Source organism: Mesoplodon densirostris, chromosome 16, assembly GCF_025265405.1.
Source record: "Mesoplodon densirostris isolate mMesDen1 chromosome 16, mMesDen1 primary haplotype, whole genome shotgun sequence".
In the NCBI taxonomy this organism is placed as follows: Eukaryota; Metazoa; Chordata; class Mammalia; order Artiodactyla; family Ziphiidae; genus Mesoplodon; species Mesoplodon densirostris.
This window is the reverse complement of record NC_082676.1, coordinates 12,103,810-12,225,705: the sequence shown is the minus strand read 5'-3', so window position 1 is coordinate 12,225,705 and position 121,896 is coordinate 12,103,810. Positions and strand designations below refer to the sequence as shown.

Genomic DNA, 121,896 nt, shown 5'->3' with positions numbered 1-121,896 from the left:
AAACTCCATCGACCCTCACTCCACCCCTTGCCCAGGTGTCTTATTCGACTTGATGGGCATCGCCTGGGCCAGTTCTTGAACAAAAACCCAAGTGTGGGCGGATGCCTGGTAGCACAGTGGGGTTCCATGCTTTGGCTACATGAGCAGCATTTTTCACTCAAGTGGTCTGACTGCAGGGCTCGGGCTGGCAGTGTTTCTCTCAGGACTACCTGGAGGTCAGCCCAGCAAAGTGGAAGCCAAGGCTCTAAGAAGTCAAACTGTCCCAGACAAAGAGAGACAACCACCAAGGTTTGGTTCTTGAATATGTATTTTTTACTGAAAAAATCATTCATAAATTAACATACAAAAATGTACAAACACATGAGTAAATAATGTAATGACAAAGGACTATTTTCTGTGAAAAGTGTTTTTTAAAACATCTTTAGATTTCAGTGCAAAAATGTACCCCTGGCACCTCTTAAAACATAACAGCAAGCTCAAAAAACTCGTAGTGATGGAAGTAAGCGAGCTACGTTCAATGTAATGGTCATTGGTGAGTGGATACAATCAGTACGTGTGCTGTTGCTTAGCTCTTAATGTCTGTGGTAGAGAGGCTCTCATAAGAGGCCCTGTAATGTCAGAATGAATAGTTTTGCTGATAACCCCCCCCAAAACAAAACAGCGTGAAAGGAAAACTTCTTCCTATATGCAGCTATCAAAAGACAAGACTGATTTAAGGGGTCATTCATTGGTAGCCTTAAAGAATTTCAGCTGTCAAAATATATGCAAGGTCACGTTTGGTTCTTATTGTTCTTTTTTTCTTAACATGAGAATTTCACACTATTAACAGCACACAGGCTTGGCTGTATTTTTAACTTTTACCTTTCCCCACACGATACTCAGGTTGGTGGATAAATGACTTAACAGTGCACAGCAAGAGATTTCACACGAATAAAACAAACTCACACATGACTGCAAGATGATTTAAATGACCCTACTTCGAGTAGTAGGAAGAGACTTTTCCTTTTGTCCTCAAATCAGCATTTTCTTTTTCAAATCAGGTGTTAGCCTTCTGCCAACATTTTGTTCTTGATGGTAAATGTGTTAATGAAAGGCTTCAAACAATATCATTTTACAATGCTGCCGAGTGTACACGAGCCATTCTTGACCAAGAATCAGTCTGTCCTGGCAAATTCTTCCAAATGACATCATAATTTTGTCACACTGAAAGCAGCTCACAGCCCTCAGAGAGAGAAGAGGCCAGGCCAGCCCAGAGGCCTGGGGGTGCTCAAAGGAAGGGGGGAAAGATATCTTTATTGCTATATGCACCATACATCAAAGGAAAGCCAAAAGAACTTCTGTGTGTCATGCTCCTCGTGAAGGTCTTTTAAAGCAAGAAATGCTCAAAAAAAAAAAAAAAAAAAAAAAAACCTCTTTTAAAACATTATGATACAACTTACCAGCGTGTTCAAGGGCAGGAGTCTGCTCTCTCATATGAGCCGGTAAGAGCTTTGCAATGCAGTTTATTTTCTAAATAGCATTCTCCGCTTCGAAAGAACAAAAACACAACAAAAAAACAAGGCCTGGCCAATCACTCCCACAGCTTGTGGGGATCATACGTCCATGGAACCAACACATGCAATGGAAGAAACCCCAAACCATGTGTATATACACAAATACAGCCTCTACACACATCCATGTAAACCATGAAAATTAAGGAAGTTGAAGGCAAACAAGGCAATTAAAAAAAACATGAAGTACTCTTCAGAAAGTACTCCTAATAATGATATATAAATATGTTTTACGGAAAAGGAGGGGGGAAGCCTGGCATTTTTCAGAATTCTGCAGAAGTCAAAGGGGACCATGAGGTGAGGGATTCGGCTCAGGCGAAAACAGAAAGGCACAAAGTCAAATGTGATTGAGAATCTGACTTCAGAAAGCACGTGGGGGCGTGAACGGAGCACCTGGGCTCCTGCGGCCGTCGGGCAGCTTTGTTAGTCTAATCCCAAAGCCTGGATTTGGTCTAACCTGGATCTCAGCTGACCCATAGCACACGAGTCCTGCTCCCTGGCTCAATGCTTCATAATTCAGTTGCTCATTATGCTATGTCCTAGTTAATAGTGTTAACAACAAAGCTTTCCAGAAACCAAAATGGGAAACATTCAAAGGAATAATCGTTGAAGCTGGTGGGTAATTTAGGCACAGACTTCAGAAACTGTGGCCAAGTTCCGTAAGAGCAAGCGAAAGAAAGAGAGAGAGAGAGAGAGAGAGAGAGAGACGGAAGTAGGGAGAACCAACACCCACACTCTCTCTTTATGATGATGGAAGGACAAGACAGGAAGTCCAGAGATCCAGGGGTGTGTGCACAGTGGGCCCACCTGACGGGTTTGCTTCAAGCAGGAGAGCAGTGTTCTAACACAGCAGCTTCTTGTTCAGCACAAGACTGGGATGAGAGTGGACGTGCCCAGCAGGGAAGAGGATCCAGGGCCAAAGTCGGGAGCAAGACTTCTGGAAAAGGGGACGGGAGGGCGGCACAAGAAGTTAGCTACCGCTGATAAAGACCGGACTGTTTTGCTCTTCTGTGACGTGCCCTATAACCACTCCCTTCCAGAGTGACAGCAATTTGGGAGATGATGTTATTCCCCTTTAGCTGAGTTCCTGCATCTGCCAAACAAATACGGGATCGAATGTATAAACCCTTGGTTTGAATTGGAGCCAGCTAGAAAATTAAATTTAAAAAAGGCATTTTACATGGCTTATTTACAATTATACTTCTTCAAGAAGTGATTGTTATATGTCTATTTATCTTCCCCAATCCCTCCCCCACTCCCCCCTCAATACCCACCCAAAGCAGGTAATTTTTTTTTTTTTAAATGAAACCAAAGAGAACACCAGAGATGTAGAAGAATGGTTGTGTGGAGTTTCCTTTGCTCTTCCTAAAACACAGCTGCCCTGTGGGGGGTCTGCCTCTTTGCTCTGAAGGCCAAGAAGCTCCCAAGGCCATTCGTGGCGGGATGGTGGCGGATCACAGTTCCGGTTCTGGAGATTGTGGAGGAGAAGGGACGTCAGGGCAGAAGATGGGGGAGAAGAGCAGCAGGACAGACGTCTGTCTTGTGAAGAGAGAAAGTCGGTTCCCGGCTGACTCCCTCAAGCCCAGTGGGTCCGAACCGTGAAGGCGTTATGTGCGTGTGCTCTGTTCACATTTTTTCCTTGAACCCTGTGATCCCTCACAGATCCACACTGGATTTCTGTTTTCTTCTTCTGTGGAGCCCCGAGACATGTCGTCAGGCTGCTTTCTTGGGGGCGGTGGGTGAAGCAAACATATATTCTCCCCTCGTCTCAGTACTCGGTCACCTGAGCCAGCTCGGGTGTCAAATTGACAGTAATGTTTTTATACAAGGCGTCATATGTGATGTTTGCAAAGTAGTTCAAGTTGTTGAGGCCGTCCAGCCCTTGCCGTTCTTTGGACTTCCTCAGCAACGCATACCTGTTAAGCAGAGAACAGAGGGGTGGCTCTGAGCGAGGGTCCAAGCTCCTCACGACACGGACGGGGCAGGGCAGACCACAGGAGGCGGCACAACCCAAAGCGATGTTCCTGCCCCACGTGGTGGGTGACTGGCCGTTCAGCTCCTTCAGGCTACACGTCATCATTAGAATTAGAAGCACGTCCTATTTCATGCGAGGTGTTTTACTTACAGCATTATTTCATTTAATGTGTCTGCCCCTTTGCAGATGAGGAAACCAAGGCTCTCAATATTAACTGGCTTTCCCAAAACCACAGAGTGGGGAAGTGGGAGGTAAGTTGTTAAACACACGGGATGAAAAAGTTGAGTCTGTGTTCAGTGCCTGCTTACTCCCATGAGAACAGAGTTCACGCAGCCAGATCGACTGTCTAGAGAACAGTGCGCCCCACTACTAACAAAAGACACAAAGAACCACTCCTGAGGACGCAGAGACGTACTCCGCCCACATGCCCCGCTCAGTCCGATCTGGAATTTCTTTATTGAACGTATAGAGGGTAATAAAGCAGCTGCAACCACACAAACAGAAGCCGAGGGACACCCTTCCAGAACCAGAGCTTGCAGAGAGGGTGCCAAACTTTTTGTCATGTGACTGTGAGTTACACAGAAACCTTTACCTGAATGGATTCTTCCCCAACTCCCTGAAGGCTATAGAGGAGACGAACAAAGCTTAAGACACAGAATGAGTGATTTCCTTAAAAGATCTTATGGTCAAAAATCTTCACCAATGGTATGATTTTGCCCCCAAACACCTGCCTCACACTTAAATTAAAATATATATAGGAACTCTAAAAGAGCTGTCCGAACAAGACCTTGGAGAGGGGTGGGGAGCAAGACAAGGGGCTGTAATGCTCGGGGACACCTGGAAATGCGAAGTATACAGGATATTTGTACAAGGAATAAATAAACTGCACCAACCTTCCAAGAAACTGGACTTCTCCTCGGTGGTGATGAGGAATGGACTTGTACTTCCCTGTGTCACCTTCTGGCCGACTCACAGAATAGCCTGCATTCTGTACTCTGTCCAAGACAAAGAGGGCGGGTTTTTGGGTAAAATGATCAAGTCCCATAGGTGACCAAACCTATCCCGAGGCTGAAGAACCCCAAGTTGAACAACAGAACTTCTGCATCTAAATATTCATATTGCTTCCCCTCTGGATAAGTTCACGGTTTTAGAAAAGAAGTCTACAATACAAAAACGTTTTGAAGAAGGAAAGAAATTTGAAATTCAAAAAGAAATTCAAAATTCTTGAGGTTTGACACAGGGTCTCAGTGACAGGTACAACCACACTCCCCCTGGGCCGGCTTGTTTGGGTCCCATCAAAACCATGTTCTCCCCGGTGGGCACACCTGTCTTCCATGACCTACCACAGAGCAAGTCAGCAAAGTCAGAGTCACCGTGTGTTCCCCCGAGAGAGACCTTATGTCTCCGCCCACCTCCCCCATCACCAGGGAGATGAACTAATTTATATGATGTCCTCCGATGTAGATGTAAAACTTCACAATTTATGAAAAGTCACCATGAGGGAAGAAGAATTTAGAGGAGGTGTTCAGGACATTTATTCTTAATATGATAAATATAAGATTTCCCAGGCTGGGTTTACTGGAAACTTGATAGGACTCCAAGAAATACTCAATACATGGGGTAGACTTTGGATATCTATGCGATATTTATGATCATTTTCATATTTCAACATCCTCCTCGACTCCAAATTATACTCTCATTTTGATATATAGTCAGCCCTCAGTCTCTGGGTGGGGGACTGGTTCCATCCAGCACTGGGCCCACAGATATTAAAATCTGTGGATGCTTGAGTCCCTTATGTAAAATGGCATAGTATTTGCATATAATCCACTCACATCCTCCAGGATACCTTAAACCAAATCTAGCTTACTTATAATACCTAATACAATGCTATGTAAATAGGTGCCAGCATGTGGCAAATCCAAGTTTTGCGTTTTGGAACTTCCTGGAATTTTTTTTTTTTTTTTAATATTTTCATTCTGTAGTTGGTTGAATCCTCAACTTCAGAACCCATGGGTACGGAGGGCCGACTGTGTGAAGATGTGTTCTCACTCTCATTTGATAAATATATATGAAATGCCTACTGTGTGTTTGGAATTGTGCAGGGCGCTGGGGAAAACCAGCTGTAGGTTCCTGCACTGAGGGGCTCCTTGCTGAGCTGAGGAAAGAGCAAGATGAGAGTTATGACAGATATCCTGGGGGAGCTCAACTGGATTCAAAAACCAGCCAAACTGAGCTAAATGTCTGGAAAAGCTGTTCATCCTCACTATGTTCCTAAGAAACCCAAGTTAAAAGGATGAGATGCCACTTCTACCTAACAGACTGAGAAAGAACTGTCTGGAGCTGCTGTGCCTAACAGCAGCCACAAGCCACATGGAGCTACTACAGAGCTGAAACACAGCACACATTTAAAAGGTTATTTACATCCAACGTTGCTGGTGGTGTAAGAAAATTTGTACGCTAATGTGCTGTTGGTCAGAATATTTTTGCAATCTTTTCTGGAGGAAAATGTGACAATAACTATCAAAATTTAAAAGTGCATTTACTTCTTGGGACTTCCCTGGTGGCACAGTGGTTAAGAATCTGCCTGCCAATGCAGTGGACATGGGTTCGAGCTCTGGTCCGGGAAGATCCCCCATGCCGCGGAGCAACTAAGCCCGTGTGCCACAACTACTGAGGCTGCGCTCTATAGCCCACAAGCCACAAGTACTGAGCCCGCATGCCACAACTACTGAAGCCCGTGTGCCTAGAGCCCGTGCTCTGCAACAAGAGAAGCCACCGCAGTGAGAAGTCCTCGCACCGCGTCAAAGAGTAGTTCCTGCTAAGCCCACGTGCAGCAACAAAGACCCAACGCAGCCAAAAATAAATTAATTAATAAAAAAATTTTTTAATAAAAAAAAGTGCATTTACTTCTTGACTCTGCAGTTCTGCAACTAGGAATTTAATCTAAAGATATATTCGCACATGTGAACAAAACATGTTCAAAATTAAACAATGTTCATCAACAAGAGAGGATTAAAATAAATTGTTGTCTATCTACATAAAGAAATACCATGCAATTGTTAAAAATAATGAAGTGGCTCTCTAACATGGTTGGAAGGGGAGAAGGGGTGTGTCTGGGTTGTTTATGTATGAATAGAAAGAAGTCTATAGAAAGAAACAGCTTGTTCAAATGGCTACTTCCTGGGAAGGAAACAGGGTAACAATGGGGATTAAGATTTATACTCCCTGGCTTAGACACACCTGTATCATCTGAATTTTTACCAGCAAATATTATTTTGTATTAACAACCAACACACCCTTTCTTTTTTGAAAGCTGAGATAGAAAGTGGATACAAGGTAGAAATTCTTTTGGTTATTTGTTCCTTATTAGGTTACTATTTACTTACTCTGTAGAAATACTACTTTACACTACTCACACACAGGATTGTTCATACAGACTTACATAATACAAGCCTTATCTGATGGCATGGATAAATCTGTGTATACATAACTAACATTTGACCTCTGGTTTGGGGAGGTTTCACTAAAATGTGCTATGAGTGTAAAGTACACACCAGATTTCTATGATTTAGTTAGAAAAAAATGAATGTAAAATATCTCATTAATAGTTTATATTGATTACATGTTGAAATGGTATTATCTTGGATATACTGTGATAAATATAATTGTTAAAATATTTTTATTAATATAATAAACTAATTTCACCTTTTTCTTTTTTAACCTTTTTAAATGTAGCTACTAGAACACTGAAAATTACATACATGGCTTAATACATCATATTCCTATTAGACAGTGATGGTCTGGAGAGTCTACAGTAGCATTTCTAGAAGACATCAGAAGAAGGGTAGTACCTGTTCCACAGGTCGTCATCTTCTCCACCCCAACCCCAGAAAGCATTAGGAAAGCCATTGATTTTCCGAAACTGTTCCACTGTTAAGCCGCTCACTCCGCCAAAGAACTCAGTATAAGGAAGCCTAAAAGGAGATGTATGGTATCAATCATCTGTGCATTAAAGGGTGATTTTTTTTCCCCTCGAACAGGCCATCTCACTGGAGAACTAAGTCTTAAGTAAAACAATACTCTCTGTGCTATTGCCCTGAACCACCTGAAACTGTTTCCTCAGGACGAGACGCATCAATCTGAGTAGCTAATTGAACTTTTTTCTAATTGATTTTTTAAATAACAGCTTTACTGACGCAGAATTGACATACCATATAATTCACCCATTAAAAGTGTATAATTTTTTAAAAAGTGTATAATTCAATGGTTTTTAGTATATTCATGGAGTTGCGCAACCATGGCCACCATCAATTTTAATTAATTTCATCACCCTCCTGAAAGAAGCCTTGTACCCACCATCAACAGTCACTCATTTCCCCCTATTCCCCTCAACCCTATGCAACCACTATTCTCCTTTCTGTCTCTACAGATTTGCCTATTCTGGACATTTCATATAAATGGAATCATATAACATGCAGTCTTTTGTAGTTAGCTTCTTTCACTGAGCATAATGTCTTCTAGGTTCATCATGTCGTCACATGTATCAGTACTTCATTCCTTCTTATTGCCAAATAGCATTCCATTGTATGGATGGATATACTACATTCTGTTTATCCACTCAGCAGTTGATTGCCATTCAGGTTGGAGCTAACTGGATTTTGCCATCTTTGCATCTCTCACCATCCTTTTAGATTTAACCTTTTTAATTAAAAGGAAATGATACTCACAGATACATATACTTATCCAGTTTAGTTGCAAAGTGCCTTGGCATCTGTCCACATCCATAATAGTTACGATCGCTTTCTGGTATATGATCCACATCATGAAAAATAAGACAGTCCCAGTCCAAGTCCTTCATTGCTTCTTGAAAACCCACATTAAAAAGCATGGCTCGATTAAAGGGCTGGGTGCCAACCTAAAAGAAGCAGACCTTTATTTATATATATATATATATATATACACACACACACACACACACACACACACACACACACACACACATACATATATACATATATATATATATATATATTTTTTTTTTTTTCTTGTGGTACGCGGGCCTCTCACTGTTGTGGCCTCTCCCGTTGCGGAGCACAGGCTCCGGACATGCAGGCTCAGCGGCCATGGCTCACGGGCCCAGCCGCTCTGCGGCATGTGGGATCTTCCCGGACCGGGGCCCGAACCCGTGTCCCCTGCATCGGCAGGCGGACTCTCAACCACTGCGCCACCAGGGAAGCCCCCCAAACCTTTATTTTTAAAAGGACTCTTGAAGCACAATCTTTGCTGCCTCAGCCCTGCCTAAGGGAGAGCTTATTGAGAGATCACTGGGCCAGAAAGGAGGTGGGTCCTGCCCAGCTCATCACTGACTCACAATCACTTGACCTCTGGCCTTGACTTCCTCGGAAATAAAAAGGGGTGATAAAGATAAACCCAAGCTCCTCTCTCCCAAGGCTGTTATAAAGGCAGACAGTCAGCCATGTAACAGCATTTAGAAGGGCACCCAGCCCCGTACACGGAAGGAAGAACAACACTGCCATTTCGACCTGTGGCTCCTTATCTTAAGGGGCATTTCCTGGGTCTGGAGCCTAAAGACAACACTTAAAGCAGCTCTAGCAAAACCAGCCCACAAGAGGCCTTTGTTCAAGGGTAAACAAAGTTCCAGGCTGCACTCAAATCTGCTGACATCGGGCCTCCCTGGTGGCGCAAGTGGTTGAGAGTCCGCCTGCCGATGCAGGGGATACGGGTTCGTGCCCCGGTCTGGGAGGATCCCGTGTGCCACGGAGCGGCTGGGCCCGTGAGCCATGGCCGCTGGGCCTGCGCGTCCGGAGCCTGTGCTCCGCAACGGGAGAGGCCACAACAGTGAGAGGCCCACATACCGCAAAAAGAAAAAAAAAAAAAAAAAAAAAAATCTGCTGACATCGAGCAACATCTCAAACCAGGAGCAGGACCGCTCTCTGCTCCCCTCCTGCCGCAGGGCGACTCGGCCGTGAGCTTTCGGTTTTACTGGATCTTTACACCAAGGACGCACTAGCTTGAAGCTCTCTAAACTGCTCTCTCAGAAGAGAAAGAAGAGAGAAGAGAGGACCACTTACTTGCTCCACCACATAAACTGCAAACTGTAGGCGCTGGCGCTGGAGCATGGGAATCAGGTGTCGGAGCAGGACCGGGAGGTGCTCGTGGCGGTTCCGGAAGGGGATAAGGATTGCCACCTGCAATGGGTCACAGCAAAAGAGGCCGCCCTGTTAGTCCCCTCATCTGTTGCTTTGCAGCAGGGCACTTCTTCAGAATCGGGGACCGGCTCTTGGGGAGTTCTGGGAGCTGTCTTATCCTCAGCTTCTCTAAATGAAGACCTGTGGTGGCAAGTCGACCCTTGGAAGTAAGTGGACCTCGTTCTTACATGGGCCATATCATGTACATAGTGGGCCTGCAAATGAATTCGAGACCACAACCCAGAGAAAGACATACATTCATATTCACTGTGACCCAGTACACAGATATAGAAACATACAACTAAAACATGCTTCACAAAACAGTACTCCGCCTTAAAACATGCAATGCACTTATATATGTATATATATATATATATATATATATATTTTTTTTAAATGCTGGTCATTAAATCGATTTTATAACCCAGTGATGGGCTGGAAACACTGATCTGTTCCAGACATGCTTTGATCACTGCTGCACCACAGCATCTCATAGGGCTGGCACAGAATAGGCACTTTACTAAATACTTGTTGAAAGAATGGGCTTAAGCCAGTGTCATAAGCTTGATCCACACTACCGATGTCTCCTGATTAGAGACACGCAGAAAAAAACTAAACAATTCTGTGTCAGGCTAGATAACTCCACTTTTTATTCCACTAGACTCATGGCAACAATGCCAAATAAGGCATGAAGCACTGAATTTGTGAAGATGCTTCTGCAAATGTGTCACAAGAGACCTACCACCCCCCACCCCCTGCTTAGCCAATATTCCTGTAAGGAAGAAAAAGGGTCCTGGCTCAGTCATCAGAACAATGTGAATTTCTGTGGCTACAGAAGAGTCCTCAGGGAAATCCATTCCTCCAGTATGTTCTCATCAAATGCAAATATTTTGCATTAAGTAGTAAGTAGGGTGCAAATTACAAAAGGTCAGAGTGAAACCCATGGTGATTCAGATGATGGCAGGTAGGCTTCCCAGCACTTGGGGTCTGACCTCACTCCCTACCTTCCATCGAGGAATGCAATCCGATGGCTTCCAGTGACCTCCAAGCTTGATGGTTGGGTCTTTAGAGAAGAGTTCATGGATGGCATCCATTCCAATTTCACTCATGTTTATGGCTATGGGGCCCTCTGAACAGAGGAGGGAAAAAAAAAAATTAAGAGGTCAGAAAATGGTAGAGTTTTATTCCTATGTTCAGGGTTGTAATCTCTGGAGCAGTTCAGTGCTTTTTCAGTAGGTTGTGTTTTTAACAGGGATGGGGGTCCCTTCCTCTGCTTTCCAACTCATTGCATTTCAGCAAATCACTATTACTATTACTGGGTAAAGCAGCAAATCAAGAAATTGAGCCTTTGAGTTCTGCTTCTGCCAAGGGTGTACAGCAGCTGAACTTCTCAAAATGGAAGGAGAAAAGTAGCTGAGCTTGGCACCGTCGCCGTGTGCTCCTGAGGCACGTATAGACACACTGTCCCAATTCATTGATCAGTGACCCCGACTGGTCACGTCCACACTCAGGACTCTCATCATCTTGGACTCAAGTCAAGAAGAGGACTGTCCAAGAAGCCCCAAAGTACAGAAAAGGTGTAACAGTACATTGTCATTGCTTCAGATTATACATGAGATTCTAAGAAGGAAAGGAAAGGAAAGGGGAAGAGGAAGGGGACGGGAAGAAGAAAAAGGAAGAGAAAGAAAAGATCCAAGAATTTTCTAAACTAGCACTTTGTTAAGAAAATAACTTCCCTCATAGCGAACAAGTCATATAATCAGTGTGAGATTTATGCTAAAAGACAACGCTGGTTGTCTACACTTTCTCTAGGACATCTTAACAGGCCCCGAGTTACAAAGGAGGGGGGCATGTGTAAAGCAAAGAGTGAAAAATGTGGTAGAAAACGGCACCAGGAACACAGGCCACCCTACAGAAGCGCTGAAGAGAGCCAGGGCACCAGTAACTTTCATAATCCTTGTTTCCAGCGGCCGGGAGGCGTTTACAATCTCTGTATAAGTAGACATATTGACAGCTCAAGAACACTCTCCCTTTTAGTTTACTCAAATAAGAAGGCATCAGTTTTAAAAGCAGAGGAAGATAAGCTAGAGCTCTACTCACTCATGGAAGGGAGCCTTTCGGGACAGGTATGGTTTGCAAAGTAGGTGAAGTCTTCAGGAAGAAAAGTTGTGGTTTGTAGGAAGGTTTCGCTGTGGTTCAAGTCAAGAGGATAATCTAGAGAGGTAAGAAAAAAAGGCAACTCAGACCGGTACATGCCATCTCTCCTGCAACTCTTCGATGCCTACCAAAGGAGTATTTTTCTTAGATGTCACCTTTTGGGGAGGCAGGCCGCTGGCCTAGCTCTTCAGCTAAAATCTGAACCTGTCAATAAAAATGTTAACTAGATGATACTAGTTTACCAGTGTTTCTATTCTTACTGTTGTTATAGCTTTATATGCAGGCAGTTCACAAATAACCTTACAACGTAATTAAAAAAGAAAACACAGGGCCCCCTCCCATGTCTTTCTCTAAAGGAACCGCTCTTACTGCCTCACCTACTACTCAGTATTTATCTCCATCAGCCTGCACACCCAATCTCGATGCTTCGGTTTTAGGTCCATCTGTTGGCTTCTCACTGCGGGAGCTGAAGACTGCGCACCCCCCGCCCCCGCCACACGCATACGCTCTCCATCCTCCAGTCTCCCTCCAGTCAAATATGATAATCGTGGTTAGGACAACCTTCAGTATTTCTATTACGACGATTCGATAAATACTCATTGGAGCTGAGAAATGTGGAAAGTTATGATTACTTTTCCTTTCCTGCATAATTTTTTTTTCCTGGAGCGACTGTCTTGTTTTCCTGTTTGCTTAGTTTTATGTGAAATGATGACAACTTGACGTCATGTCCTTTGCCACTTCATTTCCCCTGAAGACACAGGCATCAGGTTTTCCCTCAATTTCCTCTTCCTTAAGAAGGTCCAGCACCTCCCGATCCACTCCAGTTTGGACAGGCTTTCCTGTGAGCCTGATGTGCACATGCTACTCTGGGATCTCCCTTCCTCAGTGTCCTGGGGAGTCCCTTCATCTTCCTATAGTATCAAACCTCAGTTTTCCTAAGTTCAGCTTCTCCCTTGTTCTCACTTGGTAGAGCACATTCTTCCAGTGGCTTCCTAAGAAGGGGGAAAGGGCAGTGATTTTGAAACCCTGTATAGCTGCTTATTTTCATTCTTCCTCACTTGATACACGGTTGGTTCGTTTTATAGAATTCAAGGCTGGAAATAATTGTAAAGGTGCTTTCCCACTGCCTTCTAGATTCCCCTGTGCCTGTTAAGTCCGAAGCCATTCCCATTCCTTATCTCTGTAAAAGGTGAAGTAATTTCTTTCTGGGAAGTGTAAAGAACTTTCTCTTTGTTCAGGAAATTTCATATTGGTGTGCCTAGCCCACCGTGTTGACCTTTTGGTGGGCTTTTAAAGTTTGGAAATTCATTTTCTGTTCTAAAATTTTGGGGTGAGGAGGAGGTATTATTGTGATGATGATTTCCTCCCTTCTGTATTGTGCTATCTTTCTGGAGAACAGAAAATAGGACTCGGATGTTGGACTTCCTGGCCCTATAATTTTCTCATCTTTTCTAACTGACTTTCCATCTTGCTATTTTTCTGCTCTACCTTGAGAGATTTCCTCAATTTTACCCAGTCCTTCTTTTAATTATCATTTTCTGCTGTTATAGTTTTTATTTCAAAGTGTCCCTTTAGGGCTTCCCTGGTGGTGCAGTGGTTGAGAGTCCGCCTGCCGATGCAGGGGACACGGGTTCGTGCCCCAGTCCGGGAAGATCCCACATGCCGCGGAGCGGCTGGGCCCGTGAGCCATGACCGCTGAGCCTGCGCGTCCGGAGCCTGTGCTCCGCAGTTGGAGAGGCCACAACAGTGAGAGGCCCGCGTACCACAAAAAGAAAAAAAAAAAAAAAAAAAAAAAAGTGTCCCTTTAATTTTCTGAATGTTCATTTTTTTTCAGTATCTTGTTCCATGTTTGCAATCCTTTCCCTCTGACCCTTGAGAACATATGTGATAGTTAAGTTTTCTCCTCCCAGCATATTCTGTTTCTTCCAATTTGCTGCTGCTTATTTGTTTTGATCTCTAGCACAGTGATCCTTGGCCATCTGCTAATATTTAAGAGTGAGGAACGAAAGCTAACTGGAAGGGTCTGGACTGAGGTTCTTCATTGGAGGGTGTTCTGGCCAAAAGTTTGGTTTGAAAACCTCCAATGTCAATATCTTTGGGTCTTTCCTCTTGATCCAGTCAGGTTCCCCAGAGAAGTCTATTCTAATCTCCTGCCAGAATCATATGGTCTTTGCTGTAAGCACCCTAAAACTGAGGAAGAGGAAATGGCTAGGGCACCCTAAACCAAGCCAGGTCCCCCCAGTTGAAGGACCCTCTATTTTACCATCTCTGGAGGTTATCAAGTCTCTAGTACTTTGCCAGGATGGGGGAAGGAATCTGGGTATCTGACTGCTTTTTAAACAGCTTTCAACCAACCTTTATCTTAGTTGCCACCTTTATTCTTATCTTCCAAAGCACTTGATGTTGCTGATTCTTGAGCTTCTGAGGGATTCTGGGGTATAAACTGCAGTGGTTGTTGGCTTTCCTTGCTGCCACATTAGCAGCAGTCAGTTTTCTTGGGTCCATTAAGTCCTTTATCACTGGTCCATCTGCTTTCCAACTTCCAAAATTTTTTGCTATGGTCTCCTTTCTTGTTCTCATTTTCAGGGGTTTACGCCATTAAACACACACACACACACACACACACACACACACACACACACAATCTACTGTCATTTTAGTGACGTGTTGAAGAGTAAAGCAGAGGCCTTTTTCCTAGGGGGGAGGTATGAAGGGGTTCCTCCAACCTCTTTATCTTTTGACAGATAAAGAAAGTGAGGCACCGTATACACAACTCGTACAAGGAGACCTGGCTAGTGCATAAGAGAGACCCGACTGAACTCCGGGTTAGTGATCTTTCCATTACTCTGCACTATTTTTTCAGAGTATGAAAATCTCTTTCACCAGTCCTTTTGGATTCATGCTGATTCTATGAAAATTAAAACTTCCTATTCACATTCACTTTGCACCCTGGAATTCTAGAATCTTCAACATGGATATTTTTAAAAAAGCACTATGAAAGGGCTCCCAAGAATCAAATGGCTAATACAGTGAGTCCTTTTATACAGACACATGGCTGCCTATTCTACAAGTACTCAGAGGACGAAACTCAATGAGAGGCAACTTGAAGAGAATCTGAGGTCTCTTTTTTTAATATTATGAGTATTTATTATAAATATGGCTGAATACAAGGATTCATATATATATAATAGGTTTCATATCATCTCATGAATACAATAATATTTAAGTCTCTTAACAGGGGAGGAAAGGAACAGAATGCTTTCTGTCCTTTTTAGTTGCAACTTTCCTGAAAAACAATAAGCTTGCATTTGTGTAAAGACATAAAACAAGTCACCATGAACACTAAAGGTAAAATTACATTTACACAGAAATTAGCCCAAAGTCCTCAGTTCACACATGCAAATCCATCCTAAGTAAGTCCAGCCCTTTCTGAAGGTATTAACACTTCAAAAAACTACATCAAGAACCTCCAATGCTAATCATTACTCTGGGTGATTCTCATTTTGCTTAATTATATACATATATATACACACACACACACATTTTTTTGTACATAAAATGATTCTTTTTAAGAAAAAAAATTAGGGGCTTCCCTGGTGGCGCAGTGGTTGAGAGTCCGTCTGCCTATGCACGGGACACAGGTTCGTGCCCCGGTCTGGGAAGATCCCATGTGCCGTGGAGCAGCTAGGCCTGTGAGCCATGGCCGCTGAGCCTGCGCGTCCGGAGCCTGTGCTCCGCAACGGGAGAGGCCACAACAGTGAGGCCTGCGTACCGCAAAAAAAAAAAAAAAAAAAAATTAGCAGTTTTCATGTGTTCTAGAAAACGTGTATGTCTGTGATGTGTGCATGTGTGGAGGGAGAAGCTGGTTAGAAATGGCATCACAAAAATTATAATCGTCCTCATCAGTTCACTCAATCCCATGTAAAATATACAAATCAATTTTCACTGCAAAGTAAAGGAGCTGTTACAGTGGAGGATTATTGGACTGAATGTCAATATTATGACATAGTATGAGTGTGTTTCGTGTTTGGTAATTGCAATCATTGTTGCTTTTGTTGTGGTCATCCAATTACAATGCTTGGTGTCAGTTTATTTATCTCTTGTAAAAATAAAATACAGTGCGTGTGTGTGTGTGAAATAAATAAATAAATAAATACTTTTTAAGGGGAAAAAAAAAAGAAATGGCATCACAGTAATTAGGCAAAGAAATTCCCTGAAGTATTACAATAGGCATTTTCATAAGCAAATCAACAAAAACAGAATAATAATTCTGGGCAAAGACAGAACCAAGCCTTAGAGCTACAACCTAAGGAGGGAAAAAGAAGTTAAAAAAACACGTGGGAGAGGAGGCAAGACACCGTCTAACCTTAATGATCCTACTTTGGGGGTCTGTTTGAGGACACAGATAAATTCCTTTCTACTTCCTTCCAACACTGATATATATATAATAGGCCTGGTAGTGAAACTGTACAACCCAGATTGGGACTTGAACCCACTGTCCTTTTTCTTTTTTTTTTGGCCACGCCTGTAGCATGTGGGATCTTAGTTCCCTGACCAGGGATCGAACCCGCACCCCCTGCATTGGAAGTGCCGAGTCTTAACCACTGGACCACCAGGAAGTCCCATGAACCTACTGTCTTTTAACTGAGATCACACACCTGGTCTCAGGACTTGCTGAAGCTCAGGTTATGTCTCAGCACAGAAATTCAAATTCAGTGACAGACAAAGTGATAGGTAAGAAGTGGATTTGTTTAGAAATACACATTCCATAGGCAGGATGCAGTCCATCGCAAAAGGCGAGAATGGCCTTGGAAGAAACACACACCACAGACAGAGTGTGGACCATCTCAGTGAGTCCTCGAATATGGGGTTGTTAGTCTTTCTGAGCTGGGTAACTTCATAGGCTAACTAGTGGGAGGATAATTCCAACTTTTGGGGGGAAGGGGCAGAATTTCCAGGAATTGGGCCACCGCCTAATTTTCGACCTTTTATGGTCAGCCTCGGAACTGTCATGAGTCTGTGGGTGTGTCATTTAGCTAATGTATTACAGAGAGTATATCATGAGGCTCAAGGTCTACTGGAAGTCGAATCTTCTGCCATCTTGGACCTAGTTGGTTCTAACCAGTTTATGTCGTATCGCAAGGGCTATGTCATTCTTTTAAAGGTTGTGCCCTGCCCCCTTCCCTCCTGTTTCATTAGCAGCTAGCATGAAACAAAACACCACTTATTCTTTTCTTCTGGTTACTAAATTAATAATGTCATTTTTAAAAAAGAAAACCTGAAACACACAACTCCTAAGTGAAAGTCCTCCATAACCTTGCCCGACACCGTGGAGAACACCCACCCCCAAAAAACACTAATCTCCTCATTTCTAATTTTAAATTCTTTACATTAAAATTTAAACAAAATCTACCTTTCCACTAGTAGTAGAAGCCTTTTAAACTGGAAGAGGCAGAGGAAATTAATTGCTCACGACCTGGTAAAACTGTGCCTGGTTATTGCAGAGTCCTAGCTCTCCTCCAGCCGCCTAGAGATGGGAGGACTATACTGCATACTCTCTTCAGGGGTTCCAAACACCCATTTCTTAGTCTTCTAAAGGACGACCCTACTGAATGAGGGAACTGCTGAGAGAAAAAGCCAGCCTGCTGAATTTCTATGGTCACGGTTTTTACTTTTTAATTTAAATCTAATCCATTTCGAATCAGGACATGTTCTTCCAGCAAGGGAGGTAGACGGCAAAGAAGGCAGCTGCTTTTACATTTATAACATGGGACCACAACAGACATCCTTCCTACCTGCAGATTCAAATGGCCTGCTCGGTCAACTTTGCTTTACATCAGTGGTTCAGCAGCCTTGGCTGCATATTAGAATCATCTAGGAAGCTTTTTAAAGATCCTTATGCCCAGGCTATACCCCAGACTAATTAAATAAGACTCTCTGGGGGTCGGGGCGGGGGGGCAGGCATCAGCATCTTGTAAAGCTGCCCAGCGGAGTCCAGTGTGCCTCCAGGTTGACATGGCTACCCCAGTACACAGTGGTGGGAGAATTCTGCTTTCTCCCTCAAATTATCAAATCCAGCTGAGCGGGGACTGAAAAGTGCTGACTAACAGATGCCAGGAAGAATCACTACTTTCTCCTCCCATTTGAGAAAAGGCCAAACCCTTGCCTCTCTGACTGAAAAAAAGTGGAAATATATATATATTAGAAAGACGTCATCAGGACAAGCATTTGTAAAATATAAAGAATTTGCATTCTTCAAGAGTTAGCACGCTTAAGGCTGACTACCTGCTGGGAGAGGAGACGTAAAGACAACTATGGACTGAGCAGCCAAAAACCAGAGAGAAAGAGGTTAAGAACATTGACCTCACTGAATAAAGTACGAAACGTACTGGCAGTGACTCTGTTCATTTTACTTGTCTACGACAACAGACCTGTTTTGAAGGATGTGGGCAAGAGAATACTTTCCTGAGTATGTGACCAGAAGGGGACTGAGGCCATCAGCGTGGGGAGGTTTGTGTGCACGTGCACGTGAATACAGAGGGAAGAAATCTCCCTCTGGGTAAAAGTGACTGCGTAGAATGACACCTGGAAATTTGTACTTAAGAATGAGAAACGCCAGGCCACCCAACCACTCACCTCAAATATACAAATAAGTGGCTGGACTGGATGAGCCCAGGGATTCTCTTTGATAACAATATTCTCTTGAGCGTCTCCCCTCCAGTGCTCTGAGTTAATTTTACAGGACTCACAATCTCACATACCAATGGCTTTCAGTGACAAGAAGTTTCTCCAGGTCATTATTTCAGGCTTAATTCCAGGTCACAGTCCTGATCCCTCAAAGTACTTCCTTTTTAGGCAGCAGCCATTTTAGCTTTCAAGGATAAAGAAAGCTAGCATTACTTAAATGACACACTAGCTTTTTAGCGACCCTTGGCCTCCTGAAGGCCTTTGAACATGGGTGTGTGCCACAGCACTTTTTTTCCAGAGCGGGGCAACACAGTTCAGGAACTACCTCAGTCCAGGCTACTCTTACCAAACCCACGGTGCTCCTGGCGGGAGTGGCCGGGTCAGCGGGGGTGGTCATTTGGCTCTCTCAGCAGCTTTAGGCCCCAAATGCTCTTTCTGACTGTGCTAGGCAGAAAGTTACTTTGAAATGAATAAAAATAGTTGGTTTTTACTGGATAACTTCCAATGAAATGATGTTTCCTCTGCAACACTTACTCACCAAGGATGTGCCAATAAAATAGAAGCCAATCAAGATGGTAATCTCAGAACTAGGTTACAACGCTTAAAATGTGTTTTCTTGTTAAATCTATCCACTCACACACTCAGAAATCATTTACTCTATGCCTCCTATGTGCTAGGCAGTGTACCAGGTACCAGGGGTAGTACAAAGGCAACACAGGCAATGAGGGGCGCTGCTGGGGTTCAGAGGTCAGCAAATCCCAACCCCACTGCTGCAGAGAGTCCTATAACTCCGACCCCTTCATCCCTGAAAGGGGGACACGGTCGTTATCTTACTGAGTTCTTGTGAGGAGCCTATGAGATAATGCAAGCAAATCATCTACCCCAGGGCGTTTACGCCGATGGCGCGGAGCCAGCAGTGCCAGGATGGTAGAACTAATGGTAGAACTAATAAACCCATTCCAAGGAAGGGTTCTGTGGAGGGCTTTGAGCCCTCAGACGACAAGTGTCCGTTAAGAGCTACTGATGGGAAAAGGAAGACCAGCACTGTGGTGAGCTCCGAAGAAGTGATTAAGTTTCAGATGGCTTATTCAAACCTACCGAGAGCTAACATGGATGGGCTGGAGAAGGGGGACAAAAAGGGCAAGAGTAGGAAGAGCAGAGCAGCGCAGGGAAGGGCACCAGATCTCCCATTTTGACCAGCTAACCACTGAACTGCTATTCTTCCTTTGGTTTTTACTTTGGGCCACAAAGCTGGGTTTCTGATTCCCCTACAATAACTGTTTTCATGTGAGATTAGGGTCATCTTTGGATGGACGAAGGGCTGTAGTATTTACAGGGTAGTTACAAGAAGCCAGTTTGTTTTAGATCTGGCTAAGTGGTCTGTGTTGTATGGTTCTAAGTTTCTGGATAATAGTTTATAGTCTCTGTAGCTGTCTGTGAAGAGCCCTGTATCATTAAACCTGTATTTATCAGCACTGACCATCTTTTATTCCTTTTCCCACCCCATAAAAAGTTTCTGGCAACAGCCCCTCATTCTGGAATGATGTGACTATGAATAGGCTTTAGGCCCTGTCTTATGGGTTACTGGAATTGAAACCTGACAATTTTATAAAAAATTGTGTTATTTCATGGGTATTTTTCCCAACTTGCTGTATAATTTTATCATCATAGTTCCTTTAGCAAATGTGAAAGAGTTCTCATAGCCAAATTAGAGTTTGCTTAACCAAACTAAGGATAAGCCTATTACAAAATCATCAAGAATAAAGATTGCAAGTTAAAAAAAAAAAAAATCATCTACCTCATCATAAGCAGGCCCCGACAGCAAAGACTTCCGATTTATGAGGAAAAGAGGCACATTAAACACAAAATGGATGATTAATTAGTCCAACCAGAGGGATGCTGGGAAGAATTATTTTAGTGTATGATAATTTGAGGATAAACACCTGCAAATTCAAGTAACAATGGGTTTCTGGATAGGCCTTCCAAGGGTGCAACTCACTCTCTGCTCAACTTCCAGGGACAATAACCCGTCAGGGAATTAGCATGACCTGTGTTGCAAGACCAGCAGTGGTGCAGGTATGGAGACCTGCTGCGCACCCTCTAACTTTGAGAGAAAACAGGCTACCTCGCCAATGGCCCAGAGAGAAGCCCCAGCATCCTCTAACCTTGGAGAGGCATGAACACCTGGACTGGGTAAAGGTCATGACAGCACACAGGCTCCTTTATCTGGAGTGATACAGGGGAAAGAGCTCTGAATGGCAGTCAAAGTATTCCCAAGTTTTATCACCCAACTAGAAGCAGGTTTGGGCGGGGTTTAGGGAAAGTCACATGACCAAGCCACTCCAACACCCCCAAGATTACTTGTACATGTGAAAAATGGAAGTAACAAAATCCTGCCTATCCGATGGAGCCATATCCGAGTCAAGTGAGACAATGTGTGTGGGATCATCTGTTAAAACCGAACACCACACAGGATGAATTAGGAAACAAAAATGTGCTTGGCCTTCTCCCTTGACTTCAGGAGCTGCAGGGACTCCTCTTCCAGGTACAGTACAGAGCTCAGGCAGTTTGTCCCGTGAGGCCACAATTTGGCTGAAAAGCTCTGAAAAGTTGATCGTTCGCTCTTTGCGAACAAGAAGAAAGGAAGTAAGTACCAAAGCTTATGGGTTTGCTAACTGTAGTGCTTGGTTGCTGCTAAACTGGCCAGCAGGACTGACTGATAAATTAGGACGTGGTCAGTTCTTCTCAGGATTTAACTTCCCTTTCAGAGGCAATGCTTTCTCTTGATATCCCAACACCCCAGAATAATTCTCACTTGCAACCGTTGCAAAGCCAATTTCACATTCTACGATGAGCTCTGGACAATCTTAGAACTTACTAGAGAAGAAAAAAGGATTGATTTGGAGGAAAGAATATTTTAAAAAATATACATATTTTATAATACTAGGCTTGAGTGAAATCAGTAAGAAGCCACAGGGAAAGCACATTAGTCCTCAGTTAAAGATTAAGTGGCAAATCATGAATACGAAGCAAAATGAAATCTCAGAATCTATTTTCTAAATAAAAACCATCCCTGGCTGGAGACTGGAGAGGCCTCACGACAGACCCATTTAACCATCTGGAAATACTTCCTCTGTTCAATTTTTGGAAGAGTTAAAAAGAGAGACATAAAAAAGACAGCCTCCTCTCAAAGGTGAAGAACTTGCTAGGTACAGTCTTTTGTAAAAGTAGTTAAAGTCAAAACCACGATTCAGGAACAAGTATTTAGAATATAATGTTAGGCAAGCCATCTAACCTCAGTGTTCTTTTTCCTTCTTTATATACTTAGTGCTTATAAGATAATAAAAGTTACAGGTAAAAGTTCCAAAGACTGAGGCAGAAATGTTCACTCCTGGGTCCATCATTACCGCTTAGCTGAACTCCTGGGAGGAGGCCCTCTGAGCAGACCACCTCTTTACTAAAAACATACCTGAGTCGTTCACGCTGCTGTTCCTCTTGGCGTAAGCGCTCCGAACCACCTGCTCGTAAACCTGAGCGCCGATCGTTCTCATGTTGTCCCGGATGAGAATGCCTTGAGCCTGCATCATGAAGAGGTAGGTGTTCACTGCAGGAAACAGACGGGGAGGGAAAAGAGGTTAATTCAAAAGTAATCAGTAACAGAAAACACACAGAAAACCCCACATAACTTTGGGTTTCTTTTTTTTTTTTTATCCCCTTTTCTTTTTGAAACCTCTTTCAGCTCTAAAACCCTACAAATGCTGTAACTTCTATTTTCCATACTGGGTTCTACGTTTTCAGGACACCAATATTCCTTGGGTAGCTAGTAGAACTTAGGGGTATTTCTGTCCATATTCAGTAGTTTTAGAAAAACCATAAATGAAAAAAAAATTATATTCTACCTGGTCTTCAAATACCCAAGCTGTATTCTAGCACTGTTATGATCAGAAAGACCTTTATGGATCAGTTAAAACATTCTGAAAAAGATCTCTGCTCTCTTTAAGTTCACATTCTCAATTCTCAATCGCTATCCTCAGAGAAAGGAAACCACCAATTGCCCTGCCTTCTGGAAACACTTAGATGTAGGTCTGGTCCTGGCTGTCTTTCAAAAGTGGTGATGAAGGTTCTAGCTATTTTTCTTTGCGCTATTTGGAGAGAAGAAGAAAATAACGAAAGAATGTTAGCAGTCCTCACTACCCACCCACCTCAGCCCCAAAGTTCAAAGCAATGGGAAAGGAGCAGGGGGCTTGGTTCAGGTGTCAGTTAAAACATATTCCCTTCATGATACATACAAATATCCAATCATTATGTTGTGCACCTGAAACTAAAATGATGTTATATGCAAGTTATATCTCAATAAAAACAAAGCAAAACAAGAAAAACCATATTCTTAACATATTAACTGCCCAATCATCGTCATCTTTGGAAAGCGATCTCAGGGGTGGCACATTTATAAGTCTAAACTCTGGCGTGTGCTAGGGATCATCTGAACACTTGACTGACCTCTAACCAGGCCCCAGGCAGGTATGCAACAGAGAGGCTGGGCCACTCCTCCAGACTCAATACACACAGCCTTGGGCGGTCCTGGTGCTTCAGCAAGACCTATTTTGCGGACACTGTCTCATCATTATTATCACAGTGTCCTGTACATAATGGGCAGTAAATAACGACTAAATGGATGAAGCTTAGAAGTCTATTTACTTTATTTCAAGCTATTGTGTGTGGTGCTTGTGATGGGGTGGGGACAGGGACAAATCAAATGGCACAACTCTCAATGTGGAAAACATCAGGTGGCCCACATTAAACGGGGACATAAACTCTTTCCAAAGATTTCTAATCATCTCTAAGATAAATCCAGAGCCGTAAAATAATTAACAAAAGAAATCAATGTTCAGAATGCTTTTAGAAATGAGGGAGCAGTTTCAGATTAGGCCCGGCTGTGACTGGAAGACAACTGCATGCTTAACTCCTGACACTGGCTGAGAATAGATCAGATACAGTGTTTACTCTCTGTAGCAAGAAAAAGTTACAGGAAAAAAAATTAGCTTCAAATCCTTAAAGAAAGTACCATGCTGTGAAGCCTCTGAAAACAACAGTAGCATCTCATTTTCTATTTACAGCAGAGAGCACTGTGCCGGGTCATAGTAGATAGGTAGGTAGGTAGGTAGTTAAGCTTAAGATTTAAACTTCTTCCAATATCGTATTTCTAATGTGGTTCTGTACTATTTTTTTTAATCACGTAGACTTATGTATATTATACATATCATATTAAACCTTCCTTCTATCCTCAACATACTATTAAACCAGTTGTCTTCAATAATACAGAAACAAATATTTATTGAACATTGTGTGTAAAGCTGTCAGCGCTGCAAAAAATACACCACCTCTTTTCTCCCGAATTTCATCTTCTCTGAGCTTTTTATCTTCTACACTGTAAAGGGCACTGTTGTTAGCCCCTCTTTTAAAAATTCCCTCCCTTTCTTAGTTCTGTAGGATTCCTCTAGGGCAGTTCTCAAACCTTTCCCTGCCTACTGCCTGGAGAGCTTTCTGAAGCCTGCTTCTACGCCTCCCACCCCCAGAGGCCCTGATTCAGTAAGTCTGAGTGGGGCCCATGAATTTGCACTTGTAACAAGCTCACAGATGATACCAGTGTGGCTGGTCAGAGGACCACATTTCCAGAGCCAAGGCTCTAGGGAGACTTCAGCTACCTAATAAATAATAGTGAGTAACATTTATTGAGCACTTAATTACCTAATTCTTTATCTCGTTTAATCCTCATAACCTAAGAGGCAAGTAATACTATCCAACTTAGAGTCAACTTCTAGGCTTCAGTTTCTCCACCTTGCTTCACCAAGGTCACTGAGGGATGGATTTGAACTAGGTGTACCTATACTCTAACCACTGAGCTTAAGAACTTGCTCATCCATATTCTAGCCACAACCTGTCCCTCAAAGGTTTCACACACCCACATGACTTAAATGATTGCTCTTAAGGAGATAGCTCTCAAGTCTATCTCCTACACAAAGCTGCCAGGTGGATCTTTCTGAATTACAGATTTAGCCATACTGCTCCTTCTCAAAAGTCTTCTATGTCTTTTGCCTGCATGCCTGGGCTTCTGTTGACCTGCAATGCTTCTGCTCTCCTTTCGGCCGTCCAAATCTCATTAATCCTTCAAACCCCAGTCTATATAATTCTCCAGTCTTCCCCTTCTAGAATTTCTGTGGTACTGTTAAAGACTGTCAAAATTTTGCCTTTTGTTTACATTTTGTCTTAGTTTGCTAACAACTGTCTCGTGTGTTAGTCTTGTCATTCAATTAACAAATTTGCACAAACCACGTATTACCAATGCTTTTTCTAATTACCCACAGGAATTAGCACAGGGCTGAAAAAACAAAAGGCTGAAGACATAAATTTTGCCAAACAAAAGAAAATAATCACAAATTCACAGACTCAGGGTTGGATGGGATTTTAAAGAACATTTTTCAATACCTCCTCATACACCACCCAAAAACTATGCCTTCCAAGAACACAGAGTCAGTAAGTAAAATAAAGCCATCTTCAAAGAAAATTCTATTTTGGGTTGGGTCCAAAATGTTTTCCAGCCACTTTTACCCACTGGTTCTCATCCTGCCCCTTGACAGAACAGTAAAGTCCCTTTCCCACACTTCAGATATTGGAAGACAGGCATTTTCAACCTCCCCCCACCCTCACCTCTACCCCCGCTAACCTCCTCCTGCAACCCCATGCTAGACAGCCCCACTTCCTCTGTGAGCCCCCTGCCCTTACAATCACCACACCTCCCCTCTCCATCCTGGCTGCTCTCCTCTGAATACCCGCCCAGTGGTCTACACTTTGACAAAGAGCGGTGCCCATGTTGACAGTGGTCCAGGTGCAGTCTGATGGGCCCAGAATCAAGCAGAACTACCAGCAGCCCTATTCCATCTGTTACCAAAGCGCTGTCAACTCAGGCCCCCTCTTGGAGATGCAAATGCACAATAACTCAAGGCCAAAGAAATCCTACAGTGGAGAGGCTGAATAATCTAATCTACCATTTCCCAAACCAGCCCCATTTCCCCCACATAATATAACTAGTAGCATCAAGTGATTCTCTGCAGAACTCACTTTGGGGAATTCTGTTTTGGGTATTTTTATTAACAGAATTTAAAACTTCCATTACATGGTAGATAATCAATCGATAATTGCTGAGTGTTGTTGGTAAATAGCAGTCACACCATATTACTGATTCACATTAAGCTTGCTAGAGGCAAAATACTCAATCTTTTTAGCTGCTAAGCTACACTTCCTCTGTTCTGTGCTCATGCAGCTGGTTACAGAGATCAAACTGTAGGACCTTACAAGTGTCCCTATTAAAAGTCTTGTTACTAAATTTAGCCCATGGTTCTGGCCTAAACTAGGAAGTGTATATGTGCGCTGCTTTCAATCTAAATGATCTCATTTAAAATTCACATCTTTGTGAAGCAGATATCATCTTGATTTCCTATTTAAGATAAAGATGTCAAGTCCTCCAGAAGTCATTTACCCAAGGTCACATAGTTAGTGAAGTCAAAAAAAAAGAGAGGTGAGGTTAGGCGTTCCATACCACTTTGATGAACATTTCTTTGAAAAATGGTACTTTCCAATAATGTGTTCCTGATCAACCGTAGCTGAATCATAGATATAAAAAAAATTTAAATTGGCACATGGTTGTTAAATCCTTAATTGTGTCAACAAGTACCTACTGAGCCCCTACTTTCCTGTGTGCTTTTTTTTTTTTTTTTTTGCGGTACACGGGCCTCTCACTGTTGTGGCCTCTCCCATTGCGGAGCACAGGCTCCGGACACACAGGCTCCACGGCCATGGCTCAAGGGCCCAGCCGCTCCGAGGCATGTGGGATCTTCCCAGACTGGGGCACGAACCCGTGTCCCCTGCATTGGCAGGCGGACTCTCAACCACTGCGCCACCAGGGAAGCCCTCCTGTGTGCTTTTTATTTTTTTACACACAGTACTAGGCCACCTTGGGCCAAGGATGAGCAGGACAACACAGAATAAGGTACACAATTAAATAAGAAGGTATAACGCAGTGTGATAAATGCTAAAATAACATTTACTACAAATTCAGGCTTACCAGTAGCTTTTTTACACTTTCACGAGAAATGGTAATTATTATCCAGCCCCTGTTTCTAGATTGAGGCATCTCTTATGATCATAACTTAGCTGAGAAAAATAAGCCCCATTCAGGTTTACATAATTGGAAATTTCCATCCCGATGCCAATATAAGCAGCCTTGGGCCATGGCTTTAACTGGAGAGTTTCCGGGAGCAAAGCACCGGGCCTCCTAACAGGAAGGCATCCTCTCCTCTCTCCATCAGAATTCCAGTCAGCCTCCATATCCCTATGAATCAAGTAACACGATTTTCACTTGAACACACACATTAATAAATGACTCTCACTCATAAAAAATTCCTCACTAGATAATGAAATCTGACATTCCCGATTAGGAGTAGAATCATTTGACACAACTGAACCCAGGAGGAAATGACAATTAGAAGATTCTATATACTTAAGAGTTCACGATTTGTTTTAACTTAAACATGTGTATCCTTAATGTTTGTTACATCTGGCTTGGTAAGCTAAAACAGCATTAAGAAGTAGAAAAAGAAAGCCATTCCTTTCCTGACCACTGTCTAAAATCTGTCTTAACACCAACACCCAGACACTCCCGGCTTTATTTTCCTATTACACCTTTTCTTATTTGTCTTGTTATCACCCTCTAGAATGTGAGCTCTGTGAGGGCAAGGATCTATGCCCCTGGTGGCTAGAACACTGTGTCTGGAACACACAAGATGCACAATGAACACTTGAATAAATCAGTATCTAAGTCAGGACAATGAACAGTGGAGACCTCTAAACTCAGCTGTGCCCAAGAAGGCGTGGATATGAGATTTCAAGCCTTTCTCTCCCCTTTATGAGAGGAACTCAAAATGCTTTGAGTTAACCAGCTTCATTGCACGAACCTGCTCTTAAGAAAAGTTCAGCAATTCCTTTTCACCAACTGAGCAGAGCTGCCAAATAGATTAGCTTTTCCCTAAAAATGTTCTCTGGTACTCTCACTCCTCATGAAGTTGTTTGGTTTTTTAATGTTCCTTAATATAACGCACAAGTTTATTCAAAACCTTGTGCAATATTATTTGTAATAGGAAAACACTGGGGAAAAAACTAAATGTCACCCAAAGGAGACTGGTTGAATAAATTACTGTACATCCACATGGATGGAGTACCATGAGGCTACACAAAAGAATGAGGAACCATTCATAATAGCCCCAACCTGGAAAGAACCCAACTATAGTAGAACAGATTAAAAATGTGTAGCCTGTTTGAATCTTGGAAAACTATACAGCAACCAGAAGAGACAAACAGCAACTATATGCAACCACATGGATGAGTCTCAGACATCACATGGAACAAAGACACCAAAGGGCACAGATGGTGTAATTCTATGTACACAGGGCCCCAGAAGAGGCACGACTAATCTGTAGTGTCAGAAGCCAGGGAAGAGTTATCTGTGGGGCAGGGGAGGAGGGTTGGAAAGGGGGTTTCTGGTCAACTTTTATTTCTTGACCCAGATACTGGTTTCATAGGTATATTCATTTTAGAAAAAGCCATCAAGCTGCTCACTTACTTGTGCACATTCTAATATGTACGCTATACTTCCATAACGTTTACCAAAAAAAAAAAAAAAAAAAAAGAATGAGGAAAATCTATTAACTAATTTCCAGGATATATCGTTAACTGGAAAAAAGCAAAGAGCAATAGTGTGTGTGTGTGTGTGTGTGTGTGTGCACGCACGCACGTGTGTGTGTGTTATGCTGGCTGTTCAAGACATAAGGTGAAATTTTATACACATATTTTTATAGGAAGAAACAGGGGAAAGGCAAACCAGGTAAACATTCATTATACACCTACTGTGTGCCAGGAACTGCCCCTCACTCTGTGAATAAAATGATAATTATAAATAAGATACAGTCCTTGTCACTATCTTCAGTCAAAGAGCCAGACAAGGAAACTGTAGCCAGTGCTGTCTGTAAGGGGGCACAGGAGAGCGGCTGTAACTCATATAGTGACGCGGGGGATCAGAAAATACTCTCAAGAAGAGGTGACTCTAGGATATGGTCTTGAAAGAAGAGCGCTGAAATAGGAAAGGGAAGAGCAAATGAAGGGGCACAAAGGGAGAAAATACATGTGAGGAACTAAAAGCAGTCGGGTATGGCTGGAATGAAGGGTATGTATGGCCAAAATGCGAGGACGCGGTGGGGTGGGGATGGAGTTAGAAAAGCAGAGGGGAGCAGGAACACAAAGGGCTTTATGTGCTATACTTAGGGGCGTGACATGGAAGAAACAGTCCAGGATCAGATTTCAGGTGGGCCAAGTAGTAGGAATCAATCAAAACAAGTGAATACACCCCTACTCAAATTCAGGGCTCCAGATAAAAGACTGAGCTTTTTAGTATCCAGACCTAAGTTCCTTAAAGGGAGAAACTTCTTTGGATGAACTGAGTAAGGTGCTGTACGTAGAATCCCATTTGCTTACTACAAGCTGGGTGCCAAATCTTACCAAAGACTGTATTTTCGCTCTACATGAAGCAGCAGGAGGAATGCCCTGTCTGCCAAATCTTGGAGCAAGCAGATGGAGTGAAAGGCATAAAGATATAAAGCCGGTACTACTGATACACAGCCGGGGAGAGCTGGGGCAGGGGAGGGCAAAGGCAGGCCTGGCCTTCAGTGGGCCCATCAGACTAGGTGTTCTTTCCCGGGATTGACTCACATCTGGTATCTTTGTTCTGAACACCCCCTACAGGCCAAACAATGTATGATTTCTAATAGGGTCAAGTACATTCCAGGAAAACAATGGAACAAATCGATGGACCAAGGATTATACCCCATTCACGTTCATATGATTTCAAAATAAAATAAAGGATGGGGAAAGGGAGAGCATATAAAGGAAACAGAAGTAGAAAAGGAATAAATAGAAGAAAACAGGAAGGCTGCTCACTCTCTCTTCCTGCCCCCATATATAAAATACACCAATGAGATACAATAAAAATCAAGGGGAAACAAAGAACAGAATATGTCAAAGGAATGTTGAAGTTTGATTTCTGCCATGCTAGAATATCTGCAAAACCTGCACGGCTTTTTTGGACCAATATTTTCGGAGCAATACCAGAACCTGAAAAATAACTGATCTCTACTCCCCAGATCAGAGATGATCAGTGCTCACTGCTCCGCACAATAGGTGTTCTGTAAAGAATGAATCCACTTATTCTGCTTATAAAGAGACTGATTCCTGTAAAAAGCAATGCATTTCTTGAGTCCCCTACATGCCAGTGCCTTTCTAAATACCTTCTGCGTTATCCCATTTCATCCTCACAATAAACCGAGAGGTAGGTTATTACTCTCATTTTATAGATGAGGGGACTGAGGTTTGGATATAAGTAACTTGACTATTTGGAGCCAAGATTTCCCAACAGGTCTTTGTCTCCAGAGTCCAGGTTTTTAATAAATATGTCCTATCATGTCCCAGGTTCTGGATGCCCAGGAGTCCTGTGAACCCACAGCTGTCATCACCACGGAAGATCCCACATGCCGCGGAGCGGCTGGGCCCGTGAGCCATGGCCGCGGAGCCTGCGCGTCCGGAGCCTGTGCTCCGCAACGGGAGAGGCCACAACAGTGGGAGGCCCGCGTACCGCAAAAAAAAATAATAAAATAAAAAATGTTATCAGTTTGAAGCTTTAGTATGAATCACGAATTTTTGCATTTCAGATCTACTTAAAATGTTGGATACTCATACTATACAGAGAGAGATGAAGATCCAAGGTGTGGGTACACAGTGACAAACATTGAAGAAAAAAAGAAAGCTGTTTGGTTTTTTTTTTAAGACGCAAGGAATTTTTTGACAATAAATTTACACCCTTCAGCACATCTATTTTAACATTCTGGAGCAACTGTGTGACAATTTTCACACTCCTCTGTACGAATGCTCTCTGGTGACACCTGTTCATACTAAGCTTTAATGGCTCTTTTCATGGCTTTTCCTGATATCATCCCACCCCCAAGATTAGAACTGTCTTGACTCTTTCCCAGCTGATACATAAACTCTTACCATGACCCCTATAAATGTGAGCCTATCTCTTCCAGCAGGCTGTAAACTTCACGAGTACAGACTGTCTTACTCTTTTTTTCATCTACAGTATCTGATAAACAGTAGACACTTAGCTACTTATTAAATTACTGAATTACAGCTCAGCACACAGCATGCTGTTATGGCCATTTGGTGGAGGTGAGCCTTGTTTTCTCAAATGAGAAGTAGACTGGTTTTTCTGCAACCATACAAGAAAGATTCTATAAGCCAGAAGACAGCATAGTGAAACTGATACTTGACTAACTTTTCTGGTGGAAGCGTAAAGTATAACCTTTTGGGAAAACTATTTGCAAATTCAACAAAGAGCCATAAAAATACTCGTATCCTCTGATCTAACAATTTCAAGGAAATTATCCTAAATATGAGGACATTCTATGCATGAAGTTTTTAATTAAATTATTCCGAAAAACAAAAACTTGGAAAACAACTCAAAAGCAACAATTAAAGAACAGATAGGTTAACAGTAATACATATTCCTGGTAGAATCTTATACAACTTTAAAAGCAAAAGCCATGAAACCTTATAAACAGAATAAATGTGGAACACCTAGCATAGACTATCATACTCTTAACAATATGAAAAAAAGTTCTGTTATATTATGGTAATTGTTGCTAAAGAATAAGCACATGCATAAGGCAAAAAATGACTAGAAGCAAATTTACTAATATGCTTAGATGGTAGGGGGTAACAGTGATATGAATTGACTTTTTTCCTTCTTCTGTTTTTCCAATTTTCTCTGTAACAGCTTTTTGTTGTTGTTGTTAATATACAGTAGGGAAAAATAAAGGATTCCTCCAGCCAGACTGAATTTATCTAACATGACATTTATAAACAAGATATTCACAATTCCGTTCTTTGCTTGTCAGGCTAATGGGAGAGGGGGTAGGTGGGTGTATAAAGTGTGCAGCTGCCACACTTGAACTATCTCCACATCCACATTCTGTTCAAGAAAGGTTGCCAATAATGGCTGCCACATGCTCCTTAAGTCCTCCCTACCTTGAAGGCCAGGAGAGCTTCTTAGACCAGAATTGCCTACAGAAACCAAGAATTTACGCATGGACAAGGTATTCTAGTTTTCTCTCTTGCGAGTAGAGTATCTACACTGCACAAACAACAGACATGAGGGGAAGGAGAAGAAACCCCTCATATTCTAAGGGAAAAAGGTAGAGGGTAAATTCCTAGACACAGTAGGCCGACGGTATTGGTTCGAGTCCCATCCCTGGCTGGCTCCGTGGTCCTCTCCAGACCTCAACCACCCCATCTGTACGATGGCATTGCTGAAATGGATACAGTTTCCTTATCCTTTTCTACCAAGCCTGACCCTCATCACTGATATACATAGGAGATCTTCTGCAAATAAAAATGTTTATATTTACACTGAATATCTTCAAGACATAAACTTATATAATACTGAATGTGCTTTTGCAAATCACACAAACCCCTGTAAATTCTGATTCTTCTCCCTTCCCTTTGGATCTTGAGAATCACTAGACTGCAAAGTCTCTTTCAGCTCAAAATCCCACAATTATAAACTCACTGTCTTCTCCTCTCTTCATTTGGGAAAAACTGATTCACAAACACCTCAGATTTACATTGGTCTACCTTCTCGCTCCTTCTTTTCCATAGGGAGTAGGGTTTGGTTGTCCTGACACTGTCAGCCTTCCTTTCCGGAACAACGGTGCTTTAGCCCTCTTCATGATAAAGCTGGGAGTGGAGCCTGAATGAGATGGGAAAGCACATTCCCAGAGCCACTGCCTTCTCCATACACACTGGAGTGATCTAGAGGGAACACGGGTCCACACAGGGCTTCTAATTCCCTGTATGTCCTCTCTTCCTCTCTGACCATGTTGAAAAATTGCATTTTCATGATGATTTAAAAGAAAACAATTCTATAGTAAAGATCTGAATTTCTTTAGCTCTGAAATGCTATCTGCCTACAACTCAGTTTCTTCTATCCCTTTGCAAATATATAACATAAGATTTTAGGATCAGGCTAAAAGTTGCTTGTCTAAAGGATTCAAAAGACTGACAATAATGAATGTTGGTGAGGATGTGGCGGAATAGGTGTCTCCTACCTTGTTGAAGAGAACATAAATTGATATAACCCATAGGGGCAACCTGGCGATGTACTATGTCACAGTGAAATGTTCACACTCTTTAAACCCACTTTCAGGTATTCATCCTAAAGAAATAACTTGACAAATACGAAGTATGTCCAAGGATGTTTATCTCAGTATTATTTATAGAAGCAAAACACAAACCTACCTAAATGAGCAACAAAAGGACTAGAGGAAAAAACTGTGGCAGAGTCATACCATAGAAAACTAAGCAATCATTACTTCATGAAAAGAAATCATATTGTGTAACAATGTACACAGGACATCACATTTGTGTTAAAGTAAAAGACACAGAGGAAAATACACGTATAAAACAATTTTGGAAATTGTACATCAAGAAGTTCACAGTGTCATTTCTGCTCAGTAGAATTATGGGTCTTCTGTAGTTCCTTTGCTGTTACAAGGCAGCATTTCCCTGACAGTCAGAAAAACCCTTGTATGATAAAGAGAGTCTCTGTTCCAGCAGTGGAAATTCTTGCAGTAACCAAATCTGATTGAGTTGATCCAAAATTTCAAAGTTTCCAGAATTACTAAGAATGCCTTTTTCACAGCACCTATTTAATATCTAGGAACAAACTCTAGGAATGCTGCCTTAGGACATGGTCTTTTTCTTTTCATTTTTTAAAATAATGATGGTTTCATTTTTTTAAACAATGATCATACATTTTTATATGGCGGAGGGACACAAAAACACAACCAAGCTTTTGCCTTCTTAAGGATTCCCCCCTCTTTACTGCTCCAGACCCAAATAATTTCCCCAACCCCAAACCATTATTCTACTTTCGCCTACCCCCAAATGATTCATAATTATCCTAAAACTTCTGGTGCTTCTAGTTATAACCTCATCAAGCACGTTTTTTCCATCCATCCCACGATCCCAAAGTCTTTTTCCATAGACAGCTCTTTGGTCTCCCTCCTGATCCTCTTTTGGAAAGGAGATTATTCTCCATGTCCTATGGGGATAATATATGATAATCATATTATTTTTACCCTAGAAGATTGTAACAGACTAATAGGGTTATCTACTCTTTAGGAACTTAAGTGTTTCCAGAAGGCATCATTCTAGCTGAAATTAGCAACCCAATTGTCAAACACATGAAATCAGAGCCATGATTTCTACAGAAAGACAAAAATTACTGAAGAAAGCACTTGAAAATGTCTTGACTCTGAGGCATAAACACTCAGCAAAACAAGGTCTTCCCTTAACACCCTGTGGGTATGAAACCCTCCCTCCAGACCAGATGGCTTATCTTTAGCAAACATCAAACTGTAGTCCTAGAAAGGGGTCTTCTGAGCCACTCATTTGCTGTCATCTATGATATCGCTTTGCCTTTCACTTGACCCAGAATCATCAGACGATAACTCTTCTTTCTTCAGCTAAGTGATGCTCACATGTTACAGCAATGCAAGGTCCACCAAGTCCACAGAAACAGAAGGGCCAACCTACTCTACAAGGGAATGCTGTGAAGTGTAAATCGTGTTCAAAACTTATAAGACTACTCTGGAACATTAAAAACAAATTCTTCCCACAGATTACTTGATTGCAAAGGGCAATTTACAATGGGGAGATCAGACAGGCATCCTTGACCAAGGGATCAAACTGGGCATTGCTAACATTAAAACAAGGTAACATTACCTTCAAGAGAATTCCTGCCAAAAAACTTTTAACCTACATCTAATCAAGATTTTAGATCTCTGGTTTACAAAAAATACAGGGGATTAAGGAAGACATCAAACTCAAACCAGGCAATTCCAGATTGTAGGACAGTCTATGAAACAATTGGCCTGGACTCTTCAGAAAGTTACTGGGGGCTTGGAGGACCGGGCAGGCAGCTACAGACTGAGACCAAAAAGACATAATCAAATATAATGATATAATAATGTGAGTTGGGGGGAGGAAAGCTATAAGTAACATTTTCAGCACCACTGGGGAAATTTGGATATGGACTGGATATTAGAAGATATTATGAAAGTGCTGTTAATTTTATTAGTTGCAATAATAGTATTGTGGTTATACAGGAGAATATCCTTATTTTTTAAAGAGATGCCTGCTGAGGTATTTAGAGTTAAATATCTTGATGCTGGGAATTCCCTGGCAGTCCAATGGTTAGCATGCCACACTTTCACTGCCAAGGGCGCAGGTTCCATCCAGGAACTAAGATCCCGCAAGCCGCATGGCATGGCAAAACAAACAAACAAACAAACAAAAACTTGATGTCTACTTACAATTTAATTGTACATGGCTCAGAGGAAAAAGAAAAAAGGAAGCCAGAGTTAAAGTAAATCAAGCGAAGTGGTAATAACTGTTGACTCTAGATGGAGGGTAATATGTTCACTGTGCTATTCCGTTAACTTTTCTGTATGTCTGCATTTTTTCATAATAAAAATTTGGGGGCGAAGTCTGATTCTGGATGTATCTCAACAGCCAACTAAATCTAAATTAAAGTATACTAATGCTATACTAAGAATTCTGTAAGTGGGTCAAAAATTATAATACAGGGAGTAAATACCCTTAGTGATGGTCACATAAAAACTTAAAGCATTCAGTGGCTATTCTTTTTTAAATTTAATTAATTAATTTATTTTTGGCTGAGTTGGATCTTCGTTGCTGCGCACGGGCTTTCTCTTTCTCACCGCAACTCTAGTTGCGGTGAGCGGGCTTCTCATTGCAGTGGCTTCTCTTGTTGCGGAGCACGGGCTCTAGGCGTGCGGGCTTCAGTAGTTGTGGCACGTGGGCTTAGCTGCTCTGCAGCATGTGGGATCTTCCCGGACCAGGGATCAAACCCGTGTCCCCTGCATTGGCAGGAGGATTCTTAACCACAGTGTCACCAGGGAAGCCCCTCAGTGGCTATTCTATGCCCCCCTCCCTAATTCTTTACTTTCTTTTTGGAAACAAAAGTTGCATTTACTCTTTTCCTCAGGAAAGCTGAAGAGAAATTATAATAAATCTTCTTGCTCCCTCACTTAATCTTTGAATGGCTTTCTACCACCTTCAAGGTCAAGTTCAAATTCCTCGTGCTTAGCATGACTTTTGAGTCCATAAAACTTGTCCCCTGTCTCTGCAATTTCAGATCTTGCCACTCCCCAATGCCAGCCCACAATGGACATCAGCAGTTCTCCAGGACCCCAGACAACTCCGTTCCTACTGCCTGGATTTTAAAGGCACGAAAACAAGGAAAGCTTCCCAGAAGAAATCAACTATCACAGAAGAAGCATGTGCTTGGGATGAAAAGGGAGGGGAGGAGAAAAGATTCCAGCGAAGACCAAACCCCCGCTGTGCCTCCCTCTCCCTTCACATATTCCTTAGGTTGGCTTGTTTGCAGATCTCTTCAATTACAGTTGTAGGTTGGCCAAAAGAAAAATGGCTAATTCCTGGAATTGGATTTATTATCAGACAAAAGACAATTCCTAGGCCTGCACACCCCACAATCAAAAACACTACAGTATGTCCAAAGACCTTAGGACACTGACCCTCTGCTGGCAACCATACAGCACTGAAATGTCAAAAAATTAAATTACGGTCCTTTGTAATAGATTTAGCACTTTATTTTTAAGTATTAACAAGACTGCCAGAGGAAGTAAGTTTATCAAGGGATAAGAATCCTAGCAGAGGCCAATTCACATTTCTCACCACGCCCAGCAACTCTGCCCTCCAGGCGTTCAAAGTTGCTTACGACCCTGTGGGTTTGTCAGCAGGTGCCTCTGACCAATAACCTATTACGATGAATGTACTAGGGGCTCAGTGTACAGGGAGGAAAACCTGAACTATAAGAAATAACTACCTGAGCAAATTTAGTATTGCCCAGATTTTGTTTTTTGTCTTTTGCTGACAATCCACAATCTAACGCGGCCATTTGATTTTTAGTCTCTCTTCTCACCTTGGTTTTCCCTTCTCACAGTTATTTTTAAAATCAGCAAATGCCGGGACTTCCTGATGGTCCAGTGGTTAAGAATCCGCCTTCCAATGCAGGGGACACGGGTTCGATCCCTGGTCGGGGAACTAAGATCCCACATGCTGTGAGGCAACTAAGCCCGTGCACCACAACTAGAGAGAAGTCCGTGCACCACAACAGAAGATCCCACGTGCCTCAACTAAGAACTAATGCAGCCAAATAAATAAATATTCAAAAATAAAATAAAATAGAATCAGCAAATGCGTAACATTCATAAACTGTCAGTGGCCATCTGTGCTTTTCACAATCAGATCACTATTAAAGAGAAGCAAAATTTTCAGCTCTAGACTTTACTTCGACGATCGAGCAAATCATTAAAGGGGTGGGTGAGTGACTCATCTTTAGAGTAGGGTTGCTGTACTCTGAGGCCACCCTAAAACAAACCTAGGGCCTCCCTGGTGGCGCAAGTGGTTGAGAGTCCGCCTGCCGATGCAGGGGATACGGGTTCGTGCCCCGGTCTGGGAGGATCCCATATGCCGCGGAGCGGCTGGGCCCGTGAGCCATGGCCGCTGAGCCTGCGCGTCCGGAGCCTGCGCGTCCGGAGCCTGTGCTCCGCAACGGGGGAGGCCACAACAGTGAGAGGCCCGCATACCGCAAAAAAAAAAAAAAAAAAAAAAAAAAAAAAACAACCTAGTTCTTGAACTCAACTGTAGGCCCGGAGTCTTCTGGGTGGAGTTTTATTACTGCCTCTCCCCCCCACCCCAACTCTAGCTCCCCAAACAAAGCCTGGCACTTTCTGGATCCCTGCTCATAAAATGACTCAGTCTACTGATGGGGTCACTGGCTAATTTTTAAGGAACTGAAAGATTATCAGGTTAAAAAGTGAGTTAAAAAAAAAAAAACTGTTCTAGGAGAGTTGTGAAGTACATAAGAATAATAGAAAAATTCACCTAAAAGAAAAAAAAAAAAGAAAGATCGGGCAGCACCTTCTACCCACATGACCCCTCTAAGTGGATCCACAGAAGACTGTCTTGAAGTGTCTTTTGCTAATTTGTGGTTAGAGCACAACACAAGAAAATGATGCTCACAGCAGGACACTAATACTAAGTAATTTTAGGAGATTATGCCTGCGTTTGTGCTAAATAATTTATGCTGGGAGCAGTAATGAAAGCGGAGATGAAGTTAAACTATTAATTGAAGACTGTGCCAACCTCATTCTTCACCCCAACCAAAAAGAGAGAGAAAGGGAAAGAAGGCTGAATGAGTCCCTTCAAGACCCAGTGCAAATGTACCTGCCAGTCGACCTCTTCCTGCTTTAAAGAGCCCTGCTGCTCTTATGGGCACACTTTTTGCACTTGGCAGTTGTGCAGTGGCTGTGAAGTCTGTGAAGGCCTCCTGGTACTAGGACTAGAGCTGGCACACATAAAACTAGTAGGAAGCCAGCTGAAGGCAGGGGAGGCACAAGGCACAGAAGACGGTGAACGGCCTGTCCTGGCCCATCTCTACACAACAATAGTTTTCACTCTTTAAAAGAATAAGGTTCAATGACATTCGTTCTCTGTGTTTAAGAGGACTAGCTGCTGCTGCTTTCTGGTGAGTAAGGAAGGGGAGTCCACCTGAGAAACAAAGAGTTACTTCTGTGTTCCTCTACAACATGAAGGCCATCATCATCCTAATTATGGGACTCGGGTATCCTAAAACCAGCCTATGAGGTGTGTGTGCCTAGCTTTTAAAAGGTGCTACAGTGTTGATGACTTCTTTGTTCCTGGAGGCATTTCTGCAATCTTTTCTAGAAGAACCTTAAAAGTATTAGCCAGAAAGTGCTACCGCTTTCTGATGTCAGTCAGGGAGTGTGGGCTAGAAAGGGAAGCACAAGGCTTCAAGGATGACCACAGCCTCACCACCTATCATGCAAAGATGATCCACACTCAAGTACTAGTTCACCCAGAGTATGAGAAGTCTCAAAGTAATCTCCCTCCCCAAAGTCTGGCCCTAAGATCACACCTTAGACCCTGGATAGGGTAAAATGCTCACCATCTCCTTCTACCGACCTCCCCCCACCCCCTCAGCACCACACCTCCACTCCAGTTTCCCCAAAGCAGCATTTCCAGGACAGCACGATTCTTTAATCCACTGAAACTTCAACACTGGCTAAAGTGTACTATTATTTCTATTTTTTTAAAATTCCCTTTTACACCATTTAGACTGTAAACACACAAATCTCTAATCCCAAATGCTAGGTGCAAACCCTTGGTTGATTATGTTAAAGTCAGGCTTTTTAAATTCTATTTGATCTTTATCTGATTTCTGAAGTGGAATTCTCTGCAGAGGAAAAGTGTTGAAACTGCTTTTTTTATGATGCAGCTGAACAGATAAAACAAAAATTAAATATAACCAGAACACAATACAAGAGTCATACTCTCCAAAATTACATATGGATTTGGCTAATGTGGTAGGTGAAATATCTTTTAAATCAAATGTTAGCATATGCTCTAAAGACATTTTCCATCTTAGGACTCAGAGTAAACAAATTTTATTTCTTCAGAGCAGAGGAGAATGGCAAGGTAGAGAATCAGATGACACTGGAAGAGAGCCTAGATCTCACCCCTCCTCAGATGCCAATCAGATACAGCCTAGGGCTCCTGGGCTAAATTAGAAGATGAAGGTCAACTTGGTTACTAATTTCCCAGAGACAGCCCAAGGGAAGCAAGACAGAAAAGCAGAACCAACCCTGGGACTCAAATAGGATTAAATGCATATCATAGCATTATTTATAGCCCAGGACAGGTGGGTAATAATTTGGCTGGACAAGAGTTTAGGCCCTTTCCTGAGTTATTCACCTACTGTTCAAAGAATGCAAATGCCTTCCTATTGTAGCTACAAGCTAGACACCAGCCAGGAGTCCTTAAGTGGATACACCCTCTGGTATAGGCAGGCACTACCTCTGAAGGGCAAGACTTACAATCAGCTGGCCACGAGGTCTTGAAAAATGCCTACCAATGTATACTTGATAAGATACATAATCGCTGAGCCCTGGAAGCCATCCAGGAGCTCACCAGGTCTTTGGAAGGGCAAAGTGAGACATATGTAACAGTGTAACAAGGACACACTCCTCTCAAACTTCGTCCTAGCACAAGCCTTGATCGAGAAGAAAATTAAGAGACAAGCGGTTTCATTTAATTTTGATGAAGTAAGTATTATTATTTCCATTTTATAGAAAAACAGGGCTTCGCTCCACAACTACTGAGCCTGTGCTCTAGAGCCCGCGAGCCACAACTACTGAGCCCGCATGCCGCAACTACTGAAGCCTGCATGCCTAGAGCCCGTGCTCCACAACAAGAGAAGTCACTGCAATGAGAAGCCCTAGCACTGCAACGAAGAGTAGCCCCTGCTGGCCACAACTAGAGAAAGCCCACGTGCAGCAATGAAGACCCAACGCAGCCAAAAGTAATAAATAAGTAAATTAAATAAATATTTATTTAAAAAAAAAGAAAAAGAAAAACAACCTGGGAGTTAATCATTGCTCTGACCTGGCTTAAAAGCTCCCACTAAGCTTGCTACTAAGACCTTGGAAACCCTTGGCCTCCAAAAATACTTCAACACAGACACTGTTACTGCTAACAGGGGCAAAAATGGAAAGTTCTCAGGGTTCCTGGAACCCAAAGCAGAGTCCCCTCCAACCTCCCAGACACACTAATTTCATCCCTTGCCCACTAGGTGATGACATAAAAAAAGAAAAAAGAAAAAATTTAAAACCTAGGGGACTTCCCTGGTGGCGCAGTGATTAAGAATCTGCCCTGGTCCGGGAAGATCCCACATACCATGGAGCAACTAAGCCCATGCGCCACAACTACTGAGCCTGCACTGTAGAGCCCGTGAGCCACAACTACTGAGCTCGCATGCCACAACTACTGAAGCCCGCGCGCCTAGAACCCGTGCTCCACAACAAGAGAAGCCACGGCAATGAGAAGCCCGCGCACCGCAACAAAGGGTAGCCCCCAGCTCGCCGCAACTAGAGAAAGCCCATGCACAGCAACGAAGACCCAACGCAGCCAAAAATAAATAAATAAATAAATAAATTTTTTAAGAAATAAAACCTAAGGCCAAGACCCAAAGCCAACCACAATTCAAAAGGAGAGAACAATGGATACTTTGATCTTCCTTTTCGACTCTCATCACAGCTGACTGTTTTCAGCACTGCTGGGATGGCTCAGTGAACTATGGGAAATGACCTGAAAGGTCCACTGGTAATGACTAAACGGGGACTGCGTCTTGAAAAAGACTTCTTGCCTCCAATTTTGTTAATTTATTATTTTTTTTAACTAACAAAGGTTTTTCTGCAATTGCCAGTCCCGAAGTGAAGCTGAACATTAATTTTCTTTCTATCCTTAGTAATTCTCTCACTCCAGGCAGGAACATCACTGAGTCTTGCCTATGAGACCGAATGTTGGTTAAACAAACATCACCTTGTTCACATGTCAGCTAAGCTTGCAGCAGACTCAATCCCCAAGTCCAAAGGAGAGCCAGATTTTTCCTCAATGCACTCACTGCCATAAACACTGCTGCTATCAAGCAGAGTGAAGATGTTATTTAGGAGATATGGCAAATAACACTGTAATTGCTTTGAAGGGAGAGGCAAACTTACAGAACTTGCCCCCAAGCTCAGCAATTTGTCAAATGAGCCAGCGTAAAATTACACTCCCCCAAACACCTCTCCGCCCATTACCAGAAGGAATCTATTCTGACTTGGTCGCTGCCTTTAAGCTGCCACTTTTTCAGGTTTTCTATCTATTCCAAATGAGACAAGCTTATCCTTTGATTAAACATGCCATATAATATCAGAAAATCCATCAAGTCATGTAGGCCAGAGTGTAAGTCATCCGGCTCCTCAATATCATCGCCATTGTTTCACTAGCTGCACAAGTAAGAAAGAAGGCTGCGTGGGCTGAAGAGGCACTTCACAAACTCTTAAAGCTTTCCAGACACACAGACCATGAGTATTTGGGGACACGAGGCTGGCTTATTGAGGTTGCTCTGTAGCAAAGAACTCCTCTTAGAAATAAGACTCAGTATAAGAGATACTAATTATTCAAAGAAGTTTTAAAAAGTAATAAAAGCACTGACATGCTGTAACATGGATGAATCTTGAAAACATGCTAAATCAGACACAAAAGCACAAATATTGTATGATTCCACTCACATGTGGTACCTAGAACAGGAAAATTCATAGAAACAGAAAGTAGAAATGTGATGACCAAAGGCCAGGAGAAAGGGGAACTGGGGAGTTGTTGTTTAAGGAGTGTCGTTTCTGTTTGGGATGATGAAAAGGTTCTGGATATGGACAGTGGTGATGGTTGCACAATATTGTGAAGGTACTTAATGCCACTAGATTGTATACTTAAAGTGGTTACAATGGGAAATTTTAAGTTTGCTTATGTTACCACAATTTTTAAAAAGCTGTATGTAAAAACTAGAATTATAACGATAAAATTACAGGTGATAAATAATAAACCTAACCAAAGGGGCATATAAGTTCTGTATTTAAAATCCATTTAAGATAACCAACAAGGACCTACTGTATACCACAGGGAACTATACTCAATATTATACAAGAAAATAATTTCAAAAAGTATATACATACATGTATAAATGAATCACTGTGCTGTACACCTGATACCTACATGATATTTGTAAATCAACTACACCTCAACAAAAAAAATCTTTTTATTAAAATTAAAATAAATAAATAAAATCCACTTAAGAGTCAAAAGGATCAACACTCCCAAAGTGCCAAAACAGTGCAGACGAAGCTACCGCTGCTCTCCTGCTTCTCTCATCCAGTCTCGGGACTTTACGTACCACATCTATGCTGACGACTCCCAGGTTTGTAAGTCCAGCTTGGACCTCTCCCCAGACACCCTGTCTGTATACCAACTGCATCCTCCACATCTCCACTTGGATGTCCAACAGTCCTCCCAAACTTGACTGGTCAAAAGCCAAATCATGGTCCTGCCTGCCCACAAACCTGCTCCACCTGTAGTCGTCCTGTCCTGGTTAGTGGTAACTCTACTTTCACCCTCACCCCCTTTACGGTCATTCTCAACCAGGCAGCCAGCAGCATCCTTTTAAAACAGAAGTCAAATGGTCTCACTCCTCCCTCTTCAAAACCCTCCAACGAATTCTCATCTCTCTCAGAGTAAACTCTGGACAACGGCTTACAAGGCTCTAAATCAGGAGTCAGCAAACGTTGGAGGCCAGATCCTGTCCACTGCCTGTTTTTGTAAACAAAGTATTATTGGAACACTGCCGCTCCCACGGGTTTATGTATTGTCTATGGCTGCTTCAGCGCTACAAGCTACAGGGCGGGCAGAGCTGAGTGGTTGCTATAGAGACTGTGAGGCCTAAAACATTTACAGCGTCAGTCTGTCCTCCCCTGCTCGCAATGATTTGCACCTCTCCTCGCCCCTTTGCCGGCATCTCCTTCCACTGTCTGCCTCACTCACTCTGCGCTGGCCACCGCAGCTTCCTTGCTGTTCCGCGGGTCCCCCAGGCAAGCTAGCACCTCAAGGCCACCGCCCACGCGGCTCGGCGGGGCTGCTCTTCCGCAGACAACCGCAGGGCTTTGCTTGTGCAACTAGAGCAAGACCTTCCCTTACCCAACTATATTTCAAACTGCAGCCCTTGCCCCACCCTCCAAAAAACCCACATAGCCACACCTTTCCCCCTCTCAGTTTATCTTCCTCCATAGCACCAATCACCTATTATGGTACGTAATTTTCTTTTTTGTCTGACTTGACCTCAATACATTGGAATATTAGCTCCATGAGGGCAGAGATTTCTGTATGTTTTGTTCATGTATCCCAGTGCCTAGAACAGTGCCTGGCATACTGTAACAGCCCAATAAATATTTGTTTAATATAGTTCAAAGAGTATGCATGGTATAGTTTGTGAGCCTAAGGCTAAATTCAAGATTTCTATTCTAATCGTAGGGAGTAAAAATCAAATGATTAACAAAAGAGATGGGAAAAACTAGGATCCGTACTTTAAAAGAATCTGAAAACACAATTTTGGCTTCTAACACATCCAAATACAGACAAATACTTCCAAAGTTAAATTTCTCAATTAAAAAATCAAACACCAGTCTAGAGTTGCAATTAAGTAATAAATATGTGCTCATAATGCAAAACCTGTTTTAAGCTGTAATCTCCAATTCATTCATATCCTTCTGAACTTTATTTTTAATCTTCAAAAATCGACATTTTAATTAATATTCGATACATTTCCTATTATTCTATTCCAATATCCCATTAATACTGCTTTTCATATTACCCTCTTAGCTAAAAAGACCAGAACTAGTAAAAAAAAACTCCTGCTTTGATGAAGTAGGTTAAAGAAATGATATGTCTGCAAAATAAAACCAACCATGTGCTAACAAAATTGGCAACTCTAGTTTTTATAAGCAATATTTCAAAGAAGAAAAATGTATCATGCAAGTAAAGTCAAGGATGTTAGAATGATAGTAAATTGTTTGCCCCACTATCAAGAATACCAAGGAAACCTGAAAGGAAATCTGTAAGAACTCCAGGTTTTGAATTTACCAAGTAACAAACCAGCCCTATGGCAGAGGGTTTAACAAATACAATTTTGACATTTAACAACACTAGTATACCTGAAATGACTCAAAAACTAGTAACACATTAGTTTTTGTTTAGAAAAAAGCTTAGAAGAACATGCAGCAGGCTGTTTAAATAGTGGTTACCTGGAACAACAGGTGGGATTACACAGAATTTTTTACTTTTTAAGATTATATATTTCTATAATGTTTGCATTTTATGTAACCTTATATTCCTTTGTAAGAGTAAAATAAAGATATAGAGAAATGATATAGAAATAAGTTTGTATACAGCAGATAAAAACTCTCAACTGAAAATGATTAATGAAGCAGTTATCTTAGAAATAAATTGTTTTCATCTCACAAATAGCTAACGTTCAGATGAGAAGTTGCAAACCACATACAAATGTGTTTTGTTTGGCCTATCAGGTGTCTTCCGGTTTTCCTTTCACTTTCAAACTGTGAATTAACTGCCAGAGAGTTTAGTGGTTAAAACCATCAATTTTGGAGCAGAACTACCTAGAGATAAATCCTAGTCAGCTGAATGACCTTGGGCACATTACTTAACCATTCTGTGCCTCAGTTTCTTCATCCATAAAATGGGGATATCAATATCCCTACCTAGGGCCTCCCTGGTGGCGCAAGTGGTTGAGAGTCCGCCTGCCGATGCAGGGGATACGGGTTCGTGCCCCGGTCTGGGAGGATCCCATATGCCGCAGAGCGGCTGGGCCCGTAAGCCATGGCCGCTGAGCCTGCGCGTCCGGAGCCTGCGCGTCCGGAGCCTGTGCTCCGCAAGGGGGGAGGCCACAACAGTGAGAGGCCCGCATACCGCAAAAAAAAAAAAAAAAAAAAAAAAAAAAAAAAAAAATCCCTACCTCATTTAGGATTAAATGAGTTAATATTTGTCACATACTAAGAATAAAGCCTAGAACACAGTAAGCACTATATTTACTTAAATATTTGCTATTATTATTCACATAAAAGTCCAGATTTCTAGATTTTCTTGAAATCTTGGAAGATCTAGCAAAAATGGGCATGCAATTCCCAACTTAATGCAATCATCAGGTGCTGAGTAGCCTAGTGGCTCTCTCCCTTTTAACAGAATACACCTTTTTAGTTGACTCTAATCCTCACCAGGGCCTGTCTAGTGCTTACCAACACCAGCATTTGAGCTTATACCCTCTGATCTAAACTGAAAAAGGAAAATACTTTATAAAATCAGAATTTCATTGTTTCTACCCTCCAAGGAGTTGTTTTTGTTTTTGTTTTTGCTTTTTTTGGCGGTATGCGGGCTTCTCACTGTTGTGGCCTCTCCTGTTGCGGGCTCCGGACGCGCAGGCTCAGCGGCCATGGCTCACAGGCCCAGCCGCTCCGCGGCACGTGGGATCTTCCCAGACCGGGGCACGAACCCGTGTCCCCTGCATTGGCAGGCGGACTCTCAACCACTGCACCACCAGGGAAGTCCAGGAGTTGCTTTTATATTCATTAATTTATTAATCTAACCACCCGTCGACATTTAAGTGTCTACTACGAAGCAATGGGGATCCAAAGACATTAAAATGGGACTACAGCTTAGTGTTTGAGAGCCTGGCCTCCAGAATAAGACTACCTGGGCTTGAGTGCTGGCTTCATCACATGGTAACTGAAGAACCTTGGTCAGGTTACTTAGACTCTCTGTACCTCAATTTCCTCACCTATAAAATGAGGGAAATAACAACACCTACCTCATCGGGTAAGGAAAATGAGTAACAAATGCAAAGCTCTAAGACCAGGACCTTGTGTATGGCTAGCACTCACATGTTAGCTTAGAATTAATTTTAATTAGAAAAGAAAAAAAGAAAAAGTTGGTTCCTGAACTGATGGAGGCCACATACCAAGAACATGAGCATGCAAATCAATTATGTGCCACGCAATATTAATGGCGCTATAACAGAAAGAAATCAAGGCTTATGTGTAGACTTAAATGACGCACTGAAGAGCCACTTGTTCAAATAATTCTATCCTCATTCCCTGGTAAACAGAGAGGAAGTGAAATGGGGTAGGATCAGTCTTTCATTCATATAAGACCAAGGTCTGAGTCTGGACCCCGTGTAGCAGTGTGGTCTTAAGATCAAGACTGAACTTCTCACAGTCTTGTGAAGGTTGGATATAACAAATGTCAGACCTAAAAGTTAGTGATTAGAACAGAGTGGCCCTTTGCTGAGTCACAGTTATTATTATTTTCATGAGCCTTTTATTTTAGAGTAATTTTACAGAAAAATTGTGATGATATTACAAAGAGTTCCCATACAATTATTCTTTTTTATCCATATTGTTATTCTGATCGTGAAGAGAGGTAAATAACTTCTAGGCTACCTTTAAAACCCATGGCAAAGGGCTTCCCTGGTGGCGCAGTGGTTGAGAGTACGCCTGCTGATGCAGGGGACACGGGTTCGTGCCCAGGTCTGGGAAGATCCCACGTGCCGCGAAGCGGCTGGGCCCGTGAGCCATGGCCGCTGAGCCTGCGTGTCCGGAGCCTGTGCTCAGCAACGGGAGAGGCCACAACAGTGAGAGGCCCGCATACAGCAAAAAACAACAACAACAACATCAACAACAAAACCCATGGCAACAATGAGGACTAGCACTCTGGGAAAATCCCAATTTAAGCACTCAAAGCACCACAGCACATCAATAAACTGATTTAACAAGTTTGTTAAGATGTGTCATGGTTTAAAGGCTGACCTGAGTAAGAGGCTATGATGCTCACCACAGACCTTGCTACACCTTCTCCACGTGACCACCTCCAACAGGAGCTTCAGCAGGTGTGCGGGGTATCCCCTCAACCCATACCACAAACCCAATGGCTTCAAAAATTCCTTTCTTCTCCAGGGCCCATCCTAACATAGTTACTTCCTAACCAACCAGAAATAAAACTCTGTGGCCCAAACAGACCTGCATTTGAAAACAGCAGGGACAGCAGCGGCTGGGCTCTTGAAGGTCAGACTCTGAGTGGCCATCCAGAAGGCTGTGGGCTGGCAAAGGCAGGGGAGAAAAATGTTGGCTCCAAGCCTGGACCCTAGTCCTCATGGAGCAATTAATTACTTGTTCTATTCTCTTATATCTGACTCCTAGCAGCTGCCTATCATAAAGGTAATGCGAAAAGTATCATTTTAAATTTTACAAAATAGAAATTAGGGAACTCAGAAGAGACATATCCAGACAATAGCTAGAAAAGTGGAAAAACAACAGCTATTGTCCCAGAAATTGAATGCAGTTCACACTAACATTCAGACCAATTTTTTTTTTCTTTTTTCAGACCCACTGTTAAGAGCTCTCAAAAACCTTATGTCATAGACGTTTCTGGATAGTTTTTAAAGCCTTTAAGAGTAAGAAAAAAGCATCCTCTGAATTGAAGCTTTAGAGTAATTAAGGTGGAAAAGCTGCTGCTACAAGATATGCGCGCATGAAAGATGGCAGCATTTGAGCCCTGCAGCGGGGTTTCTCCTCTTCACCGGTGCTGAGCTGCTGCTGTAACAATCTCCTCTGACTCAGCACCTAAGAGGCAAGATGGGAGTACCATAAAAAAGCCATGCATTATTAATAAGAGCCTTGGCATCAAAGCAGAATGATTTGGAAAACAGGGAAATGTCTGCAGAGAAAGAGTAGCAAACAGCTTAAATCATTTTTGCCAGTGTCAGAAATGTCCACTCCAACTCTCTTGTCTTCTAAGCTGTCTTTTCCACTTTTTTTTTTTTTTTTTTTTTTTTTGGCGGTACGCAGGCCTCTCCCTGTTGTGGCCTCTCCCGTTGAGGAGCACAGGCTCCGGGGGCGCAGGCTCAGCGGCCATGGCTCACGGGCCCAGCCGCTCCGCGGCATGTGGGATCTTCCCGGACCGGGGCACGAACCCGTGTCCCCTGCATCGGCAGGTGGACTCTCAACCACTGCGCCACCAGGGAAGCCCTGTCTTTTCCACTTTTAACCCTTAGTTTTAGCCCTAATTCTGATCTCTTTATGCCCTGTGTCCCTTAAATTCCCAATGGTTATTTACATTCTGAGTGGACTTCTCTGTGTTAATTTGCTCCTGTCAAGAATAGACTGTACATGTGTTAGATCACCGTGAAACCAGAGGGCAACAGTACTGCTCTGCAGAAGCCCAAGGAGACACCACACACGGGCTGGACAGTTACTATCACCTGAAAACCAAGTCTGTCTTCTCATGTGACCTAAGCTCCAAATTCACAGCAGGCAAGCTAACGGTGACAAAATCTATTTACTATTATAACAGTTTTAGGGCCCCAGTGTCTACCATCAAATGAGCAGGCAAGAATGAAGCTGGAAATTAGTCCAGTGGTGAAAGACAATAACGGGTAACTCAAAATTCAATTCCACTTCTCTGGTAATATATCAAATTAGGAAAACTAATCCCTCCTCTTAGACCAGTGGCTCTCAACCAGGGGTGATTCTGCTCCCCAGGGGACAGCTGGCAGTATCTGGAGACATTTTTGGTTGTCACAGCTGAGGGAGGGGGGTGCTACAGGATCTCGTGGGTAAAAGGCCAGAGATACTGCTAAACACTCCACACTGCACAGGACAGCCCCCAGCGACAAAGAATTACCGAACCCAATATGTCACTAGTGCTGGTATTGAGAAACTCTGCCTTAGACAAATCATTTAACTTGTTTGTGCCTAACACTTACTTTTAAATTAACCATTAATATTTTTAGACAAAAAGCATAGTAGTAATGTACAAGTAAGGTTATTAATGTCTGGTTCGCTCTTAGATTTTTTAAATTAATTAATTAATTAATTTTATATTTGTTTGGCTGCGTTGGGTCTTCGTTGCTGTGCACGGGCTTTCTCTAGTTGTGGCGAGCGGGGGCTACTCTTCGTTGCGGTGCACAGGCTTCTCATTGCGGTGGCTTCTCTTGTTGCGGAGCACGGGCTGTAGGCACGCAGGCTTCAGTAGTTGTGGCTCATGGGCTCTAGAGCGCAGGCTCAGTAGTTGTGGCGCACGGGCTTAGTTGCTCCGCGGCACGTGGGATCTTCCAGCACCAGAGCTCAAACCCGTATCCCCTGCACTGGCAGGCGGATTCTTAACCACTGCGCCACCAGGGAAGCCCTCACTTTTAGATTAATAAACAGATATTTCTTTTCAATTCCCTTTGAACTGAACATGTCTTCCTTTATAAATGAAGCAAAGACTAATACCATCTTTTCTACAACATAAGGAAAAAACACATGAGCAAGATTTTTATAAAGTAGTGTCTGCTTCTGACTATTACTGAGTAGCTTGCTGTAGACCAGGGATTCCTCAGAGAACAACTAGAAAAGCCAAATAAAATTCAAAAAAAAAAAAAGTTTGAAGACTTTGGAGAGTTGCTGAGGCAACCAGGACTTGAGGAGACAAAATCCTGGAGAAGGGAGAATCCCTTGGCAGTGAGCCACACACTGCGGTTGGTTTGTTCCTCCAGGTATTTGCCAATTCTGGGTACCAAGAACAAGGCTGAAGAAGCAGGCAAACAGTCTGGGCACAGGACTGAAGCCACTACTAAGAGGCAGAGAAACCAGGAGAGCTTTTGGCAGTCATCTCAGGTCTAAGCAACAAAAACAGAGACTTAAGGGGCCAGTATCCTAATGAAAAGAACTGAGCCAGTTTTCCCTTTATGAGATTTTGTAGAATCCCAACGCTGCATAGGTCAGGGGGCTAAGAAACCAAGCCGAAAGCCTCTGAAGAGCACAGCTGGGTTTTTTATCCATCCCATGTGCTGAGGAGACAAAGATTAAAGTTCAGGACACACCATGGAGGAAGGGTCATGGTAAACAGCCCAGGTTCTCAGCTGGAACTCCTGCAGGGCTACTCCCTAAGAGCAGGCAAAGCAGGGCCTCCCTGGTGGCGCAGTGGTTGAGAGTCCGCCTGCCGATGCAGGGGATACGGGTTCGTGCCCCGGTCTGGAAGGATCCCATATGCCGCAGAGCGGCTGGGCCCGTGAGCCATGGCCGCTGGGCCTGCGCATCCGGAGCCTGTGCTCCGCAACGGGAGAGGCCACAACAGTGAGAGGCCCGCATACCGCAAAAAGGAAAAAAAAAAAAAAAAAAGAGCAGGCAAAGCAGAAGTAAACGGAGCCTTACAAAAACCACACCCTAGCTTTGGTCCACCCAATAGGATAAATGGGATCAGCTCTCATCCTATTTGCGTAGCAAGTGAAGTGAGCCTTCTCTAGAAAAGAATAACATCATGTAAGGCCAACTACAATTTTTTATACACAACATCCAGTTTTCAATCAAAATTACCAAGCATGCCAAGTGACAGGACACCAGATGACTGAATATCAAAAGAAGAAACAGACAATAGGAAAAGACCCACAGGTGATCCAGGTATTGGAGTTATCACTCATGGGCTTTAAAAATAAATACATTCGAGAAAAGAGAGGAAAAAAATTAAGAAAAAAGATGGGGAGAAAAAAGAAGAATTTCACCATAAATGGAATCTATAAAAAAATATTGGGACTTCCCTGGTGGTGCAGTGGTTAAGAATCTGCCTGCCAACGCAGGGGACACGGGTTCGAGCCCTGGTATGGGAAGGTCCCACATGCCGCGGAGCAACTAAGCCCGTGCGCCACAACTACTGAGCCTGCACTCTAGAGCCTGTGAGCCACAACTACTGAAGCCCGTGCGCTGAGAAGCCCGCGCACCGCAATGAAGTGTGGCCCCTATTCACCGCAGCTAGAGAAAGCCCGCGCGCAGCACTGAATACCCAACGCAGCCAAAAATTTTTTTTTTAAAGTATCAAATAAAAATTCAAGAGCTAAGAAATTAAGAATTTAGTAGACAGGTTTAATATTGGATTAGACATAGCAAAAAAAAAAAGGAGAATTAGTGAACTAGAAGTCAGGACAATAGAAAACATCCAGATTGAAATTTGTAGAGTAGGGGAGGAGAATAGAAAAATACAGGTTTGTACTGAGCACTAACCTTAGAAAGTGCCTTGGCAAAGTAGTGTTTATGTACCCACTGGATATTGTATGTAGAAACGAACACAGGTGCTACCTTTGACAATTATACAGGATTTATGTTACTTGGTCACATCCAAGATAGTACAATAATCAGAAAAATAATCTTTGGACTTAATGAGAAAGACTGTGAGAGCCTTAACACAGTAAAGATGGAGAATCTAACAATTCTTAGCTTGCTCTCTATCAGTCTCAAAGTTAAAATGATCAAGTTAGTGGTCAGATTCAAATGGCTCCATTTCTGCCCTATGGTAACTAGAACCTTAAAGATACTAATTTATGGGACTTCCCTGGAGGTCCAGTGGTTAAGACCCTGCCTTCCAATGCAGGGGGCACAGGTTCGATCCCTGGTTGGGGAACTAAGATCCCACATGCACAGCAGTGCATCCAAAAAAAAAAAAAAAAAAAAGATACTAATTTATAACATTTTTAACCAATATTTTACTATGAAAAATATCAAACATATAGCAAAGTTGAAAGAATTTTACAATGAACACCCATATACTCACCATCTTGATTCAACTCAACTTTTTTTTTTAATTGAAGTATAGTTGGTTTACAATGTTGTGTTAGTTTCTGGTGTACAGCAAAGTGATTCAGTTATACATATTACTTTTCATATTCTTTTCCATTATGGTTTATTATAGGATACTGAACATAGTTCTCTGTGCTCTACAATAGGACCTTGTTGTTTATCCATTCCATATATAATAGTTTGCGTCTGCTAATCCCAAACACCCAATCCAACCCTCTCCTGCCCCCCCTTACTCTTAACTTTCTCATCAAAAATACATCCATCTATCTATCCATCAATTCATCTTATTTTTTCATGCATTTCCAAGCAAATTGCAGAGATCAGTATATTGCCTTCTAAATACTTCAACATACATATCATTAATAAGAGATCGATATCCATATAAATACTCCCCTTTTGGTGTAAAATTCCATAAAATGAACAAGTATACATTTGCTGAGTTTTGACGAATGCACACACCTGTGTAACCCAAATCCCTATCAAGATATGAAATACAACCATCACCCCTGAAAGTTTCTCAAGCCCCCTCCTAGTCAATCCCCATGACCACTTCCCCCTCCCAGAACAAGTGTTACTTTTAACCCACTATGTTACAGAACTGCATTTTAAACATTTTCAAGTCTCTGGTGTAAAGAGTCAATCTTAGAAAAGTAATGTTTAAAAAGGACAAGCATTTTCATTATAAAATATTAAATGGAAGCCCATTCCTGAAGTTAAATTTAATGTATCTATACATGTAAAGTAGGAAAGAAAGTGACATCTTTCAATTCCTATAAACCAACTTAAAGTGTGGTATTAGTGATAGCTAATTTACTGCCAGTATCTTTCAATGTGATAATATTTAGCTCCAAAGAAGGCACATTGATTGGTATGTCCAACATATGTAGCCATTATTTAACAACTGTTCTTGTTTTCTGAAATTCTACTTTTATGAATTCATGGAAGCACAAAATATTCTAGGGAAGAATCCTTACTTTCAGACTTCCATTTTATCTGTAATTTATATTCCTTGAATATTTGGCTTTCCTTTCTGCATATGACCAAAGTGAATCTTTCTTGGCAAGAATGGATTGCTCTCTCTGCTGTGAACGGTAGTTACCTGGCGTTATCTAGCAACCAGTTAATTTAACATAAATTAACAGATTATGCCTGTACTCTGGTCCTAGAATATTATTAGACAGATAGCAGATAAGACCTAAGTAAGTAAGCAATCAAATGGTGCTGGTTGAACCAAGCAAAACTTCCTTGAGAATTAATTACTATTCTTTTCATTTCTGAGACTTCCTATAGGTGGGGAAATATGAGTCATTCTGATAAAAGTGAAGGTGCATCACAATCAGCCTGCTTTAGGCATTACTACTACATGAAACACACACGAAAGACCGTTCTTCTATGGCATATGGTAAAGTCCAGATTTTCTTACAGGACTGAAAACGTGACAGTCACTTTGCCTCTAGATTGTTTTAACACTTTAAGTATATAAAACTGTACATAATGTGAGCTCAATTATATTTTTGAAAAATTACACACATACCAAAAAAAAGAAAGAGAGAAAGAGAGAAGAAAGAAAGAGCACCAAAATGTTAATAGCAAATTATCTTTGGGTTGAGATTTTAAGCTGTCTTTATTTTCTTTATGCTTTGCTGTATTTTCCAAATTTAAACAGTGAATGTATTAGTTTTATAATCCAAAATACATACTTAAAAAAATAAAAAATAATACAAAAACCCTAGCAGCAACTGACCTGTAATGATCCCCATCTCACTCTGAGTACAGACTTACAATGCCCTTTGTACCTGTTTTATCTTTCTGCTCACCCCAAAGATGCATATAACCTGGTTCTCCCAGCAGCAAAGCACCTTGACATCCCACTTACCCCGTGTTTGTAAGGACAACAGATGGTAATTCAATGTTTTAAACCTATGCCCCCTACAATCATGCTTTCTCACTATCTTTGGTGTATTCCCACCTGCCAAGTTTTTTTTTAAAACTTATTCGCTGTAGTCTGCATTATAAAAACAATAGGTATGTTGAGTGTGCTTTTTCTATTTATACACAAATGTCTCTCTGCCTTATCCCCAACCAAAAAAAAAAAAAAAATCCTGGTATCATCATATCATCACCATTCAATGCCAACTTTATAAGAATCCCTGATAAGACTGGTGAAAATCCCTGGTATTACAATCAGACTGGGAGTCAGCTCTAGTCTTGGTATTGCCTGGGAGACTGAGTAAAACCTGTAACATCTCTCAGAGTCCATCTCCCCACCTGTACAATACAGAGTTTGTTCCAGTAACCCTGAATATCCTCTTCTTCTCTTAAGTTGTGATCCTATATGTGTGACTTAGTCCTGAAAACACATCTAAGATTACAATCTCCCAATAGGCAGACTATCAATCATAGTAGCAGCTAACATTTATTGGGCATGCTCACCATTGCCAGGGACCTTGCTAAGCACTTCACTATGAGGTAGGAACTGATATTGTCCCATGAGGAAACTGAAGTAGGTACAGAACGGTTCAGTAAACTTGCATGAAGTCACAAAACCAGCAAACTGCAGAGGTGGGACATGAGCTCAGAAGGTGTGACTCCAGAACTCATTGCGGGTTTACATCTCCCAGGGGCAGGCGAATTCCCCTTGTCCTAAATAGAGCGCAACGGCCGGCCAGTACAACATAACTTGTGTTTCTAAAAGGCCTGCAAGCCAGATGATTGATTGACGATAGAGAAAGAGACAGGGAGGCAGGGAGGGAGGAAGGAAAGGGGGAGAGAGAGAGATAAAAGGAAAGAAAGAATTCTATACCTCTGATTTTTAGGACTCTAGGAATTCTAAGTATAAACATCCTTACTATTCTCATGGTTATACATCATCAAGAAACAAGTTTACTTTCCTCACCAGTTTCAAAAAGCCTGACTGACTTGACTGTGTTTATGCTCAGATATCATTAGCTCAGCTCCATGGTTAGAGAGCAGTGCAAATGCAGTCCTGCAGCTTTGCTTAGAGAACAACTCTTTGCATAAGGAGTAGCCTGGGGGGAAGTTCCCCAATTCCTGACAGCTACCTCATAAATACCTAACAACAGTCACAAGGGAGAGCTGATGTAAAGGGGGACAAAAGCACAGAACAATTTGTCTCTGTACCTGGAAGATAACGCAAAACCACATGATGGAAACCCACTTTCAACATAACAATTAGGACTTCCCTAATGGCACAGTGGTTAAGAATCTGCCTGCCGATGCAGGGGACACGGGTTTGATCCCTGGTCCGGGAAGATCCCACATGTCAGGGAGCAGCTAAGCCCGTGTGCCACAACTACTGAGCCTGCGCTCTAGAGCCCACGAGCCACAACTACTGAAGCCCGTGCACCTAGAGCCCGTGCTCCGCAACAAGAGAAGCCACCGCAATGAGAAGCCCGCGCACCGCAACAAAGAATAGCCCCCGCTCCTGCAACTAGAGAAAGCCCGCGCGTAGCAACAAAGACCCAACGCAGCCATAAATAAATAAATAAATAATTTTTAAAAAGAAAAAAAAAAGAATGAGAGGGACAAAAGGACAGATGCCAGGGCAAAGGGGTTCCCATTGGCCTAATAAGGACAGTTGGGCATGAAGATGATGATAGTAAACAGATTAAAACCACAAGCCCATGCTGGTAATAATAAACTCTTTAAACTAAAAAGCATGGGTATAAATAAATAAATACACTGAAAAGTCCGATGAAGAAAGATATTTGTATAGTTTTAAAGTACCTCTCCACAAAATACATATTGAATACAGAAGGGAAAAGAGTCACTTTATGGTGGAAACACTAGGCAGATACCTCCTCAGTCAAGTGATCAGAGCAAACATCACCCGCAATGGGACAAATCACAATCCTGTGTCACCTGACATGCATTGGAAGGATGTAATACACTTCTGTGATTGTGCTGCCAAAGATGCATAACCTGAATCGAACTGTAAGGAAACATCTGACAAACTCAAAGTAAGCGACATGCTACAAAGGAGCTAGCCTGTCATCCTCAAAAGTGTCAAGGTCATGAAATTCAAAGAGAGACTGAGGAACTTTTCCAAATTTTCCTGAAGGAGACTAAAGAAACATTACAACAAACACAATGGGCGATTCTGAACTGGATCCTTTTGACATAAAGGACATTACCGGGGCAACTGGCAAAACTTGAACGGAGGTCAGAGGATTAGATGGCCATAAAGGTGAAGTATCAATGTTAACATTAATGGTTGTATTGTCCTTGGTTGCAATATCCTTCTTTGTTGAAAAACACACTCTAATATTTGGGGGTGAGGGGCATAATGTCACCAAATGGTTCAAGAAAAAGTCACGGTACTACACATGCAACTTTTCTGTAAGCTTGAGATTTCAAAACTTTTTTTAATCATTTTTTTTTAAGTTTCACATGTTTATACAAATTACACCATATTTTGTCTCACAGTCAGTTCCGCTATAACGCTTATTTTGAAGCGTTTGAAGCGAACACATTTGTTCCAACACAACTGACATATTTGGGAACAATCTGAGCCTAAGTGGATTTGCATCTGCTTATGTGCAATTCCACCCACGAGTGACACCCAGAAAACTACAACTCGCTGAACTGACACACACCTATGCACACACTTCAAACGTCTACCAGCGACCTCTGTTCACCAAGTGAGTATCCCATACACATCTGGATGTCACAACATCCAGTACTATTTTAGAACAACTCTCCTTCCTCCACTTCACAATAACTCACAAGTTGCAATCCTTCTGATGCCCACTTCCACAAGCAAACTTCAGGTCTTTATCAACATAAAGTGCCCTACTTATGGTGTTTCTTAACCATGTAACATGTGTCAAACTGTACTGGTTTCATTAGGTTCCTTTTTTTTTTCTTTTTTAATAGGACACTAATTTAGTTTTTAAGTGTTATGTGCTTAACCCCATTTTTCCCATAAGCTCTAGGTTTTCATTCAACAGTTTTGTACAGCACAGCGATCTTTAGAAACACTTAAGTCATGTCAGAGCAGAGCTAATTGCATTTGATATAATCACCTTTACAGAAAAGAATAAATTGCATGACATCAATGGTGTCCCCCTTCTGTACATATAGGTATGGGGACCTCCCAGGTGGGATCTTCCAAAGGGCTAAAGGAAGCCCAGGTCAACCTAGAGAAGGCCACACAAATTAACTTTACATATTTAATTCCTTTAACTACAGATATAGAGGGCAAGCTGTGTCACACAGTTTACACTTGAAAAACAAAGAAAATAATGGCAATAATGTATATGATTATAGTGTGGCCGGGGCAGTCCAACCTACCCACTTTGGTTTCTGCTCAGTTGACCTGATCCGTCTTTGAATAGTTTCTTACTCATTCAAAGTTTAGTTACTCTTGACAAACTGGAGAAAAAAATACCAGACTGGAGAAAAATAACCACTAAGTACAAATAGGTTTCTGAGAAAGACTTTATTTCTACTTTGTGGAATCCCATCAAGGGAGGAGAGAGATCAAATACTACACTCTCACATTAGATTAGCCACACTGTTATAACATTTAATAAAATTTAAGGTTCTTCTATTTAACTTTATTAATAGTATTTAAGAATGAGATTAAATTGACTTGACGCCACAAGGGCTAGAAATTTCCCATCAAGTTTTCCACATATTGGTAAAGAAAGCAAGTAGGTTTTCTTTAGAGCTTTCATTTCAAGAGTCCCTTGCCAGAAATAATCTTATATCAAGACACTACGTTTAGACTCCCTCTTGCAAGAACACCAGAATCATAACTAACTGCTGAACAATCATCAACAGGAAGACACTGGAACTCACCAAAAAATATACCCCATATCCAAAGACAAAGGAGAAGGTGCAATGAGATGGTATGAGGGGTGAAATCACAATAAAATCAAAACCCAGAACCTCTGGGTGGGTGACTCACAAACTGGAGAACATTAATACCACAGAAGTCCACCCACTGGAGTGAAGGTTCTGAGCCCCGCATCAGGCTTCCCAACCTGGGGTGCCGGCAACAGGAAGAGGAATTCCTACAGACTCAGACTTTGAAGGCTAGTAGGATTTGATTGCAGGACTTCGATAGGACTGGGGGAAACAGGGACTCCACTATTGGAGGGCACACACAAAGTAGTGTGTGCATCAGGACCCAGGGCAAGGAGCAGTGACCTCACAGGTGAATGAACCAGACCTACCTGCTAGTGTTGGAGGGTCCCTGCAGAGGTGCCATTAGCCCCACCAAAGAGCCAAGTAAGCTCTAGTGCTGGGTCGCCTCAGGCCAAACAACCAATAGGGAGGGAACCCAGCCCCACCCATCAGCAGACAAGCAGATTAAAGTTTTACTGAGCTCTGCCCACCAGAGCAACACCCAACTCTACCCACCACCAGTCCCTACAATCAGGAAGCTTGCACAAGCCTCTCAGATAGCCTCATCCACCAGAGGGCAGACAGCAGAAGCAAGAAGAACTACAATTCTGCAGCCTGTGTAACAAAAACCACGTTCACAGAAAGACATACAAAATGAAAAGGCAGAGGACTATGCTCCAGAAGAAGGAACAACATAAAACCTCAGAAAAACAACTAAATTAAGTGGACATAGGCAACCTTCCAGAAAAAGAATTCAGAATAATGATAACGAAGATGATCCAGGACCTCGGAAAAAGAATGGAGGCAAAGATCGAGAAGATGCAAGAAATGTTTAACAAACACCTAGAAGAATTAAAGAACAACAAACAGAGATGAACAATACAATAACTGAAATGAAAAATACACTAGAAGGAATCAATAGCAGAATAACTGAGGCAGAAGAATGGATAAGTGACCTGGAAGACAGAATGGTGGAATTCACTGCCGTGGAACAGAATAAAGAAAAAAGAATGAAAAGAAATGAAGACAGCCTAAGAGACCTCTGGGACAACGTTAAACGCAACAACATTCATATCATAGGGGTCCCAGAAGGAGAAGAGAGAGAGAGAGGGGACCCGAGAAAATATTTGAAGAGATTATAGTTGAAAACTTCCCTAACATGGGAAAGGAAATAGCCACCCAAGTCCAGGAAGCACAGAGAGTCCCAGGAAGGATAAACCCAAGGAGAAACACCCCAAAGACACACAATAATCAAATTGACAAAAATTCAAGACAAAGAAAAATTACTGAAAGCAACAAGGGGAAAATGACAAATAACATACAAGGGAACTCTCATTAGGTTAGCAGCTGATTTCTCAGCAGAAACACTACAAGCCAGAAGGGAGTGGCATGATATATTTAAAGTGATGAAAGGGAAGAACCTACAACCAAGATTACTCTACCGGGCAAGGATCTCATTCAGATTCGACGGAGAAATCAAAAGCTTTACAGACAAATAAAAGCTAAGAGAATTCAGCACCACAAAACCAGCTCTACAACAAATGCTAAAGGAACTTCTCTAAGTGGGAAACACAAGAAAAGAAAAGGACCTACAAAAACAAACCCATAACAATTAAGAAAATGGTAATAGGAACATACATAGCAATAATTACCTTAAACGTTAATGGATTAAATGCTCCAACCAAAAGACACAGGCTCGCTGAAAGAACAAAAACAAGACCCATATGTACACTGTCTACAAGAGATCCCATTCAGACCTAGGGACACATACAGACTGAAAGTGAGGGGATGGAAAGGGATATTCCATGCAAACGGAAATCAAAAGAAAGCTGGAGCAGCAATACTCATATCAGATAAAATAGACTTTAAAATAAAGAATGTTACAAGAGACAAGGACACTACATAACCATCAAGGGATCAATCCAAGAAGAAGACATAACAATTATAAATATATATGCACCGAAAATAGGAGCACCTCAATACATAAGGCAACTGCTAACAGCTATAAAAGAAGAAATCAACAGTAACACAATAATAGTGGGGGACTTTAACACCTCACACCAATGGACAGAGCATCCAGACAGATAATTAATAAGGAAACACAAGCTTTAAATGACACAATAGACCAGATATGTTTTTTTTTTTTTTTTCCTTTTTGCGTTATGTGGGCCTCTCACTGTTGTGGCCTCTCCCGTTGCGGAGCACAGGCTCCGGATGCGCAGGCCCAGCAGCCATGGCTCACGGGCCCAGCCGCTCCGCGGCATATGGGATCCTCCCAGACCGGGGCACGAACCCGTATCCCCTGCATCGGCAGGCGGACTCTCAACCACTGCGCCACCAGGGAGGCCCCCAGATATGTTTAATTGATATTTATAGGACATTCCATCCAAAAACAGCAGATTACACTTTCTTCTCAAGTGCACACAGAACATTCTCCAGGATAGATCACATCTTGAGTCACAAATCAAGCCTCGGTAAATTTAAGAAAACTGAAATCATATCAAGCATCTTTTCCGACCACAACACTATGAGATTAGAAATCAATTACAAAGAAAAAAACGTAAAAAACACAAACACATGAGGCTAAACAATACATTACTAAATAACCAAGAGATACCTGAAGAAATCAAAGAGGAAATCAAAACATACCTAGAGACAAATGACAATAAAAACACGACAATCCAAAACCTATGGGATGCAGCAAAAGCAGCTCGGGGCTTCCCTGGTGGCGCGGAGGTTGAGAATCTGCCTGCCAATGCAGGGGACACAGGTTCGAGCCCTGGTCTGGGAAGATCCCACATGCCGCGGAGCAACTGGGCCTGTGAGCCACAATTACTGAGCCTGCGCGCCTGGAGCCTGTGCTCCGCAACAAGAGAGGCCGCGATAGTGAGAGGCCCGTGCAACACGATGAAGAGTGGCCCCCACTTGCCACAACTAGAGAAAGCCCTCACACAGAAACGAAGACCCAACACAGCCATAAATAAATAAATAAATAAAGCAAACTGTCAACAAGTAAAAGTAAACACTATTATTAAAAAAAAAAAAAAACAGTTCTAAGAGGGAAGTTTATAGCAATACAATCCTACCTCAAGAAACAAGAAAAATCTCAAATAAACAATCTAAACTTACACCTAAAGGAAGTAGAGAAAGAAGAACAAAACAAAACCCAAAGTTAGTAGAAGGAAAGAAATCATAAAGATCAGAGCAGAAATAAATGAAATAGAAATGAAGAGAACAATAGCAAAGATTAATAAAACTAAAAGCTGGTTCTTTGAGAAGATAAATGAAATTGATAAACCTTTAGCCAGACTCATTAAGAAAAAGAGGGAGAGGACTCAAATCAATAAAATTGTAAGTGAAAAAGGAGAAGTTACAACGGACACCACAGAAATACAAAGCATCCTAAGAGACTACTACAAGCAACTCTGCCAATAAAATGGACAACCTGGAAGAAATGGACAAATTCTTAGAAAGGTATAACCTTCCAAGACTGAACCAGGAAGAAATAGAAAATATGAACAGAGGAATCACAAGTAATGAAACTGAAATTAAAAATCTTCCAACAAACAAAAGTCCAGGACCAGATGGCTTCACAGGTGACTTCTATCAAACGTTTAGAGAAGAGCTAACACCCATCCTTCTCAAAATCTTCCAAAAAATTGCAGAGGAAGGAACACTCCCAAACTCATTCTATGAGGCCACCATCACCCTGATACCAAAACCAGACAGAGATACTACAAAAAAGAGAAAAACAGACCAATTATCGCAGATGAATATACATGCAAAAATCCTCAACAAAATACTAGCAAACAGAATCCAACAACACGTTAAAAGGATCAGACACCATGATACAGTGGGATTTATCCCAGGGATGCAAGGATTCTTCAATATACGCAAATCAATCAATGTGATACACCATATTAACAAATTGAAGAAGAAAAACCATACAATCATCTCAATAGATGCAGAAAAAGCTTTTGACAAAATTCAACATCCATTTATGATAAAAACTCTCCAGAAAGTGGGCATAGAGGGAAATTACCTCAACATAATAAAGACCATATACAACAAACCCACAGCAAACATCATTCTCAATGGTGAAAAACTGAAAGCATTTCCTCTAAGATCAGGAACAAGACAAGGATGTCCACTCTCGCCACTATTATTCAACATAGTTTTGGAAGTTCTAGCCATGGCAATCAGAGAAGAAAAAGAAATAAAAGGAATACAAATTGGAAAAGAAGTAAAACTGTCACTGTTTGCAGATGACATGATACTATACATAGAGAATCCTAAAGATGCCACCAGAAAACTACTAGAGCTAATCAATGAATCTGGTAAAGTTGTAGGATACAAAATTAATGCACAGAAATCTCTTACATTCCTATATACTAATAACAAAAGATCAGATAGAGAAATTAAGGAAACAATCCCATTCACCACTGCAACAAAAAGAATAAAATACCTAGGAATAAACCTACCTAAGGTGGTAAAAGACCTGTACTCAGAAAACTATAAGGCACTGATGAAAGAAATCAAAGATGACACAAACAGATGGAGAGATATACCATGTTCTTGGATTGGAAGAACCAATATTGTGAAAATGACTATACCACCCAAAGCAATCGACAGATTCAATGCAATCCCTATCAAATTACCAATGGCATTTTTTACAGAACTAGAACAAACAACCCATCCAAAATGGGCAGAAGGGGGGCTTCCCTGGTGGCGCAGTGGTTGAGAGTCCACCTGCCGATGCAGGGGACATGGGTTCGTGCCCCGGTCTGGGAAGATCCCACATGCTGCGGAGCAGCTGGGCCCGTGAGCCATGGCCGCTGGGCCTGCGCGTCTGGAGCCTGTGCTCCGCAACGGGAGAGGCCACAACAGTGAGAGGCCCGCGAACCGCAAAAAAAAAAAAAAAAAACCCAAACAAAATGGGCAGAAGACCTAAATAGACTAAATTTCTCCAAAGAAGATATATAGATGGCCAAGAAGCATGTGAAAAGCTGCTCAACATCACTAATTATTAGAGAAATGCAAATCAAAACTACAGTGAGGTCTCACCTCATACCGGTTAGAATGGGCATTATCAGAAAATCTACAAACAACAAATGCTGGAGAGGGTGTGGAGAAAAGGGAACCCTCTTGCACTGCTGGTGGGAATGTAAACTGATACAGCCACTATGGAGAGCAGTATGGAGGTTCCTTAAAAAACTAAAAATAGAATTACCATATGCCCCAGCAATCCCACTACTGGGCATATACCCAGAGAAAACTATAATTCAAAAAGACACATGCACCCCAATGTTCACTGCAGCACTATTTACAATAGCCAGGTCACGGAAGCAACCTAAATGCCCATCGACAGACGAATGGATAAAGAAGATGTGGCACATATATAAAATGGAATATTACTCAGCCATAAAAGGGAACGAAATTGATGGATCTAGAGACTGTCATATAGAGTGAAGTCAGAAAGAGAAAAACAAATATCGTATATTAACATATATGTGGAATCTAGAAAAATGGTACAGATGAACCAGTTTGCAAGGAAGAAACAGAGACACAGATGTAGAGAACAAACGTATGGACACCGAGGGGAGAAGGTGGTGGTGGGGGTGGCAGTGGGATGAATTGGGAGATTGGGATTGACATGTATACACTGATGTGTATAAAATAGATAACTAATAAGAACCTGCTGTATAAAAATAAATAAAATAAAATTCAAAAATTCAAAAAAAAAGACACATGTTTAGTTATAGTGAGGAGAACAGAACTAACCAGGAAAAGATGTTACAGCAAAGAGACTGTACAAGATTATTCTAAATCAAACACTCATAGCGTTTACTAAATTGGTGCCACCAAATTGGTGCCACCCTTATAACATCAATTCTCTCAGCCTAGCAATTTCTAAGGTACAAAATTTTCAAATATCTGTGTGTGTATACAAAGATGAGAAGGAAACAATGAAATGAAAACACCTGTGAGGAAAAGACGATTGTGAATAAATTACTGTAATTTCCTTTATTATCCTTAAAGTTGATTTAATAGTTTAAAAATATTGCTTAACAGAACAATGGTGGTAACATTTGTTAGATCCTAACTAAACATGATTCATTCTGGAATGCTTCTGATGACACAAGCTTACATAAATAATCTACCGGTAAGTTTGTTCAAAATTCACAATGAGGGCCTCCCTGGTGGCGCAGTGGTTGAGAGTCCGCCTGCCGATGCAGGGGATACGGGTTCGTGCCCCGGTCTGGGAGGATCCCATATGCCGCGGAGCGGCTGGGCCCGTGAGCCATGGCTGCTGGGCCTGCGCATCCGGAGCCTGTGCTCCGCAACGGGAGAGGCCACAACAGTGAGAGGCCCACATACCGCAAAAACAAAAAAAACAAAACAAAACAAAAATTCACAATGAAAAGAGTCAGTTTTTCACACATACAACCCGAAACTATAGCTTCAATCTATACAGACTGTTTTACTTTTTAAATTACAGAACTAATAAATTAATATAACTAATAATACTAAAATTAAACCAGTGGTGTTGTTCACTTGTTACTAAACACAAAGCACAAAATCTGTGCCAACACAGATCCTAAAAGAGGTATTTTTGCCATTCTTTCACTTGCAAGCTTGGCACTTGGTTTTGGTCAAAGCTGATGTAAATAGCAACAGAATTCAGCAATATATTCTCAGAAAAATAGGCCAAGAGAAGCAAAAGAACACAGGTGTTAAACACTCGAGCAGTAATCATCTGTTCCCAGGGCACCTCGGAGACTTCAGCATCCTCAGCCAGAGCACCTGCTCCTCAAGCTAAGGAGTGCCTTCGAGGTACCACCACAGTACAGAAAGGTTTATTCTTGGCAAACATCTGAACCTTGTTTTTCCAGCTCTAAACTTCAAGGGTTCAAATGAAGGACGGGGTAAGAGAAAAAATAAATAAATCCTCTGGAAACTTCGCCGTAATCAACTCTCTACCGTGTACCAGTTCATCCACGTGTCCCTTCCCCTCTCCACTCCAGTTGAGCACTGTGACTGAGGAACTGTGAAAGGGCAAGGAGACATTTAACTGTTGAGCATCTAACTGGTACCAAGCCATGGAAACATCTGACAAATACTCTCCTTTAATCCTCACAATAAGCCTATGTTTATATACTTTTAGTCTTCCCTTTTTACATATTAAGAAACTCTCATTGAGGTAAATGGATCAGCAAAACATGTGAACAAAAATGAAATCCAATTATCCAAAGGTTTTAAAAATACAGGTTATTAATTAGCCTAAGCTTGTACTTTTGTTTTGTTTTGTTGGGGGAATGGGGGCCTGTCTTTGTGCCCTTTCACATTTATATTTTTCACGAATATAAAGGTCATATCAAAATACCTTTGTTCATGGGAGTCCAGTATACTATTCACTCTACTTTTGTATGTGTTGGAAATTTTCTATAATAAAATAAAATAATTAAGGGAAAAAATTATCTTTAACATAAAGCCAACCCAAAAAGTAGCTCTTACCTAAAGTTAACTTCCCATAGTGCCAAATGAAATTCAAATAAATCCAAATCTTCTAATTCACACATATCTTAAGATTTCTGAATACTTAAAAGCAGAATGAAAAAGCCAGGCATGCCAAGTCAACAATGAAACAGAAAAATCAAGCCAATACCAAAACCAAACATTTCACTTCCTCCCACTCACATTCACACACACATACACAAAATGAAGGATTCCAGTTGTCCCTTCCACACAAAGCAATTGATGGGTGCCAGCCTAGCACGAGTCAGCTCAAAAATAATCTCAGCAACAGAGGCAAGGTTATTTCCACCTTCCATCCAACAGCGTAGAGCACAAGAGACTAGCTGTTTATGAATAACAGACTTACTTTCCATACCATCCATATGGACTTCCAATTCCAGAAATTGTTTCTTCCTCATTGCTCCTTGGAAGAAGTAAAATATACAACAATTTCTCATTTCCTAGGCAAAGAGTATCTCTCAAATTAAAGACTGACAAGCATATTCAAGACATAAAAGTATAGCTTTTATCATAAATTTGAAAACACCAAAACCATTAACCTAAATATCTGTCTAATTAAAAATTAGAAACAACGTTCCTAGCAATATATAAGAATTATTGTACCTACTTCTTCCTAAATCAGGACTGAGTGTTTTCCTGTTTATTAATTTTTATTTTATTTTTATTTATTTATTTGTTTGGCCACCCAACGCAGCTTGCAATATCTTAGTTCCCCAACCAGGTATTGAACCTGGGCCCAGAGCAGTGGAAGCCCCGAGTCCTAACCACTGAACTGCCAGGGAATTCCTTGTTTATCAATTTTTTCATCTAGATTTCAAGTTGAGGAACAAGACTAACCATTAATACATTCATTTGTGATCTGCAATTTCAAAGCATTATCATACACATACTATGTAAGATACAAAAAGCACTTAAAAGGGTTAAAATCCGTGTTGAGTCTTAAATGGGTAAAACTTTAAAATTCTACTTGTCATCTGCCCACCAAACCAGGCCCCCACAAAACCAAACATCTGACTGGACTGGACATAATTAATCTGAGACTGAGCTAGGAATCATACTTTCAGTTACAATTAATATTTTTACAAATCCATTGTGTTTTTATTTGATCCTTTTTAGTTCTTCACCTTGAAGTCCTAGCAGTTAGCACAGCAACCTTCAACATACCCAAATGAGCAGCGAATTGGCTACTTGTACTTTTCAGGACCTCAGATCTGTCCACCTCCACCTTACTTCCCTGATTTAACAAAGAAATATTCATTGAGCACCTACAGTGTGCCAGACCAGCGTTCCAGGCAGGGATACAACAATGAACAAGAAATGAGGCCCTTGGGGCTTCCCTGGTGGCGCAGTGGTTGAGAGTCCGCCTGCCAGTAGAGGGGACACGGGTTCGTGCCGCGGTCTGGGAGGATCCCATATGCCGCGGAGCGGCTGGGCCCGTGAGCCATGGCTGCTGAGCCTGCGCGTCCGGAGCCTGTGCTCCGCAACGGGACAGGCCACAACAGTGAGAGGCCCGCGTACGGAAAAAAAAAAAAAGAGAGAGAAATGAGGCCCATGCATTTGCCACTGATTTAGAGGCCTGAGGATGGGCAGGAATATTTGAGTTAGCTAGTGAAAAGCTTAAGGAAAGAGCCTATGCTGGAAACCAGGGGGGAGGCCCATGTGTCTGGAGGGAGAGAAGTGGCATAAATGAAGCTGGAGAGGGAGGTAGAGGTCAGATCACAAAAATTCTTATAAACTACAATAAGGAATCTGAACTTTATCCTAAAAGCAATGAAAGCCACTGAAGGGTAGAAGACAGACTGATCCTGTCTGACAAATGCTCTCTGAGCACCTGCTCAGTGCCAGACCTCTATTCTAAGACTGACACTCTTCCAGGTGGAAGGGAAGAGGCCTCAGCATATAAATGCATCCTTCCGCCACTGGTCCAGAGAGCATCTATGTTACTAAGAAACTTCAGGTCACTGTTCACCACCATTGCCATGACTCTGTCCAGGAGATAAACAGCAAAAACATTCATGTAAATATGAATACCACCAAGAACATGTACAGCCAATGGGCCCAGTGAGGTAAAAAATTAAACTAAATGCCTCTTCAAGAATTTCTTTAAAATTTTTTTGCTGTCTTAAATGTCTACAATTAAACTACATTCACTGTTTTTCCTGGCAATTAAGGTACGTTAACATCAACTGAACTGACCCTCAATTAAACACATCTTCTGGGAATATAAAATCACTCAAAATTCTGAAAATTTTTTACTAAAATGAAGCCATGCTCCCTTGCTAAAGACTTAAAAAATAACAGAGGTACGGTGTCCACGTCATTCATCAATGTACCCCCAAGCCTAGCACACTCTAAGGGTTTAACACATAAAGATTAAGTTAGCTCTAAGAAAACAGCCAAATCAGGCAAATGCAAAGGCAAGTCTGTAAATTTTTTCTTTTATCACAGGCCCCAAAACACAAAAATTTTCTAAGTACCCACCTGTCTTTAATCACTACCATTATCACTCACATTTAGATAAATACATTTGAAATCCAGCTGATACCAGGAAAAAAAAAATCAAAGTGCCAAATTTTACCATGTCACAGATGTAGAAGTCCAGCAGGTTTTACACGTTAGACTTTTCTGTTTCCTCATTCTTTAACACTCTCTTCACTTTCTGATAATGTTATAAAGGGAAAATGTTATAAAATAATTTAAAAAAATAAAAAAATGTTATAAAGGGAAAAAACAAATCCTGTGTTCACATCACACACCTCTTAGTCAGCCAGGCACCATCATCTTAGCAAGCTGTTCCTCATCACTACCTGCCATCCTGTGCCTATGTGGTGGCCTGGGGAGGTATAGGGAAACAGAGTGCTGTTTCAAACAATCAGAAAGAAAAAAATCATACCTAACACCAAACTCAAAGTCATGCATCCGGGTCTACATTCTAAGTATCACCACTTATTATTAAACAGCAAAACATAAAAGGTGCTGGTTAATGGAGATTTGAGGCTAACAAAATGCCAAGTGATATTTACTTTTCCCTATCTTCAAAATCATCGTATACTTTCATTTCTGTATGGAAAAAAAAATAAGCCCAGTGTTTCATGGACTATATTCATCAATCTATAATATTTTCTAAATTTCTCTTCTATATCATATGTTTAATCAGTAAACTGTATTGTCCCCAACACCAAAAATTTGGTGTGCCAACTTCTGGCCCTGTCTTACATGGACTTTCAGAGAACTGCAATTAGAAACAGAAAACATTTAAATTTAAGTTACATTTCAGTCCTACTGAACAAAATAATCAACAAAGACATCAATAAGATACGGATCCCTCCCTTCATCAGAAGAGTCACAGGACTCTTCAAACACTTGAAATATTTAATGGAATCTGCAGAGCATGTCAAGTTTGGCAAAGAGAGTAACCATTTTTTTTTTTTTTTTTTTTTTTTTTTTGCGGTACGCGGGCCTCTCACTGTTGTGGCCTCTCCCGTTGTGGAGCACAGGCTCCGGACGCGCAGGCCCAGCGGCCATGGCTCACGGGCCCAGCCACTCCGCGGCATGTGGGATCCTCCCGGACCAGGGCACGAACCCATGTCCCCTGCATCGGCAGGCAGACTCTCAACCACTGCGCCACCAGGGAAGCCCGAGAGTAACCATTTTAAAGACCAAGAATCAGGGTTTCGCCGGTGGCTCAGTGGTTAAGAATCCGCCTGCCAACGCACGGGACATGGGTTCGAGCCCTGGTCCAGGAAGATCCCACATGCCGCGGAGCAACTAAGCCCGTGCACCACAACTACTGAGCCTGCGCTCTAGAGCCTGTGAGCCACAACTACTGAGCTCACAAGTCACAACTACTGAAGCCCGCGAGCCACAACGAAGAGTAGCCCCCACTCCCCGCAACTAGAGAAAGCCGGTGCACAGCAACGAAGACCCAATGCAGCCATAAGTTAATTAATTAATTTAAAAAAAAGAAATCAAGAAACTAGCATCAAACTTAAACAAGTAAGAGAAAGATAAACCAAGAAACCTTGCCTCCTGCTTTCTCAGAAATCAGCTCAATAATAGCTTGTGTAAGATATGCCTATCAGTAACTTAGGGAAACCTTTCACGGGCAGAAAAAGTAAACAACTACAATGTAGGGAGCAAAAGTTCAGTCATAAAACTTACCAAGTAGTATATTTTTTAAAGTACAAACAAAAGAAAAATATAAATAAACTGAACCTCGTTAAAGTCAAAAGCTTTTGTGCATCAAAGGACCCTACCAAGAGAGTGAAAAGACAACCCATAGGATGGGAGAAAATACTTGCAAATCATATATCTGGTAATGGTTTAATATTCAAAAAATATAAAGATCTTTTAACAACAGACAATCCAATTTAAAAACGGCAAAGGAACCTGAATAGACAGTTCTCTAAACAAGATACACAAATAGCCAATAAACATATGAAAATATGCTCAACCTCATTAGTCATTAAGGAAATGCAAACCAAAACCACAATGAGGTACCATTTCACACCTACAAGGATGCCTGCACTTTAAAAAAAAAAAAAATACACACTCAGAAAATAAGTGTTGGCTGCAAGGATGTGGAATATATTGTTGGTGGGAATGTAAAATGGTGCAGCCACTGTGGAAAGTCTGGCAATTCCTCAAAAAATTAAACAGAATTACCATATGACCTAGCAATTCCACTCCCAGGTAAATACCCAAAGAATTGAAAGCAGGGACAGATACTTGTATGCCAACATTCACAGCAGCACTATTTGCAACAGCCAAAAGGTAGAAGCAACTCAAGTGTTCATCAACAGATGAGAAAAAATGTGGTATATAGAAGATAGAATATTATTCATCCACAAAAAGAATACAGTTCTGACACATGCTATGACGTGAGTGAACACTGGAAACATTTTGCTAAGTGAAATAGAGCAAACACAAAAGGACAAACATTGTATGATTACACTTATATGAGGTACCTAGAGCAGTCAAACTTACAGGATGGAAAGTAGATTAGCAGTTGAGGGGGTGGATGGGGAGTTATTGCTTAGTGGGAAGAGACTTTCTGTTTGGGGCAACAGAAATTTTTGGAAATAGCTGTAGTGGTTGCAAAACATTGTGAATGTAATTAATGCCACTGAATTGCACATTTAAATTATCAAAATACATGGCAAAGTTCATGCTATAAATATTTTACCACAAAGAAATAGAAAGGGAAAAAAAGACAAAGTAATTTTGGTCAAAATGAATTCAAAATCAGGATTAACAGAAGAAGCAATCCTTCCCCCAGATTAAATGCAATCCAACAACAAAGAGGCTAGCTTGACCAGGCAATAGTTTCTTCATTCATTTCAATAAATATTTAAGTGCATATAATGTGCTAGGCACAAGGACACTACAACCCAGAGAACTTCCCTATCATTACTCTATAGATTATGATGATATGGATAAAATGAGTTTTTCTTTAAAAGTTAAACGATTAAATGGTTTTATTTAAAATATAAAGATTCATAATAAATACATCAAGAATCCTAAAGTCAGTCTACTATCATCTCTGATCCATCTGGTTTAACTTCCCTAAGTTGGCAATGTTTTCATTTTTCTGCAATGGAAGAAAGGATTTTTTTTTTTTTTAACTACACAAACATGACCCCAACACAGCATTTAGGAAAATACTATTTTCTGACCTTCAAAAGCCAATGGCCTACCAATCTGAAAACGCATACATTACAATCATGAGTATAATTTAGGCTTAGTGCCTAAAAGCACAACTCCTCAAAATGGGGTAACTAGTTCTATGAGTAAAAAAAATACTCCTGCTTTTCCATTTTTCCAAGCATACAGTTGTTCAACACATGAGAATTAAGCAAAAATTTTAAATGACTATTAATCACACTTTTAGATGGTGAAAAAAGTTCCCTCTTTACTGGTATTTAAATGTTTTACAGCTCTTTAATAAAAATAATAAACGGCTGTGCTCACTAGCACACCTCTAATTTAAGTTTTAAAACACAACACTGAGCTTTCCTACAATCTACATTTCCCTGTACGCGACACTCCACAACATTTTTCATAATTATAATTATGCCACTAATAAGCCTCAGAGAACTGTTCATAATTGATGATGGTAACTAAGGTACCTCAGAAACAATGCCCAGCTTCCCTTCTAGTCATTGCAAAGTACCTGGCTATCTTTGTAACCTGGGAAGGAGGCGGAACAATACTTATAGTCTAATAATTACTCAAACTAACAAAAGGGGTGGGGGGAGGGAATCTAAGAAGAGACACAGCACTTTAAATTATTCAATGTGATTCCCAGGCTTGGGAAAACACTGGATTCATGGGATCAGTAGAGGAGGTATGAATGCTCTTCTATATAAGCCACAATATTAAAAAGAATTACTGTACCGTGAGAAAACTACAATTCAAAAAGAGTCATGTACCACAATGTTCACTGCAGCTCTATTTACAACAGCCAGGACATGGAAGCAACCTAAGTGTCCATCGACAGAGGAACGGATAAAGAAGATGTGGCACATATATACAATGGAATATTACTCAGCCATAAAAAGAAATAAAATTGAGTTATTTATAGTGAGGTGGATGGACCTAGAGACCGTCATACAGAGTGAAGTAAGTCAGAAAGAGAAAAATAAATACTGTACGCTAACACATATATATGGAATCTAAAAAAAAAAAAAAAAAAAAAGGTTCTGAAGAACCTAGGGGCAGGACAGGAATAAAGATGCAGACGTAGAGAATGGACTTGAGGACACGGGGAGGGGGGAAGGGTAAGCTGCAATGAAGTGAGAGAGTGGCATGGACACATATATATACTACCAAATGTAAAATAGCTAGTGAGAAGCAGCCGCATAGCACAGGGAGATCAGCTCCATGCTTTGTGACCACCTAGATGGGTGGGTTAGGGAGGGTGGAAGGGAGAGGCAAGAGGGAGGAGATATGGGGATATGTGTATATGTATAGCTGATTCACTTTGTTATAAAACAGAAACTAACACACCATTGTAAAGCAATTATACTCCAATAAAGATGTTTAAAGAAAAAAGAATTACTGGGTCAAAATGTAATATTCATTTCTCATTTAACGTCCAATTACCTAGAGGACTGAAGATGGGGCAGGAGCTAATGAGTCCAGGGCTCTATTTCATGCTTAAAAGCAAAAGTGTGAGGCTAGAGGAAAAGACTGATTTAACAGATTAAAACCTAAAAGGATTACCCAGGGGACAAAAAGCAGAGAAAAAAAGAGGAAAAAAGTCTTAACATCCCAAAGATATTTCTGTAAAATTCTTTTAGTTTTTTTCCTTTGACCAAGACAACACAAATTTCTTTTTTGTTGTTGTTTCTTTGCCACAATGATTTCAAAGATAGACTTCAGTGCAGACATTCTACGTCTGTCTCATTTTTAGGGCAAATGTCCTCAAACAATAGCATTGCACAGTTTGAATTTCTCCATTCACCCAACAGAGTGAAACTGTTAAGTCTGAGGGTTATACACCGACACTTCACAGAATCCATGGCTCAGTATTTCACTAAAGGTGGGAAACTAAGTGAATGGGAGATCTGAATTTTTTTAAATGGGGTGTCTTTACTTCACAGAACTCATTATTCCTTCTTCTCCTTCAAGGTTCAACTCACACTTGCTCAGAATCATGGAACTTCAGATCTGAGAGGGACCCTAGAATCTGTACTTTAGTCCATTGCTTTATTTTACAGATGAGAAAACTGAAGTAAAGGTTTCCATCTAGTTATTGGTAAAGCTGGACTGGAGCTCAATCCTCCCCTCAGTTTAGTACTAGCATTAGGCCAAGAGGACATCTCCTATGGTTATAAATAATAATTATTAACATACAGAGCTTCGTGTCAAGCTCTGTGCTAAGCCCTCTTACAAGCACATTCCACTCAATTCTCACAACGACCCTGAGAAAGATGGTATCCTCCACTGGGCAGATAAGAAAATTGAAAATAGCGTGCCCACTCAGTCAGAGTTGATTCAAACCCAGATCGGGCTGATTTCTAAGTTAATGTTCACTCCTATCCTACAGCCCTTACCATGGCCTATAGGGTCCTAAATGGCCTGACCCCTACCATCTTTCTAAGCTCATTTCCTACCATTTCTCACTTACAAAAATCCAGTCAACCTGCCCTCAAGCGCATTTCTGCCTCCAGACCTTCACATATGCTTGACACGCCCATCACCATCCCAATCCCCAGACCTGTGACCTGTTCTACCCCTGCAAGTCAAATATCACCTCATTAATGAAGCTTTCCCTAACCACCCTATCTAAAACAGACCCTCAGGGACTACCCTGGTGGCGCAGTGGTTGAGAATCCGCCTGCCAATGCAGGGGACACAGGTTCGAGCCCTGGTCTGGGAAGGTCCCACGTGCCATGGAACAACTAAGCCCATGAGAGCCACAACTACTGAGCCTGCACACCACAACTACTGAAGCCCATGTGCTCTAGGGCCTGCGTGCCACAACTACTGAGCCCATGCACCACAACTACTGAAGCCCGCGCGCCTAGAGCCCGTGCTCCACAACAAGAGAAGCCACCGCAATGAGAAGCCCGCACATCGCAACGAAGAGTAGCCCCCGCTCGCCAGAACTAGAGAAAGCCAGTGCGCGGCCACAAAGACCCAACACAGCCAAAAATAAATAAATAAAATAATATAAATAAATAATAAAATAGACCCTCGGTCACTCCTACCACTATCCGAAATTATATTGTATATTGGCTGTCTCCCCATCAGAATAAAAGCACCACAAAGGGCAAAAACGTCCCACTAGAATGAAATCACCAGGATGGCAGAAACGTTCTGCCTTACTCATTTCTAGACTGTCCGATACCCAAAAGAGTATCTGACAAGAGAAGGCACTCCAAAAAAACTACGTATTGAATAAAGGAATGAGTGCCTGTGTCTGAATCTCCCACCTCATTAAGGACCAGTATCATACAAGTCAGCAATTGACTACATACTATTTTCTATTTTCTCTAGTTATTTCTTATGATTAATCTTGTATTTTCAACCATAGAGTATGTGCTGCAGAGGTATTTTATCTTATTTATTTATTTATTTATTTTTACAGCTATTTTACAATTCTCAACTTTGGGCAAGTTAATGACTCAACCTGGGTTTATACAATCATCTGTAAAATCAAAGAAGCAGTCAAAAGTCTAGAATCCAAATATCCCCCATAGCTGGTAACATGATAGGAAGATATTCAAATACTGGATTATTATTGACCCACAGATCTTAAATTCCTTTAATTTTCTCACAGCTTTCTACAAAAATACACACAGTGTGCAAAGGAAGGCATACTCTTATTTAGCTAGTATTAGAAACTAAAGAATAACTGTCCTTTCACTAATAGTACACACAGGCCTGCCTCTTCTCACGATAACTCCTTTAACTTCTTTTAAGCCAACACCCAATCTGTTTGCTTCTGATTAACCTTTATCTTGACCAATGTTAACCACTAGTTTTCTCTAGTTCTTTGACAGGCCTTTGCAGCATCACATTGCCTACTTCTTGCTTACTGAAGTTCTGTTTGCTTATATAGTTGGATTGGATGTGTACAATTTATCTTCCACGATCTAAAACGCTGCAAAATTAGGGAAGCAAGTAAGTCAGTAGCACTTCGGCTTCTACCGCTTTCTACTCTCTTAAAGAGCTCTAAAGAGTCATGGCAACACAAGAAGACCCTCCTTCCTGGCGTTGTTATACGCTGCTCTCACTGGCCTGTCAAGCTCTGGGGGGAAATGTCAGGGTTGGGAGCAGAATTATCTACTGGCTAGAGTAGCGATGCCCTGGAACAGCAACTGATACTGGCCGAACGGCTGCTTCCAAAGACTGTCCAAGACTAGCATATTTTCACTGTTCAAGAGACTTCAATTCCAAACCCAAGACTTTGTTTCCGACATAGCAAACTGATGCAGAAAGGACATAAAACATCACCAAAATCCTGGTCAAAAGTGGTGCTGTTTAGTTTTATAACTTCAATCTGTTCTCCAAATATGGTTTCCTTCTAAGAAGACTGACACGATGCAATACTCAAAGGAAACATCTGAGTGAGTGAGTGAGTCCGTAAAGGCACACGTGGGGAGAAGGGGGTCCTTAAACAGGGTAAGGCTTTTTAATTTTCTAAAATAAAATAACCCACATTCACAATATGACGTATTTCACTCCAGAAAAGCTCAGAAACTAAGTGCACTGCAGCATTTAGAGGACACTTTCATGTGAGGAACAACAACAAAAAGGCTATTTTCATACTACACTTAACAAGGGGGTGGGGGATGGGACTTCCCTGGTGGCCCAGTGGTTAAGAATCCGCCTGCCAAATGCAGCGGACACGGGTTTGAGCCCTGGTCTGGGAAGATCTCACATGCCGCGGAGCAACTAAGCCCGTGAGCCACAACTACCAAGCCTGCGTGCCTAGAGCCCGTGCTTCGCAATAAGAGAAGCCACCACAATGAGAAGCCCGCGCACCACAACGAAGAGTAGCCCCCGCTCGCCGCAACTAGAGAAAGCCCGCACGCAGCAACAAAGACCCAACGCAGCCAAAAATATATATATATATATATATATATTTTTTAAAACAAGGGGGGGAATCTGAAATTTTCCTGGGGTTATTAGAAAAAGTTACATTCAGTTACATAAAACATGTATGTTATCTAAAATCTTAGGTCCAAAATTTGCATAGGACATGAATGAATTATCAACTTTCTATACATAAAAACGTCTCACTAAACGTTTGGCTAAGATGCAGTTCTAGTTTTTCAAACAGCTTTGTTTTCTGGCCAAGTATAAGATCAGAGAATCAAGTGACTTGCTCAAGGTCATTTGGTCAAATCAGGTGGGATTAGAATTACTGATTCCTGTCTTCCAAAAGCCAGCCATGAATCAAACTTTTCTTGGAACCAAGCAGGCCAAAAGGGAAAAATCATTCCCCATTTCCTTTCCTCAATAATCAAGACAAAAGAAAAATTAATTTAAATAGTGGAACTTTAATAAAATTTCATCAGTATATAGACTACTGCTTCTAACCACGCACAGGCATCTCTCTCAAAATCAGTAACTAAACAACTTGCAAAGGTCAGTTCTATACAACCTTGCCACGTGACAGCACCATAAAGTTAATAAGATTTTTTTAAATCAGCCCTTCAAATGTACGTCCATCCGTAAATAGTTCACTTCTCTTATCTTCTAAAAGACCTGGTCAGACTGGAATATGGAGGTACTCTGAGCTCTTAGATTTTTTTTTTTTTAAGTTAAAGGATCATAAATAAGTTCAAAGTTCTCTTCAGAACCCTGAAAGGAATAGGGATATTTCAACAGTGCAGGTAAAACAAGTGATGAAATAAATGATAATCACTCAGGCTGTGGAGGGCAAGGGGCTACAGAGAAGAGGCACGTATGCTTTTTTTTTTTTTTTTTTTTTGCTGTACGCGGGCCTCACTGTTGTGGCCTCTCCCGTCGCGGAGCACAGGCTCCGGACGCGTAGGCTCAGCGGCCATGGCTCACGGGCACAGCCGCTCCGCGGCATGTGGGATCTTCCCGGACAGGGGCACGAACCCGTGTCCCCTGCATCGGCAGGTGGACTCTCAACCACTGAGCCACCAGGGAAGCCCATGTATGCATTTTTATAACCATATTCCCTTCCTCTTCCTTTTTCAAATCCACCACCTCCCTCACACTTTCTGCCCCATCCTTTTCTTTTCTACTTTTAAACTGCTGATATAAAACACTACGTTTGATTTAATAACAAAAACATAATGGCCAATGAAGTCATATTTTTAAATTACTTAACTGGATTGGCAGGGGTTTATTAAAGTAGCTAAGCGCACTTTGTATTTGTTACAAACACATTATAGTCATATTTAGTAATATTCCTCACATGCAATTTTCTAAGCCAAATGGTACCACTACCTCCATTTCGGATGACCCTCAAGTCCAAGAAAATTTCCCTTTGCCGTTAGACTATGGGACACTAACATTAAGAGCTAGCATTAGATCTCAAAAATACCAACAATAGTTAGGTTGAAATTGTAGCTGGGCTATATTACACATGAGCAACTTTAAAACATTTATAACTAACATGGTTTTTCTCATATCTCAAATTCAAGTCTACCTAATTCCAAATATAGCTGTAACACATTCTCGGGTTAATGATTTCTCTTTAGCCCTAGAGCACAGTGTGGCCACAGGGTATACAAAGTAAATCAAAAGCAGGACTGGAAAAATATTAAACCTGGAAGGAAATACAAGTCTGACACTTCCCGTTATGCCAGAAAACAGGATTGTCATTATTTGGAAATGTATTAGGTTGAGCTGTATCAAACTGCCAATATACAACTGGTTTTGACCTGCAAAAAATGGAAATTTCATGTGGTTCAACCCAGTATTATTTTCTAAGCTCATTTTAACAACTGTCTAAAATAAGGTCTTCATAATCCAAGGCATATAAAACCTTCTATTTCTCTAGACTGTCTTAACCTTTTGAAAAGATTTGCCACCCTCTGTCCAAAGCTGATTATTTAAAAAATTAAGCTCATAAACAGGAAAGCCAAGATAAATAAAATCACCAAACTGCTCAATGTACCCTTCTAAAACCACTTCACATCCTTCCCACCACTCCCCTTTCCAACTAACAGAAGTGAATCTTAAGTAGATCTGCCCTTTAGAAGACCCACATTTAAGAAGAAATTAGTGAATATTTAAGTGCTTTGCATCTTCCTCAGTTATCAGTGATGTAGGAATCTAAGTGTGGTAGAAGCCCATTGCTTTTTTTTTTAAAATTTACTTATTTTATTTATTTATTTTTGGCTGCGTTGGGTCTTCCTTGCTGCGCGCGGGCTTTCTCTAGTTGCAGGAGCGGGGGCTACTCTTTGTAGAGATGCGAGGGCTTCTCATTGCGGTGGCTTCTCTTATTGCAGAGCACAGGCTCTAGGCGCGCAGGCTTCAGTAGTTGTGGCTTGCGGGCTCTAGAGCGCAGGCTCAGTAGTTGTGGCACACGGGCTTAGCTGCTCCGCGGCATGTGGGATCTTCCCAGACCAGGGATCAAACCTGTGTCCCCTGCATTGACAGGCGGATTCTTAACCACTGCGCCACCAGGGAAGCCCCAAGCCCATTGCCTTACCCTGGGGTTCCACTGACCTAAATATCTACTGCTGAAGACTTTTAATTAAGTTGTTACGTTCCATTTCTGTTTTAGAATCTGGCTTCTAATCTTTCTAATCAAGAGGGTGATTACTATCCCAGTGGGATATATTTTTGCATTTCAACATAGCTGGTTTATGCACCCACACCAGAAAAAACCCATCACTTTCACAAAAGGGGTTATGGCTTCAAGACTGCCTCTAGGTTCAAATCCATCATTTCACACCCATTTTTATTAGTCTAATATCCAATATGCTAATAAACTCTTTTCTCAATTAATTCCACTAATTACTCACCTGTTCTTATTCTGCCCAGACTCCTATCCCCTCATCCGATCCATCAGGCCACATACAACACCTTCCCAGAGGGATGCTTTTCCTAAGACATTTCATAAAATGTTACGGCAGTAGGATATTACCTGTTCTATCTTTGTAGTACAAACTAGATCTAGTTTGTACTACAAATCATCAATATTAACCATCAAATGAAATATGCTCTTAAAAAAAAAACAATCAGGAGAGGACTTCCCTAGTGGTGCAGTGGTTAAGAATCCGCCTGCCAATGCAGAGGACATGGGTTCAAGCCCTGGTCCAGGAAGATCCCACATGCCGCAGAGCAACTAAGCCCATGTACCACAACTACTGAGCCTGTGCTCTGCAGCCCGCGAGACACAACTACTGAGCCCGCATGCCACAATTACTGAAGCCCACACGCCAAGAGCCCGTGCTCTGCAGCAAGAGAAGCCACCGCAGTGAGAAGCCCGCTCGCCGCAATTAGAGAAAGCCCGAGCGCAGCAATGAAGACCCAACGCAGCCAAAAATAAATAAATTTATTTTTTTAAAAAATCAGGAGACAATCTCCGGCTCTATCTGGAAATTTCTCTATTCAGCTAGTTCAGTGTTGACAGGTCAACAGAGAATGGCACTAATCATTACTACAATCCTAAAGGGTATTTCCCTAGAGTTAAACCATCAACCCTTTCCTAACATCCAAATGATCCAGACTTTTTACAGCAAAATTTACTCTCCTTGCCGCACCCCCAACAGCATTTTCTGACCATTTTTCACCTTAAGCTGAGGTTTTCTCTAGGGCCTCATGGTGACGCCAAGTCAGGCAAATACATACCTTAAACCTTCCATCTACTCCCTTCTTTCCTGAAAGCTACATATAATAGCTTTTTTTTTTTTTTTGGAAAACTCTCTAAGCATCAGGTACAATGATAAGTGCTTTAAAAGGGAATTTATCTACTTCCATCCTTAAAACCCTATGAGGTTAGGATGAGTACCCCCATTTTACAGAGGAGAAAAGGTGAGGCTTAGTAACTTGTTCAAGGTCATAAAGGGCAGGGATTAGAATCCAAATCTGACCTCCATGTCCTCTGACCTTAACCCTCATGCTGTTATTTCCTTCTAATCTTTCTTCACGTCCTAAATGTCTGCTCTGTGCTCTTAGACAGCCTATGCTCGGTCAGGGTTCAGTTTCTCCAGGGCTATCTTTCCTTTAAAGGACATGCCTCTGAGAAGAATGAGTCCCCATTCCACCTTTTCTCCATGCTCCTTCCCACCTGCACCATTTCCCCAAGGCCCTTGTCATATCTCCTTCTCTAGGACCAATTTAAATGTACCCCCCCCGGCCCCATAGGATATTGAAGGGCCACCTTCTACCCTCAAGGCTAGGAGAGGGCAGAAGTGAAAGAAAGCGGAGAAAGGAAGAGCCCAGACAGCACCCCTTCCCCAAGTCTTCAATCAGAAAGAAACTGTGGCTGAGGGCCAGAGGGGGCTGGTGAGGATTCGGGGAAGGATAGGAGATAAGGGAGCGGAGATGACAGGGAGTGCCCTTGGGGGTAGGCGGGGCAGGGGGAGGGGATGAGAGGAGGCGTGGCACGCTCAGGGGTTCTTAGGCTGAATGGGGGGGGGGGGTGGACCTCCCTGGGGGGTGGGGGATGCCACCCTGCTAGGAAAGGGATCTGGCCACTTGGAAGAGGAGAATGTGTGTGCTGGGGAGGAGGACCTGAAGGTGGATGTAACAAGGGAAAGTCGAGGGAAGAAAGGGTAGGAGGGAGAGCAGGAAACGGTGGAGTCACCGGGGAGGAGAGAGGGGAAGGATGGATGGGGAACCGGGAAGGTGGGACTCCTGGAGACCCCAGCACAGGGGCTCCGCGAGGAGGGGAGGGCGGGCCGCGGAGGTCCGGGGGCCGCGGAATGCCCGGAACCGGGGCCGGAGGAGACCCCGGAGGAGGGGGAGCGGGAGTTCTCGAGCCGAGGAGCGTTAAGTGGGGGTTCTAGGGAGGCCAGGGCAAGAAAGGGGGCGTCCCAGCACGTGTGTACGTGTGTGTGTGTGTGTGTGTGTGGTGTGTGTGTGTGTGTGTGTGTGAAGGCATAGTCGGGTTCCCGCGGGGAAGGGGTTAAAGGAGGGCAAGGGGTGGGCGGGAGGCTGGCGGGGGAGGGGGGTTCTGGAGCCCGTCGGGGTGCAGGGCACTGGAATGTCCTGGAGCCCCCCGAGGGCCAGGCGTGGGGTCTCCCGAGGGTCGGGCCGGAGTCCCCGTAGTCTTCTAAGGGCCAGGCTCGGGGTCGCCTCCCAGCCGGGTGTCTTCTGAAAGCCGGGGTCCCCTCAGGGCGGGGCGGGGGTTCCCGGGGTCCCCTCGAGGCCAGAGCGGCACCCCCGGGGTCCCAGGCCCCCCTTCCTACCTATGCCGGGCGCCACATAGACGAAGTAGAGCAGCGAGGACGAGAACGAGAAGAAGAAGAGCGCGGCGAGCAGCGAGCGGCGCGGCAGCCGCAGCAGCCCCCGGCGGACGCGCATGCTGCAGCCAGGCGGCCGCTCGAGGGCCGGGCCGGGCCTGCTCCCGCCGCTCTCCGTGCGCCGCCTCCTGGGCCGCCGCCGCCGCCGCCTGGGCCTCGGCCACCTCCCGGGCCTCGCCGGCCGCCGCTCGCCGCTGCCTCGCCGCTCCCAGCCGCCGGCCGCCGCTGGCCGGGCCACATGAAGCGGGCGGGGGCCTGAGCGGCCCGGTAGAGAGCGCAGCGGCGGGGGCGGGGCGGGGCGGGCCGCGGGGGCGGGGCGGGGGCGGGGCGGGGGGCGGGGCTAGCGCCGCCGGGCACCGTCGCAAAAGACCTGCGCGCGCGCGCTCACAGAGAGATCGCCTGTTTGGCCCCCGCGGCGGCTCAATGGCCCGCAGGGAAAGTCGCCAAATGGCGACAGTCCCTCTACTAGCGCGGCCACCGCCCTGGCTTTTGGGGAATGTCGCTCAAGTGCCCGTCGGTCCGCTCTTGGACGCCCCCAACCTGGGAGCCAAGGGACCGTATGCAATGTCTGACTCGGCTGGCCACCCACTGCGACAGAAGAGCAGGGACTGTAGGCATGAGGGCTCGGTATACACCTCCATTCATTCATTCATTCAGTTCACTATTTATTGAAAGCCAGACATATGCCAGACACCGTTCTTGGCGCTGGGGATGCTACATAGAACAAAACAGACAAAATCTCTGTCTTCTTGAACCTAACACTCAAATGGGAGGAGAAAAAGAAACAAATCAGTTCATAATGTCAGGTACTGATAAGTGATATGAATACAATAAAACAGGAGAATATGTTTGAGGCAGACTAATGTGGTCAGGGAAGGCCTCACTGAGGGGTGACATAAAACAGTGAATAGCAGATGCAAAGGTCCTGAGGTTAAAAAGCCTGATCTGACCCCAGCTTAACTCAAGGCCAGCATGGATACAATCCAGTGAGGCAGGGAGAGCGACAGGGATGAGGTTGTAGCTCTGAGCAGGTTCCATATCCCAAAGATTCCTAAGGAGCTTAATGATAACAGTTATCAATATGAAGACTTGCCCTTGAGAGACACTGGGCTTTACCTACCTCATTAAATCACCCCAACAGGCCTGAGATGTGTGCTCTTATTATTCCTATTGTACAGATGAGGAAACTGAGGCTCCTAGATGGAAAAGTAATCCACCCGGGCTTCCCTGGTGGCACAGTGGTTGAGAGTCTGCCTGCCGATGCAGGGGACACGGGTTCGTGCCCCGGTCCGGGAAGATCCCACATGCCGCGGAGCGGCTGGGCCCGTGAGCCATGGCCGCTGAGCCTGCGCGTCCAGAGCCTGTGCTCCACAATGGGAAAGGCCGCAACAGTGAGAGGCCCGCGTACAGCAAAAAAAAAAAAAAAAAAAAAAAAAAAAAAAGTAATCCACCCAAGCCTTGCAATAAGGGCTTAAATAAAAAATGACCTGTCTCCCAAGGCACCCTTGACTACTAGGTTGTCAGTGCCTCAGCATTCCATCTGAACCCTAATTTCCATCCTGCAGACAAATCGGTGCCCTGCTCTGTAGGATAGTGTGCGGCCATATCCAAAACAATGCTTTAAGATCAGCCCCAGGCCAGAAGACCTCTGATGGCAGTAGGTAGTAACTAGAGACACAGGTGAGGGCAAATAGAAACTGCCTCAGCCTCAACTCAAGAAGTTGCCAGCTGAACTGGGGAGGCAAGTGTCCCCTTGGAATGCCATAGCAGTCAGGAGAAGAAAGGACTTTGCAGGGATTCTGTGAGAACCAGCAATAATCCTGCTTTGTATTCCTGAAGTGATTTATCTTTTTATGGTGTTTCTTTGACTCTTTAAATTTGGGCTCTAGAGCCAGACTGTCCTGGTTCCTTGTTCCTGTTCCTTGTTCCCTGTTCCTGTCTCTTTCATTCTTAGCTGAGTGACCTTAAGCAAGTTACTTAACCTCTCGGCCTCTCAGTAAAATGGCATGTATTATTAGTAATGACTGCATCGGGTTGTTGTGAGAATTTGAGTAATACATGCATACAGGCTCTCAGCTGACCAACACCCCTGGGAAATGGAATGGGAGAGAAGAGGCTTAAACAACAAAAAAGAAAAGCAAATAATTTTGACTCAGACAGATATGAGTTCAAATCTTAGCTTGGTCTCAACTGGCTGTGTGACCTTGGGCAAGTCACTTCACCCTCTGAGCTTCTATTCATTACCTGTGAAATGGGCCCAGTGTTGTCTACCCCATAGGGATGTGATGCAGAGTAATTGAGATAGCAGAGGTGAGGCCTTAGACCAGAAATCTCAAACTAGCTGGAATAATCTGACCTGCCACTACCTTTGTTTGGACCACACAATGGCCCCCGCCTCCCGCCCAGCTCTGTCTTTAACAAATATTTTCAAACATACAGAAAAGTTCAAAGACTAGTACAAGGAACACCTGTACACTCTCCACTTGGATTGTTATTTTTCCAGCTTTTTAAATGTTTTATACAATTTTTAAATGTTACTTTCCATTTACAGTTATTACAAAATATAGGCTATATTCCCTATGTCAGATGATACATCCTTGAGCCTATCTTACATCTAATAGGTTGTACCTCTAACTCCGTCATCCCTATATTGCCCCTCCCCCTATTTTTTCAAATTTATCTATCTATATTCATATGTACAGTTTTTTTCTGAATTATTTAAATTAGTTGCTGCCTTATTGGTACTTCATGCTTCAATACTTCCACAGAAATCCTAAGAAAAAGTACATCCTCCTACATAACCACAATAACATTATCACACCTAAGAAAATGAGCAATCACACCACAATGACCTGTAATATCCAGTCCATTCCCAAATTTACCCTTTGCTTTAAAAAATGTCTTTTATAGCTTTTTTTAAACAGTACCAAATCAGGGTTTACACATTGCATTTGAAATTATTTCCATAGTATTCGTTTATCTACCATAGTCCCTCTACCCTTTTTTTTATCATCCCTCCCCCAACATGTTATTTAAAACACTTTTAAACCCATTGGGAAGTTGAAAGAATGGTACCATAAACACCCGTACACCACCATTCAATGTTTTGTTTAATTGAAACAAAACAATTGGTGCTGGGTCAATTGGACTTCCATATGGGGAAAAAAAAAAGACATCACTCCTACCTCACACTATCCACGAAATCAGTTTAAGATGGATTGTAAATCTAAATACAAACGATAAAACAAAAAAACAAAAGCTTTTAGACGAAAACATAGAGGAATATCTTCCTGTCCTTGGGGTAGGCAAAGATTCATCAAACACCAGCCAAAAAGGAAAATTTTGATAAGTTGGGCTACATTAAAATAAGAATTTCTCTTCATCCAAAGACACCTTTAAGGGAAAGCATAGGCTGCACAGTAGAAGAAATAGAAATATGTAGCTGACAAAGAATTCATATCCAGGGCTTCCCTGGTGGTGCAGTGGTTGAGAGTCCGCCTGCCAATGCAGGGGACACGGGTTCGTGCCCCGGTCCGGGAGGATCCCACATGCCGCGGAGCGGCTGGGCCCGTGAGCCATGGCCGCTGGGCCTGTGCATCCGGAGCCTGTGCTCCGCAACGGGAGAGGCTACAGCGGTGAGAGGCCTGCGTACCACAAAAAAAAAAAAAGAATTTATATCCAAAATATTGTTTAAAACACACACAGATTTATAAAGACCAGCAAACCAATAAGGAAAAAAAAGGAAAGACTTGAACAGACATTTCACAGAAGAAGATATGCAAGTGGCCAATAAGCACATGTAATGGTGCTTGCGTTCATTTGTCTTCTGAAAAATGCAAATTAAAACCACACCTCAATACCATCTTTGGGCTGCTGATTCAGAGGATATCAGGGAGTGCCTAGAGCCAAGACTGGAGGAAGTCCACCTTGAATGGCAGAGCTAAAAATTAGGACTCTGCCAAGGAAACAGAGGGCTCTGGAGACTGAGGGAAGAGGCGCCTCTGCCTTTGTGAATGAGACCAAGGTCACTTTTCATCCCCGACATCATGTTATACATGTATGTGTTTATTTGTTCCTTTTCTGTCTCCTGTATCGAACATAAGCTCCATGCAGTCAGGGATTTTGTTTCATTCTCTGCTGAATCCTTGCATCTAGCACAGTGCCTGGCACACAGCAGGTGCTCAATAATTATTGAAGGAATGCTGAATGAATAGCAGATGTGCATTGAGCACATCTGGGCATGACAAATGCAGAGGTGACCAAGAGGAGGTGCCTGCAGCCCACTGGCAGGACTGATAGGAAAGTGGGTAACTGTGGTACAACGCGACGAGGGCAAGACTCATATGAGCAGCAGTCTGGGGAAGTGTCCTGTGAGATTCTAGATGGCCTTTGAAAGGGAGTTGAGACATGCTTGCTCGAGGGGCAGTGAGAGGAGGCCAGCCTGCCTGGAGCAGCTGGTGCCTCCAAGGAAAAGGAAAAGGGATGGAGTGAGATCAGAGGGGCCTTAACCCTATAGCTCAGTAGGGGCCCCAGAGTCAGAAAGATCTCATGACCAACCAGTCCTGCCTCTTCCTCACTCTCGCTCTGTGACCTTGGCAAGCCATTTCACCTCTTTGAGCCTCCAATTCCACATCTGTAAAATATGGATCATAGTTTTTCCTCCTGGAGTTGCTGTGAGGACTAGAGATAGTACCTATAAAGTGTCTGGCATGTAGCAGGCGCTCAATCAATGGGAGCTGTCCTATTCTTACACTTTTTCCTGTGGGCCATAGGGAACCCTTGAAGGCTTTAGAGGAGAGGAGTGGCCTAAAGAAAGGTGGTGGGGGGTGGTCCCTTGAGAAATTCCAGGATAGCATGAATTGGGCCTCACATGCTTGTCAACACTCAATTACAGACTAGCCCAAGTAAAACACATGAAGAAAAGGATCCAGAGCCTGAAGTAAGTCAGAAATAACACTATGCCCTCCCCAACCCCTCAAACTCTCCTGTTCCAGGCACCTGCCCCGAGGAAGCCATTGCACAATCCATAAATGCCAATCACCAGTGTTGTGATAATATTACAAAGCAGTGAGTATCTGAGTTCAAACTCCCAGAGGCAGTGAGTAGATAAAGGTAGTTGACATGTCATAACTGCTTTCCAGGCCCCAGGAGACTTGGCATTGATTACTTCTGGTGCCAGAAACTCCTGTTGACTGAATATTGACTGTGAGGTTCACCCTGGTAAACTCCAGCCAGGCAGTCCTTAATCAACCCTTTCAGAGGAAACTGAGGCTCAGAGCAGAAGTGACAGACACCATTTCCTGCCAGCAGCTTTAAGAGCCGGTGTGTCCTCTTACCCCTCTACCACAGTGACCATCAATGTTCCACAGAGCAGCTGCCCCACCAGCTGAGTCCCAAAGGGAGGAGAAAATTCCCCTGAACCCATCAGGCCAGTGATGAACATATAACATGAGCAAGAAATAAAACTTGGTTTTAAGCATCTGAGATACAGGTGCTGTTTATTTTACTACAACATAACCTGACTTATCCTAACTGATCACAAATATACTCTTGGGCAGCATCATGGGCAGCATCTCAACATATTTTTATAAGGTATAGCCGCAATGAAACATGTAACTGAGGTTTATTCATTTCTTGATGATGTTAATTTGTTTCCTTTTTTTTTTTTTTTTTTTTTTTTTTTTTTTGCGGTATGCGGGCCTCTCACTGTTGTGGCCTCTCCCGTCGCGGAGCACAGGCTCCAGACGCCCGGGCTCAGCAGCCATGGCTCACGGGCCTAGCCGCTCTGCGGCATGTGGGATCCTCCCGGACCGGGGCATGAACCCATGTCCCCTGCATCGGCAGGCGGACTCTCAACCACTGCGCCACCAGGGAAGCCCTCCTTTTTTTTTTTTTTTTTTTTCTGCTATTACTGGTCCATAGATCCTTAGCCACAATTCAAAATCTAAAAATCTGAAACCTAAACATTTTTTCATAATTTATTTGGCAGTAAGACCTGAGCTGACCTGAACTTCTTTGGTGGCAAAACTTGACCTCAATAGACAGAAAGCTGTCTATAATCTTTATCACACTTAATATGAATAATCATATGTTCCGGTGAGAAAATATTTAGATTTTTACGTACAGGGTGACCCATTCCTCTCAAGGGGTGTTATATAAATATTCAGTGTATGTACCATGTTACCTTTCAAAATTCTGAGGTTTTTTTTTTAATTTCAAAACATATCCGGCCCCAAAGGGGTTTGGATGAGGGATGGTGGCCCAGTACAAACGCTGCTGCAACGAACATCTCTTGCAGAATGTCGTTTACAAAGATGGCCTCAGCAATATTTCCCATTCCCATGTTCTTCTGGAACTTACTTTAATTCCTTTCCCTTTGAACCTGGGTGGGATTGTGAATCACTTATAGCCAATAAAAAGTAGTGGAAATGCCAATGCACAACTTCTGAGGAAATGCAGCTTCTGACTTGTTGGTTGGACCATCCACCTTAAGAGCCTTTAGCCACCACACTGTGAGGAAGCCCAGGCCACATGGAGAGGCCACGTCCAGGTGCTCTGGTCAAGGCCCCAGCAGAGGTCCCAGCTGACAGCCGGCATCAATCACCAGACACGTGAGACAGCAAACCTTTAGACAGTCTAGCCCCCAGCTGTCAAGTCATCCTCCACCTTCAAGCCTTCCTAGCTGAAGCCCCAGGCAAGCAGTCCTCACTGTGCCCTTTCCAAATCCATGAGCATAATAAAATGTTTCTTGTTTACACCACTAGGTCTGGGGTGGTTTGCTACGCAGCAACAGTACCTACAACAGTGCTCTTCTGTATGTCTCCTGCGCACCAGGGCAAAAGTTTCTCCATAGCACAAACATACAAGAGTGCATTTGCTGAGCAGTAGGATATGCACATCCTCTGTTTAACTGACTGTTTCCCAATTGTTCTCTGAAATGGGTGTGCCAATTTACACTCTCTGCAGCAGTGAACAAGGACTTCCTGCCTCAACCATGGCTGCTATGATGAGACTTTTCCAGGGCTCTGTCCCTCTGCCACAAAGGCCCTCTGAAGAAAGAGAGTAAGATATGAGGAACTGGCATAAAAAGTTAGCAAAAGTCTTCAAGAGCATTAATTCTATAGAGACCTATGGCTTTGCAGTCAAAAGACTGATATATATCCCTTTTCTAAATTCTGACACTATCTTTTCTATCTTGGACAGGAAGACCTAGGACATGACCAGGTGACTCCTAGGGAACATCAAGCGATGGAAGTGATTCTCTCATTCAGCAAGTATTTGTATCTACCAAAGTGGGTGCCAGGCATTTTTCAAAATGCTAAGAAAAGAAAGAAGAGGAGGAGGAGAAGAAGTATAGGTACCAGATATTTATTGAACATTTTTAGATATTTAACTTCCATTCACTTCTGCAATAGTTCCAATTTCCTCCTCCTCTGCTTTCAGTCTGTGGGGTTCTCTGAGGTTGTTGACTCCATTTCTGCCTCCAGACTTGTTAGGTGAGCCAGCCTGGCGAGTCAGAACATCGTATTCCTCTGGTAATAGTAATTGGTTCAGGGTTGGGTAGACCAGTCAGAGCCAATGAGACTCAATTCCCAAACATTTAAAGTTGTGCTTTTGGAGAAGTCAACCTTCTCTTCCATGCTAGATATAAATATGAAAGGTTGTGAGGCTGATGCAATGGCAGCCATTTTATCCACATGTGGAGCCTGGGGATGAAGCCGGCATATGGAGAGAAACTGATACAAGTAACAAAGAGAAATCTAGTCCTGATGACATAATTTGAGTCCTGAATCCATCTAGTCCTAGCCTGCCATTGTTTCCGCCACCCCCCCCAACACACACACCAGGTTTTCTACCTGCTGAACTTTTTGTTTTGTTTTGTTTTATATTTAATTGAAGTATACATACAGAGACATACACATATCACAAGTGTATAGCTCACTGAATATTTAAAACTGAATATACCCATTTAACAAGCACTCACATCAAGAAGAAGAACATCACTGGAACTCAATTTGTACAAATAGAATCATAGAGTGTATTCTTTTTTTTTTTTTTTTGCGGTACGCGGGCCTCTCACTGCTGTGGCCTCTCCCGTTGCGAAGTACAGGCTCCGGACGCGCAGGCCCAGCGGCCATGGTTCACGGGCCCAGCCGCTCCGCGGCATGTGGGATCCTCCTGGACCGGGGCACGAACCCGCGTCCCCTGCATTGGCAGGCGGACTCTCAACCACTGAGCCACCAGGGAAGCCCAAGTATATTCTTTTATGTCTTTTGTTCAGCATTATGTTTGTGAGATTCAGTCATATTGAGGAGTGAAGTTGTAAGTCACTCATTTTATTTTATTTTATTTTATTTATTTATTTTTAAATGTTGGGGGTAGGAGTTTTTATTAATTAATTAATTAATTTTTGCTGTGTTGGGTCTTTGTTTCTGTGCGAGGACTTTCTCTAGTTGTGGCAAGCAGGGGCCACTCTTCATCGCGGTGCGCGGCCCTCTCACTATCGCAGCCTCTCTTGTTGCGGAACAGGCTCCAGACGCGCAGGCTCAGCAGTTGTGGCTCACGGGCCTAGTTGCTCCGCAGCATGTGGGATCCTCCCAGACCAGGGCTTGAACCCGTGTCCCCTGCATTAGCAGGCAGACTCTCAACCACTGTGCCACCAGGGAAGCCCGTCACTCATTTTAATTGCTGAATAGTATTCCATTGTGTGACTATACCACATTTTATTTTCCAGTCAACTGTTATCAGGCATTTGTGCAGTTTTTAGCTGGAGGCTGCTATGAATAATGCTGCTGTAAAGTCTTTAGTGTAGTAGCTCTTGTACTAGTAAACTACTCTCTTGACATAATGTATTAGTCAGGACTTTCAACTCAAACTGGCTTAAACAAAAAAGAAATTTATTGCCTTAAATGACTATAATGGCCTGAAGCAAGGTTACATGGCTTCAGGCATAGCTGAATCCCAAGGGCTCATGTAACATCAGCACACAATTTCTCTCCATATCTTATCTCTGCCTTCCTTTGGGTTGGCTTCATCAGATTCACCTGCTCCTCTGAGGAGGTGGTCCCCACAGCTAAGGAATCCCTGCCAAAAAAAGAGTGTTTATGATCAAGTCTCATTGGCTTGGTTTCAGTCACATGGCCATCCCTGAACCAATCAGGGACTAAGGGAATGGAGTGTGCTGATTGGCTGGACCTGGTCACATGCCTACACCCAGAGCCAGGGGGCAAGAGGAACTTTATATGAACTACCTGACTGATAGTGGAAAGGGTGACTCCCCAAAGGGAGACCAAGGTGCAGTTACTCCAGTGGAATAGATGCTGGGTAGGCAAAAACAATAGACGTTTGTGGACCATACCAAGCTTTTTTTATGCTTTCATGACTTTACATACTCTGTTTCTGCTACCTGGAAACCCTGGGTTCTCATTTCTCTTCATCCTTTAAGACCCAGCTCAAATATTTTCCCCCAGTGTGATATCTCCCAGAATTCTTGGTCTGGATACTCAGATGGGTGCTCTTGACCTCCATTTCACTCTCCTTCTACTGAAAGAGGCTCAAAAGCTTAAAATGACATTCCCCAGGCTCCTTTGCAGCAAGGAGGCCAGTGGTAAATTAAGTTCTGTCAACTAGATGCATTTGCATGAGATCTGAAGGGTGGGAGGGAGGCAGTGGTCCTCTTCCTGTGGCTGTGGCCCCTGACCAGCCAGTCCTGGAAGATGGGAGGAGCATGGGCAGTGGAGTCCTCCATCTCGTCCCCAGTTTGAAGGGTGTGAGGCAGGAGGATGTGGCAGTGGTGATGGCAGGAGCAGCAGCAGTTTGGTGACTTCTGAAGCACGGCCAGAAGGAACCTTCAAGTGGAGGAAGCTTAAAATAAAAAGTCCAGGGCTTCCCTGGTGGCGCAGTGGTTGAGAGTCCGCCTGCCGATGCAGGGGACACGGGTTCGTGCCCCAGTCCTGGGAAGATCCCACATGCTGCGGAGCAGCTGGGCCCGTGAGCCATGGCCGCTGAGCCTGTGCGTCCGGAGCCTGTGCTCCGCAACGGGAAGGGTCACAACAGTGAGAGGCCCGCGTGCCGCAAAAAAAAAAAAAAAAAAAAATCAAAAGTCCAAAATGGGGACTTCCCTGGCAGTCCAGTGGTTAGGACTCTGCACTTCCACTGCAGGGGGCTCGGTTTTGATCCCTGATCAGGGAACTAAGATCCCACATGCCGCGCAGCATGGCCAAAAAAAAAAAAAAGAGAGAGAGAGAAGTCCAGAATGGTCACCCCGATCACTCCTCCACCCCTTCTGGTGACTTTGCAAGCACCTAAGTCCTGTATCAAATCCCGTTTTGACTAAGGACCTGGAGTGGTTTCTATTTCCTGAACTACATCCTGACATAAAATTCTCTGATGTAGAATAATCATAGACACCTCTGTGAGAGCACCAATTACACTGCTTTATGTGTACATGCATACATGTGGATGTATTTTCACATGTGTACATAATCAAACAAGCAATTAAATAGCATTTATGCTGCATCAGGCTCTGTTCTAAGCACTTTACTTAAGCCTTACAGCAACATCTTGAGGGAGGCATTATCACCACCCTCACTCACAGATGAAGAAACTGAAGTGTAGAAGGTTTAAGGAACTTGCCCAAAGTCACATAGCCGGGTTTTTTTATATACATATAAGTTACGCAACAGTTATGGCTAGATTATACATTTCCTTGAGGGCAAGAAAATGTCTCTTTTTCATCTTTGCACCCTTTGTGCCTAAATCAAGGCCTGGCACATGGTAGCTATTTGGCAAATATTGGTTAAACGAATGCATGAATAAAATGTTTATGAATTCATCTGAGTCTGCTGTAAGAAAACAAAAATATGCCCCCTCAAAATCCAATTATTTTATTTTATTTTTATTTATTTATTTTTTTTGCGGTACGCGGGCCTCTCACTGTTGTGGCCTCTCCCGTCGCGGAGCACAGGCTCTGGACGCGCAGGCTCAGCGGCCATGGCTCACAGGCCCACATGCTCCGCGGCATGTGGGATCTTCCCGGACCGGGGCACGAACCCGCGTCCCCTGCATCGGCAGGCGGACTCTCAACCACTGCACCACCAGGGAAGCCCTCAAAATCCAATTATTAAAAAATGCTTCAAGGTATTTCTTTTCCCACTAGAGCATGGGTACGTAAACTTCTTTTGTAAAGGGCCAGATAGCAACTATTTTTAGTTTTGCAGGCCTTACAATCTCTGTCACAACCACCTAATTCTGCTAGTGTAGCACAAAAACAGCCATAGACATGCAGCTGTGTTCCAATAAAACTTTATTTTCAAAGATAGGCAGTAGGCCAGATTTGGCCCATGAGTTGTAGTTTGCTAACCCCTGCACTAGAGAATGAGTCTCTATTGTATCAAAGTATTTACTACAGATTATTGCATCTAGTAAAATCCATCAGTACCTTAATTTTTACTTTGTTTTGAAAAATTATTTTTTAAGCCACCACTGTTCAGCTTATCCCATTTACTTCCTTCAGTATATTAAACTTCCTGGCACATAATTTTCATCATGTCACTCTTCTTATCAAAAACTTTGGTGGCTCTCTATAGCTTATAGAAGAAAACATAATCTTCATTTGACCTTCAAGACCCTCCATGACCTGGCCGTGACCCTTTGTATCTCTTACTTCTCTCCAACATGCAAGTGGGGATGGAGAATAAGTATTTCAGGTTCTATACTGAGGAGTGTGCTTAGTAACATTCCATGATCCTACACCATACAGGACTCAGTCAACATTCCATGACTCTACACAGAAGAAGGGGGTTCAGGGCTTCCCTGGTGGTGCAGTGGTTAAGAATCTGCCTGACAATGCAGGGGACACAGGTTCAACCCCTGGTCCAGGAAGATCCCACGTGCCACAGAGCAACTAAGCCCGTGCACCACAACTACTGAGCCTGCACTCTAGAGGCCATGAGCCACAACTACTGAAGACCGCGTGCCGCAACTACTGAGCCCACGCACTGCAACTACTGAAGCCCATGCACTCTAGGGCCCACGTGCTACAACTACTGAGCCCACGTGCTGCAACTACTGAAGCCCGCATGCCTAGAGCCCACGCTCCACAACAAGAGAAGCCTCCACAATGAGAAGCCCGCGCACCGCAACGAAGACGCAACACAGCCAAAAAAAAAAAGAAGTGGGTTCAGCTAACATTCCTTGGGTCTATACAGACCAGGAAGCTCTGTAGACATTCCATAATGATAAGCAAAGAGGCTCTGCAAACATTCAATGATTTTATAGAAGCAGGTGTTCTGTAAACAGTACAAGATTTAAGCCACAAAAAGGGGTTCTGCAAACATTCCATGATTCTGTATATATAAGAGTGTTCCTCAAAAATAGTTCATAATTCTATATACAGGAAGGAAAAGTTGATCAAACACCCTAAAATTCTATACTCAGGGAGTGTTCTGTAAACATTTTATGATTTTATACCTAGGAAGAGACTTACAAATATTACATAATTCTATAGATAGAAAAGGGCTGTATGAGTCTTCCTTGACTTTCCAAGGTGTTTTGCAAACAGTTGGTGATCCTGGAGAGGGATCTGCAAACAATTAATGATTCTACTTGGAAGAGGGTGTTCATTTCCCTGATTCTACTGAGAACAGGAATGCTCTGTAAAGATTCCATGGTACCAAACATAGGAAACTCTGTGTGCAGTTAATGATACTACAGATAGGAGGGTATTCTGTAAGCATTCCTTGATTTCACACAGAGGAGGGGCAGTCTACAAATATCTCATGATTTTATATGTAGGAGAGGGTTCAGAACACATTCCAAGATTTTACACAGATGAAGGGAGTCCAGCAAACACTCCTTGATTCTGCTGAGAAGACAAAGAATCCTTACAAATGTCCCTCGATGTTACATACAGGAAGAGGATTTGGAAGCAGTTCATTATTTAATACGCAGGAGAGCGCTTGGCAAGTGCTTGGGAATTCTGTGGGCTGTAGTGGGCTTGGCAAATCTGATCTTACAAAGGAAAGCTGGGGGATGGGCAGTTCCATCAATGGACCCCAAAGGCCAGAGCCCCGAGTCTCTAAATGTTTCAAGTGCACATAAAGATGTCTGAGACCAATACTGACTCCAAAATATAAAATGGAAACCGCAAAAATTGGAATTAGTCTAGGTTTAATAAAAATGTCTATAAAATATAATGTTAGGTCAGCTAGTCATCTACCTGTGAACTCACACGATTGCATCTAATTGTATCTACTGAGCCATGGGGATGCATTTTGTTATGCTTAATATGATGTGGATGCGGCCTTACAAAGTAACAATGCCAGAGGCCCAGGAATATCCTAAAATGACCTTAGATGGGGAAGTTGTTGGAAAGTTCCCGTGGGAAGGTCAGAGGACTCTCATCTCCAAGCCACTTGCTGCCCCTACCAGCCCAGCTCCTGAGCAGAACGCTGACATTCCAGAGCTGGGCTCAGTTCATCCTCTGCTGGGGTGATAAAATATCCCAACTCCCAAGAGACGGACAGGGCTCCAAATATCACCCACTAATTGGAGGAAAGGCTGCCCATGTCCACAACAGGGAAAGCCAGTGAGCCAAGGACATTATGTTGTGGCATGTGTCTGGAGCAATCAGATATTGTCATGGTATCAGGAAGGAAAAACAGCTGTGTCTGCTTCTCCCCCCACCATCCTCTGAGCCCGCAGCATGACTCTGAGCAGAGTAATGGGGGTCAGAGGAAGGAGCTGCGGCAGCAGCTAAGCCCCAGGGTCACAGGCAGGAATCAGAAATGTTGACCAAAGGCAGTGAGAGAACGTCTGAGTCTAGGGTCTAAACATCCCAGAGCCCGGCCATAATCAGTCAGCCCGTACGACAGCAAATGTAATATTGCCCTGAGCTAGAGGCCACAGGATGGGCAGAGGTTAGAGCTCTGTTCTTCCATTTTCTTAACCCATACCCCGCCTTCAATGAACATAAAAGCACCTCAGTCTCCTTTGGCATCATTTCGATTTCAAAAGAAATTTTTTCCCTCTAACTCTAAAATGATTAAAGAACATACAGAAGAATATCTTTATGACCTTGGAGAGAAAAGGATTTCCTAAACCAAGCACAAAGTATAAAGGAAAAGATTAACCAATTGGACTACATCAAAATTGAATATCCCTCAATGACAAAAGACCTCACAAAGGGAAAAGACAAGCCAGAGAAGATACCCACAACCAATATAACAAAGAGATTATATCCAGAATTTATAAAGAACTCTTTCAGATCAATAAGAAAAAAGACAATCACCCCAGTGAAAAAGGACTAGAGAGTTTTAAAAGGCATTTCTGTGAGAAGAGGTAACCCGTAAACATATGAAAAGGTACCCAGTGTCAGGATTAATCAGGGAAATACAAACTAAAACCAGAATCAGATACTGTTTTACATCCAGAGATTGACAGAAATTCTACTTCTAGATATGTACTCCAAAGAAATTCTGGCAAGTGAGCATAAGGGGTTATATACAAGGGTGTTCATTGCAGCATAGAGTGTAACAGTGAAAATTTACAGGCAACCTAAAGCCATTATTAGGGGAACGGGGGAAAAAGTGGTTTTATTTGGCACATGATGGCATACCATGCAACAGTTAAAATGAATGAACTAAAGTTTCTCTATATATCAATAATGTGAGAGAACAGCAAGCTACAAAATGAGACATACACGGGGATAACATTTGGCTGAATTTAAAACATATAAACAATGAAACTATCAATACTAAAAGAAAATATGAAAGAGGGCTTTCTAATTATGATTCAATGACCAGAAGCCATAAAGGACTGATAAATCTGACTATGTTAAAAAAAAAACTTATGGCAAAAAAAGAGAGAGAGAGAGAAAAAACACACAAATGATGGGACATCCCTGGTGGCGCAGTGGTTAAGAATCCCCCTGCCAATGCAGGGGACACAGGTTTGATCCCTAGTCCGGGAAGATCCCACATACCAAGGAGCAACTAAGCCCGTGCACCACAACTACTGAGCCTGCGCTCTAGAGCCCGCAAGCCACAACTACTGAGCCCACGTGCCACAACTACTGAAGCCCACACGCCTAGAGCCTGAGCTCTGCAACAAGAGAAGCCACCGCAATGAGAGGTCTGTGCACCACAATGAAGAGTAGCCCCCCACGCTCGCCTCAACTAGAGAAAGCCCGTGCGCAGCAATGAAGACCCAAAGTGGCCAACAAAAAACAAACAAGCAAACAAAAAAACCCACACAAATGACAAGCCAGAGAAAAATTCTTGCAACTCATCCCACAAAGAGCTACTCTTCCTCATGTAAGAAGAGCTCATAGAGACAGATAAGAAAAATGGACAAAACCCAATAGAAGAATAAACAAAGGATATAAACATACAGTTCATAGAAAAGGAAATTCAAATGGCTGTTAAACATATGAAAAGCTGCTTAGCTTCTCTCATTCTAAGAAATGCAAATTAAAACTAGTTCCATCTATCACTTTGGCAAAGTTCCAGAAGCTTGATAACATGCTGAGTGATAAGAGTTTGAGGCAACAGGAACCTTCTATTCCTGGTGGGGTATAAATTGGCCCAACCTCTCTGAAGGGCAATTTGGCAAAATCTATCAAAATGATAAATGCATATACATTTTGATCCAGCAAGTTCATTTCTAGGAAGTTGTCCTACAAATAACCCTGCATATGTGTAAGATGACATTTGTATGAAATTATTTAACAAAAACATGGGCCATAATGACAAAAAAAAAAAAAAGAAAGAAAACAAAAACCCATTGTCCATTGAGAGGAGACTGGTAAAGTAAACTGTGATCGAATAGTTATGATAGAATATGACGCAGCAGTTAAAAAAAAAAGAATGATGAAGCTCTCTATGTACTGATATGGAAAAGTCTCTAAAATATATTGTTATGGGAAAAAATAAGTGTGATGATACCTACCTTGTATAAAAACTGTAGTAAAACAAGACTATGTTTGTATTTGCACATGTATTCAAAAAATACTCTAAATGAACACATACAAAAATAAAACAGTAATTACCTGTTGCAGGGGGAGGGAACTATATGAATCATTCATTACCCATTTAGGGATTAAATGTTGAAACAATGAAAGTGCACATACATATACACACACATACAAATCAGTTTATGCTTCTTCCCTGCTTAAAAACTTCCAAGAGCCATGCCCTGAAATAATAATAAAAGTCAACACCTCACTGAGGCCTAGGGACCCAGAAGGATCAGGTACCAACCAGCCACCTCTCTAACCATCCTCTCTAACCCGCTCTGGTCACCCTATCCTCACCTTTCTTCACCTCTTTCTCTATATGTTCATATGGTTGTATGACTGAAAAAAACAAAAAGTATAAAAAGGTATCAAAAAACTGGAACCCTCATACACTGCTGGTGGGAATGCAGAATGGCGCAGCCACTTTGGAAAACAATCTGGTAGTTCCTCAAGCAGTTAAACATAGAGTTACCACATAACCCAGAAGTTTTACTCTGAGGTATACACAAAAAAATATATGAAAATATGCGTCCACACAAAAATTTGTACATGAGTGATCATAGCAGCATTAGTCACAAAAGCCCAAAAGCAGAAACCTTAAATGCATATTACTAAATGAAAGAAACAAATTTGAAAAGACTGCAAACTGTATGATATCAGTTATATGACATTCTGGAAAAGGCAAAACTATGGAGACAAAATAAGGATCAGTAGTTGCCAGGGATGGGGGCAGGGGGGAAAGATGAATAGGCGGAGTACAGAGGAGTTTTAGAGCAGTAAAATAATCTTTATGATATTATAATGGTGTATATACATCATTACATATTTCTCCAAAGTCATGGAATGTACAAGAGTGAACATACAAGCCTAAGGTAAACTGTAGACTTTGGGTGATTATGATGTGTCCATGTAGGTTCATCTTTTTTTTTTTTTCGGTACGTGGGCCTCTCACTGTTGTGGCCTCTCCCGTTGCGGAGCACAGGCTCCGGAGGCGCAGGCTCAGCGGCCATGGCTCACGGGCCCAGCCGCTCCGCGGCACGTGGGATCTTCCCGGACCGGGGCACGAACCTGCGTCCCCCGCATCTGCAGGCAGACTCTCAACCACTGCGCCACCAGGGAAGCCCTAGGTTCATCTTTGATTAAAAAAAAAGTACCATTCTGGTGAGTGATATTGACAATGGGCAAGGTTATGCACGGTGGAGGGGGGAGGTTATGTGGAAATCTCTGTACCTCCCTTTCAATTTTGTTGTAAACCTCAAACTGCACTAAAAAAATAAAATAAACAATTAACACGCACACAAACACATTCCTCAAGGGGGAAAAAGATACAATTTTAAAATATATATATTGTTTGAGTTACTGATCGAGGTGAAACTGAGGGTCACCTGTAGCCAACCATGAGCAGCAACGTGCCCCCAGGAAGGACTGCGTGAACTGGGGAAAAGCAAATTCAAATGTGTCCTTCCTCTGCTCAAACCCTTTTCCATAGCTCCCCATTGCCCTCAAGAGAGAATCCAAGTACTCTTAACATTTGCCCAGACCTGCATGAACTGATCTCTGGGCACCTGTCATTCCTCCTCCACCTTTTCCACTCAGTCTCTTTTCTCAGGAGCATGGACCTCACTGGTTTTCTTTATGTCCCTTGCATGAGCCCTGCCCCCTCTCTCCCCCTACACACACCCCTTTTCCCTGAAAACCTCCCCTCCCTTTCCCACTCTCTGAGGCTAAATACACCTACACACCCTGACAGGTGGAACAGCAGGGAGGCAGCCGGTGTGGCTGGAGTGGGCTGGCGGGGGTGGGGGTGGGCAGGCAGGAGGACCGAGGTAACATGGGTGGGGGCCATCACAGAAGGCCTTGCTGATCAAAGAAAGGCTTTTACTCTGAATGAGCTGGGAGCCGTGGGAGATTTTGTGCAGAGGGACAGGATCTGACTTAAGATTCCTTTAGGGTTTCCCTGGTGGCGCAGTGGTTGAGAATCCGCCTGCCAATGCAGGAGACACGGGTTCGAGCCCTGGTCTGGGAGGATCCCACATGCCGCAGAGCAACTAGGCCCGTGAGCCACAACTACTGATCCTGCGCGTCTGGAGCCTGTGCTCCGCAACAAGAGAGGCCGCGATGGTGAGAAGCCCACACACCGCGATGAAGAGTGGCCCCCGCTTGTCACAACTAGAGAAAGCCCACGCACAGAAGCGAAGACGCAATAAATAAATAGATAGATAGATAGATAAAAAAAAAAAAAAAGATTCCTTTAGCTTTTGGGGAGTGGCTAGCAAGGGCAGAAGCAAGAAGACCCAACACCCTCAATCAGAATTAATCCCCATTTGGTCTATGCCCCCAGAACCCATGCATGCACTGCTTTCAACAAGCAAAAGCCTTTACTTCTCTTTCATGTTCTAGTTGACTATAAGCCACAGGCGCTGAAGCACGGTGGATAAGACCTCTGGGTTGAAGTCCATCCCTCTCCACCTAACCATCGGGTGTTATTTAGTTTGTTGGAACCTCAGGTTTTTCATCTGTAAAATGCAGTTGATAAATTGTACTGACCTCCATAGAGCTGTAGTGAGGTTTAAAGGAGTTAATCCACGTAAAGTGTGCCTGCAGCATGATCAATCTCAATAAACATTAGCTATGATTATAAAGTGTCTGTCTGCACTACTATAATAAGAACTCTGTGTTAATTTAACCTGGCTATGCAGAAGCAGCTCTCAGGCTGAGTTTGCTGGAAATCCAAGCCTCTGCTGACCGCAGGAGGTCTCCCCTGCTTTCCTGTCTCTCCTCCGCCCCCCCATCCTGTCCTCCTCCTCTTCTCTGTCCTTTTCCTCCTTGGTTTGTTATGATTCTTGCAACAGGTTCGTGCAGAGTCTTTACATGTTAACACTTCCAAAGGACTCCAGTGATCCATGGGCTTCCTGGACAGATGAAGAGACTCGTGCAAACATCCAACCACAGGATGGAGGGGCCGGTGGGGCCTCAGAGCCCTCATCTAATGCACATCAAGATACAGAACTGGGGGACCAGAAAGCTGAAGCCACTAGGCACAGGGCGCAAGGGTTAGGGACAGACCTGGAGCAGGAATCCAGGTTTCCTCTCTCCAGGGCTGAGGTACTTTTGTTTCCTTTTATCAGTTTTTAATTACACAAGTAAGGCAGTCTCCTCCTTTTTAAAAAATGCAGGTGAATGTAAAACATGTCTTTAATGACCACCCTGTGCCACCTGCCAACATTCTTTATCACCAAAGCACCAGTTTCCACTTGACATACCACACACTGGAATGAAAACTCCAAGAGGGCAGGGAGTTCAGTGATTTACTCATAGCCATGGTCCCTGTGTAAGGACCACTCTGTGCCTGGCACAGAGTTAGTGCTCAATAAATACCTGTTAAAAGAATAAATGAGACCCTGCCATCCTTGCCCCCTCCATGCCAAGTTAACCATTATTATCAGTTTGGCTTTTTCAACCATTTAGACCAGTACCATCCAATAGAACGTTCTACAGTAATGGAGGTAGGCTGTATCTGCACTGTCCAATACACTAGCCACTAGCCACATGTGTCTACTGAGCACTTGAAGTGTGACTGATGCCACTGAGAAACTGAATTGTTTATTTAATTTTAAATAAACTTTTACATTTAAATAAATAAGTAAAATAAAATTCAAAAATAAATAACTAAGTAAACTTTTACCTTGAAATGTAAATAGCTATGTGAGGCTAGTGACAACCATATCAGACGGTGCTCTCCCAGACATAGTTCTCTGTGCATTTACATATATATATTACTCACACACTGTTTTGCATTTTTGTGTTTTACATCCGTGTTCAAGTCTGTAAATCCTTCAGCTTCTTGCTTTTTGTCACTGAGTGCTATATTTTGGAAGTGAAAACACCTCAGGCCATATTAATCTGCCCCTTTCTTTTGAACTGCTGCACAGAAATCCATAGTGTGGGTGTACCATGATTTGTTTAGCCATTCCCTACTGAGAGGTATTTAGATGGCTTTCAGTTTACCATTATTAAAAACAGTGCTTCAATAAATGTTACTGTTCATATCTCCTTGGGCACAAATATGACCTTTTCTCTCTGGTGAATAGCAATAATTATTATTATTGTAATTATAGTAAAATCACTTACATTTATTGAGCCTTTATTATGTGCAAGGCATAGTACTAAGTCCTTTACATGTATTAACTGATTCAATTCTTATTACAGTCTAATAAGGGAGGTTTTATTATTATCTCCATAGTACAGATACAGCAACTGAGGCACAGAGAAGCTCAGTAATTTGCCCAAAGTCACACAGCCAATGAGTGGCAGAGCTAGAATCTGTACCTGGGCAGTTGCCTCTGGGGTTGCGTGTTCAACCTGGAGTTTTCTAAGCTCCTGCCACATTACCATGCAGAGGGTAGAGGGGCTACATCAGTGTACACACAGACATGGGTTCTTCACCTGCAGGGCTGAGCTGCCACCTCAGGGATCTCTTCTCAGGGCCGAGAGCCTGGGCTCCTCTGTCTAGGGTAAGACATGCATCCCTGGAAATGTTGGGGCTCGGCCAAGCTGCCATTTGGGTCTCCTGGGCAGCAATAAACTCCTGCTGAGGCACCCTGCATCTTGTCCCCTCCCCTTATAGGCCCCAGGTCTTCCTCCCTGACCGGCAATGAGCTCAGAGTGGCATAAATAAAGATGACAGCAAGAGAGAGAGAGTGAGAGCGGCAGGCAGACTTATGCAACCCAGTGGAAAGTGATACAGGCCGACTTGCTGATTGGAAACAAACAGAAAAGGAGTCGGGCAGAACTTCCTGGAATCCAGGTCTAGGAGCTGCCAAAAATGGGCCTCCTCCCCTAGGAACAATTGAATGTCACTGGGGTAACTGCACACAGCTGGCAAGAGAGGTCTCCTGCCCACAGCCTCACAGAGCAGCCTGTGTGAGCTAGGCCGGGCTCCAGAGGGAAAAAGGGCTTGGCGAGGTGCCCCATGAGGCCATATGAGGAGACACTGCAGTCTCTCATGCTGGACCAGCCTCTGCTGTAACCAGGATGATGGGCCACAGGCTGGGGGTTCCCCAGGGTGAGTCTCAGGCACAGCTAACGGGGAGGATTCTAGGCCAGTGGGCAGGCCCAGAACTCAGAAGCCAGGATACCTGGGTTCCAAGACGAGCTTTTCCTGCTGCATAACCCTGGGCATGGCATAACCTCTCGTTCTTCTCCTTAATAGAAAGGGAATAAAAATGGGATAGTAGATTAAAATGGGATTAGTACAAAGGGGATAAAAACATTATAAGACTCAAATAAGACAGAGGTCCACGAAACTTTTAGGTAAAAGTCACTTAGTAAATATCTTAAGCTCTGAGGGCCATATAGTCTCTGCTACAACTGCTCAACTCTGCCATCAGAGGCCAAAGCATCCATAGACAACAAGAAAACAAATGGGTACGGCTGTGTGCCAACAAAACTTTATTTTTGTACACTGAAGTTTGAATTTCATATAATTTTCATGTGGCACCAAATATTGTTTAGCTTTTGATTTTTTTTTGTTTTTTGGTCTCACCAAATGGCTTGCAGGATCTCAGTTAACCAACCAGGGATTGAACCTGGGCCACAGCAGTGAAAGTCTGGAATCCTAACCACTAGGACAGCAGGGAACTCCCAGTTTTTGATTTTTTTTAAACCATTAAAAAATGTAAAAAACAAATCTGAGCTCTATGGGCATACAAAAACAGGTGAGGTCCACCCAAAGGACCTGGCTTTGGTGGGCAAGGAAGCCTTTAATTTATATTCAACTATAAATATGTCACTGGAGGGTTTCCCTGGTGGCGCAGTGGTTGAGAGTCTGCCTGTCGATGCAGGGGACATGGGTTCGTGCCCCGGTCCGGGAAGATCCCACATGCCGCGGAGCGGCTGGGCCCGTGAGCCATGGCCGCTGAGCCTGCGCGTCCGGAGCCTGCGCGTCCGGAGCCTGTGCTCCACACCGGGAGAGGCCACGGCAGTGAGAGGCCCGCGTACCGCAAAAAAATAAAAAAATTTAAAAATAAATAAATATGTCACTGGAGAAACAAAATATGAATTGCCCATCTAGGAAAACAAACAAACAAACAGGCAGTGGGCTTAGGACAGAGTTTAACACAGTATCTGGCACATATAAGTGCTCCAGAACATTAGCAATTATCATACTGAGAGTAACACATAGAATTTGTAAAAAGTAGATACAGGTGACTTTATAAGGCTTTAACAGGTAAAATAATAACAGCTAACATTTATTTATTTATTTATTTATTTTTATTTTTATTTTTTTTGCGGTACGCGGGCCTCTCACTGTTGTGGCCTCTCCCGTTGCGGAGCACAGGCTCTGGACGTGCAGGCTCAGCAGCCATGGCTCACGGGCCTAGCCACTCTGTGGCATGTGGGATCTTCCCGGACCGGGGCACTAACCCGTGTCCCCTGCATCAGTAGGCGGGCTCTCAACCACTGCGCCACCAGGAAAGCCCCTAACATTTTTTTTTTTTTTTAATTTTTTTGGAGCAGAGAAAGGTTTATTGCAAGGGCCATGCAAGGAGTACGGGTGGCTTGTGCTCAGAAGACCTGAACTCCTCAATGGTTTCTCAGGGAAGAGTGTTTATAGGCAAAATCTGAGGGGAGGTCTGCAGGGTGTGTGACCTTCCTCTGATTGGTTGGTGGTGAAGTAATGGGGCGGTGTTCCAGGAATCTCAATCATCAGCCTTCTGGTTCCAACCAATCTGGGGTCCAGGGCTTGTGCTCAGCCTGAAGCTACCATCCTCCACCTGGGTGGGGGTCTTAGTTCCTGTAGAACTCAGAGATATGTACCAGATTGTTATGTATATCCCTTGAGGAGGAGCCAGGACACTGCCCCACCGGACAGCTAACATTTATTAAGTCCTTGCTATACACCAGGCCTTGTCCAAAGCACTTTACTTGTATGTATGTGTTCACTTTTCACAATAATCCTATTCTTAGGCCCATTTTACAGATGGGGAAAGAAGAGAGGTTAAGTAAACAGCAGGGCTAGAACCCTCACCCAGAGAGTCTAGTTCCAGAGCCCACATTTACTTACGCTCAGTGATATTTCTAGGCAGTCTCTGTTTTAACTCATTTAATCTTTCCTGAGAATGCTCTGTGGTGGGGACTATTATTATACCCATTTTATAGAAGAGGAAAATGAAGCTCATAGCAATCAAGTAAATTAACTAAGAGTGCATGGTTAGTAAACAGCAGAGTTAGGATCTGAACTCAAGAAAGTCTGATTCCAGAGCCTATGACCTTAACCATAACCCTGTAATATATGTAAATATAGCTTTTCCTAGCATAATTTATTATATCATACTTGATCGAATCCCCATTCGGGGACATTTAGGTTGTCTCCAGTTTTGACTCACAACTCTCAGTTGTGAAGCACATCTTCAGTTCTTCTTTTTTTTTTTTTCTTCAGTTCTTAAAATAAAACTTTGACATGGGATTTGCAGGTCAAAGAGCATAAACCTGGAGACTTTCCATGTATATAATGTTGGCAGGTGGTGGTACATGGGCGTGTTCTTGTTGCTGAGCAGCAAACAGGTGGTGGTTAAAGGCCAGGCTTTGAAGTCATATAGATCAGGGTTCAAATCCCAGATCAGCTATTTACTACGTGGCTAATTTGGGGCAAGTCACTTCAGCTTCCTCATCTGTACAGCCCTGCCTTCATTGATCCTCAGCTCACTTCTGGCTGATTACAATCCCTTCTTCAGAGTTACCATTAAAATTGTAATCATTTGATGAACGGGCGTTCCCACTTCTCTTTTTCCCAGGCAGGTTCTCAAAAGAGAAAGGAAAAAGAACGAACAGAGTCACTGGGAAAGGAGTAGAAACATGGTCATCAGAATAGAAACTCAACCCTAATCCTAGTCCAACATCTTTAGATCGTAAGTAACAGAACCCACTCAAACTAGCTCAAGTGAAAAGGAGGAGCTTACTGTGTGGAGTATTAGTAAGGAGCATTTCCTTTGTAAGCGACAGAAGAAACCAACCAAAATTGGGTTAAACAAAAAGAGAAGTCATTTGGCTCACTTAATTTAAAAGACCAGGATGAGTGCCAGCTTCAGGCACAGCTGGACCTAAGGCTTAAATGATGCTCCAGGTACATTCTCTCCATCTCAGCAGTGAGCCTCTCCTCCTGGGAACAATATGGCACCAGTGGCTCCAGCCCTCTCACCAACTACAGGGCCAATAGAGTCTGTCTTCTCACTGTCTTCTCACTCCCAGAATGGAGTCCTCATCGGTTCTAACGGGGTCATGTGTCCATTTCTGAACCACTTATCACCCTCAGGGGATAAAATGCTATGACTGGGCCAGCTTAGAGTCAGGTGAAGATGGAATCAGCTCTGCTGAACACCGTGGACAGGAATTAAAAGGGGGGTAGTTCCCCTGGGAAAATCAAGGTGCTATTTCTGGAAGAAGGGGGAATATCAAGACCTGAAAAGCTAAGACAATAGGTGTCCATTACATCACCCAGCTATCCTTCTGTGAGAACCACTGTTATCATATCGAACACAAGGGCAGGAAGAGCAGTGGCTTCAGACATTTCTGGAAATAGCGTCTGAAAAACCACCAGGAATTGTGGGAGCAATATTCTGCATCCCTTTATTACCCTGCCCACAGATTCCTTGACCTCTGTTTCCCTTTGCCCCTTCTCTCTCTCTCCTCCTCTTCCCCAAGCCCATGACCAAACATGGCTGCCTCACAGCACCTGAGTGCATGACCCCTTCCTTTAAACACTACCCACAAAAATCACTAGGTCATAATCCCAGATTCACAGGAGAGAGGATCTGATTGGCTCATGTAATCAGGCACCCATCTTTATCCAGTCAACTCTGGCTGGAGGACAGGGTCATGTAGTTGTTGTAAGCATGGCTTCCTGGGGTGCCCACACCTGTTTCAAAGAGAGAGGTCACCAATGGACTGGGAAGGTACCACATAATGTGTCCATGACACTCTGTATCCCGATGAGGTGATCTACAAAGAGATTGAAGCCAAGTTGCAGAAGCAGTGTGGAAACCAAGAATGTGTTTCCTTAGGACAGGACAAATTCTTGCCTCTGGGGAATGGATGAAGCTGCCTGGATGGACAAGTGGACCCAGGTGTTGGGGTGGAGCTCCACAGGGTCCCCAGAGAAGCATCCAATCAGAACAGGACCAAGAGAGCCTGATCCCACCCGGAAGTCACAAGAACACCTGCAGGAAATAATAATCATGACAACAATACAAAATAGTGCTACTAGTAATCCTTCTTCAGCACCACTACCAGGCATAACTATTTTTTTAAAAGATTTTTTTGATGTGGACCATTTTTTAAGTCTTTGTTGAATTTGTTACAATATTGCTTCTATTTTATGTTTTGGTTTTCTGGCCACGAGGCATGTGGGATCTTAGCTCCCCGACCAGGGATCGAACCCACACCCCCTGCATTAGAAGGCAAAGTCTTACCCACTGAACCAGTAGGGAAGTCCCATGCAAAACGTTGTTAATCCTCACAGTGATACAATGAGGTAGGTACTTATTTTCCTCATTTACAGAACATTTGTTGACTGAATTAGCATTAACAGATCATTTGCCTCATTTATTCGTTTAGTCATTTACTCACTCTCTGAACAAATATTTAATGAATGCCGACCATATGCCAAATACGTGTGTCCTGAGTGTTGGGACCACAGTGGAGGGCAAAAATGATCCTGCCCTCAAGAAGGTTATGGTCAAATGTTGGAGGATCTGAAGGACAAATAGCCATTAATTAGACAAAGAGGAAAGGGAAAAGCGTTCCAGGCAGAGGGAACAGCATGTGCTAAGGCCCTGTAGGGGAAGGGAGTGGGTGAGGCAGGAGTGATGTAGGTGGACTAATGGTGACCCAGGTAGGCGGAGAACCATACAATTTATGATACATCTGCTGACTAGTGAACCCTTACAACAATCCTATGAGGTAGCTACTATTTTCAGTGTCATTTTGCAGATGAGGAAACTGAGGCACAAAGAAGATAAGTAACTTGCCCAAGGACACAGAGCTCCACCAGCAGTGGTAGAATGGATGTTTGACCTCTCCAACCAGAATCCCAAGCAGCTCTAATCCTTAAGTAAAGGAAGGCAGGAGAAATTCATCCATTTGGGGAAGGTGTGTAGTCTGGGGGCCTTCTAGGATTACTTTCACTTGCATCTGCAGCCACAGGCTTTGTGGTTTCCATAAAAGAGGGGAGAAGAGAGCACAAAGCCTTTCCTGGTCACAGACAGGAATCCTTTCAGGCAGTCAGTTACTGATGTTCAACCACAGGAGGTGCCATGGTGAGACATACAAAGGAGCCAGCCCTGGGAGAGGCAGGTGAGAAGACCAGCGTGTGTCCTGAAGTAACTCACTTCCGTTTCCATTAAGAGTGAGTCTGGACTTCCCTGGCGGTCCAGTGGTTAAGACTCCGTGCTTCCACTGCAGGGGACGCAGGTTCGATCCCTGGTAGTGGAACTAAGATCCCACATGCCATGAGCCATGGCCAAAAAAGAAGAGTGAGTCTGTCGGCATAGAAAGAGCTTGGACTCCAGGGACAGGCCAAGCTCATTTCAAATGGCAGCTCTGTCACCCACTTGCTGTGAGACCTCAGGCAAGTTACATCTGAGCCTCCATTACCTTGTTCAAGCAGGAGAAGTAAGTCTGTCAGCTCTCTCCCATACCCATCCTGCTGCTCCCAGCTTCCCCATCCCCAGAATGCATGCACGGTTACTACGTTCATATAACACCTTCCAGGTAAATTTGAGAGAGAGAGAAAGAAATAGATTGATGTATATGTATATTTAGATGTATATATGTATACCTATACCTAATATACGTATACACACACATATATATGCATATATTGTATCTGCTGGGATGCTTTTGGCTGCAAGTACAAAATAATAACCTATAAATGTATGATTTACTTATCAAGAAGTCTGGAGATAATAAAGGCCTGTCACATGTGTGCAACTGTTACTTATTGATGTCTAATAGAAATTTCAAACATTATATGGTCAAAATGGAACTTTTGATTTCTGACCCTCCAAAACCTACTTCTCCCTTACTGAACATCTGGTTGCTCAAGCTAAGAAGCTCATTAGAATCACAATCAAACTTTTGCCTTTCATTCACTTTTTACATCCAATCTATCACTCAGTCCTGTCTGGCTTTCCTGTAAATCTAGAGGTAGCTCTACCATGAAGAAAATGAAGGAAAAGTTCAGGGTCCCTCAGCCACACAGCCCTTTCAATGTGTCCACAGGGTCATGTGGGTCTGTAACATCTGCAAAGTAAGGAATTTTAACTGTAATCATCAAGACTGCAGTCTCTCCACCTCCCCCCATTTCCTGCCCTGGCATCAGGTGGCACTGGGGAAGCACAGGCACTGGGGGGACCAGCTAAAGAGAAGCTGAACTGGGGATACATTCAGTCTGGGTTCAGTGGATGTGATCACGGAGCTCACAAGCTCTTCCATGCATAGTGAAAATACTGCCTGCTGTCCTGGCATAGGAGTAGCTTCCAGAATATTCTGGCTGCCAACACTCTGACTCACCCAGTATCAAGACTCAAAGGTGCAGGGCCAGAGGTCATACTGCCAAGGCCCGAGCAGTAAGAAGGAAAGAACCTGGACCCTTGATGATACCATTGGTCCCTTAAATGAACCAACTTTAAAACGTTTCTACATCCAGACGTCTTATACGTAAATCATATGTTTGTAGGTTGGGTGTTTTGCAGCCCAAAGCATCTCAATAGATACAACAATATATGCTTGTGTATGTCTCAAGTTTACCTGGAAGGAGATACGTAAAAGTGGTGGCAGTGAATGGCTCTGGGGAAGGGGGCAGGAGGCAGTGGGAAGAGGATGAGAGGAAGACTTACTTTTTCTGGATATTTTCATTCTGCTTAAATTTTGTTTATCTCGGGTCAGCTTTTTACCATTTCAAAAACTAGAAAATAAAACTTCAAAAGCCAGTGGAGGGGCTTCCCTGGTGGCGCAGTGGTTGAGAATCCGCCTGCCAATGCAGGGGACATGGGTTCGTGCCCCGGTCTGGGAAGATTCCACATGCCGCGGAGCGGCTAGGCCCGTGAGCCATGGCCACTGAGCCTGCACGTCCGGAGCCTGTGCTCCGCAACGGGAGAGGCCACAACAGTGAGAGGCCCGCATACCGCAAAAAAAAAAAAAAAAAAAAAAGCCAGTGGAACAACTGAGTTTTACATTTCTTTTTTTTTTTTTTTTTTTTTTTCGGTATGCGGGCCTCTCACTGTTGTGGCCTCTCCCGTTGCGGAGCACAGGCTCCGGACGCGCAGGCTCCGGACGCGCAGGCTCAGCGGCCACGGCCCACGGGCCCAGCCGCTCCGCGGCACATGGGATCCTCCCAGACCGGGGCACGAACCCGTATCCCCTGCATCGGCAGGCGGACTCTCAACCACTGCGCCACCAGGGAGGCCCTACATTTCTTTTAAAGGCATGAAATAAATAAATTTAATCTGGCAAGCCTGGTCCTTACCGATATAATCTGAGAGAGGCTGGTAGGACAGCCAAAACAGAAATGTTGACAAATTCAGTTGTGAAGGGGTTGGAAGGTGATCTGGGACTCAGCACTGCAGAGCTCGAGGGATGCTCGGAATTTCTCCTGCCTGCTTTCCTGCCACTGAGCAGTTCAACCAGCCCCGCCTAGTGTTTCAGAGGATTTCCAGAAGGCTGGCATGAGCTGCACCTCCTTGAAGTTCTTTTTGAATGTATACTTCAGACGCATTAGTCAGCCTCTTCTCCTTCAAAGACTGGACAAAACCCTCATCTGTTTTACAAGTCAGGAAGTAGGATTTTTTTTCAAGGTCACACACAGTCAATTGGTGACAGGGTGAGAGTTGCCAAGAATTCCCCTGCTTGCCCATGTTCACTTGCTTTGGCCCCTTGATGATCCTGGTCAGCCCAGGTTTCTTATCTGCTCCGAGGGGGCTCCCTCGTTCTCAGTGTTAGCACTGGGAAATCCCCTGTGAAAAAGTGACCTTGACGTCTATAAGTTTGGGGATTGCCACTTTCTGTAGGCCCCTCCTGGAGATTTATAGAGCATGTTAGCAGATTAAAGCCTCTGGAAAGTCTTGCAGTAAAGGAAACTATTAAAAAAATTTCCCCCAAACAGAAGCTCTGGAGTCAGTCTGTCTGTGTTCAAATCTCACGGTTTCACCTACTAGCCAAGTGGGTTGGGCAACACACATAATGACCCTGACCCTCGGCTTCCTCGTCTGTATAATGAGGATATTGGGACTTCCCTGGTGGTCCAGTGGCTAGGACTCCACGCTTCCACTGCAGGGGGCATGGGTTCGATCCCTGGTCAGGGAACTAAGATCCCGTAAGCCATGCTGCACACACACACCCCAAAGAATAAATAAATAAAAATAAAATAAAATAAAACGAGGATATTACTAGTACCCACCTCACAGAGTTGTCACGAGGATTGATAGCACAAGTCTACAATCCATTATCAGAAATCAGTGTTTCAAAATTTAGAAATTTTTACATTTCAGAAAAGTAATCAAACTCATTGATATGAAACACATGAAAACTCACGCTAAGTGGGTTCAACAAGCCTATACATAACCTCAGATCAGGTCAGGGTTTGTTCCCAGATGAGCTTTGGCACTAGACTTTTGGCAAACTGTTGGTTTTCATAACTTAAAAAAATTCAGAATTGTGGATAAAAGAATGAGGACTTGTAATGAAAATAATAGCTAATATTTATTGAGCATTTTTTGAGCCAGGTCATGTTCCAAGCACTTCACATGGATTAACTTCATTGAATCCACAGAACAACCCCATGTGGTTGATATTTTCATATATCCCCATTAGGCAGATGAGCACACTGAGGCATAGAGGGGCTAAGCAACTCACTCAAGCAGCAGAGTTGGGATTAAATGAAGTGATGAATATGAATTGTTTATCACAGCACCTGGCACATAATCCTCACTCCATAAATGTTAGCTATTAGTATCTTATTAATATTATCCTCATCAATGGCGCAAGAATTACAACTGATTTTTTGTCTTCTTTGTGCATATGTGCAATTTCTAATTTTACTATAATGAAAATAGCCTATGTGTGGGAAAAAATGTTTTTCTAAAAATGAAATTCAATTTCTGAATTGAGCCTAATCTCTCAATTGTTCTCACTTCTTCTGTAAAGGCAGATACTGATCTGGGCAGAAATAGATTTGTCACCTCAAAGTTGACTTCCTTGGACACAGCCAGGCCAGATGCTGGGTGGGGCAGGACAACAGTCCTGGAGGGGCACAGCTTCAAGAAAGAACTTGCTATTCTCCTGTGAAGAGTGCAGTTAACTGACAGCTTCCAGCTGCAGCATCTTTGGGATCTGTCTAAACTTCAAGCCAAGGCCAGCCTCTTCCTGAGTAGCCCCCAGGCAATGACTGAGTATAGTGGGGAACTTGGGCCAGCCATTTCCGCCCAACATGGGGCTCCTCTAACCAACGGCCTTTGCTCTGGAGCTCCCCACATTGTTGATGAAGACTTTGTCAGGTCTGTATTGAAGTCTGAAGCTCCTTCGATCAATTCTGCTTTCCCCCATATTTTATCTTTCATAAGTATAACACTCCTCCCACCCACTATAAACCTCTTGTATTCCTAACTCCACTTTAGCATCTGCTTCACAGAGCACCCGAACGGACAAACGACCCTTTGCTACCCCGCAGGCATTCCCATTCCACTTCCACATCTTCCCTCACCAAAGAACCTTGATTGGGGGCTCAGCTAAGAGGCAGAAATCCCTTGATCTCTGAAAGATAGGTTGCTCTCCAGCCCCAGCTGATAAATCATGATCCATCTTGAGTAAGAGCAATAATCCTATTCCCCTGCAGCACTGATTGGTCCAGGATGGTCACATGATCCAGCTCTTCGCCCCAATGGAAGGTCAGGGGAAATCTGGGGATTAACTTCATTAATAACATAGAACTTCGGGAGGTGAGAGCCTTTTGCCCCTGCCCCTTCCTTCCTGCTTTGATCAGTGTCTTGTGATCACATGATGTGGGGCACTGGAAGCAGCTGTCATGGGTGATGAGTCTGAGAACTAAAGCCAACTGCTGGAGATGACAGAGAAGAAAGGTGAGAGGAGCCTGGGTCCTTGAGAACACCATCAAGCCACTGCAACATCTTTGGAGCTGCCAACCTCCAGACATTTTGTTATAAAAGGTAACAACATTTTTTCTTTGCTTAAGCCACTATGAGTCAGGCATGCTGTCACTTACAGATGAAAATATCATAATCAGTGCAGTCACCTTCCCAACGCCCTATTGCAGCGGTCCTCAACCTTTTTGGCACCAGGGACCGGTTTGGTGGAAGACAATTGTTCCACGGACCAGAGAGGGGCGGGGTGGGGAGATGGTTTCGGGATGATTCAAGCTCATTACATTTAATGTGCACTTACATTTAAATGCAAATTACATTTATTGTGCATTTCTATTATTATTACATTGTAATATATAGTGAATAATTATACAACTCACCATTATGTAGAATCAGTGGAACGCTGAGCTTGTTTTCCTTGCCACTCACTGATAGGTTTTTATTTATTTTTTTTAAATTTTTATTTATTTATTTTTGGCTGTGTTGGGTCTTCGTTGCTGCGCGTGGGCTTTCTCTTGTTGTGGCGAGCGGGTGCTACTGTTCGTTGCGGTGCACAGGCTTCTCGTTGCGGTGGCTTCTCTCGTTGTGGAGCACGGGCTCTAGGCGCACAGGCTTTAGTAGCTGTGGCACACAGGTTCAGTAGCTGTGGCTCACGGACTCTAAAGCACAGGCTCAGTAGTTGTGGCGCAGGGGGTTAGTTGCTCTGTGGCATGTGGGATCTTCCCGGACCAGAGATTGAACCCGTGTCCCCTGCATTAGCAGGCAGATTCTCAACCACTGCACCACCAGGGAAGTCCCGCTCATCTAAATGAGTCTGCAAGCAGTTGATTAATTATGGTCTCGGGTGCAATCAAACCTCTCTGCTAATGATAACCTGTATTTGCAGCCACTCCCCAGCGCTAGCATCACCGCCTCAGCTCCACCTCAGATCATCAGGCGTTAGATTCTCATAAAGAGCACGTAACCTAGATCCCTCGCATGGCATGAGCAGTTCACAGTAGGGTTCGTGCTCCTGTGAGAATCTAATGCCGCCACTGATCTGACTGGAGGCAGAGCTCAAACACAGATGAAGCTTCACTCGCCTGCCGCTGACCTCCTGCTGTGCGGCCCTGTTCCTAACAGGCCACCAACCGGTACTGGTCTACGGCCTGCTGGTTGGGGACCCCTGCCCTATTGCCCAAATTGCAAGGAAGGAAACCAAAGCTAGCACACCCTTGAAGGTACAGGGCTCAGAGTTCCAGCTAAGGTATTTGCACTTTTCCTGGAAAGATGTTTAGAAAATCCTCCCATCTCCAAATTGCCAACGCCTAAATATGACACTTACTTCTCCCTTGCTTCAGATCCTCCCATGACTCACCATTGCTCTTAGGAGTTCAAACTCCTCATTGTAAGGACCTGCAATCTGGCCCCTGCTGGCCTCCTGGCATCACCCCTGACCCTCCTCACTTCATATTTAGGCCCCAGCCAGACTAAATTACTTTTAGTTCTTTAATATCCTATCTTGGCTCTAGACTTTTGCATGTGCTAATTCCTCTACTTTCCCCCATTTCATCTGGCCCTCTCTTCATTCTTCATGTCTCAGCTCAAATGCTGTCTCTTCCAAGAAGTCCTCCTTGATTTCTAGACAGGATTCAGTAAACCCTTAGGGTTCCATTGCACCTTATGCTTTCCTCTGTTAAAACACTTATCAAACTAGATTGTAATCGTCTGTTTTCATGACTGGTGGACTTGTTCTTGTTCTCCACTATGCCACTTCCAGCTCTTTTTCCTAACTGCTGGCCCTGCTGACCAAAAGCTGCCTTAGTCTCTCAATTTGACGGATGACTGTTATTTGATCCGCTGAGTCCTCTTCCAAGCCTTCACTTCCCCACTCCTCCCACAATTGTAGGGGACCTACTTCCTATAATAAATCCCTTATCCTATGGGAGAGTCACTGACAGTGACTCTGCCCTGCTCTGCTGATTGATACACAGTCCAGGGCAGACACCATCTTCTGGCTTTTGGGTGGAGACATGATCCAGGGCCCCATCCAGATAATTCTACTTTCCCATCCACAGTGATTGGTTCAGGCATGGGCACCTGACCCAGTCCTCGCCAGTGACAGCCCGCCCCAGGATTTATGCTAGAAGAACGGGAAAGCAGAAGCAACGTTTCCACTACTGCTACTGAGCTGGTTGTTTGCAAGCCTGGAGCTGCTGGTGAGCAGCTCCCCACAATGAGGAGAGGGCCTGCCAGAGAATGAAGTCAACAGAAAAGAGAGCAGGATGAAGAAAGGGAGAGGCACAGATGCCGTGTGACATCACTTGATCACCTGTACCCACCTTTATCTGAAGCTAAACCTTCCTCTGGGCTTCTTCTGTTTGTAGTTCAAGCCAGTATGAGTTAAGTTTCTGTACCTTCCAGTTGAAAGGGTCCTGGTCAATATGGGTGAACAGTAAATATCTGTTGAGTGAATGAATCCCAAATTGTCAGTGGCTATATACTTCTCTTATCAATTCCTTTTATTCATTTTTTTCCTTTTAGAAGAAAAGAAGGAAAGAATTTACAGGGTTGGTGTCATGTGAAAAATTATAGTAGAATCCTAGGAGGGGGTTCTAATCAACCCTTTTTTATACATTTAGGGGAACTGAGGCTCAAAGAGGAGGTATAACTTGCTTAGGATCATATGGCCAGATTTTATTAGAATCAAAATTAAAGGCCAGGTTGAGAATGCATAATCTGAGTCTGATCATGAGGAAGTATTGGACAAATCCAAAATGAGACACATTGTTTAAAAAAAAAAAAGACAGAAGTATTACTCAAAAATGTCAATGTCACAAAAGACAAAGGCTGTGAAGTGTTCCAGATTAAAGGAGACTAAATAGACATGACAACTAAATGCAATATGACACCCTAAACTGGACCCTCCCTATACTGGAAGAGAAAAAAAACTTAAGGACATTATTGGATCAATTAATTAACAAAATTGGAACACAAATTAAAACGTTATCAATGTTAAAGGTACTGAGGTTGATAACTGCACTGGGTTTATGTAAGGTAATATTCCTACTCTTAGGAAATGCTTAGTGGTGAGGGGCCATGACATATGTAACATACAATCAAAAGGTTCAAAAAATTATGTAAACACAGAGACAGAAAGAGAGAGAACACAAATGATGAAGATATTATAGAAATATTAACAATAAGGGCTTCCCTGATGGCGCAGTGGTTGAGAGTCCGCCTGCTGATGCAGGGGACATGGGTTCGTGCTCTGGTCCGGGGGGATCCCAGATGCCTCGGAGCGGCTGGGCCCGTGAGCCATGGCCGCTGAGCCTGCGCATCCGGAGCCTGTGCTCCGCGACAGGAGAGACCACAGCAGTGAGAGGCCCGCATACCGCAAAAAAAAAATAAGAAGAAGAAGAAGAAGAAATATTAACAATAAGTGCATTGGGGTAAAGGGTATATAGATATACTTTATTCTATTTTTATTCATCTAACTTTCCTGTAGGTTTGATATTATTAACAAATTTAAAAATTAGAAACAAAAATTAAAATGTTAGAGACCAGACTCCTAGGCCAGCCCACACTTACTCTCTGTTTTGTGAATGCTTGTAAAGAGCTTCAGGCAACTTTGAGACTTACAAGGAAGGTACAAAACTCAGTCCATGGTGGTAGGGTCCTGATGAATTAGTAATGTGTTTTTTTTTAAATAAATGTATTTATTCATTTACTTCTGGCTGCATTGGGTCTTTGTTGCTGCGTGCGGGCTTTCTCTAGTTGCAGCGAGTGGGGGCTACTCTTCATTGTGGTATGCAGGCTTCTCATTGCAGTGGCTTCTCTTGTTGTGGAGCACGGGCTCTAGGCCCGTGGGCTTCAGTAGTTGTGGCACGTGGGCTCAGTAGTTGTGGCTCACAGGCTGTAGAGCACAGTCTCAGTAGCTGTGGTGCGTGGGCTTTGTTGCTCCGCAGCAACAAAGTGCGGATCTTCCCGGACCAGGGCTTTAATCCATGTCCCCTGCATTGGCAGGCAGATTCTTAACCACTGAGCCACGAGGGAAGCCTGAATTATTAATGTTTATCACGTGCAAGAGCTTCATAATAGAACATTCAGAGAGCAAAGTAGGAGAGGCCTGACCAGCTTTAGAACCAAATAATCTTTGAGGAGTGGCAGCCTCCTTGCCTTAAAATTTATAGGCTGAAGGTAAATCCACTGGGGTGCTTTGGGCTGAAGATAACTGTATACTCAGTTAAGAGGGCCTTAAATGATGAGGACATTTTTAATCTCAGGTAACAATAAACCAACAGGTGGAATGTTTCAGGGTTGGAGAGTTCAGCATCTCAGTATTAGGGCAGTGAGTCAGCTTCTGGAGGATTCCCTTGGTCTTTCCCTCATGGTCTCAGAATGACTGCTACAGCTCCCAATGTCACAACAACATCCAAAGGCTATAAGAAGACATCTGTGAAAGAAAAGGGGTTGGGGGAGAAAACTTCTCTTTCTTTTAACAAGAAGGGAAATCCTTCCCAGAAGCCCTCAGCAGACTTTCCCAGCTGCCTCATTGGCCAGGACTGGGTCCCAAGCTTACCCCAAGACTAAGACAAAGGGAGACAGGATTGCTATGGCTGGCTTAGACCAATCAGAATTCATTCTCTGGACCTGGCATGTTGCTCTTCAGCAACAAAATTAGGTTCTGTTGGCAAGGAAGAAGGGGAATAAAGCAATCCACAAAGTCTGCTTCGTGGTTTTGATGGTCTCCTAAGTCAGTGCCTTAGTTCTCCTTTCTTGATCTGGACAAAAGGGCAGTTTGGACCCACAAGAGTGCCAAGAAGTCCAGAGCCCCTGAGCACGTAGGGGAGATGTATGGCCTAGAACAGGAATTCTACACAGAAAACAATTCCCCTTGCCTGTCCAGCATTCATCCCCTTATCGTTTGCTCACAGCACCCAGTTATTTCTTTGGGGAACTTCCCCTCCCCCATGTCTCGTCCCTGAGGTTCAGGTGAGACTGTCCCTACCCCAAGAGACAAGTGACCAGACCTGGACAATCAAAGCATTGCCTCCCTTGAGTGACAGTGATCGGTTCTGAGATAGGCCATGACCTAAATGAGTCCAATCAGAGTGAATGCTGGAACTTCAGCAGAGTTTGTGCATGTCACTTTTGTTCACATCCCATTGGCCAGGACATAGTCACACAGACATTCCTATCTGCAAGGGGTTCTGGGAAATGCAGTCTTTGGCCACCCAGCTAAAATTCAGGGATTTTGCTACTAAAAGAAAGAGAAAGTCCAAACGTCCTGTCCTGGCAAGGCTTTGTCTTTATTTTCCGGAAGGAAAGCCTTCCCAGTGGACTTCAGCTTACTTCTGGTTGGCCTGAACTGTGTCTCATGGTCTCCGCTGGCCAGAGGTGGCTAGGAAAATGAAATATTTAGCTTCCTGGCTTCTCTAGTAGAGGAAGGCGGACTGGGAATGGGAAGTTTGAGCAGGGTGCCCAACTGTCCCAGTTTGCCTAGGACTAAGGGGGTTCTGGGGACACAGTGTTAAAACCCACTTCAGGAACTGCAGCCACCCCTATGTGACTTGAGACCTTAACTCCAGGTCGAGAGGTGTATCCTCTGCACCGTCTCCTCCCCCTGGCAACCTTCTCTTTCCCTTCATCACTTCCTCTCTGGCTAAAAGGTGGCTAGGCCTCTGCCCTGCCCTGCATCTGCTTACACTAAGTCCTTACTATTGGACCTTCTTGGCCCTCAACTGTGTCCTGTGTCCTGGGAACCCCAGTGGTGCCAGTCCTGCTCCCAAGTTCCCCGCGTCCCCGCCATCTTGTTTCCCTATCATCTCAGCACCTGAGAGTCCAGGGCTTGCAGAGCTCGACAGGAGAGAGGCTCTTGCTGGCCTCACTGAAACAAAGTCAGGACCTGAACTCCCAGCCCAGGGCCCTTCCTTCTGTACCCTCAAAATCCTTAGTGCCTGTCATTCAACTGACCAGACATTTCTCCAGAGCTGAGATGAACTCTCTCTAAGATGTCCTTGTGGTCAGCAGAGGGCAGAGGACATGGCATGTAAAAGAAACACTCAAGAAGCAGTCTGTGAAATACCCCCTAGGGTCCCCCTCTGGCTCCCAAATGATCTCAGGAACTACCTGACCTGTCCAAACAGAATTTATCATTTCCACTCCATCAAACCTGCCCTCCCCCATCCTCTGACAGCTGGGGTGGCTTTTAGACCGCAATACACAATAACAAAAACATCCTGATATAACCCAGGGTTTCTCAATATCCACACTATTGACATATGGGGCCACATAATTCTTTGCAGGGAGGAAGGGACTGTCCTCTGTGCTGCAGGATGTTTAGCAGCATCGCTGGCTTCTGCCCACTACATGCCAGCAGCCTCCTCCACTGTTGTGACAATCAGAATTGTCTCCAGACATTGCCAAAGGCCCCCAGGAGACAAAAATCACTCCCGGTTGAGAACCACTGATATGGACCATTGATATTTTCTTAATATTATATAAAATGTAACAACAAGCAACTTCAGAAAACAGAGTCACTTTCATTGAGCTGTAGATACCATCTATGTAAAAACCTCAAACTTGCCACACAATGCAGCTTGGAGTAAAGGCCCTGGCAACCCCTGGCAGCCAGTTGGCTTCTCCCAGTGGGTCACACACAGAGATTCTGGCGCCGCTGCCACTCTCCCCACCACAGCTCACACACAACAATGGAGCTCTCTCTGGCTTCCCAACCTTATCTGCACCCCGCACTTAACTCTGCTTTACCGGACTGGGGGAAGGCCTTTATGTTATGGGCAGCTTTGTTTGTTCTAAGGCAATTAAAAAAGTCTTCTTGGCCTACACCCTCCGTAGGCCCATTAACACACTTAACCTGGAGCTTCTCAGCCTCAGCACTGTTGACATTTGGGACCAGATAATTATCTGTAGTGGATGCTATACTGTGCACTGTAGGACGTTTAGCAGCATCCCTGGCCTCTACTCACTAGATGCCGGGGCACCCTCCTTCCACCAATCCAGTTATGACAACCAAAAATGTCTCCAGACAGCCACATGTCCTCTGGGGGACAAAATCACCCCCAGCTGGGAACCACTGTTAACTCTTACTACAAACCACTGAGGTTGGTTATATCATTACCATTTTACAGATGAGGAATCCAGGGCTTTTGGAAATAGGATGACTTGCCCAGATGGTAAAGGGCAAAATCAGGGATTAGAATGAATCTCTAAAACCATGGTTTCCCAAATTCTTCAACTGATAAAATTCTTGTTAACAGAGGCCCCACTGCACCTGGACCTGTAGAGAAGGGGCCAGCATTCCATATTTCTCACAGGATGGCTTTCCAGACATCAGCAATTTCCAGACACAAGTAAATCTCCATATTTCACTGCCTACATCCTCTGTCCTTAGAGATTTCTCCTCATACGCACCCCCAATGTTATGAGATCACCTTGCTCATTGAACAAAATGCGCCTTTAACCTAATAATTCATGCATATTCCAAGTAGGACTAGCAAATGGAGCTACTAAAGGCATCGTCACTAGCTGTCACCTATGAAAAGAACAAAAAGTCCTCAAATGGGGAATTAAGCTAACAGTGTTTGTCTAAGAACTGTTAACTCTAACTCCTGCTAGACGTTGGGCCCTTTAGCTGGCTTAATTTTAAGGCCCACAACAAACATTGGAAAGTAAGAACTCTGCCCACTTTAAAGAAGAAAGTGAGGCACAAAGAGAATAAGTGACCTGTCCAAAACCACACGGAAGGTGTTATGACATGCTAAACCCATTACAAGCTAGCAAGTGGATGTTACGGCCTTAAAATGATTTGCTTGGACTATTTAAGATTCGTGTGTGTGCGTGTGTGTGTGTGTGTGTACACGAAGATACACGTGTGTGTGTACACTCACTTGGACACAGAAACGTTGGGCACTGGGGACGAGGAGAGGCCCAACCTTCCCCTTAAACACATGGCAATCCAGTCCCTTCCCCCACCGCCCGCACGAGGGTCTGTGAGCAGGAAAGAAGGCGCAGGACTGTTACCAGCTAGGCAGCCACCGGTGTCCACCACATACCTCCCTCACTTCATGGACGGGAAAGGTCCCACCACAAGTCAGCGGGCAGCACTGGACCTCGAGCCCACTGTCTGGGCCGTCAGTCTCTCTGCACAGCCTGTTACAACCGGGGACTGTCTACTGGGGGCTGTTTCCTAGGGAACAGCACTCAGCACTGGTCACACAGTTACTCAGGAACCCCCGGTCCTTCACCAACCCAGTCCCTGGGAAGTCTACTCAGAACCCACCTGCTTGAAGAATAGGAGGTGACCCTCTGGTCACTAGGGAACTCCGTCCACAAAAAACCCTGTGAGTCATTCTACAAGGCTCCAGGGAAAAAGGACTCCCAGACAGGGGCCCAGTCCAGAAAGAATTAAAACCTTGGCCCAAGGCCCGGACTTTCAGGGAAACCAGCTGGCCTCTTAGGGGCTGGGCGGGGGGCGGCGACAGGGAGGTCACCTTGAATGGAGGTCTCTCTGGACGGAACTGTTTTCTTATTTAATCATTCATTCATCAGCTATTTTTTTTTTTTTTTTTTTTTTTTTTTTTTTTTTTTTTTTTTTTTGCGGTATGCGGGCCTCTCACTGTTGTGGCCTCCCCCGTTGCGGAGCACAGGCTCCGGACGCGCAGGCTCCGGACGCGCAGGCTCAGCGGCCATGGCTCACGGGCCCAGCCGCTCCGCGGCATATGGGATCCTCCCAGACCGGGGCACGAACCCGTATCCCCTGCATCGGCAGGCGGACTCTCAACCACTTGCGCCACCAGGGAGGCCCTCATCAGCTATTTATAGTTGTGACATTTATTCCTGCATTCAACAAATATTAATTGGGAGACGCTAGGTAACTTGCACTTTTAACTATACAGTTTTGAATTGTTTGCATTCGTTATTACAAAGAGCCTGTGCCGCTTTTGTTTGTTAAGCTTCGTTTTTAGTTAATTTTTAATAATGAGTGATACATAAGTACATTCTCCCTGTGACCACAATGATGCGAGGTAACTTACACCATGATGCATGGGTGGTAGCTTTCCAAACTTTTTTTTGTGCACTTCCATACAGGCCCATAGAAAATTATAGAATCATTTTGTGTATGTGTATATATGCTACTATGAATTAGTGTGTAATTTTTAAAAAAGGAATGAAAATTGAATCTATTGAGGTGCTGTTATGTGCTGGGTGTGGCTAGGTGCTAGAGATACCGCAGTAAACAAGGCACAACTGCTCCCTGAGTCTCGTGGGGGATACAACCGAACAAAGAGATCATTATAATACAATCTATTAAATGCAATGAAAATGGAGGAAATGGAGCTGTGGGAGAGCCCAGAAAGGGTATCCATCCCAGCTGAAGGGTGTATATGGAATCAGGGAGTATTAGTCAGGTGTATTTATGTTGCAAGTGAAAGAATAACCACCAAACCAGTGAAATAAAAGTGGGAGAGGATGACTTACTGAGTTATAAGAAAT

At 43.2% G+C, this 121,896-nt stretch overlaps 1 protein-coding gene across 1 annotated transcript; it reads right to left on the bottom strand.

Moving 5' to 3' along the window:
* Positions 1-2,815: 2,815 nt before the first annotated feature.
* B4GALT5 (beta-1,4-galactosyltransferase 5) lies at positions 2,816-81,447 on the bottom strand. Its single transcript, XM_060078563.1, has 9 exons — positions 81,178-81,447; positions 22,051-22,185; positions 11,838-11,951; positions 10,742-10,866; positions 9,621-9,737; positions 8,256-8,443; positions 7,380-7,502; positions 4,419-4,520; positions 2,816-3,466 (listed from the first exon to the last, which is right to left on the bottom strand). The coding sequence occupies exons 1-9, from the start codon at positions 81,290-81,292 to the stop codon at positions 3,319-3,321; spliced, it is 1,167 nt and encodes a 388-aa protein (XP_059934546.1). The 5' UTR covers positions 81,293-81,447; the 3' UTR covers positions 2,816-3,318.
* Positions 81,448-121,896: the final 40,449 nt, after the last annotated feature.

Excerpts from the sequence above, each read along its gene's own strand:
- B4GALT5 (XM_060078563.1), bottom strand. The coding sequence starts at position 81,292 with ATGCGCGTCCGCCGGGGGCTGCTGCGGCTGCCGCGCCGCTCGCTGCTC. Across the intron at positions 4,521-7,379 it reads GATGACGACCTGTGGAACAG|AGTACAGAATGCAGGCTATT; the intron begins GTACTACCCTTC and ends TGTCTTGGACAG. Across the intron at positions 3,467-4,418 it reads GAAGTCCAGTTTCTTGGAAG|GTATGCGTTGCTGAGGAAGT; the intron begins GTTGGTGCAGTT and ends TCTGCTTAACAG.